Source organism: Dermochelys coriacea, chromosome 2 (assembly GCF_009764565.3).
Source record: "Dermochelys coriacea isolate rDerCor1 chromosome 2, rDerCor1.pri.v4, whole genome shotgun sequence".
In the NCBI taxonomy this organism is placed as follows: domain Eukaryota; kingdom Metazoa; phylum Chordata; order Testudines; family Dermochelyidae; genus Dermochelys; species Dermochelys coriacea.
In genome coordinates, this window is record NC_050069.1 from 2,815,817 (window position 1) to 2,949,349 (window position 133,533).

Consider the following 133,533-nt stretch of genomic DNA (forward strand, 5'->3'; position numbering starts at 1 on the left):
CCCCCTCATTGGGGGCTGACCCGATGCCCCACCCCAGCACTAAGGAGCAGTGGGGGGATGGGGTTCAGTAGGGGGCACCCCCTCATTGGGGGCTGACCTGATGCCCCACCCCAGCACTAAGGAGCAGTGGGGGGATGGGGTTCAGTAGGGGGCACCCCCCTCATTGGGGGCTGACCCGATGCCCCAGCCCAGCACTAAGGAGCAGTGGGGGGATGGGGTTCAGTAGGGGGCACCCCCCTCATTGGGGGCTGACCCGATGCCCCAGCCCAGCACTAAGGAGCAGTGGGGGGATGGGGTTCAGTAGGGGGCACCCCCTCATTGGGGGCTGACCCGATGCCCCAGCCCAGCACTAAGGAGCAGTGGGGGGATGGGGTTCAGTAGGGGGCACCCCCCTCATTGGGGGCTGACCCGATGCCCCAGCCCAGCACTAAGGAGCAGTGGGGGGATGGGGTTCAGTAGGGGGCACCCCCCTCATTGGGGGCTGACCCAATGCCCTGCGCCTGCCTAGCACTGCCAGGACTCCGTGGCGATAGGGGCATTGAGTCCCCGAGACCAGTCGGACCCCCGGGGCGTGGGGGTGCCCCTGACAGCCCGGGGACCGGCCCCGCGCCCGCGGCCCAACGCTCTATGGTCCCATGACGTACCAGGCGGCCCCGGCCCGGCGCCGTCTCTCCCGCGCTCTCTATGGTGCGGGCCGGCGGGATGCGGAAGTGGCCGCGTGCGAGGCCCGGGCGCCCTCTGGCGCCCTCTGGCGGCCCGGCAGCTGCCGCTCCCGCCCCGCTCCGACGGCGCCGCTGCCCGGGAGCGCCGGCCGCCATATTGTCTCCCCCAGCGGGCCGGGCTCCGGCAGCCCCCCCCTCCGCGACAGGAGCGGGGAGAGACCCGCCCCCCCGCGCCGCCCCGCGGCCCGGCCAGGTGAGGAGCCGGCTGCGGCCTCCGCCCGGAGCGCGGGGAGCCCACCGGGGGGTCCCCCCCCGGATCTGCCCCCGGGCTGGGGGGGGAGGGGAGGTCGCCCCTACCCGGATCTGGCCCCTGTGTTGGGGGGGAGGGGAGGTCGCCCCCCCATCTGCCACCGGGGTTGGGGGGGAGGTTCCCCTAGATGTGCCCCCGGGACTGTGGGGGGAGGGGAGGTCGCCCCCCCGATGTGCCCCCGGGACTGTGGGGGGTGGGGAGGTCGCCCCCCCATCTGCCACCGGAGTTGGGGGGGAGGTTCCCCTGGATGTGCCCCCGGGGCTATGGGGGGAGGGGAGGTCGCCCCCCCGATGTGCCCCCGGGACTGTGGGGGGTGGGGAGGTCGCCCCCCCATCTGCCACCAGAGTTGGGGGGGAGGTTCCCCTGGATGTTCCCCCGGGGCTGTGGGGGGAGGGGAGGTCGCCCCCCCCCCGGGTCTGCCCCTGGGGTTGGGGGGCAGGGGAGGTTGCCCCCCCATGATGTGCCCCTGGGGCTGTGGGGGGAGGGGAGGTCGCCCCCTCCGGGTCTGCCCCTGGGGTTGGGGGGCAGGGAGGTCGCCCCCCCATGATGTGTCCCCAGGGCTGTGGGGGGAGGGGAGGTCGCCCCCCCGATGTGGCCCCGGGGCTGTGGGGGGAGGGGAGGTTGCCCCCCCCTGGATCTGCCCCCGGGGTTGGGGGGGGAGGGGAGGTTCCCCTGGATCTTCCCCCAGGGTGTGGAGGTTCCCCTGGATGTGCCCCCGGGGCTGTGGGGGGAGGGGAGGTCGCCGGCAGAGGGGGCAGCCTGGGGGGGAGGTCCTCCCACTGCCCAGTTCTGTGGTGGGAGGAGTCAGTGTGCGGGAAAGTTTCCCCCGTCACCCCAGTGCCATAGGGGTGCTAACCATTGTGTGGGGAAGCTCTCCTCCCCCCCCAGCCCGGGGGTACATCAGGGGGAACCTCTCCTCCCCCCCAGCACTGGGGGCAGATCTGGGGGGGGAACCTCCTTTCCCCCCACAACCCCGGTGGCAGATCCGGGGGGGCCACCTCCCCTCCCCCCACAGCCCCAGGGGCACATCCCCCCCTCCCCCGGTGCTATGGGGTGCTGATCTAGTGTGGAGAAAGTTTTCCCAGGCTGTATTACCCACTGGTGCTGTGAGGAAGAGGGGCAGTGTGAGGGGAGCTCCCCTCTGTATACCCCCACTTCCCACCCTCAGGGCAAGGGTTGGTGTGGGGGGTGTCCCCCGCCCCAGTCCTCCTGGTGCGGGAAGGGGGTGGTTTGAAATGGGCGTATCCCCCTGGTGGTTGTGGGGAAGGCAGTTGATGAGAGTGTTGGGGCAGACTCCCCTCTCCCTGTGTTCCCTGACACACTCCGCACACCCCCAGCCCTTCCTTCCTGCCGCTGTTGTGGTAGGTGGTCAGTGTTCGAGAACATCCTCTCCACCCATGCCTGCGTTCTGTTGGTGCTGCTGGGATAGTGGGGGGATCTCCTTTCTCGCCTTGCTGGAAGGGGCTTTCATTTTCTCAAAGGACTGTCCTAGTTTTTCTTGGAGGACACATTTTCCAGCCCTACCCGTGACTCCTACCATCATACTGCCTCATTGCCAGCTGTCAGTCCCAGGCAAGCCCGCTTGGTAGCTGGGATTTTAATCGGGATCCAAAAATGTCAAGTGAGGCCCCAAGCAGCAGCCCTTGGATGCTGTAGCTCCCAGCATGCTGTGCTCCATCTTGATACGAGTGTTCCAGGCCTCGTTATGTGCTCGGGCTTTTAGGCTCCACGGGCTCCTTTGTTTTACTGCAGGCCTGTTGGATTCTTGGGCCTCTGGCGAGTGGCTATTGCAGCTTGAGAATGTGTGAGGTTTGGCTACCCCCTGTCGTTAAAAGTAAACATGGACATTTGTGGATGACACCAAGATGGGAGGGGTTGCAAACACTTTGGAGGACAAGATTAGTATTCAAAATGACCTTGAGAAATTGGAGATGGTCGGAAATCAACAAGATGAAATTCGGCAAAGACAAGTGCAAAGTACTACACTCAGGAAGGAAAAATCAAATGCACAACTACAAAATGGGGAATAACTGGCTAGGCAGTATTACTGCTGAAAAGCATCTGGCAGTTCTACTATATCACAAAACGAATATGAGTCGTCAGTGGGATGCAGTTGCAAAAAAGGCTAATACCATTCTGGGCTTACTGAGAGGAGTGTTATAGGTGAGATGTGGGGAGTAATTGTCCTGCTCTACTCGGTACTGGGGAAGGCCTCCACTGAAGTACTGTATCCAGTTCTGGGCACCAACTGTGAATAAAGTGGAGAGCGCAGAAAAGAGCAACAACAATGATCAAAGATTTAGAAAACCTGACCTGCGAGGAAAGGTTAAAAACTGGGCATGTTTAGTCTTGAGAGAGGAAGACTCAGCGGGACCTGATAAGTCTTCAGATATGTTAAGGGTTGCTGTAAAGAGGATGGTGATCAGTTGTTTTCCATGGCCACTGAAGGAAAGATAAGAAGTAATGGTTTTAATCTGCAGCAAAGGAGATTTAGATTAGATATTAGGAAAAACTTTCTAACTAGAAGGGCAGCTAAATTCTGGAATAGGCTTCCAAGGGAAATTGAGCAATCCCAATCGTTTAAGAACAGGCTGGACAAACACCTGTCAGGGATGGTCTAGGTTTACTTGGTCCTGCCTCAGTGCAGGGCGTGGATGTAATGATCTCTCAAGATCTTTTCCAGCCCAACATTTCTGTGATTCTATGGACAGAATAAACACAGCTTAATTCCAGTGTAGTGAAAGAATACTGGATCAGTGGATTTCTGTTCTGGGGCTCAGAGTTTTCCCTCTCTAGTTTATCGTGGATTGTGTTGTATTAGATGGGTCTATTGCTGGATTATTTCTCTAGTCCTGTAAGTGTGCAAGGCACTTATGGGTGTGTGACTTTGGACATCTAAAGAAGCATCAGGCTTTCTAGCTGTAACATCACCTCTCGCTTCCCCTTCCCTCTGACTCTATTAATGTTTGTCTTAAGCAGATTTCAGAGTAGCAGCCGTGTTAGTCTGTATTCGCAAAAAGAAAAGGAGTACTTGTGGCACCTTAGAGACTAACAAATTTATTAGAGCATAAGCTTTCGTGAGCTACAGCTCACTTCATCGGATGCATTTGGTGGAAAAAACAGAAGAGAGATTCATGTTCTCTGTGTGTGTGTATATAAATCTCTCCTCTGTTTTTTCCACCAAATGCATCCGATGAAGTGAGCTGTAGCTCACGAAAGCTTATGCTCTAATAAATTTGTTAGTCTCTAAGGTGCCACCAGTACTCCTTTTCTTTTTGTCTTAAGCAGACTTGCTTTCAGTGAAATCTGTTTTCTGTGCATGCGCTTGAAACCACTCCAACTCATTTGCTCCTGCAAGCAAAGAAGAGTCCGACCTAATCAGTGCTTGAATGGAGATCTCCAAGAAACATCTAGGTGGTGCCAGAAGTGGTGTTGGTAGTGGAGAAGGTTCTCTCAAAAGGGGTTCTCTTTCTTCCTTTAGTCAGGAAAAACGTTCATACCCCATTGTGGTGCTACAGGCTGTTATGCTGCAGGGAGGGGCTGTGTGACTCAGCAGAGGATGCTCTATTCCAAGTCAGGATTGACCCCAACGCCTAGTGAAGATTTAGGAGGCTGATGGAAGTGTTATCTTGTGGATAAGGTGTAAAATCAAGTGTTTGACCATTTGTGGATATTAAAGGTACAATGGTACTTTCCTCAAAAACTGGCTTATTCACCTCAGTATCACCTGCAAAATTCAATTTAAGTAATTTAATTTTGCCTCCCTAAAATTTCCCCTCTGATTTCAATTGGTTATGGAATTCTCCTTTAATATCTGTTGTAAATTGCTGGGCACTGTTGCTATGTGCTGTTAAACCGCTGCTGTGTTCCGCTGGAGAGGTAGCTGCATGTCAGTGCTGCTCTGATTCCTGTGTATATGTTTGCCCCGCCCTTTGGGATTTCTGATGGAGGGGTGCTATAGAAATGTCTGTTGTTGTTGTTTTTTAGGAACAGGGCAATGCTGTAAGCTCCTGGCTCGTGGGAGGCCCCTCAGCCCATCACTTTTCTCTGTGCTGACGGATGGAAACCACTGCTAGCTGCAACGTGGAAGCACTTTTCCTTTCCTTTTGAGCGGATTGCTGCAGCGAGCTCTGCCTGGCCCAGCTGCCCCCCCCCACCTGTCTGGAATGCAGCTCACGCCTGTCTCTGCCTCTCCCAGGACAGCTCAAGGCAGCATCTGGGCTATAGATTAACCAAGGTTCAAGGTAATAACTTTCTGCTCCTGGAGAATGTGGAATCAATGTCAATGACCTGGGCCATGTTCTACCAGTATTGTCCTTTCAAAGGGAAAGTGAGTCTGAGACTGTGACCTATCTGACCTGGGGTGGAGAGTTGATACTGTTACAGGTTGTAATATGTATGGAAGTGTTTTGCCACTCCTGGGATGCTCCCCCAGGTGTGCCAAGTATCTCACTCCTTACCTGCAGTCCCCCTGCTATCCCTGTCCTAGGACCCCTACACGATTTGCTTGTGCGCTGTTCCTGAGTTGCTCCCACCTCCTTCTCTCTAACATGGCTGCTTCTCTCCAGGTGTGAGGGGAGCAGCCAAGAAGTGGAGTACTTAGGCAGCTTCACCTTGTTCTTCTGCTCACACATGAAGTGCGAGTGCACCATGACCAGCATGCTGCTGTTGCAGTGCTGCTGCGGCCTGTCCCCCTTTGGGCTGTGCCCTGCAGTCAGGCTGTGACTTTGGACAAGTGTTTCAGTCTCTCTGTGCCTCAGTTACTGTAGCTGGGAAACTTAGTCAGTCCCCAACCTCGTCACTGAAAACGAGACGTGGGTCAGTGTAGTTGCAGCCCGGATACCATAGTGAATGTGTGATGGATAAAAAGCCAAAGAGGAAGGTATAGCTTTCCTGAGGAAATAGAGAGAGGGTATGTGTGGGAGCAGATCCTGCTGAACTTCTCTCCTCTTCACTTGTCTGTGTCTCAGGCTTGTGCCACAAGTTTGTTTTCCCCTTTATAATTAATTATGCCTCATATCAAAAGGCTGTTCCCATGGAACCAGTTGGGCTTCTTGCTACTGAATGGCAACAGCTGCTACTTAATAAGGGCCGTAGTTGCAAAGCTTTCACTTAAGAAGGACACCTATGGCTAGTCATGCTAGATGATGCATAAACGGGAATTTTGAGTGTGAGCAGAGAGGTTATTTTACCTCTGTATTTGGCACTGGTGCGACCGCTGCAGGAATCCTGAGTCCAGGTCTGGTGCCCACAGTTTAAGAAGGATGATGATAAACTGGAGGGGGTCAGAGAAGAGCCCCGAGAATGATTAAAAGATTAGAAAACTTGCCTTACAGTGATAAACTCAACATGCTCAATCTATTTAGTTTAACAAAGAGAAGGTTAAAGGATGGTTTGATTACACTCTGTAAGCACCTACCTGGGAAACAAATATTTAATAATGGGCTCTTCAGTCTAGCCGAGAAAGGTCTAACATCCAATGGCTGGAAGTTGAAGCTAGACAAATTCAGACTGGAAATAAGATGTAAATTTTTGACAGGGTAATTAATCATTGGACCAACTTATCAAGAGTCGCGGTGGATTCTCATTTCAGAGTAGCAGCCGTGTTAGTCTGTATTCGCAAAAAGAAAAGGAGTACTTGTGGCACCTTAGAGACTAACAAATTTATTAGAGCATAAGCTTTCGTGAGCTACAGCTCACTTCATCGGATGCATTTGGTGGAAAAAACAGAGGGGAGATTGATATACACACACAGAGAACATGAAACAATGGGTTTATCATACACACTGTAAGGAGTGAAGGTAAAAAATCCATTAAAATCTGCATAACACACAGACTTATGCTGACAGCTTGTGCCACACACTCTCAAAGAAACTGCGGAACCACCTGATCAACATCCTCTACAGCAAACAGGGAAAGATTAAGAATGAGCTCTCAAAACTGGATACTCTCATAAAGAACCAACCTTCAACACAAACGTCCTCGTGGCTGGACTTTACAAAAACTAGACAAGCCATTTACAACACACACTTTGCTTCTCTACAAAAGAAAAAGGACACTAAGCTATCTAAACTACTACATGCCACAAGGGGCCACAACAGTGGTTCCCGTAACCCACCCAGCAATATTGTTAATCTATCCAACTATACTCTTAGCCCAGCAGAAGAATCTGTCCTATCTCGGGGCCTCTCCTTTTGCCCCTCCACCCCCACGAACATGATACAGTTCTGTGGTGACCTAGAATCCTATTTTCAACGTCTCCGACTCAAGGAATATTTCCAACACATCTCTGACCAACATATTAACCCACAGAGACCTTCCTACCAACACTACAAAAAGAAGGATTCTGGGTGGACTCCTCCTGAAGGTCGAAACAGCAGCCTGGACTTCTACATAGAGTGCTTCCACCGACGTGCACAAGCTGAAATTGTGGAAAAGCAGCATCGCTTGCCCCATAACCTCAGCCATGCAGAACACAATGCCATCCACAGCCTCAGAAACAACTCTGACATCATAATCAAAAAGGCTGACAAAGGAGGTGCTGTCGTCGTCATGAATAGGTCGGAGTATAAACAAGAGGCTACTAGGCAGCTCTCCAACACCACTTTCTACAAGCCATTACCCTCTGATCCCACTGAGAGTTACCAAAAGAAACTACAGCATTTGCTCAAGAAACTCCCTGAAAAAGCACAAGAACAAATCCGCACAGACACACCCCTAGAACCTCGACCTGGGGTATTCTATCTGCTACCCAAGATCCATAAACCTGGAAATCCTGGATGCCCCATCATCTCAGGCATTGGCACCCTGAAAGCAGGATTGTCTGGCTATGTAGACTCCCTCCTCAGGCCCTATGCTACGGGCACTCCCAGCTATCTTCGAGACACCACTGACTTCCTGAGGAAACTACAATCCATTGGTGATCTTCCTAAAAACACCATCCTAGCCACTATGGATGTAGAAGCCTCTACACCAACATTCCACACAAAGATGGGCTACAAGCCGTCAGGAACAATATCCCCGATAATGTCACGGCTAACCTGGTGGCTGAACTTTGTGACTTTGTCATCACCCATAACTATTTCACATTTGGGGACAATGTATACCTTCAAATCAGCGACACTGCGATGGGTACCCGCATGGCCCCACAATATGCCAACATTTTTATGGCTGACTTAGAACAACGCTTCCTCAGCTCTCGTCTCCTAATGCCCCTACTCTACTTGCGCTACATTGATGACATCTTCATCATCTGGACCCATGGAAAAGAAGCCCTTGAGGAATTCCACCAGGATTTCAACAATTTCCATCCCACCATCAACCTCAGCCTGGACCACTCCACACAAGAGATCCACTTCCTGGACACTACGGTGCTAATAAGGGATGGTCACATAAACACCACCCTATATCGGAAACCTACTGACCGCTATTCCTACCTACATGCCTCTAGCTTTCATCCAGATCATACCACACGATCCATTGTCTATCGCCAAGCTCTACGATATAACCGCATTTGCTCCAAGCCCTCAGACAGAGACAAACACCTACAAGAGCTCTATCATGCATTCCTACAACTACAATACCCACCTGCTGAAGTGAAGAAACAGATTGACAGAGCCAGAAGAGTACCCAGAAGTCACCTACTACAGGACAGGCCCAACAAAGAAAATAACAGAACGCCACTAGCCATCACCCTCAGCCCCCAACTAAAACCTCTCCAACGCATCATCAAGGATCTACAACCTATCCTGAAGGACGACCCATCACTCTCACAGATCTTGGGAGACAGGCCAGTCCTTGCTTACAGACAGCCCCCCAGTCTGAAGCAAATACTCACCAGCAACCACACAACAGAACCACCAACCCAGGAACCTATCCTTGCAACAAAGCCCATTGCCAACTCTGTCCACATATGTATTCAGGGGACACCATCATAGGGCCTAATCACATCAGCCACACTATCAGAGGCTCGTTCACCTTCGCATCTACCAATGTGATATATGCCATCATGTGCCAGCAATGCCCCTCTGCCATGTACATTGGCCAAACTGGACAGTCTCTACGTAAAAGAATGAATGGACACAAATCAGACGTCAAGAATTATAACATTCAAAAACCAGTTGGAGAACACTTCAATCTCTCTGGTCACTCGATTACAGACCTGAGAGTGGCTATTCTTCAACAAAAAAGCTTCAAAAACAGACTCCAACGAGAGACTGCTGAATTGGAATTAATTTGCAAACTGGATACAATTAATTTAGGCTTGACTAGAGACTGGGAATGGATGAGTCATTACACAAAGTAAAACTATTTCCCCATGGTATTTCTCCATCCCACCCCACCCCCCACTGTTCCTCTGATATTCTTGTTAACTGCTGGAATTAGCCTACCTGCTTGTTACCATGAAAGGTTTTCCTCCTTCCCCCCCCCCTGCTGCTGGTGATGGCTTATCTTAAGTGATCACTCTCCTTACAGTGTGTATGATAAACCCATTGTTTCATGTTCTCTGTGTGTGTGTATATAAATCTCTCCTCTGTTTTTTCCACCAAATGCATCCGATGAAGTGAGCTGTAGCTCACGAAAGCTTATGCTCTAATAAATTTGTTAGTCTCTAAGGTGCCACAAGTACTCCTTTTCTTTTTAAATAAGGAAGTGTTATTTACTCCTCATAACACAAGAACTAGGGGTCACCCAATGAAATTAACAGGCAGCAGGTTTAAAAGAAAAAAAGGAAGTATTTTGTCACACAACACAGAGTCAACCTGTGGAACTCCTTGCCAGACGATGTTGTGAAGGCCAAGACTGTAACAGCATTCAAAAAAGAGCTAGATACATTCACGGGGGATAGGTCCATTAATGGCTATTAGCTAGAATGGGCAGGGATTGTGTCCCTAGGCTCTGTTTGTCAGAAGCTGGGAATGGGCGACGGGATGGATCACTTTTGATGATTCCCTGTTCTGTTCATTCTTTCTGGGGCACCTGGCATTGGCCACTGTCAGAAGACAGGATACTGGGCTAGATGGACCTGTGGTCTGACCCAGTCTGGTCGTTCTTATGTTTTTATTTATTTTTAATATTTATTGTGGCAAGTGGAGTGTCCTTGGTTGAAATCTCAATTAAAGGTGGCCACTCAACTGGGCTTTCATAATGTGTAGAGAAGGCCTGAAAGGGTTTTAAAAAATGTTTTTCTAGGGTTTGTTTTTTTTTAACTTTAGAAATATCTGGAATGTCCAAGTGTTTTGATACCTAGTTCTTCTGGAGGACTTTTGGGGCTGGTGAATCTTTAACAAAGCCAAGCGTTAAGAGAGGAGCTTATTAATAGGAGTTAACATAGATGGACAAAGGGGCAGAACTTGAGGCAGCACTGAATAAAAATCACTTCCCCATTCAGGTTTAACTGGATGGCCTCGCTGGTGTAATTTTATCAGTTTCCTAGACCTTCACAGACTCTTCTAGGGCAGTGGTTCTCAAACTTTTTCTTTTGCGGACCATCTGAAAATTGCTGAGGGTCTCAGTGGACCACTTAATGGTCTTTCCAAATGTTGTTTGTACCATGAGCTAACTATTGTAAAGCGCTTTGGATTAAAGTGCTATATTAAAAAAACCTTAATAATAAACTTTTTTTGTTCTACAATTAAAAGCACACAACTACTTTAGTATCAGTAGTCCTACCTTTCTAATGCAATAGATGTGCCCTCTCTCCCCTGCCGCAGCAGCCCCTGAGCTGGGACTGGGAAGGAGCGCTGTTTCTCCCTGGTAGCCGCAGCCCTGGAGCAGGGGAAAGTCGTCTCTTTGGCCCCCACCCCCTCTTCTCACCCCACTGCCCGTGCCCGCTCCACCAATCCCCCCAAGGCCACCACCTCACCTTACATGTGCGTCTTCTCCAGGGTGCAGGCACCTAATTAGTGGAGCTAGGCCTGTGCAGCTCCACTAATTAGGTGGGTATGCAGCTGCCCTGGCGTGCGCCTTAGATGGAACTATCCATGAACCACCTGAATGGAGCTCGTGGACCACTGGTGATCCACGGACCACAGTTTGAGAACCTCTGCTCTAAGGGGAAAAGGGTAGATGAGGCATGAATTTCCAATGAAAAATAACAAGCGGAAAAAATATGTAGCATTGACTTTCGTTTCTTCTTTGTAGATCATAAAGGGCACAAGTCATTTTACTTTCTGTGCAGCCCCCCGAAGAGGATTGTACTGCAATATTACTCCAGGTTGATACCTGCCTTTGTTGTTATGTCTTAGCACAGTGCCTAGCACTATAAGCCCCTGATCCCTGATTGAGGCTTTTAGGCTCTGCAGCAATACAACTATAAATCATAATCTATATTAATTTCTATGCAAGGGTCTCACGCTCCTTTGCAAACATTCACTTGTGACTTGTTAAAACATCTCTGTGAGGTGGGTAACTATCATTATCCCCATTTTACAGATGAGGAAACTGAGGCACTGAGGTGACCGAGGTCACAGTTGGAGTTGGTGGCAGAGCTAGGAATGTCTGTAGGAATCCTGACTTGAGCTACCAGTCAAAACTCCCGTGTTGCAGTTCTTTCCCCTATAGCTACTGGCTCTCAATGCCTCAGCACGGTGTAGGAGGTGCTGTATTGTTGGATTCTGTGCCCACCAGAGCTCTGTCTGTGGGCATCACAGTGCAGAATCAGGGCCCTTGATTGCCACCACTGCCCCTTTATAAGGTTGATTTTGATCCCCCTTGTAATCTCCCCCACAAAAAACATAGAATTCCTCAAGCTTTCAAAGACTTACAGTGAAGTCTCATTGCCACCACGACTGTTTTCTGAACATCTTGAATCAATTAAGGACTTGTTGAGATTAAAATACTTATAAATATTTCAAAAGGGAGATATTGTATATCTCTGACTGACTGATGTTTTTGTCTGCGCTAAGTGAAATCACATTATACCACAATGTGTGAACTGTAGCAAGGTTTTGATATTAGCTCACCCAAGAGGCAATTTTCAAAGGGAGGAATACTAAAACGTTTAAACTGCAAATATTTGAAATCTAAGTATGGTTCCCTGTTGGTGGAGCTGAAATAAGAAAAAAAAACATGGCATCAGAGAATATTTTTCTTGGTGACTTAAAACTATCCAGAGCTACTTCTCCAAAAGTGAAAGAAAACTTCATTGTTAAGAATCTCAGATAGTCTTGAGTCTCTTTCACTAGCCAAGGGCATGGGTTACAGTGGCAGCTCGTGGTCTGGGTTTTTTTGCAGTGGTTTCAAGGTTTTCAGTTGTGCAAATGGGCTGAGTTCAGAGAAAAAAAGTATTGTTGTCAGGCCTGTGTCTATTGTTTGGGTCTTGGTGTTCTGAGAGGCTGTTTTGGATACAAGTGACTCTCTGAGAAGTAGGTTAGTAGCTGTATTGTTTGAGAGGGGTGAGGTTCTGGAGCTGACTGGAAGCATTCTGGTTTTATACGGTGATTCACAGTCCAGAATAGTTCAAGTAATGATCTAAATTCTAACCCTTTGATTTGGCATCTCTCAGCTGTGAATTGTGGAGGACTGGCCAGTTGAGAGGCAGCTGGCCAGGGCGAAAAATGTGTAAGGTTTACAGCACTTGTAGTGGTTAGTGTTGCCCAACAATCTAGAAATCATGAACAATGCTTGAGTCTTCTGTCGCCCTGGTGTTGGGGCCCAGAAGGAATCCGGGGCCACTGTTAGAGAACTTGTTTGACGATTGATGCTAGGTCACCAAAAGATCATCGCCCTTTGTTGACTTTCAAGGCAGAGAGGATGAAGTTTACAACTGCATTTATGCTCATCAGATGCAGGTATCAGTCTGTATATGTTGCAGCCCCTTTTCCCAGGGCATTCCACATCCTGCTAAGCTTGAGCTGCTGCCTGAAGGAGAGAAAATAAACATGAGACACCCCCCCCCCCATCCCAACAGACTCTTTTGTAGCAGTAGTCCTGAGAGATGGGGTTCTCAAGGGAGAAGGACTCCTGAAGGGGTGGTTCCTATGGAACCACTGTGGGCACTGTCTGTTACCTCTACCCCTGTGCACTTCAGCCTTTTGATTCCTTGCTCTTTGAAACCTGTTCCCTCTGATTAGCAGCATGGGAGAACCTGCAGAGGTCTTGGGACTGGAAACATTGATTTGGGGAAAGACAGTGATTAATTACACTATAGGGAGCAATCTGGCATGAGTTCCTGGTGGGGGATAACTACTCTGGGTCTGACAGAGCATGTATCCTCAGTGAAATACAGCTCCAGCTTTCTTGGCTATCTTATACCACCGTGCTGTCCATTTGCTAAGCTCACGGAAGGTCAGCATTAGGATTTCAGTCCCACCATCTCAGTGAGGGTCCCCTAAATTTCTCCTTCCCCTTGTAGTTTGAATGGTAGTGGCTGATGCCCCAACGGTGTACAGCTCATTTTCTCAGTGAGTTAAATTGCTGCAGTTTTGCTCAGCATCTGAGTCTTGCCAGGCCCCTCTTGCACTTGATGGTACTTCCCATCCGGTCATCTGGTGGGCTCAGTCTCCTGGCAAAAGACCAAGAGGCAGGCCATCCCCCGCCCCCTCTTCTTGTAGTTTAACTCTATACAACAGGGAAGACAGAGTGCTAGAACATGGAATCTTCTTACGTGACGTGGGAGATCCAGTTACACCCTTACATGAGGGGCAGTACTTCCTGGTACCCATAGACCTGAGGTTAATTTGAAATGTGAGGGAAGCTAACCTGTGACTCTGGAGACCTGGGTTCAGTTTCTGGACTTCTTCTGTGATCTTGGGCAAGTCACTTAGTTTTTTTGTGCCTCAGTTTCCTATTTGTAAAATGTGAGTGTTAGCCCTGCCCTGTCTAACAGGGTGTGTGTGAGAATAAATATGTTAATGTTTGTGAGGCGCTTAGATACTATGATAATCGGGGCCATATAAGTACCTAAGATTAATGAACGTGAGGGAAACTGTGGCTGCACTGTAGAAGTTGGTGAGCTGTTTTTGAGCACGCATCTTAATGATAACTAAGAATTATAACCTTCCCCCAAGGGGTGGGGGAGAAATGGCCAAGACAGACCTTGCCTAGTCAGACCTTCCTCTGAGGAGAGCCTCTGGCTTACACAGGAAGCTGGTCTGCTCTGTTTTCACATAAGAGAACACTCTTGTAAAGTTTATGGACCAAGTGCTTTCAGTTCATGAGCCTTAAATTGGAATTGTACATGCTGTCCAGCAACATCCAACCCAAGTTCCCCTAGTACGACGCTCTTGGCATAGCAACGAGTAGAAAGACACCTTTGTTTCCCTTTGTTTTTCTGATTGGAGCAGATGGTCCCAGCAGAATTCATTGTACTCGTAGAAATCAGATAGGGAGAAGTCTCTTGGGTCCCGTGCAGTCTTATCCCCTTAGGCCAGGAAGAATTGTTCTGTGTAATCTATTTTCTAATGCTTTGTTCAGTCTAGGGCTTCCCCCCCCCTTCCCTGGAGAGAGAATTCTGCTGCACTAATATATCTCAGGGTCATAGAATCACAGAAGATCAGTGTTGGAAGGGACCTCAGGAGGTATCTAGTCCAACCCCCTGCTCAAAGCAGGACCAATCCCCAACTAAATCATCCCAGCCAGGGCTTTGTCAAGCCTGACCTTAAAAACTTCTAAGGAAGGAGATTCCACCACCTCCCTAGGTAACGCATTCCAGTGCTTCACCACTCTCCTAGTGAAAAGGTTTTTCCTAATATCAAACCTAAACCTCCCCCACTGCAACATGAGACCATTACTCCTCGTTCTGTCATCTGCTACCACTGAGAACAGTTTAGATCCATCCTCTTTGGAACCCCCTTTCAGGTAGTTGAAAGCAGCTATCAAATCCCCCCTCATTCTTCTCTTCCGCAGACTAAACAATCCCAGTTCCCTCAGCCTCTCCTCATAAGTCATGTGTTCCAGTCCCCTAATCATTTTTGTTGCCCTCCACTAGACGTTTTCCAATTTTTCCACATTCTTCTTGTAGTGTGGGGCCCAAAACTGGACACAATTCTCCAGATGAGGCCTCACCAATGTCGAATAGAGGGGAACGATCACGACCCTCGATCTGCTGCCAATGCCCCTACTTATACATCCCAAAATGCCATTGGCCTTTTTGGCAACAAGGGCACATGGTTGACTCATATCCAGCTTCTTGTCCACTGTAACCCCTAGGTCCTTTTCTGCAGAACTGCTGCCGAGCCATTCGGTCCTAGTCTGTAGCAGTGCATGGGATTCTTCCGTCCTAAGTGCAGGACTCTGCACTTGTCCTTGTTGAACCTCATCAGATTTCCTTTGGCTCAATCCTCTAATTTGTCTAGGTCCCTCTGTATCCTATCCCTCCCCTCAAGCGTATCTACGTCTCCTCCCAGTTTAGTGTCATCTGCAAACTTGCTGAGGGTGCAATCCACGCCATCCTCCAGATCATTAATAACCACTAACCCAGGAACCTATCCTTGCAACAAAGCCCGTTGCCAACTCTGTCCACATATCTATTCAGGGGATACCATCATAGGGCCTAATCACATCAGCCACACTATCAGAGGCTCGTTCACCTGCGCATCTACCAATGTGATATATGCCATCATGTGCCAGCAATGCCCCTCTGCCATGTACATTGGCCAAACTGGACAGTCTCTACGTAAAAGAATGAATGGACACAAATCAGACGTCAAGAATTATAACATTCAAAAACCAGTTGGAGAACACTTCAATCTCTCTGGTCACTCAATCACAGACCTAAGAGTGGCTATACTTCAACAAAAAAGCTTCAAAAACAGACTCCAAGGAGAGACTGCTGAATTGGAATTAATTTGCAAACTGGATACAATTAACTTAGGCTTGAATAGAGACTGGGAATGGATGAGTCATTACACAAAGTAAAACTATTTCCCCATGTTTCAGAGTAGCAGCCGTGTTAGTCTGTATTCGCAAAAAGAAAAGGAGTACTTGTGGCACCTTAAAGACTAACAAATTTATTAGAGCATAAGCTTTCGTGAGCTACAGCTCACGAAAGCTTATGCTCTAATAAATTTGTTAGTCTTTAAGGTGCCACAAGTACTCCTTTTCTATTTCCCCATGGTATTTCTCCCTCCCACCCCACCCCCCACTGTTCCTCTGATATTCTTGTTAACTGCTGGAATTAGCCTACCTGCTTGTCACCATGAAAGGTTTTCCTCCTTCCCCCCCCTGCTGTTGGTGATGGCTTATCTTAAGTGATCACTCTCCTTACAGTGTGTATGATAAACCCATTGTTTCATGTTCTCTGTGTGTGTGTATATAAATCTCTCCTCTGTTTTTTCCACCAAATGCATCCGATGAAGTGAGCTGTAGCTCACGAAAGCTTATGCTCTAATAAATTTGTTAGTCTCTAAGGTGCCACAAGTACTCCTTTTCTTTTTGCGAATACAGACTAACACGGCTGCTACTCTGAAAGCTGTAAGGAGAGTGATCACTTAAGATGAGCTATTACCAGCAGAAATGGGGGGGGGAGGAGGAAAATCTTTTATGGTGATAATCAAGGTGGGCCATTTCCAGCAGTTAACAAGAACGTCTGAGGAACAGTGGGGGGTGGGCTGGGGTGGGGGGAGAAATAACATGGGGAAATAGTTTTACGTTGTCTAATGACCCATTCACTCCCAGTCTCTATTCAAGCCTAAGTTAATTGTATCCAGTTTGCAAATTAATTCCAATTCAGCAGTCTCTTGTTGGAGTCTGTTTTTGAAGCTTTTTTGTTGAAGTATAGCCACTCTTAGGTCTGTAATGGAGTGACCGGAGAGATTGAAGTGTTCTCCAACTGATTTTTGAACGTTATAATTCTTGACGTCTGATTTGTGTCCATTTATTCTTTTACGTAGAGACTGTCCAGTTTGACCAGTGTACACAGCAGAGGGGCATTGCTGGCACATGATGGCATACATCACATTGGTAGATGCGCAGGTGAACGAGCCTCTGATAGTGTGGCTGATGTGATTAGGCCCTATGATGGTGTACCCTGAACAGATATGTGGACAGAGTTGGCAATGGGCTTTGTTGCAAGTGATAGCTAGTGGCGTTCTGTTATTTTCTTTGTTGGGCCTGTCCTGTAGTAGGTGATTTCTGGGTACTCTTCTGGCTCTGTCAATCTGTTTCTTCACTTCAGCAGGTGGGTATTGTAGTTGTAAGAATGCATGATAGAGATCTTGTAGGTGTTTGTCTCTGTCTGAGAGGTTGGAGCAAATGTGGTTATATCGTAAAGCTTGGCTGTAGACAATGGATCGTGTGGTGTGATCTGGATGAAAGCTAGAGGCATGTAGGTAGGAATAGCGGTCAGTAGGTTTCTGATATAGGGTGATGTTTATGTGACCATCGCTTATTAGCACCGTAGTGTCTAGGAAGTGGATCTCTTGTGTGGAGTGGTCCAGGCTGAGGTTGATGGTGGGATGGAAATTGTTGAAATCCTGGTGGAATTCCTCAAGGGCTTCTTTTCCATGGGTCCAGATGATGATGATGTCATCAATCAGCAAGTAGAGTAGGGGCATTAGAGGACGAGAGCTGAGGAAGTGTTGTTCTAAGTCAGCCATAAAAATGTTGGCATACTGTGGGGCCATGCAGGTGCCCATCGCAGTGCCACTGATTTGAAGATATACATTGTCCCCAAATGTGAAATAGTTATGGGTGAGGACAAAGTCACAAAGTTCAGCCACCAGGTTTGCCGTGACATTATCGGGGATACTGTTCCTGATGGCTTGTAGTCCATCTTTGTGTGGAATGCATGGTCCCACCATGCAGTTAATTCGGAGGTGGTTGCAGAGAGCTGGGCTCTGGGAAGAGTGCCCTCAGGCTACAGGCATTTGCTGGAAAATGTTCCTCCCTCATCTCTTAGAAAGAAAAGGAGTACTTGTGGCATCTTAGAGACTAACAAATTTATTTGAGCATAAGCTTTCGTGAGCTACAGCTCACTTCATTGGATGCATTCAGTGGTTTTTCCAGAGGGAGGTGATTTGTTGCAGAGGGCAGCTCAGGCTGGATGCTGTTGAATACATGTGAATAAGACAGAGGGGTGGTGTCCAAAATTTGGGCGGCTGAGGTGCATTTGCTAACTACTAGAGGAGTCCAAGGGCTGCACTGAATTTGTATAAAATGGAGCAGATTGCAGCTGCCTTTATCTTTCATATGGAAGTGTAGCTCTTGGAGATCAGTACAGAACAAGAATTGGAATCCAGATGGAGGATTGCTTGTAGGACCTCTACTCTCCAAAGGCCACATCTTGGTTAAACAGGAGGGCTGCCCTGGGCCAGATTTTGGCTGCCCCTAGAGTAAGGGCTTTTCCTCCATCAAGCTTGACCCTTCTGGGTCTGATATCGCTTACCTTGGAAACAAATATGCATCATAAATTCCTGCTTGTGACACTGGTGCAGGTTCTTAAGGGAAGGGAAGCAGAGTGTCATGTTTCCAGGGACTGTTGCTGATTGGGCCATCCAGGTGAGAGGACAAGGGGTTTCTGCTGTCAGTAAGCTGTGGGTGAGGGCCCCTTTCAGAGAGGAAGGTCCAGGGTGGTTGAAGAGGCTGGTATTTTGGCCAGACTCCAGCAGATGGTGGTTGAATTGGGACCAGCAGAGGTCTGGGATCCCTCCACCTTGGCACTTTTCAGATAAAACTCTGGACATTTCCGCAGTGAGGAAGGGGTATTGGAGGATACTAGAAAAAACAGGGTGAATTTGATTTAAATCATGATTTGAATCACTAGTCAGGAAGACTCAATTTAATCATGGATTTCTACGTAAAAGTACATTCTTGTTGGTTGTTATAACCATATTCTTAACAACTTGGAGATAGATGTAGGTTTCATTTTTAGAAGGTACACGCTATACATTTTTAAAGTGATTTATTTTGAAAACTTTTCAGATTAGTTTTACAGCTATATCAGAAAATGAATGATTGTTTGGTTATTTCATTTACCAAAGGTAATTGAGGCAGATATTTATGAAGTCACTGGAAGGTGAACTATCTCCAATTCAACAGGTTAATCATTAATATTTGGAGGATTTTCTTACCATGCTGTATTAGGAGAACGTCACCAGATAGACATTTAAATTGTTTTATTTAACATTCTGGATTTTTTTTCTTCAACAGCGACGATATAATATTTTAACAAAACAAGCATATGAATTTTTGAATTTAGTTAAACATTCACATTTTTGTTAAAATTGTTTTTAAGTGAAATAGTTAAATGAAATATTTAAAAAAAAACGCAAAAATTAAACCGACTATGTCAGCCAGGTCAACATGAGAAACTTAAAATATTGGCTTCGGCAGTTGACTCAGTCGTCTTCACCTTCATTTTCCTGTTTGGTCATAATCTGGAAAAGAAAACCAAGCTTTCCTGCTTCTTCAGGTCCCAAACAATTTCTCAATTTGAAATGAATTAGTCCAAAGGAAGAAAATATTCTTTTTACACCAGCAGAAGAAGCTACTGCTGGTAAAAGTGAGATGATCACTTCAACAATCTCTGAATCCAAGTGCTTAAGTGACGTCCACCAGTTCACTGCTGTGACTTTCTTTAAAACATCATCAGCAAACATATATTTCTTGAATGGTTCACCCTTAGCTCTGAAGTTTATTCTAGTTGGCATTATGGAGGGATGATTGCTGGATGTCCATGTCATAGCCAATTCCTCTTCATCAGCAGTTAAGGTTTGACCCTGGTACCAAGTATTGAGAATATTTGCAAGAAAATGAGCTGGAGATGGTGCTTGTCCCATTTGTTTTTTTAATGCTTGTAATTTAACTCTGTCATTGCATATTTCTCTATTTTAAGATCTCGCTCGCTTCCTTCCAAATTTCAACAGCGCCAGCAATAAAACAAAAAAAAAGAGTACTTGTGGCACCTTAGAGACTAACAAATTTATTAGCATCCAATGAAGTGAGCTGTAGCTCATGAAAGCTTATGCTCTAATAAATTTGTTAGTCTCTAAGGTGCCACAAGTACTCCTTTTCTTTTTGCGAATACAGACTAACATGGCTGCTACTCTGAAACCTAGCAATAAAACAGCGATTTCCCTGCATTTTGTTCAAGGCTATAGAAACAGGCTTCAGGGTGCTGAGCATGTGTTCAACGTTTCTCTTAAGCCCAATGTTCAGAACGTTGGCTGTGACAGGGCCATCTATTTTTTCACAATTTTGTTCACAAACTGTCATTGGATTAGGCCAATTCTTGATTTAGTGGTCAAAACAGTCCATGACTGAGTTCCATTGCATGTCTTGTGCGAGAGTGAGCTTGGTTCCTCCCGCTTTTTTCAGAGCAGCTGCTGCAAAGTGGTTGTTACAGAAGTATTTTGCAATTTCAACAACAGTAGCCTTTTGTGACATTATTGACTTGAACTGGGACCATGTAGATCATTGTTGCAACCAAGGTCCTGTAGTGGCACCGAATCTTATATAAAGGGGGTCAAATGAGATGTCTAAGACAAGGTTTTGGTTTGCTGGTTATGATTATGCTATCTGTCTATGTGTATCATTTTTATAGTTGAAGTTATGAATATTGGCTATATATTGTCTGTATTTCAAACTTATGCTATGCTTCTGGGTAACACCCCAGACAAATTGGTGTCAGCTCTGCCTAGCCTGCTTGATGGCCCATTAAGGACATCTGACCCATTGAGAGAAGGCAGACACGCCTTGGGATACAGCAAGGGATGCAGGGACCTGCCTATGGACAGAACTCTGAGGTTTTTCCAGGCCATGTTATAGACAGCTTGTCTTTGGGACAAAGAAACACAGACCATGTGGCAACAGAATATAAACAGTTGCTGCAGCTCCTCCATCTGGTCTTCAGTCCTGCTTTTACCTCTGGAGGGACTTTGCTACACTGAAGCTCTGAACAAAGGACTGAATGACCCATCCCAGCTGTGGATGTTCTCCAGAGACTTGATTTGAACCTGCAGTTTATTCTATCACTGCTGCAAGCCTGAACCAAGAACTTTGCCATTACTGTATGTAATTGATTCCATTTAACCAATTCTAGCTCTCATCTATATGTTTTTCCTTTTATGAATAAACCTTTAAATTAAAGGATTGGCAACAGCATGATTTGTGGGTAAGATCTCATTTGTTTATTGACCTGGGTCTGGGGCTTGGTCCTTTGGGATCAGGAGAACCTTTTTTCTTTTACTGGGTTATTGGTTTTCATAATGGTTCATCCCCATAACGAGTGGCACTGGTGGAGATATTGGGAAACTGGAGTGTCTAAGGGAATTGCTTGTGTGACTTGTGGTTAGCCAATAGGGTAAAACCAAAGTCCTCTGTCTGGCTGATTTGGTTTCCCTTAGTGTGTGCAGAAACCCCAGTCTTGGGCTGTAACTGCCCTGCTTTAAGCAGTTTGTCCTGAATTGGCACTCTCAGTTGGGTCCCACCAGAACCAGCATCGTTACAGTGGTGTAGTTGTGCTTGGATCCACAGAACCAGGTCAATTAAACTTTGGGTCAGAACCCCACGCTATCCAAATTTGAATTTGGGTAGTGAGAGTTTGGTTGGTTAAAGAGCAGTGCAGTGGGTGAGCAAAGAGCATATGAGGGCCTTGACAAAAAAGCCCTGGAAGGTTTGTGTTCAGAAAAGGGGATAAGCTTTAGAAAGAAAGCTACAAATCAAGAACTAAGAGAGCTGTTAATGGCCAGCGATCAGGAGGCAGGAGTACTGCCCTTACCTGGTGCTACAGAAGCTGCAGAAGCAACTGGAATGCAAAAGGCAGCAAACAAATAGCAACTTGAGCATGAACAGAAACTAGCAGAAATTCAATGGGTGAGAAAGCAAAGGATCTCTGCTGAGGAGAGGGTTCACCAGCTGCGACAAGAAACTGCCAGAATTCAGCTTGAAGTCAAAAAAGCAACTGAGAAACTGTATCCTCTTGAAATTTCAGTTTATAACAATGTTGGTATGTTTTATTGCTCTGACAGGGGGAGGGGGACTCTAACCTGGTGGGAAATAGCTGTTTGATTGTGAATGAAGTTTCTGAATGACTATCTAATGTCTCAGAAATGAATCTGGAATTAGATAAAGAGCAGAAAGGACTCATTGGTCAGAAAAATGTTTCTCGGGAGCAGATTAAAATGGATGGTCAGATTAAAGCCCTAACTGAGGAAGGAAAGGGGAGATTTTTGATGGGTGATGGATTATTGGCAAGTACAGCTTGTAAAAGTGAACCTGGAAAAGGGAACTGTGATTTGCTGGAAGTAGCTCGGTGTAGTGAGAAGAGCGGCAGTTTATATGTGGGGAGTGGCAATGTGCCTGGTAAGGAAAGTCTGGATGAGCCTAGGCAGCCTTGTGAGCTGTGGCTTTGTCTAGTCAGCAGGGTGGGAAGGCGAGGAGAGTGGAAGACGAGTGTCCCTGTACCTTACCTGTTGCCTGGGTGGAGAATTGGGACAGTGAAGGAAACGTGCCTGTGAAGGTCAGGCGTATTGACTTGCCTATGGAGGGAGCTACCCTGATCTCCAAGCCCTTGTCTGTGAACAGCCCTGTGTGCTGGGACAAGGGAAATGAGATCCCGAGCTGTGTGTCTGGGAAAGGAGAATGTGTCTCTGGCTCTTCTTTAAAAAGAAGAGGAGGACTTGTGGCACTTTAGAGACTAACAAATTTATTAGAGCATAAGCTTTCGTGAGCTACAGCTCACTTCATCGGATGCATTTGGTGGAAAAAACAGAGGGGAGATTTATATACACACACACACAGAGAACATGAAACAATGGGTTTATCATACACACTCTGTCCACATATCTATTCAGGGGATACCATCATAGGGCCTAATCACATCAGCCACACTATCAGAGGCTCGTTCACCTGCGCATCTACCAATGTGATATATGCCATCATGTGCCAGCAATGCCCCTCTGCCATGTACATTGGCCAAACCGGACAGTCTCTACGTAAAAGAATGAATGGACACAAATCAGACGTCAAGAATTATAACATTCAAAAACCAGTTGGAGAACACTTCAATCTCTCTGGTCACTCAATCACAGACCTAAGAGTGGCTATACTTCAACAAAAAAGCTTCAAAAACAGACTCCAAGGAGAGACTGCTGAATTGGAATTAATTTGCAAACTGGATACAATTAACTTAGGCTTGAATAGAGACTGGGAATGGATGAGTCATTACACAAAGTAAAACTATTTCCCCATGAAAAAAGAAAAGGAGTACTTGTGGCACCTTAGAGACTAACAAATTTATTAGAGCATAAGCTTTCGTGAGCTACAGCTCATGCTCTAATAAATTTGTTAGTCTCTAAGGTGCCACAAGTACTCCTTTTCTTTTTGCGAATACAGACTAACAGGGCTGCTACTCTGAAACCTGTTATTTCCCCATGGTATTTCTCCCTCTCACCCCACCCCCCACTGTTCCTCTGATATTCTTGTTAACTGCTGGAATTAGCCTACCTGCTTGTCACCATGAAAGGTTTTCCTCCTTCCCCCCCCCTTGCTGTTGGTGATGGCTTATCTTAAGTGATCACTCTCCTTACAGTGTGTATGATAAACCCATTGTTTCATGTTCTCTGTGCGTGTGTATATAAATCTCTCCTCTGTTTTTTCCACCAAATGCATCCGATGAAGTGAGCTGTAGCTCACGAAAGCTTATGCTCTAATAAATTTGTTAGTCTCTAAGGTGCCACAAGTACTCCTTTTCTTTTTACTGTAAGGAGAGTGATCACTTAAGATAAGCCATCACCAGCAGCAGGGGGGGAAAGGAGGAAAACCTTTCATGGTGACAAGCAAGGTAGGCTATTTCCAGCAGTTAACAAGAATATCTGAGGAACAGTGGGGGGTGGGGTGGGGGGGAGAAATAACATGGGGAAATAGTTTTACGTTGTGTAATGACTCATCCATTCCCAGTCTCTATTCAAGCCTAAATTAATTGTATCCAGTTTGCAAATAATGGAGTCTGTTTTTGAAGCTTTTTTGCTGAAGGATAGCCACTCTTAGGTCTGTAATCGAGTGACCAGAGAGACTGAAGTGTTCTCCAACTGGTTTTTGAATGTTATAATTCTTGACGTCTGATTTGTGTCCATTTATTCTTTTACGTAGAGACTGGCCAGTTTGACCAATGTACATGGCAGAGGGGCATTGCTGGCACATGATGGCATATATCACATTGGTAGATGCGCAGGTGAACGAGCCTCTGATAGTGTGGCTGATGTGATTAGGCCCTATGATGGTATCCCCTGAATAGATATATGGACAGAGTTGGCAACGGGCTTCGTTGCAAGGATAGGTTCCTGGGTTAGTGGTTCTATTGTGTGGTGTGTGGTTGCTGGTGAGTATTTGCTTCAGGTTGGGGGGCTGTCTGTAAGCAAGGACTGGCCTGTCTCCCAAGATCTGTGAGAGTGATGGGTCGTCTTTCAGGATAGGTTGTAGATCCTTGATGCGTTGGAGAGGTTTTAGTTGGGCGCTGAAGGTGATGGCTAGTGGCGTTCTGTTATGAAGGGGCCTTTCAGCCAGTGATGGTTGAGAATAGTGCAGTTGTCTCAGAGTTGGTTCTGGATTCAGCTAAAGCCCGGGAAGGGAATGGTCCTAAGTTTGTGTCTGCTCGGGAGAATGGCGCTGTAACTAGGTCGCATCCAGTTAGTGTCCTAGCAAAATCCCAGAGACCAGACAATTCTGGTGCTTGTATTTTGCCCATTGCTAGTGTGTGGCTGGGAAAGGGTGAAGCAACTCTGTCTAATCAGGGTGAGATCCTAGCCAGGGCACAAGGAGAGCAGAAAGGTGATTTAATTGTGTTACCTACTGATGGTGTGGAAACTGGTAACAAGAAGGAAAAGATTCCTGAGCTTGTGTGTGGCAAAGGAAAGGAGAATGCTTCTAACCTCTTATCTAGGAAGTCTGTCAGTTTGCCTGAAAGGGGATTGTGTAGGAATCCGACTGATGGGCTAGAGGTGATTCTGGATGTAAGTGAGACCCAGAAAGAGTCTGTTGTTGCTCAGGGAAGTGTTTTTCTAGAGCAAGCCCTAGGTAAAGAGGGTAAGGGCAGAATTTCTGTGAGGGGTGAATTGTTGTTTAGAAAAGCTCCTAGGGAAAGGAATCCTCATGGAGTCTTTGCAAGCAGTTTACTGCCACTGAAGGGTATGAAAGTGATTTAATCAAGAAAGTTTCAGTTCCTAACAGCCAGAAATTTTCTGTTGTGAATGGATCCACTGACTTTCCTGTTGAAGGATCCAGTGTGGATAGCTCTGAGAAGGTCTCAGATGGAGTGAAAGCTGGTAAGAAAGTTGAACAGTCCTATAACCAAGTGGCTGTGTTTGGCCAGCTTGTTGGGGAGACAAGGTTGTTGAGAAAGGAATGTCTCCATGCTGATTCTGTAAGTGAACAGTCCGTGTCTGAGGTTCAGAGGGAAGACTGGGTAGCTAAGTCTGCAGAAAGAAAAGGAGTACTTGTGGCACCTTAGAGACTAACAAATTTATTTGAGCATAAGCTTTCGTGAGCTACAGCTCACTTCATTGGATGCATTCAGTGGTTTTTCCACTGAATGCATCCAATGAAGTGAGCTGTAGCTCACGAAAGCTTATGCTCAAATAAATTTGTTAGTCTCTAAGGTGCCACAAGTACTCCTTTTCTTTTTGCGAATACAGACTAACACGGCTGCTACTCTGAAATAAGTCTGCAGAGCAGAACAGCTGTGCAGTTAATCTCTCGAGAATGCAGGGGATGGCGGGTATACGCTCATCTCTAGACACTTTGGATATGACCTGTAGTCTCTCAGTGAACTTAACATCTGATTCCATGTGGAAGCAGAAGTTGGTAAGGGAAGGACAACAGAACTTTGAGTCTAGCTTGTCAGTGAAAATGGATGATTTCTCTTTAAGACAGAGTCCACCCTTGGAATTGGTAGCAGTGAAGGATCTGAAAACTAGTGAACTGGCTCCTGTCTATGGTAATGCAAATTACTTGGCTGGCAGGGAGAAGAAGGACTTGCTAATAGCCCTTAGCAGAGAGAGAGCACACCCAATCAGCCAGTGAAGTCTGTTAAGCAAGGGAAATTAGGGCTTGATCCTTCAGGACAAGGAGGAAAGAGAGACCTTAATTTTGCAAAGCAAAGCCATAGGCTGACCCTAAAAGGCCCAAACCCCAATGATATTGAGCCAGAGGTGTGGCAAGACAAACATGACTGTAGATGGACACTTGCAATGAATTTGTTGTTGTTGCTCCTGGTAATTTTTGTAACTAATGTTGCTATTACCAAGAACTGTAAAGATGTACAATGTGCCTAATCTTTTGGAAAAACCCTTGAACATGTTAAGAGTGATACGTAACACCACACTTTATGTTAAAAGACCTCGTGATGCAGATGTTTCACAGTTAGTGCCTATAACCAGTCTTGGGACTTTTCACAGGAGAAAAGACATTCCAGACTTCACGTGCTGTATGAAAAGGAAACTGAGGCACACTACCATATTGCTTTCACGGCTACATGCCAAGATTCCTATACTGTGGTCAACATTAATATCTACATTGTCTTGATAGTAATTGGGTTCCAAACATTTGCCAGAGCTTGTATGGCTAAAGTAGCTATGTTCTTTAGCTCTTGGCTAATGAAACATACAGGAGCCATGCTGCAAGAGCAGATCCAATCCACTATTGTTCTAACCAAGTTTAACTTGGGTCTGTAAAAAGATTCAATCATGTTATTGAACATGACCGATAAATCCTTTCTGTTATACACTGATACAGCTTCTGTCATAAATATAAAGGGAAGGGTAAACAACTTTAAATCCCTCCTGGCCAGAGGAAAAACCCTTTCACCTGTAAAGGGTTAAGAAGCTAAGATAACCTCATTGGCACCTGACCAAAATGACCAATGAGGAGACAAGATACTTTCAAAGCTGATATGTGTGTGGGGGGAGGGGGGACAAAGGGTTCTCTCTGTCTGGGTTGTTTTTGCCGGGACCAGAGCAGGAATGCAGGTCAGAACTCCTGTAAAGAGTTAATAAGCCATCTAGTTAGATGTGTGTTAGATTCTGTTTTGTTTAAATGGCTGATAAAATAAGTTGTGCTGAATGGAATGGATATTTCTGTTTTTGTGTCTTTTTGTAACTTAAGGTTTTGCCTAGAGGGATTCTCTATGTTTTGAATCTAATTACCCTGTAAAGTATTTACCATCTTGATTTTACAGAGGTGATTCTTTTACTTTTTCTTCAATTAAAATTCTTCTTTTAAGAACCTGATTGCTTTTTCATTGTTCTTAAGATCCAAGGGCTTGGGTCTGTGTTCACCTATGCAAATTGGTGAGGATTTTTATCAAGCCTTCCCCAGGAAAGGGGGTGTATGGCTTGGGGGGATTTTGGGGGGATAGACATTTCCAAGCGGGCTCTTTCCCTGTTATTTTTGTTAGACGCTTGGTGGTGGTAGCAATAAAGTCCAGGGACAAAAGGTAAAATAGTTTGTACCTTGGGGAAGTTTTAACCTAAGCTGGTAAAAATAAGATTAGGGGGTTTTTCATGCAGGTCCCCACATCTTTACCCTAGAATTCAGAGTGGGGAAGGAACCTTGACAGCTTCTAACCCAATACTAGCTGTTGTAAGACAGAACCAAGGATGGGGAGCTCTTGGGATGCAGACAGCAATGTTTGTGTCATCCCTTCCTGAATCAATTTTGCGTTGGGGGTGTGACGTTATTGACATGAACTGTGTATGTATAGATCATTCTTGCAACCAAGGTCCTATAGTTGCACCAAATCTTGTACAAAGGAGGTCAAGAAGGTGTCTATGAAAAGGTTGTAATTTGCTGGTTATGATTATGCTGGCTGTAAGAATATAACAGTAGGGATCTGTTATCGACCACCTGACCAGGACAGTGATAGTGACAATGAAATGCTAAGGGAGTTAGAGAGGCTATCAAAATAAAGAACTCAATAATATTGCGGGATTACAATTATCCCCATATTGACTAGGTACATGTCACCTCAGGATGAAATGCAGAGACAGAATTTCTCGATACTTTAAATGACTGCTTCTTGGAGCAGCTGGTACAGGAACTCACAAGGGGAAAGGCAATTCTCGATCTAGTCCTGAGTGGAGCACAGGATCCAAGTCCAAGTGGTAACTATAACAGGACTGCTTGGAAATAGTGTCAACAATATAATAACAAAGAGTGTCAATAATATAATAACATTTAACATTCCTGTGGTGGGAAGAACATCTCAACAGCCCAACACTGTGGCATTTAATTTCAGAAAGGGGAACTACACAAAAATGAGGAGGTTAGTTAAACAGAAATTAAAAGGTACAATGACTAAAGTGAAATCCCTGCAAGCTGCATGGACACTTTTCAAAGACATCATAATAGAGGCTCAACTTAAATGTATACCCCAAATTAAAAAACACAGTAAAAGAACTAAAAAAGAGTCACCATGGCTTAACAACCATGTAAAGGAAGCAGTGAGAGATAAAAAGGCATCTTTTAAAAAGTGGAAGTTAAATCCTAGTGAAGTAAATAGAAAGGAGCATAAACACTGCCAAATTAAATGTAAAAATGTAATAAGAAAAGCCAAAAAGGAGTTTGAAGAACAGCTAGCCAAAAACTCAGAAGGTAATAACAAAATGTTTTTTAAGTACATCAGAGCAGGAAGCCTGCTAAACAACCAGTAGGGCCCCTAGAAGATCGAGATACAAAAGGAGCACTTAAAGACGATAAAGTCATCGCCGAGAAACTAAATTAATTCTTTGCTTTAGTCTTGATTCTATGATTCTTCACGGCTGAGGATGTTAGGGAGCTTCCCAAACCTGAGCCGTCTTTTGTAGGTGACAAATCTGAGGAATTGTCACAGATTGAAGTGTAACTAGACGATGTTTTGGAATTAATTGAGAAACTTAACCGTAACAAGTCACCGGGACCAGATGGCATTCACCCAAGAGTTCTGAAAGAACTCAAATGTGAAATTGTGGAACAATTAACTATGGTTTATAACCTGTCCTTTAAATCAGCTACTGTACCCAATGACTGGAAGATAGCCAATGTAACAATACCAATATTTAAGAAGGGCTCTAGAGGTGATCCTGGCAACGACAGACCGGTAAGTCTAACATCAGTACCGGGCAAATTAGTTGAAACAACAATGAAGAATAAAATTTTCAGACACATAGAAGAACATAAATTTTTGTGCAAAAGTCAACATGGTTTCTGCAAAGGGAAATCATGTCTTACTAATCTATTAGAGTTCTTTGACGGGGTCAACAAACATGTGGACAACAGGGATCCAGTGGACATAGTGTACTTAGATTTCCAGAAAGCCTTTGAGAAGGTCCCTCACCAAAGGCTCTTATGTAAATTAAGTTGTCATGGGATAAGAGAGAAGATCCTTTCGTGGATTGAGAACTGGTTAAAAGACAGGGAACAAAGGGTAGGAATAAATGGTAAAATTTCAGAATGGAGAAGGGTAATTAGTGGTGTTCCCCAAGGGTCAGTCTGAGGACCAGTCCTATTCAACTTATTCATAAGTGATCTGGAGAAAGGGATAAACAGTGAGGTGGCAAAGTTTGCAGATGATACTAAACTGTTCAAGATAGTGAAGACCAAAGCAGACTGTGAAGAACTTCAAAAAGATCTCACAAAACCAAGTGATTGGGCAACAAAATGGCAAATGAAATTTAATGTGGATAAATGTAAAGTAATGCACATTGGAAAAAAATAACCCCAACTATACATACAATATGATGAGGGCTACTTTAGCTACAACTAATCAAGAGAAAGGTCTTGGAGTCATCGTGGATAGTTCTCTCAAGACATCCATGCAGTGTGCAGTCGCAGTCAAAAAAGCAAACGGGATGTTAGGAATCATTAAAAAAGGGACAGAGAATAAGATGGAGAATATCTTATTGCCTTAATATAAATCCATGGTATGCCCACATCTTGAATACGGTGTACAGATGTGGTCCCCTCATCTCAAAAAAGATATATTGGCATTAGAAAAGGTTCAGAAAAGGGCACCTAAAATGATGAGGGGTTTGGAAGAGGTCCCATATGAGGAGAGATTAAAGAGGCTAGGACTTTTCAGTTTGGAAAAGAGGAGACTAAGGGGTGATATGATAGAGGTCTATAAAATCATGAGTGATGCGGAGAAAGTGAATAGGGAAAAGTTATTTACTTGTTCCCATAATATAAGAACTAGGGGCCACCAAATGAAATTAATGGACAGCAGCTTTAAAACAAATACAAGGAAGTTCTTCACTCAGCGCACAGTCAACCTGTGGAACTCCTTGCCAGAGGAGGTTTTGAAGGTTAGAACTATAACAGGGTTTAAAAAAGAACTGGATAAATTTGTGGCGGTTAAGTCCATTAATGGCTATTAGCCAGGATGGGCAAGGAATGGTGTCCCCAGCCTCTGTTTGTCAGACGGTGGAGATGGATGGTAGGAGAGAGATCACTTGATCATTACCTGTTCGGTTCATTCCCTCTGGGGCACCTGGCATTGGCCACTGTTGGTAGACAGGATACTGGGCTCCATGGACCTTTGGTCTGACCCAGTTTGGCCATTTTATGTTCTTATGTATGTGTGTATCATTTTTGTATTTGAAGTTATGAATATTGGCTATGTACTTGTATCTCAATGTGTTTGATTCTAAGTAGCACCAGTGAAGCATTTGGACCTTGGGAGACTCCAATCCACATATGAGGAGTCTTCCTGGGAACGTTCAAGGTAGCATGTGAGCAATGGTTGCTCTACCTGTAAAGAACTGAATCGTGCATGGACATGTGACTTGCCCATGTGACTCCAAACTCCACCTTGCTGCTGTGATTTTCCACAGGAAGAACAAAGGGGTTTCCTTCCACATAGCAGAGGATATAAAAGGCCCTGGAAACCCCTCCATTTTGTCTTCAATCCCGCTTCTTACCTCTGGAGGAACTTTGCTACACTGAAGCTCTGAACAAAGGACTGAATGACCCATCCAAGCGGTGGATGTACTCCAGAGACTTGATTTGAACCTGCAGTTTATTCCATCACTGCTACAAGCCTGAACCAAGAACTTTGCCATTACTTTATGTAATTGATTCCATTTAACCAATTTTAGCTCTCATCTATATTTATGTCTTTTTATGAATAAACCTTTAGATTTTAGATTCTAAAGGATTGGCAACAACATGATTTGTGGGTAAGATCTGACTGGTATTTTGACTTGGGTCTGGGGCTTGGTTCTTTGGGATCAGGAGAACCTTTTTTCTTTTACTGGGGTATTGGTTTTCATAACCATTCATCCCTACAAGGAGTGGTGCTGGTACTGGAAAACTGGAGTGTCTCAGGCAATTGCTTGTTAGCAGTAGACTTCTGGTTAGCCTTCGGGGTGAGACTAAAGTTCTCTCTGTTTGGCTGGTTTCGTGTGTCTGAATAGTGAAGAAACCCCAGCCTTGGGCTGTGACTGCACTGCTCTAAGCAATCTGTCCTGAATTGATACTCTCAGTAGTGTCCCACCAGAGGCTGCATCATTATACACAGCCAAAGTTCTCAACATTGGGTTTAAGAGAAATGTTAAACACGTGCTGAGCACCCTGAAGTCTGTTTCTATAGCCTTGAACAAAATGCAGGGAAATCGCTGTTTTATTGCTGATGCTATTGAAATTTGGAAGGAACCGAGCGAGATCTTAAAAAGAGAAATATGCAATGACAGAGTTAAATTACAAGCATTAAAAAAACAAATGGGACAAGCACTATCTCCAGTTCATTTTCTTGCAAATATTCTCAATACTCAGTACCAGGGTCAAATCTTAACTGCTGAAGAAGAGGAGTTGGCTATGACATGGACATCCAGCAATCATCCCTCTATAACACCAACTATAATAAACTTCAGAGCTAAGGGTGAAACATTCAAGAAATATATGTTTGCTGATGATGTTTTAAAGGAAGTCACAGCAGCGAACTGGTGGACGTCACTTAAGCACTTGGATTCAGAGACTGTTGAAGTGATCATATCACTTATACCAGCAGTAGCTTCTTCTGCCAGTGTAGAAAGAACATTTTTCTTCCTTTGGACTAATTCATTCCAAATTGAGAAGTTGTTTGGGACCTAAGAAGCAGGAAAGCTTGGTTTTCTTTTCCAGATTATGACCAAACAGGAAAATGAAGGTGAAGACGACTGAGTCAGCTGCCAAAGCCAATATTTTAAGTTTCTCATGTTGACCTGGCTGACATAGTCAAGTTAATTTTTTTTAAAAAATATTTCATTTAACTATTTTAGTTAAAAACAATTTTAACAAAAACAAACCTGATTTTAAAAAACTTGAATGTTTAACTAAATTCAAAAATTCATATGCTTGTTTTGTTAAAATATAATATGTTTGCTGGTGAAGATTGTTGTTTTAGTTAAATAAAACAATTTAAATGTCTGTCTGGTGGTGATCTCCTCCTAATATTGCATGGCAAGAAAATCCGCCAAATATTAATGATTAACCTGTTGAATTGGAGATGGTTCACCTCCCAATGACTTCATAACTGTGTGCCTCAATTACCTTCTGTAAATGAAATAACCAAACAATCATTCGTTTTCTGATACAGCTGTAAAACTAATCCGAAAAGTTTTCAAAATAAATCACTTTAAAAGTGTGTACCTTCTAAAAATGAAACCTACATCTATCTCCAAGTCGTGAAGAATATGTATTAAGGTTATAAAAACCAACAAGAATGCACTTTTATGTAGAAATCCGTGATTAAATCAATTCCACCCTGGTGCCAAGCTTCTGTACTGAAGACGAAAACAATAACGAGTCACGCTGTAAGCCATATTAGGCCACTTATGTTCCATGGAGCCATTTCTACTAGGAGCTTGTACATACACACCTGGAGAAGGGCTCAAAGAGACACTATTGACCAAGTGCTTAGCACTGCAGAACCCTCATAGGCTACAGAAACCATATACATACTCACTGAAGGAGGACAAGGCAGGATGGCCTGTCCCACCTCTGATTGGACATGTATCTGTCAGCCCTTGACATTTATGTTTCCTTATTCTGAACCCAACTGCTGTGTTAGTAGGCTTCTAACAACTGTCCTGATCTCCCAGCCCAACAGGAAACTAGCAAAACCTTCATAGCTAACACAGATTGTTTTAGAAAAATGTATTCTTTTAACACACAAAATCCTGGGCTCTATTCCTCTAGGAAATCCAATCGTCAAATCAACTACAAGAAATTCCATGGCACATCTCAATGGCATCTGTCCACCGAAAGGTGACAGAAAGCACAAACATACAGCATTTACATAATGCTTTTCCATTTGCAGTACCCTGGGCAAACACTAAGTAAACCTCACAAGCCGCACGTGAAGTAGGTATTGGGTATTACTCCGTTTGGGAAACCGAGGCACACAAAGGTAAAGCAACTTGTCCAGGATCACAGAGTGAGACAGGAGCAGAGCTGGGATTACTAGAACCCAGCTCTCCATGATATGCTCAGACCACTAGACCGGGGGTGGGCAAACTACGGCCCAGGGGCCAAATCCGGCCCTCCAGATGTTTTAATCCAGCCTTTGAGATCCCACTGGGGAGCGGGGTCCATGTGGATTCCGGAAGCAGCGGCATGTCCCTTCTCCAGCTCCTACGCATAGGGGCAGCCGTGGGGCTCTGCATCCTGCCTCCATCCCAAGCGCCGCCCCCGCAGCTCCCATTGGCCAATGGGAGCTGCAGGGGGTGGCGCCTGTGGACGGGGCAGCACACAGAGCTGCCTGGCCATGCCTCTGTGTAGGAGCCAGAGGGGGGACATGCTGCTGCTTCTGGGAACTGCTTGAGGTAAGCGCCCCCCCAGAGCCTGCACCCCGACCTCCTCCCGTGCCCCTGGCCCAGCTCTGATCCCCCTTCTGCCCTCCGAACCCCTCAGTCCCAGCCTGAAGCACCCTCCTGCACCCACAACCCCTCATCCCCAGCCCCACCCTAGAACCTGCACTGCCAGCCGGAGCCCTCGCCCCCCCTGCACCCCAACCCTCAATTTCGTGAGCATTCATGGCCCGCCATACAATTTCCATACCCAGATGTGGCCCTCGAGTCAAAAAGTTTGCCCACCCTTGCACTAGATCATATTGCCTCTCATCTTTACAAAAAGCCAATTAAGGAGATTCAAAATAAAATATGGAAAAATCTTATTAGTTCCCATCCGTAACTACTCACAAAAAAGTTATTTCTGGGGGGAGAGCATACAAAACGTTAGGCTCTACAAAGAATCACATGGGAAATACTGAGAGCATCCTGCCATTCAATAAATCAGTGAGGCCTCCTCCACTAGGATATTGTGTTCAGTTCTGTTCATCACATCTCAGAAAGGACATAGCAGAATCAATGGGAGGCCAGGATGGACAGGAGAGACTGAGACTGTTGACTTTAGAGAGGAAATGACAAAGGTGTATAAAATAACAAATAGAGAAGGTAATTTGGGTACTCCTATTTACTCTCTCTCAAATAATACAAAAACAGGCCCATAGTCAATGAAACTGAAAGACAGCAAATTGATAAAAGGGAGTACACATGATAAACCTGTAGAACTCACGGTCACAAAATATCTCTGAGACCAAGAGCCTAGCAGGATTAAACCTGGGGTTGTGACCACTCTTGGCTAGACTGGAAGGGGGTTCCAATATTGGTTTCTATTGTAATGGGCTCAAGGTATGGGAAAAGCTGAAAATCACTAGCTTAGACGTTACTATGGAGAACAGCTACAGTTACAACAGATAGGGAGGAAAAAAAATAGAGGAGGGACATAAATCCTCCTTCAAGGAATAAACCAACCACTTACTACCTGGGGTTAGAACAAAACTACCCCAAGGGGCAGGTTATTCCATAACTGTCCACCTTCCTCTGAAGCATCTGGTACCGGCCACTGGGAGAGACAGGATACTGAACTAGATGTTTCCCTGGTCTGATCCAATATAACAATGCCTGTGTTTCTGTATGATCCAACCTCTAGCCAAGTAGGCTCAATTCCTACAGCATGTTGTCAAGGGCTTTAGGCTTCACAAGCGAGTCTAGTGAAATAAACAAGAAATCCTAACACCCCATCCCAGTTATTAATTTTTTTTTAAACTAACAGCTTGAAAAGAAATCTCTTCTTATTAATTTTAGCTATTTATTGCTTATTTTTAAAGGCCCTAACAGACATGGCCCTCTCCAGGGGAACTTCTAATGTCACATATCCTGGGTTTCCAACCCCTCCATTGAGATCAGGTTTGACAGGCCTTTTGGTTTATCCAAGTTTAACTTAAAAATTCTGGCAGCAGCTGATTGCTAACCAAGCTCCCCGATAGTGGAATTCGCTCCCAATTTCAACCTCGAGGCCCAAGTGTGTGGTGGATTTTTAAACTAAAATAACAAACATATGTGGGCTATGGCATTTGGTCTTCTAATATAGGTGTTCTGAATATTTTTTATCAGGGTGGATAAAAATCAACAATTAAAAAAATTTTTAAAAATCAGATTTTTTTTATTTATATCATGTTTTGTTAAAATATTATGTTTTTGCTGGTGAAGAAAAAAATCCAGAATACATAACGTAGTTTTAGTTAAATAGAACAATTTAAATGTCTGTCTGGTGATGTTCTCCTTCTAATACTGCATGGCAAGAAAATCCGCCAAATATTAATGATTAACCTGTTGAATTGGAGATCATAAATATCTGCTTCAATTACCTTTGGTAAATGAAATAACCAAACGATCATTCATTTTCCGATATAGCTGTAAAACTAATCTGAAAAGTTTTCAAAATAAATCACTTTAAAAGTGTGTACCTTCTAAAAATGAAACCTACATCTATCTCTGAGTTGTGAAGGATATGTATTAAGGGTATAATCAACAAGAATGCACTTTTATGTCGCAATCCATGATTAAATAGTCTTCCTGACTAGTGATTTAAATCCTGATTTAAATAAATTTGATTTAAATCAAATGCATCCTACCTCTATATTTTATTTATTTATTTATTTTAAAACATTTTTGCTGTTAACAAGCATGTTATCCCTGGAGACACAAATCCAGTTTGAGAACTGCTAAACTAAGCATCTCTGATGGTATCTTCTCCACTGAGCATTGAATCCCATTGGGTAGATAGAAAGATTACCCTAAATAATCTGTACAGAAGCCCCTGGAACCCCATAAGATTGGGTCCCTAATCCATGAACTATTGGAACTCATTTACAAAAGTTTTCTTAAACATTACATGAATATATTGTCTCATACTATACAATTAGAATTTATAATCCCTATTCCATGATGAGATATCTTTTTGAACTATTATGTATCTTAATTAAAACTATCTTTAGATAGGATTTTTTCCTCAAAAAGTCAGATTTTTTTTTTTAAATTGATTTTTATCCACTTTGCTTGGCAGGATGAGAGACTGCAAGTCTCATCATGCAGAGTTCGCTCTTCATGGGTGCTGGGAACTGTAGTTTCCTTGGTCACTGTATCCCTGTTTATAGATGTTTCCATTTTATGCAACTTCAGTAGGGGCTGTGAGCTCCTGGCAACTTGCCAGTGGAGTCCCTAGTATGGCTAGGGACTTCCAAGGGAAGCAGTGGGGGCAAAAGATCTGTTTGGCTTTAAGATTCTACTGGATAAGTTTATGGAGGAGATGGTATGATGGGATAATGTGATTTTGGTAATTAATTGATCTTTAAATATTCAGGGAAAATAGGCCTAATCCCCTGAGATGGGATATTAGATGGATGGGATCTGAGTTACCCAGGAAAGAATTTTCTGTAGTATCTGGCTGGTGAATCTTGCCCATATGCTCAGGGTTTAGCTGATTGCCATATTTGGGGTTGGGAAGGAATTTTCCTCCAGGGCAGATTGGAGAGGCCCTGGAGGTTTTTTGCCTTCCTCTGTAGCATGGGGCATGGGTCACTTGAGGGAGGCTTCTCTGCTCCTTGAAGTCTTTAAACCATGATTTAAGGACTTCAATAGCTCAGACGTAGGTGAGGTTTTTCGTAGGAGTGGGTGGGTGAGATTCTGTGGCCTGCGTTGTGCAGGAGGTCGGACTAGATGATCAGAATGGTCCCTTCTGACCTTAGTATCTATGAATCTATGGCAAAGTTTGGGTACCCCACTCTGTTAGATTCTGGTGACTCTCTGAGTCCATTTGTGAGTTCTGAAAGAATGTGACCTGTCGTCCCTACTAATTGCCCAGAGCTATGGTTCTGCCCCTTTCAGGGTCATGATGGTTACTGTGTTTCACTGAAACCTCTCGTTCCTGGATCTTGTGCCAGTGAATACCTTAATTATTCCTGGTTGTGCTGGATGTTCAGCACACAGGTGCAGTGTATGGAGGATGCATTTAAACCAGATGTGACCTGGCTCAGCAGGCCTGGGGAGAGTCAAGGAACTGTTCACCCTGACCCTGAGGAAAGTGGTTACCTGCCCTGAGGCCATTCTTGCCTTTCTTCCTGCCCGGAGAAGGGACCAGTTACCATATGATGCCTGAGCAAGAAGGTAGGCTCCTTGGAGGAGGATCACTCAAGCTAATCAGAGTGAGGAGATATGACAACTGGTCAGCCAGTACGTCATTTGGGTTGCTGTGGCCGTAATGGAGCATAACGTGGGGTTCGTCTCTGCAGGCTGTCCTCCTGACAGACAGGATGGATGGCTGTGACCTGCTGTATTTTAGGCCCAGAAGATGTGGCCTTTGCCAGTAGTGCTCTGGGTTGGGTGGTTTGGGAGCTGTCCTGACGTAAACCCTCCAGTCTTGAGACAGATCTGAGTTTTGCCTCTGCTTGTGGTTTGTATCCTGGTTCGGTACTGACAGCTTATTCTAGGCTCTTGCTTTTTCTGGCTTTCTCCTTTGGGGAAGCAGCTTTCAGACGGCAGCTAACTAGTTCAGTGAGGATTTAGTGGTGCTTGTTCTTAATTGCTGTGGAGCTCTTGAAACTGGAGACCCATGGAGGGAGGTTTGTGCTGTTAGCTTAATTGGCCCCCTGGGTGGATAGTGAGTGTGCTTGGGACAGGGGGGAGGGAGTGTGTGTGCTGCCAGAGGCTAAAAGGGCTGTCAGTGCTGCACACCCGAGGTCTTGTCACCGGGAGGAGGCCAGAATCTGGCCAGCAGTGGGAGTGTGGGCTTCCTTCGTTCTCTTGCACACATGCTGCAGTGCTGCTGACCTGAGCGGGTGATGTTTCAGAGGGGTGAGAGGCCGGTTCTTCCCTGTGCTGGAGCAGAAGTAGAGCACAGTGCCACTGGCAGCTGGGTATGTGTCTAGCCTTTGGTCTGGAAATACAAACCACTGCCAGTCCTGTGTGTGCTCTCCCCGTGTCCTTTTCCCATAGACTCCCTTCCTGTTCATGCATGCTTATCCTCCTCTTCCCTTTTGCTGGTGAGTTTGATTCTCATTCCAGTTGGTTTGTGTTTATATTTTGTAGGGCGATTGAGGTGCTGACCCTCTGCCTGTGGAAGCATGGCGGGCCCAGTGCCGAGTCGAGCAAGGGTCTATGCGGATGTGAACACTCAGAGGCCCCGTGAGTCCTGGGACTACGAGTCACACGTCGTGGAATGGGGGTACGAAGGTGTCAAGGGAAACCCCGGGGTTACTTACCAGATTACTTGCGAACCGGCTTGTGGTATTTCTAGGTTGCTTAACACCATAATATCAGTGGCCCATACTTTCAAATGGGGCCTAAAGTTAGGCTTCTGAAATATATATTTAAGCACCTTAATGGAGTGAGTGGGTGAGATTCTGTGGCCTGTGTTGTGCAGGAGGTCGGACTAGATGATCAGAATGATCCCTTCTGACCTTAGTATCTATGAATCTATGAATAATAACGATACCTAGCTCTTTTCATCCCTAGATCTCAATGCACTTTAGAAAGGAGGTATCTGGTATCGTTATTATTATCTCCAATTTACAGATGGGGAAACTGAGGCACAGAGAGAGGCTTTGGCTTGCCCAAGTAGCAAGCCAGTGACAAAGCAGGGTGAAGAACCCAGGTCCCCAGAGTCCTGGTCCAGTGTGCACTCTACTAGGTCACACTGCCTAGTGGATAGAACACTAGCAATAAGTGGCTTAACTTTCTGAGGTGTTGAGCACCTGCCATTCGAAGTCCTCAGCACCTCTGAAAATTCAGCCATTTTCATTTTGGTGTCCAGCTTTAAGCACTGTGCGTTTGCAAACATTGCCCTAAGTGCCTAATGCTGTGATTAGGATTTGCAGAGCATAGTCTATAGGGGGAGTTACTGAGGGTTCTGGCTTTGGTAGGTTTTTATCATTTAAAAGAAGATTAAAATCAAGTTTATAGTAACAAATTTTGAAGCCCCTATTGCTCTGAGCTGGTCTCTTCAGCTCTGTCTGCGCTTTGGATACTTTCTCATCATTGCTAACACCTGTGGAGCTGGACTGACTGTTAGCTTTATGTATAGATAGGCATCCGATGGCTTCTCTCATTTTCAGCACTGTAAGCGTGCGGGACTCACCCCTGCGGCACCACCTGCTGGTGTCCTGGGAATTAGCTCTACTTCCAGCTTTGAAGTGCCCTCTGCAGGCCGGTGTCCCGCTTATGCCGGGCCCCCCGTCCCTCCCAGACCCAGTGCCCCTTGTACGCCCGGGAACTGCCCCCTGGCAGTAACCCCTCACTTGCAGGGTCTCCCCTCCCCAGGGAACCCCCACCCTCTATCCCTACCTCGCCTCAGTCGTAGGCTCCTGCCAGTCACCAGCTAGCCCCTGCACCCTGGGGCAGACTGCATTGTGAGCCACTCATCCCAGGCAAGGTTGGGTTTGGACCTGCTGCCTCTGTGTAACCTTGGGCTGTCCCCTGCCACCCCAGTACCCTGTTGGGCCTAATACTAGGCCACAGCCTGGGGATTTCCTGGCTGGAGCTCCCCAGCTCCTCAGGCCCTTCCCCAGCCCTGCTCCAATCTAGGTACTCTGCTTACGTCCCTGCAGCCAGGTCCCTCCCCCTCAGAAGCTAGAGAGAGTCTCCTGAGCTTCAGCCCAGCAGCCCCTTTATAAGGCCAGCAGAGTCTGTCTGGGGCGTGGCCACAGCTGAGCCTGCCTCCCAATCAGCCCAGCCTAAGGCTCCCAGCCCCGGCCCTCTCCCAGGGCTGTTTTAAGCCCTTCCAGGCAGGAGCAGGTGGCCACCCTGCTACAAGCACCAAGTCCTGTCACTCCACTCAGAGCAGATCTAAATGACACAGCACTGAAAATGCTCTTGGTAGCCAGCAATGTCCCTATAGCAGAGTTCCCAGTGCTCCTAGCATCAGTGGAGCTGGTGGCAAGCTTGAAAAATGACCCTCATGTGGAGAGGGTCTTAGCCACTCTTGTGTGGTGACTGGTTTGGAGTGTGGAAATTCTCACCGCTGGGGAAGTGGGATGCTCTTTGAGTGCTAATGACTATAGGTAAATCTTGTAAAATAAGCTTTAGCTTTTAACTTAAAACTTCATGTGAGCTAGTACCAGGCCTGTTCTGCTGTGCTGGGACTGGCAACAGTCAGTGCTAACTGCAGTGTTGGGTTTGTTCTGTCCACTGGGAACGGGACTAAGATATACCCCACTTCCCCCCATTTCATATGCTGGCCACTGAACAGCCTGGACTGGGACCGGTGACCTGGAGATGAAAGGTTCCTTGTCCAATTCCTAATCTCCTGAGCCAGCCAGCCCCCTGGGGAACGTAATCCAAAACCTTGTGGATCTCCAGTGATGATAATTGTACATCCTTCCTTGGCAGCTTGTTCTGTCACTCAGACTGTTCTTAGAATTAGCCTTTTTCCTAATACTGACCTGGTACTTTCCTGTGCTTGTTTCCCATTGAACAAGAACTGATCCCTGCTGACTCTCACACACAACCCACTTGTTTCCTTCATGTGCTGAGCCTGACATGGTTGGTTTGTGTGTCCATGCTGTCCACTTGTCTCCCCGTGTTTTACTCTGTTGAGAGATCAGTTCCTTTTATTGACTCTGCTAATTTCCAATGTATGAAGTCAAACTCTCTGCCTGTTGTTCCTTTTCTTTCCCCATCTTGTTTACTCTTATCAGATCTTTGGAGGCTTTATGCGTTTCCTCCCTGACTTACCAGAAATAATTGCCAATGCTTTGCTAGTTCCTTTTATCCTCTCAGGTGAATTTCATGAGGCCCTGATGATTTAACTTAAATGCAGGTTCTCTGGGTAGTATTTATCCTATTATTTCCTGATTCCCCCTTGTTAAGATTATTTTTACAGTGCTCCACACGTGCATGATCCTTTATAGACAAATAGAAATGGACAGGTCCCTGCACAGAGGGCAGCAATGCATTGCAAGTACTATGTAAATCTTTGCCCTCCTTTAGTGCCTTCCATCAGTCGATGCTGGAGTTTGGAATGAATTAATCCTCACAGCCCACAACTGTCCATTTTGTAGATGGCAAAACTGAGGCACAAAGAGGGGACGTATTGCTCAGGGGTACTCAGTAGCTGGGAGGCGGAGCTGGCAATAGACTCATGGAGCCCTGACTCCATCTGCTTCTCAAAGGGAAGAGTGCCAAGTTTTTGAATTGCCAAAACCATCTTCTTCAGCATGGAAGTGTTTACCCTCAGGATTCTGGGTAGCTGCATTCTTCCAGCAATAATCTGAACACACACTTGTGAACTTACACTCTGTTAAGCAGCTGTGTCATGGAGTTTACCGGGCGATGCTCTGGAACTGCTTCCTACGAAGCCAATCAGGGAGCCTCCTCTCTGTGAGCAGACTGTCTCCAGGGCAAGAAGCTTACACAGCTTCGACCTTCCTGGGCCTGACCTCGGAGCATTCAGCATCCCCTTCTCACACCGTGCGCTTTCCGCAGCGAGTCTGCACAGGTGGGGTCCTGGGGAAGCCAGAGGGTCCTGCACCCCAACTCCGCAGTCAGACGTGACTCTCAGCCAGCCAGTAAAACAGAAGGTTTATTAGACGACAGGAACACAGTCTAAACAGAGTTTGTAGGTACAGAGACCAGGACCCCTCAGTCCATCTTGGGGGGGTGGGGCGGCGGCAGGGAGGCCAGACGCCCATCTGGGCCTCCCTGCAATTCCCCATCCAGCTCCAAACTGACTCACTCTCCAGCCCCTCCTCCTCTGGGCTTTGTCCCTTTCCTGGGCCAGGAGGTCACCTGATTCCTTTGTTCTCCAACTCCTTTAGCTCTCACCTTGCAGGGGGAAGGGACCAGGCCATCAGTCGCCAGGAAACAGAGTGTCGGCCATTTATGTACACTGGCCCTTTGCTCTGCAACAATTACACCCCCTTATCCCACCCCCTAGAGACTTAAGAAATGCATAGGGGAAACTGAGGCACCCCTACAGTATTCAGAGAAAACATTAAGAACAGTGCCACTTCGTCACAAGCTGTTGTGTCCCATCCCAGAGATGGTTGTATTTCAGTGGTGAGTGAAATGTTCTCTGTTAGTATCTAATCATAAAGCCCTTTGAGTCCTTTTGAGGTACACAAGAGAGCAGTTTTCCTTTGCAATGGCAGCTGCTTTTCACCAGGTCTAGGATTTGTGGGTACATTTTTGGAGCCCTGTCTGCTACAGAACAGCTCCCAGTTCTCTTGACCTCACCAGAGTCTTTGGGAGAACTGCTCTCTGAAAATGACCCAGTATTTGGTTCTGACCTGGGTTCTCCTCCTTCATCTTCTCTTCTCCTTGTACAGCAACCAAGATGACTACCAGCTTGTGCGGAAACTTGGCCGTGGCAAATACAGTGAAGTCTTTGAAGCCATCAACATCACAAACAATGAAAAAGTTGTGGTGAAAATCCTTAAGGTGGGTATGTTCGGTGGGGGGCCTTGAACTCCATCCTGTTCCCCACCTGGTGCTCCCTATTCACCCCTTCCCTGTGCATTTGAGATCTGTACTACTGATCTTTGGGTGATGGATCCTTTGCTGAGGAAGACTGTAGTTATGAGACAGGAAGGGAGAACTTTTCATTGTCTGTCCTGTCCTCCTCTCCCTACCCGCACTCCGAGAGCTGATATGATGAAGAGTCCATGGGAGGGGCAGGAAGATCAGCACACATTCCCTGGTGGCTGAAGGGAAATTCTGTGCTCCTCCTCATATTTAAACCCCACATGCACCCTCTTTTCCCCTCTTCTCCACCATCCACTTACCCAGCACTCACTGACATAGCTTCTGAGGTTTGGGGGGGAGGGTCCATAACATATGCCACTCTCTGCCCCACTTGGAGGTGCTGTGGGACACGTACATACACACACACACACACGTACACACCTACACACACACTCTCTCTCTCATATACCAGATGCACCAGGCCTTGTTGTTGCTGTGATCTAAAACTGTAGGAGCAGGGGTTGGCCATGACTACAGCAGGGTTCAAAAAAGAACAAGATAAGTTCAGGAAGGCTAGGTCCATCAATGGCTATTTGCCAGGATGGGCAGGGATGGTGTCCCTAGCCTCTGTTTGCCAGAAGCTGGGAATGGGCGACAGGGGATGGATCACTAGATGATTCCCTGTTCTGTTCATTCTCTCTGGGGCACCTGGCACTGGCACCTTTGGTCTGACCCAGTATGGCCGTTCTTATGATATACTTGGCTGAAATGTCTGCTCCCGTCCCGCGAGCTGGCTGCATCTCAGTGGTGCTATGCGTGGAGTTTATGAATGCTGTGGCGTGTGAACATTGAGGCTCCCCAGTTGCCATTTCAGTAAGTCACAGCAGTCCTGCAAATCCAGCACTAAATCCACAAGCTGAGAACAGTGTAGCTCCCCACCGCTCAGAGGAGAAACAGTAACTGTATCCTCACTCCCAGGATGATGAAACCGGATTGCAGCTCATTGTTCCAATGGCTCCACAGCACACACAGCGTGTTATGGCAGCTCCTTTCTCCATGGGGAGGAGTGCAGACTGAACAGCACTTCAGAGACTGGATGGGGTCTGCTGTCTTCAGCCCATATCCTCCATGTGGGTTTTCCCTGCTGTCTGACCAAGTCATTGTGGCAAACAGGTCCAGTGAGGTCTGTGTGGTGGTAACCCTCTTATTTTCTCTCTTGTAGCCAGTAAAAAAGAAGAAAATCAAGCGTGAGATTAAGATCCTGGAGAATCTCCGAGGAGGTCCCAATATTATCAGCCTGCTAGATATCGTCAAAGACCCCGTGGTAAGGAGCGTGGGCTGGAAGGGAAGGGGTTGAAGATGAGAAGGAATCATAGTGGCCTAGTCTGCGTTGACTAATGCCAGCCATGGTTTCACCCAGTGATTCCTACATCAAGCCAAGTGACTTGTGGCTGAGCTGGAACATGTTTCTTGGCCTTGTGGCAGCAACACGCCTCCCACACAGGGAGTCATGGGGAGGGAGAGCTGTCAGGGCCATATGTTCAGCCCTCTAGTCATAGGTGGCGGGGGAAGCCTCTTCCACTGCTGCAGTGATCCCTCTGGCTGTTTCAGGAGCCATGGGGGTAACAGGCGGGGCCTGTGCGCAGCCCTCTAGTGCCCAGGTAAAGGAGGTTTTGTGTCCAAGGGGGAGTAAGTATCCCCAGGTCACCTTATATTAGCTGAGACGTTTCCCCTTTGGAGCATCTGCTCTCTTGTCCCATTTTGTGGGTCACTGGTAGGCGACTCTGCCTTGCCCACTAACCTGTAGGTCAATAACAAGCTGATTTTGAATGTGCCCCCTTAGGAGCCCTTCTAGTTTGTTAATGGACAAGTGAGGCTACAGGATGCTGCACCCCAATGCTTCTGTCTGTGCTCTAGGCGGCACTTCCCATACTTGGCATGGGCTGAGCTGACAGCTTCGTGGGGAATGGTGGAGAAGGTGGAGAAACAGGACTATTCAGGCTCTGGCTCTGGATTGTTTTATAGACGGACTGGTTGTCTTGAACCGGACACTTGCTCCTGGACTGACACCTTTAATGTAGCACGTTACAATAGGGGAACAGATGTGATCTTTCATAGAATCATAGAATCATAGAATATCAGGGTTGGAAGGGACCCCAGAAGGTCATCTAGTCCAACCCCCTGCTCAAAGCAGGACCAAGTCCCAGTTAAATCATCCTAGCCAGGGCTTTGTCAAGCCTGACCTTAAAAACCTCTAAGGAAGGAGATTCTACCACCTCCCTAGGTAACGCATTCCAGTGTTTCACCACCCTCTTAGTGAAAAAGTTTTTCCTAATATCCAATCTAAACCTCCCCCATTGCAACTTGAGACCATTACTCCTCGTTCTGTCATCTGCTACCATTGAGAACAGTCTAGAGCCATCCTCTTTGAAACCCCCTTTCAGGTAGTTGAAAGCAGCTATCAAATCCCCCCTCATTCTTCTCTTCTGCAGAATAAACAATCCCAGCTCCCTCAGCCTCTCCTCATAAGTCATGTGCTCTAGACCCCCAATCATTTTTGTTGCCCTTCGCTGTATTCTTTCCAATTTATCCACATCCTTCTTGTAGTGTGGGGCCCAAAACTGGACACAGTACTCCAGATGAGGCCTCACCAGTGTGCATTTGTAGCATGGCATGATCTTGCTGACCCCTTGCAAAGAGGGGTTCATGTTGGAAGCACTGGCTGGGCTTAAAGTGAGGTTATGGTCAGAAAAGTGACAATAGAATAACGGTTCACTTCTTATGCCCCTTGGCAGCCTCCTTTGTCTGTCACACCTGCCTCTTGTACTGGCCAAAGGAGCATTTACTTCTCCCATCCCCACCGAGCCAGGGCAACTCTGGGAGTCATCAGGGTTCCATTCTGCCTTGTGCCTCAACAGCAGACTTGCCAGCTCGGTTCCTGTTGCAGGCACCTTAGTCCCAGTGGTGATGGGGAAACAGGAGGAGTCTGGCTGGCATTTGAGAGTGGAAGGGAATTGTGTGTTTCTGGCAACAAACGATTGTTTTTTTCACGTGAGAGCTGAGCATGCAGGATCTGGAAGCTGCCAAAAGAGGGCAAATCTGGGAGCCACCAGGTGGCATCTCGGAGCAGAGCTGTACACTAACCCCAGCAGTGCTGGTGGGCATCACTGGGATAAATCAGACCTCAGTTGGATGCAGCGTTTTCCTTCATTCCTGCCCTAAACTCCTTTGTAGTATTGCTGTTAAGTACTTGCTGCATCTCACCCCAGAGGTGGCTGCATTTCATTGGTTGGTGAAGTGATTAATATCTATGTATGCATGTGCTTTTTTGTGTTATGGTATGTGGAATACCTTAACGCTGGGCACTACACACACAACTGGAGATGATCCTGGCCCAGGTGGCTTTCCAATGCAGTTCTCTAGTGTAGCTGTGTGCAGTGTAACGCCGCTTGTGAAGCTCCTCAGGACCCTTTGAGAGGGAGAGCACTACTGAGATGGGAGCGCGCTGTGGTTAGTGAAGGGCTCTGGGTCCTAAACGGGGCAAGAGACCTGCTTCTTGTATCTGCCTTGCTAAACCCCTGGCTGGCTCTGTTATCTGTGTGCAGGACTAAACCACTTTCTTTTCTTTCTCTGTCTTGGAATGGCTGGTGCTGCCTCACAGTCTCGCACGCCTGCCCTCGTCTTTGAACATGTCAACAACACAGACTTCAAGGTAAGTGACCTCCAGCCACTTGCATATGTTCCCTGTAATATCAGGTCATGCTCGGATGCCTGCCCCGTACATAACTTCTGTGCCCAGCCCCTCATTGCCTCATGCAGGGGAGGGAAGGCCTTGAGTGGTCCTCTGCTTCTGAGCCCAACAAGGCCACAGAAATGGTTACTGTCACCCTTCAGTGCAGGTGGGTTGAGAAATGCTGACTCTGTGACCTGGAGTCATCACCGACCCCCTCAGGGATGTGCTGTTGCTGTTGACTGAAGGGGCTTAAAATCTGGGGGAGGAATCCAGGAGCTTGATGCATGGGGATAGGAATTGCTGCACTGGATTGATCTTGCTGGTATCCCTCCAGCTCTGTTACACTGTTCAGAGGGGTAGCCTACCTCTGCCCTGTGTCCTGTCTCTGGCAGTGGCCTGATTGTGATGCTTTTGAGGAAGCTGACAGCCACCTAATGCAGTTGGCCAAATGAGCATTATTTTATTCGGATCCGGGGACAAGACCTCCAGCGTGTTCACAATGGAAAAACGAGTGTGTCTGAGCAGAGGATGGGACTAGATGACCACCTGAGGTCTCTTTCAATCATCATCTTCTATGATTCTATAATTAGTACGTGTTGTGAGAGTAAGTGACGTAGTGGTTAGGCCCCTCTCTGTCCCCATTGGTGTTATTTTCAGTGGTAAGTGTCCTTTAACCCCAGTATCTCCTTGATGTTACAGTCAGACCCCCTCTCCTGCAATCCCTGTTTCCTGTGTGCCAAGGGGCTCATCTCTGACCTGTCTCAGACAGGTGCTGCCTGCCCTCTGTGGGTTGTTTCAGCACTGCCTTGCATTCTTTTTCCATCCTGGTTCTTCCAGCTCAGGGGTTCTCAAACTGTGAGTCGGAACACCAAAGTGGGTCGCGACCCCATATTAATAGGGTTGCCAAGGCTGATGTTAGACTTGCTGGGGTCCAGGGCCCAAGCCCCACTTCCCAGGGCTGAAGCCGAAGCTTGAGCCCCACTGCCCAGGGCTAAGGTTACATGCTCCCCGCCCAAGACAGAAGCCCTTGGGCTTCAGCTTTGCGCCCCCCAGCCCCCAATGGGCTTTGGTTCCCCCCTCCTGGGGTCGTGTAATAATTTTTGTTGTCAGAAGGGGGTCACGGTGCAGGGAAGTTTGAGAACTGATGTTCTCGCTCCATCCTCAGTGCCAGGATCTAGTAGGACCAAGTTCTCCCTGTTCCTAGGCCTAGGGCAGGAGCATCTTGGCCCATCTGCTCTACCTCCATTTCACGACCTGGGAGCAGTGGAGTGCGGATGAAGGTACCCATGGGTTGTGAGGCTGACCAGTTTGTGGGTTCATTTCCTCTTCTGTTGGTATTGATCAGGGGCCTCAAACATGTGGGCTGCATGCCGCCTGCAGAGTTATTTCCTGTGGCCTGCCATAGGCGCCGACTCCACTGGCAGCCACGCTGCCCCCCAACCCAACCCCCGAGTGCACCACGTCCCCGCTCCTCTGCCTACTTCACAGTGTTTCCTGCAGCCAAACAGTTGTTTGGCAGTGTTTAGGACTTTTCAGGAGGTGGGGAGGAGTGGGGACGCAGCGCACTTGGGGAGGAGGCGGAGAAGAGGTGGGGCTGGGGCCGGGATTTGGGGAAGGGGTTGGAAGAGGGGCAGGGAGGGGGTGGAGTTGGGGCGGGGACTTTGGGGAAGGAGTTGGAAGAGGTGGGGCGGGGTGGGGCCTCATGGACTCGACAAGCAGTCTGAGATATGAAGTTCAGCATGTATGATTCTTTGCTGAGTAGTTGGGAAGAATGTTTGTTAAAAGTGGCAACATATTTTGTATGAATAGTTACTTTAAAAAGTTCCTGCCATTACCGCGATGTTGATAGACTGTTAGTGTAGCTCATCATCAGTGTTACTGACTGCATAAGGAATAGTTACAGGTGTTTATATTTTATTAAAACCCCTCTTCGCATTACAGTTTTAAAAAAGTTAATACATTGACTTTTAATAGCACACTATATTACTCTTCATTATTCTCATTTTTGACTATACTTTTGTATCGTTGTATGAAAAGGTTTCAGTGATGAGGCCCTCAGGCCAATGTACTAGTCCTCATGTGGCTCTTATGGTGATTTGAGTTTGAGATCCCTGGTATTGATCGTTTCTGGTTGTAACAGTTGGGGCAAGAAGCAGGCCCTGTGGGCTGTGCATTAGAGACCTACCAGGGTGAGGGTTACAATCTTAAGAGCCCAGAATGGCCTGAGTCCAGACCCAGTCCTTTGAGATCACTTCTCTCCCTGGGCTCCATCCAGGAGCATCCTGGAGTTTCAGGGCCTGAGGTCTGAGCACAAAAGTTCTCCTCTGTGTGTGCAATTCCTGTGGTTGTGCAGGTGGCTAGCAAGCCCCTGACTTGCTACGTGGTGTGCAGTGGTGCTGTTGTGCCAATAGACGTGCATGTCACTGCCCCAGAGCGCTTACAGGAGTCGATAAGATGCTGTGCACAAGCTTGGGGGCATTTCAGTAACTGCTCTCTGATTCCTTGCTTGCAGCAATTGTACCAGACACTATCTGACTTTGACATTCGATTCTACATGTATGAAATCCTAAAGGTGAGTGCCCGGAGACAGAGGGACTCCTGCAACAGGGCAGGGACCTTGCCTGTCTTCCTGGGGACGCACCCTAACTTCCTACGGTGATGGGGGGTGCTCTATATCAGAAGTGATCTGGGGTGAGGTGCTACATCTCCTCCTTGTAGTCAGAATGCAAAGGCAGGGAACAGCAGCCAGTTAGCTACACAAACCCCAGAGCTGGTGCCTGCTAGCCACATGTGATGGCTTCCTGAGCAGCAACACAAGGCGCTCACAGGTAAATCCCAGACTGGGTAGATAAAGCAGGCTGTAGAGTTTGTTGGTGAGTGGGACTGTGTCTTGGGATGTGGAGGTCCCAAAGTCACTGACTCGTTGAGGTCTTGTGACCCTGAGAAGCCATCCATCCTCCTTCCCCACTTCAGGCCCAGTATCAGGGTTGGTGTTAGATGCAAGCAGCCAGCCTGGGGCTTGCATGGGATTTTCTAAGCTGACTGGCCAGCGTGAAGAGGGGGTGTCAGTGCTTCATCTAGGTGTCACCAGGTCTCGCATTGCAACCATCACCCTTCCAGCCACAGACTGGCTGGAATCCCATTGCACAGCTCCTTCGTCACAGGAGGAGTCACCTGGGAAGGGATATCAGAATGCGTGGGCTTGAGAAGCAAGAGAGAAATGAAACCTTGGTCTCACCCACAGCACTGGGCTGGACCAGTGAGAGTTTGGGACTGAGAATTGAACCTAGGAGTTTTGCATGGTGCCACAGAGCACTAACCCCTGGGCCAAGGGTCAGCTTGGGAAACCAGGGATCAGGGCTGGGGTGGAACTGGCAACAGTGCAGCAGGGGTAGCCAACGTGCAGACCACTTTATAGTCTTTAATGCTGCCTGTGGCTACTGGGATGCTTAATAGAGCACCCTGGCAGAGCCCACCTCTGGGTGACTTTGATAACAAAGGACTGTTGTTTTCCTTCTGCAGGAATGCAGAGAGGATGGTTGTGTTTTGGAAGCAAGAGATGGGAGTATATTGGTTGGGTGATCAATCCTATGGGCTTATCTGGGGCAGTAAAGGGGCTTACTCCTGAACAGAGCCCGGAGAACGTGTGGAGCTCAGATCTCGGGGTTCATGTCAGTGAAGCGGTGACTGCTCTTCCTGCTGCCTGGGTGTTCAGCACATGAAGTTCCTGAGGTTTCATGGCTAATTCCCAGCACAGCCCGTGAATCTCTCCCTGCTGCCAAACCTTAAATTTGGTGCATCTGTGCACTTACTGTGTCTAGGTATGCAGGGGGATTTGCTAGTCAGTGACGTGACACCTCCTCTGTTGTTCTGTTTCCAGGCACTGGATTACTGTCACAGTATGGGGGTCATGCATCGAGATGTCAAGCCACACAATGTCATGATAGATCACGAGCACAGAAAGGTAAGGTGGGGCCTGCCACAGGCTGGCTTGACTGCTGGCCCACAAAAATCCCGCAGTTGAACTGTACCTTTCTTTCCCAGCCTCTGCCATCGGGCGGGTGAGAGAGATGCTGCTGAGCAGCACCGGATAGCTCAGTTGTGTGTGTTTGATGTAGTGTGATGAGGAAAGAAGCGGCTGCTGATCCGACCTTTCTAGGCCCACCCACCCACGGTATCTGATGCAGCAGTGAGCAGAGACCATTAGCCTTGTCTTCCAAATTTGGTTCCCAAGTCCCATTAAAGAAACCTCCTGAAAATAGCAGAGCAAACAGTCCTGCTCTTGCACACTCGTATGCACATTTGCTCATGCTTCTCTTTTGTGCTCCCTCAGGCTCATTTACACACCTTGCCTATCCTGATCATAAACTTAGCGGCAGTTTGCTCAGCTGTGGTTTTAATGCCATTGCTTCCCTTGGAGGTGGCGGTTGAGTTAGTGCTGCTCTGAGACTCCATCCCCTTGGAGCTAATATGCTCACAGCCCTTTCCCCTGTGCTATGTTCCAGTCTCTCGCCGTGTTTTACATCAGGCTCCCACTTCCTATAGTGAGGGACATGGCAGCAGTGGGAAAACGGGGTCTGGTGGTATGCAGGCAGTGAGTGGGTTTGAGTGGAGTATTGCCTGGGTAGAGACTGACCAGCCCTTGATGTAGCTAGTCCTCAGCAGGCTCCAGCCTGGGGTGCTTCATGTGCAGCTGTGCCTCAACCCCCGTTTGTCTGGGGATACAGGTGCCCATAAAAACGACACCTGTATCTAGTAAACTTTGTTTTATTTGCCACCTGTCTGTGAGTAACTTGGGCTTGTAAATGTAACTTTAGATTGCTTCCAGAGCCTTTGTAGTGAGCTGCCATCTGGGACCCTGGAAAAAACCCAGGACTTCAAAGGGAGGTTGTTCAGAGAGCCATGCTGGTCATTCTCGAGTGGTGTGTGTCAAGGGCAAAACCACCTATTGCCAGCAAACTCCTGTGATCATTAGCAGGGAAAGAATGTTCTCTCTCTACCCGACCTCTCAGGTGCCGTGCTTTTTCACTTCCTTCTGCTGGGGAGATGAGGCCACCTGCTCCGGGTCACTTTGTTACTGGTCAGCTTCCCTTCAGTTTATCCATAGCACCTTCCCAGCTCTGCCTCTGACTTACTGCAGGGCTTTGGGCAAGTTATTTCCCCACTGGGGCTGATATTGACCTACTACAAGGGGCTGTTTGTGAAGCTGTGACAAAGCGGGACTGTTCTTAATGTTTCCTCTGAATATTGTGGGGGTGTCTCAGTTTCCCCTAGGCAGTTCTTAAGTATCTAGGTGGTGGGATGGGGGTGTATGATTGTTGCAGAGCCCTAGAGGGCAGGTGTGTGCAGGGGTCTGGACACAGAGAATGGCCGACACCCTGTTTCCTGGCAACTGATGGCCTGGGCCCTTCCCCCCTGCAAGGTGAGAGCTAAAGGGTTGGAGAACAAAGGAAGCCGGTGCCCTCCGGGCCCAGGAAAGGGACAAGGCCCAGAGGAGGAGGGGCTGGAGAGAGTTTCAGTTTGGGGCTAGCTGGGGACATGGAGTGAAGTGCAGACGGGGTTGTCTGGCTCACTGCCCCCCCCCCCAAATGGACCCAGCTGAGGGGTCCTGTTCTCTGCACCTACAAGCTCTGTTTTAGACCATGTTTCTGACGTCTAATAAACCTCTGTTTTACTGGCTGGCTGAGAGTCATGTCTGACTGCAGAGTTGGGGGGCAGGACCTTCTGGCTTCCCCAGGACCCTGCCTGGGCGGACTGGCTGTGGGAAGTGCACGGAGGGGCAGAGAGGATGCTGAATGCTCCGAGGTCAGACCCAGGAAGCCGTGTGAGCTGTGTGTCGTGCAGACAGTCTGCTCATAGAAAGGAGACTTCTCCAGAGTCCTGGCTGGCTTCATGGGGAGCAGTTCCAGAGCATTGCCCGGGGACTCCGTGACAGAAGCTTTTTAGGAATTTGTTCACATTTAGAAAGTGCTTTGAGATCCTCAGATGTGTTGTGTTAATTCAGATGGAATAAATGGGCCCAAAGACTGAAAGGTGTAACATGACCCCGAAACTGTCCAACACTAAACGCTGTTAAACAAGGTTTCGGGGTTGGTATGCAGAGAGCTGCCTGCTTAGTCCCGTGGCAAACACCCCACTGACGTGCTTTTTAACCTTTCATGAAGGATACGGAAAAGAAGGAAAACCATTTGAAGCATTTGAAATGTCAGGTGTTAGGTAAAGCTTTAATTTTAATAACATCTCTTGTTCCCTTTCCCATCAGCTGGACAGAGATCTTTTTAGAAGGAAAATGCCCCTGGTCTGACAGCCTCTTAGCTAGTGTTAAAGATCGTAATTACCGTTCTTTTGGGGAAGAGAGAAGTTGGTAGAGATGGGCTGGAGCTGCTGATGCTAAAGTCCAGTCCCATTTCGTGAAAGATAAATGAAGACAAACACACACGCAAGGGGAATGAAAAGAGTAGCAAAGATAGCAAATGCAGTCTCTGTCTCTGGTGTTGACTCTGACTTGCAACCTCGCGGCTGGAAAACACAGGCATGGCATACGGTTTGATCAGCTGCTCCGAGACTTGGCAAACTTTGTAACAGCATCGGGCTGTTCAGGGCATTGCATTTAGCTGCCCTTCTGGTCATAAAATATTCATTCTTGCCTGACTGTGTTAGACTCTTATTAGACAGAAGGCAAAAGGAGAGGGCTGGGAAAGAGAAGAAATAAGGCAGGGAAGGAAAAGGACATGTTGGGGTAGAGGGGGAGGCAAAGTGTTCAGGATTTAGCGAGCGTCTGTGGAGGTGGTGATGTCATCAGTTTCCCTGTGGCCTGGCCTGGCCTGGTCAGGACATCTCTCTGGGTTAGGATGAAGGCGGGTGGGGTCCCAGTAGCCTGTGGGGGCAGCAGCCAAGATGGCGAAGCTTCGTTTCCCCTCTTCTCGTCTTGCGGTCAGTGTCACACTAGGCAGCTTTTCCCCAAAAAGTCTCCTTTTGAGGACCCCAAAAGGGAGAAATGGGTGGAAAACCCCACCCCTCCCCTCCCTTCCCCTCCTTATTTTGTTCACCAGTTAGGTCTAATTTCTGACATTCCAATTTTGTTCACTGATTTTAGGTCCCACCCTTCTCCTGGTTACCAGGCATGATCTTAACACAGTCCTTGAGTTATATCCAGGGGCCCTTTTTGTTTGTGCTAATTCAGTTTTTTCTCCATTTGCGCTTTTTCCCATCAGCATTTGTGGGTCTAGGTTACCGTGATTCTTTATAAACTTTCTCACAGGTTTGACAGGTATGCTCACAAGTAGGGTACATTTGTAGGCCCAATTATCACAGCAGATAAAAAAGCAAAGTTTCTGGTTTTCTGCTGGCCCTGGGATCCCTCTGGGGAAGGGCAGAGTGCTGGGTGTACAAGACGCTCAAGGCCTCGCCCGGTAATGGCGCTGTCTCTTTCCCACTACAGCTGCGACTGATAGACTGGGGGCTGGCTGAGTTCTATCATCCTGGGCAGGAGTACAATGTTCGCGTGGCCTCGAGGTATTTCAAGGGACCGGAGCTCTTGGTAGACTACCAGGTACATTAAAAAAAGAAAAGGAGTACTTGTGGCACCTTAGAGACTAACAAATTTATTAGAGCATAAGCTTTCGTGAGCTACAGCTCACTTCATCAGATGCATTAAGGTACATTAAGAAGCCCAGCAGGTGAACAGTGCCAGCTGCTGGCCGTGTCAGTCCTTGCAGTGATTGAGCACCCTTTGTACAGTACAGGGCTCCTGTTCCTCTGAGTCTCCTTGTGGGGAGTGGAAATACACACTTGCAGAAGGTGGGGTTGCAGAGGGACCAGTGCAGCTGTTCTATCCCCCTGGACACACCATGCAGGGCTGCGCACTGGCTGTGCAGCTTTCCCCTAAGAAGGGGTGTTACAGGTTAAGAGGTTGGGGCTGATTCTCAGAGAGAAGAGAGACTGTGGCATCAAACTAGAATCTGTCCAAGGGGTGAAAGAGCGAACATGAATGGAGGGGAGGGGACCTGGCCAGGATGAGGCCATGCTGAGCGGGTGAGTGAGTGGGGAAGGCAAGTGAAGCAATGAATATAAACGAGTGCAACACCGCTGGGTGGGCTCCTCTGGGAGGAGAAAGGAAGGTGGTAGAAGAGAGAACATGAAATGCAGGTGAAACCCAGGCCTGTGAATAAGAGACTGAGGTCCCTGGGCTAATGGCATCTTGGAACTGGAGCTGTCAGCCAAACTGACATCCCCTGTCCTCTGCCAGAGGCTGATCTCCTTGGGGTTTGTGGTGCTGCAGGGCGGAGCATGATCTTTAAATATTCAGGGTAAATAGGCCAAATCCCCTGAGATGGGATATTAGATGGATGGGATCTGAGTTACCCAGGAAAGAATTTTCTGTAGTATCTGGCTGGTGAGTTACTATAGAAAATTCTTTCCTGGGTATCTGGCTGGTGACTCTTGCCCATATGCTCAGGGTTTAGCTGATTGCCATATTTGGGGTCGGGAAGGAATTTTCCTCCAGGGCAGATTGGAGAGGCCCTGGAGGTTTTTTGCCTTCCTCTGTAGCATGGGGCATGGTTGACTTGAGGGAGGCTTCTCTGCTCCTTGAAGTCTTTGAACCATGATTTAAGGACTTCAATAGCTCAGACATGGGTGAGGTTTTTCGTAGGAGTGGGTGGGTGAGATTCTGTGGCCTGCGCTGTGCAGGAGGTCGGACTAGATGATCAGAATGGTCCCTTCTGACCTTAGTATCTATGAATCTATGATCACTCTCCTGAGCCAGTGGTAGCTGGCTGGGAGTGCTTGGAGCTGCTGCTGCCTCCCACCTCTCTCCCCTTGGCTTTTCCAGATGTATGACTACAGCTTGGACATGTGGAGTTTAGGCTGCATGTTGGCCAGTATGATCTTCCGGAAGGAGCCCTTCTTCCACGGCCATGATAACTATGACCAGGTGAGCTGAGGATGTCAGGGCGCAGGACCCCACACAGCCCCTCCTTTCCCCTCTAGCTATCTTTCTGTATAAACCAGGTCATATTCTGTTGATGAGAGAGGGGCCTAAAGAAATGCTTCAGTGCTCTGTTCTCTAAAATATCTGCTCCAGCAGCCCTGCACTTGCAAGCAATCCTAGAGCAGACCAGCTGTCATACAGACCAGCCACCAGCTCTTCAGAGCAATCCTAGAACAACAGAACGGCCCTTCAGAGAACCAGGACAATAACCACCTGCCCAAGCAGGCCTACAATATCCAACCAGCGCGTGCAGTCTCGTGTGTGTGTTACCCTAGGATAATTAGGGGTTGCATCCAGTGCTTAATTTGTAATGAAAGGGGGGTCAGGGCTCAGAGGTGCTAGGGCTCAGCCCTGGCAAGCCCTGGCACAAATTAAGCCCTGGTTACATCCTTTGTTGCTTCTGTAGGCTGAGCTCATTGCACATACCAGGGGCTTGTTGAATCCCTCTATCCCCCCCATAAGCTCCCTGTGTATTTCAGCAACTCCCTACAGCCCAACCCCTCCCCTCCAGCATGCCAGGGGCTGTGTGTGCACCCACTTCTCCCACCACAGTTGTTTCTCTTTCTCTTGGGAGATGAACATGTTGACGCACTGAATGACTTTGTCGGAAGGATGGGTGAGGCTGAGGTGGGGGTGTTAATTGCAGCTATCAACTGGTTCTTTGAGCTCTAGACAACTGCCAAGGTGCTCGAGACTGTGGCTCTGTTAAACAGATGGCAGAGGCTCTGTGTTCCCCCCATCTTCCCCCACACTACTAGAGCTCTGCCCGTTGAAGCCGAGAGCGTACCCTGAAATGGATTGGAGAAGGCATTCAGAAGTTGTTGCTCCAGCTGAACAGACAGAGAAAGGCCGTCCAGTTGAGCGAAGGGCCATACAGTCTTGGCTGACAAACACGAATGTCAGGTCTAAACTACAAACTTGCATTGGTGGAGCTGCCCCACGGTAGCGCGTCTGGCGAAGGTGCTCTAAGCCGACGGGAGACAGCTCTCCATCAGCTTAACTCCACCTTGGTAGCTGTGTTGATGGGAGATGCTCTGCCGCCCACAGCGCTGTGTACACGGGGGGACTAGGTCGGTGTAACTGTGTCGCTCAGGGGAGTGGATTTTTCACACCCCTGAGTGATGTAGTTACCCCAAGGAAAGTGTGTGATGTAGTCCTGGCCTTGGTGTACACGTATCCTGGCACGGCTGTGTTGGTGGGTGTGAAATAACCACTGCCCTAGCCATAGCTGTGCTGGCAACCCTCCAACTGTGCTGACAATTGCAGCTCTGGCAACAGATGAGAGTGGCTGTCGGCATAGCTAATGCTGTTCCAGGGGTGGTATTCCTACGCTGGCCGGAAATCTCTTCCTGTTGGTGTCCGTGCTAGGGGGCTATTCTGGCATCGGCTCTGTAGTGTAGACATAGCTGAAATCATAGTGCCCTTTCAAACCTTGCTGTCAGCCAGGCCCTGGGACCTCCCCTGCACCCCGTCCTTTGTATCCCTTCACTTGTCTCAGCTGATCTGTCACCTCTGCTGTCAGCAGCAGCTGAGCAGAGACCCTTCACTGCTCTCTGCAGATGCCCCACAGGTCCAGGTTTCTTCGTGGGCCCTCAGGAAGCCTACGCTGGGCTCCCCTCTCCTTCTGAGTTAGGGGGAGCAGCAGTATACATGGATGTACTGGCGTTAGTGATGCTAATGGTCCGTCTCTGTTGAATGCTGACCTAAGGCCTTGTAACCTACCCTCTTAACCTCTGAAAGCAGGAGCCTGGTGTATTGCACCTCACTGTGGTGCCTTAAATTTGCCATTAGTGGGCAGCCCCCAGAGAAATGTTGGGAAGGGTAGGTTGATCCCTACAGACATGCTCAGTTTCCAAGGCAGAGCCCCCCCACCATGTGCATTGTCTCTGTGTTGGCCCTGCAGTGCTTAGCACAGAGGCTCCCAGGGTCAGGCAGGGAGGTGGTGCGAGGCCAGCCTGCAGGGATGGGAGGTCTGGCCTGCAGATAGGCCTCGCTTTCTGTCTCTGTGCTCTGCTGCTGGGTCGCAGATGCCGGGCTTGGTATGCAAAATCATGTACCGCCCAGATGTGGCCCAGTGACCTTGGCTGCGCGGGTTGGATTTGCATACAGGCTGTTGGATCTAGTGGTTCTTCTTTCTCTCCCTTCCCCCAGCTTGTGAGGATCGCGAAAGTGCTGGGAACAGAGGACCTGTATGACTACATTGACAAGTACAACATAGAGCTGGATCCCCGCTTCAATGACATCCTAGGCAGGTGGGTGCCCAGGGCAGCGGGGGCTGGCTGCAGTGCCATGGTAGCTGGAGTTCCTGTCTCCTGCTCTCCTCCCCTCCCTGAATCTCCCTAAGGATGTCCCGACCCAGCTGTGCCCCAGTGCAAGTAACTTGCAGTCTCACTGTACTGGCCACACTTGACCCCTAGGGGCCTTTTCTCCAGCAGGTGAGGTGAGGCGAGCTTTACTCTGGCCTCTTAATCTGTGGGCTTTAGCTGTTGCTGCATGGAGTGGTGATGATTAAAGTGAAGATTTAGTCACAGGTATTTTTAGTAAAAGTCATGGACAGGTCACAGGCAGTAAACAAAAATTCACGGCCTGTGACCTGTCCATGACTTGTACTATATACCCCTGACTAAATCTTGGGGAGAGGTATTCCAGATCAGGGAGCAGCCCAGGGCCGCCGCTGGTGCTCGATTCGGGGTCGGGGCGGAGTGCACAGCCTGGGACCGCTGCTGGTGCTCCGGGGCAGGTGGTGGCGTGACGCTGGTGCTCAGGAGTCGGGGGTGGCGTGGCGGCCTGAGATTGCCCTAGCAGCAGTCAGTGCAGCTGACCCAGGGACTGCCCGAGCAGCTCTGGAGTCAGTTGCCCTGGCTGCTGCAGAAGTCACGGAGGTCCTGGAAAGTCACTGAATCCGTGACAGACTCGCAGCCTTAGTGGTGATGTCCCACCTTGTGTCAAGATCCAAGAAGATAAACTGAGGCTGGCTTCCCCAGCAAATATAGGGGGGTGCAGGAAGGGGTAAGGGTGACTCAGCAGGGGGACTCTTCCCTCTGAGTGTGTGCCATCCCCCAGTGTGGTGCTGGGGTGCCGGCTGTTTTCTGGGGAGACGTAAAAGTGAGGCCCTGGGGTTTGGATTTCATTGGTAAACTTTCATTACATTAGACAAAGTTGAAACATTGTCTAGGACAGATACAGGGAATCTTCCTATCCACATGACTTAGAGACAGCTCTCAGAGAGACTGCAGGTCAAATACATGGGGGGCGGGAGAGGCTATAATCAGTGTATCTAATACCCTGCAGCTTGAAAGCTCCATTCCCTTGATTACAGGTGGCTGTTGCAGCAGGGTACACAGAAGAATTTGTTTAGTAATAAAACTGAGACGCTAAAGCTCTCAGGATACAGAGATGATGGGGTAGCCCTTGTGCCCTGGCCAAATTTCTGACTCAGGGCAGCATCTGTGTTCAGGGGAATTAAGGGATCTGTCAGGTTTCAGAGTAGCAGCCGTGTTAGTCTGTATTCGCAAAAAGAAAAGGAGGACTTGTGGCACCTTAGAGACTAACAAATTTATTTGAACATAAGCTTTCATGAGCTACAGCTCACTTCATCGGATGCATGATGAACTGTAGCTCACGAAAGCTTATGCTCAAATAAATTTGTTAGTCTCTAAGGTGCCACAAGTACTCCTTTTCTTTTTAAGGGATCTGTGTGGCCCGAGTTCTGGGTTTTCTCTAGTGCCTCAGATGAGACCTCAGCTCCCTGCAGAAATAAAGCTGGGGATTTGGCTGAGGTAACCACATCCGTGCACCTCCAGAACAGTGGCTTTATGTAGCTGCTCTCTCCTTCCTGCCCCCTGGTGGCTGACTGTGTAGAGCCACCCGAAGAAAGAACAGAAGCCGGAGTTGATGACCAAGGGTATGTCTACACTACAAAATTAGGTCGAATTTATAGAAGTCGGTTTTGTAGAAATCGTTTTTATATAGTCGATTGTGTGTGTCCCCACACAAATGCTCTAAGTGCACGTAGTCAGTGGAGTGTGTCCACAGTACCAAGGCAACCATCAACTTCCGGAGCATTGCACTATGGGTAGCTATCCCACAGTTCTCACAGTCTCCGCCGCCCATTTGAATTCTGGGTAGAAATTCCAGTGCCTGATGGAGCTAAAACATTGTCACGGGTGGTTCTGGGTACATATCGACAGGCCTCCCTCCCTCCGTGAAAGCAAGGGCAGACAATCGTTTTGCGCCTTTTTTTTTGAGTTACCTGTGCAGATGCCATACCACGGCAAGCATGGAGCCCGCTCAGCTCACTGTCAACGTCTGTCTCCTGGGTGCTGGCGGATGTGGTACTGCATTGCTACACAGCAGCAGTTTATTGCCTTTTGGCAGCAGACAGTGCAGTATGACTGGTAGCCGTTGTCGACGTATTCCAGGGTGCTCTTTTAACCGACCTCGATGACGTCAGGCGCCTGGGCAAACATGGGAGTGATTCAGCCAAGTCATTTCCCTTTTAAGTTTCGTCTCATGGCGATTCAGTCCTTCCGGCAGTGCACTGTCTTTTAATCTGCAGCCAGCAAAAGACGATGGCCAGCAATCATACTGCACCGTCTTCTGCCGAGACCCAGGAGATGACGATGACTAGCGGTCGTACTGCACAGTCTGCTGCCAGCAAGATGTATAAAGATAGGTGAAGTGGATCAAAACAAGAAATAGACCAGATTTGTTTTGTATTCATTTTCTCCTCCCTCCTTCCTTCCCTCTGTGAAATCAACGGCCTGCTAAACCCAGTTTTGAGTTCTATCCTTGAGGTTTTGAGTTCTATCCTTGAGGGGGCCATTCTGTTTCTCGCAAAGCCATCCCCTTTGTTGCTTTTAATTCCCTGTAAGCCAACCCTGTAAACCATGTTGTCAGTCGCCCCTCCTTCCGTCAGGGCAACGGCAGACAATCATTCCACGCCTTTTTTCTGTGCAGACACCATACCATGGCAAGCATGGAGCCCGCGCAGATCACTTTGGCAATTAGGAGCACATTAAACACCACACGCATTATCCAGCACTATATGCAGCACCAGAATCTGGCAAAGCGAAACCGGGCAAGTAGGCGACGTCAGCGCGGTGACGAGAGTGTTGAGGACATGGACACAGACTTCTCTCAAAGCACGGGCCCTGGCAATGTGGGCATCATGGTGCTAATGGGATAGGTTCATGCGGTGGAATGCCAATTCTGGGCTCGGGAAACAAGCACAGATTGGTGGGACCGCATAGTGTTGCGGATCTGGGACAATTCCCAGTGGCTGCGAAACTTTTGAATGTGTAAGGGCACTTTCATCGAACTTTGTGACTTGCTTTCCCCTGCCCTGAGGTGCAAGAATACCAAGATGAGAGCAGCCCTCACAGTTGAGAAGCGAGTGGCAATAGCCTACCCCTTAGTGCCATGGCTCATGAAGCCATACACAGGCAGCCTGGACAGTAGTCAGGAGCTGTTCAACTACAGGCTGAGCAAGTGCAGAATGGTGGTAGAATGTGCATTTGGACATTTAAAAGCGTGCTGGTGCAGTTTACTGACTCGGTTAGACCTCAGCGAAACCAATATTCCCACTGTTATTACTGCTTGCTGTGCACTCCACAATATCTGTGAGAGTAAGGGGGAAGACGTTTATGGCGGGGTGGGAGGTTGAGGCAAATCGCCTGGCTGCTGGTTATGCACAGCCAGACACCAGGGCGGTTAGAAGAACACAGGAGGTTGTGCTGCGCATCAGAGAAACTTTGAAAACCAGTTTCATGACTGGCCAGGCTACAGTATGAAAGTTGTTTGTTTCTCCTTGATGACACCCCCCGCCCCTTGGTTCACTCTACTTCCCTGTAAGCTAACCACTCTCCCCTCCTCCCTTCGATCACCGCTTGTGGAGGCAATAAAGTCATTGTTGCTTCACATTCATGCATTCTTTATTAATTCATCACACATATAGGGGGATAACTACCAAGGTAGCCCAGGAGGGGTGGTGGAGGAGGGAAGGACAAGGCCACACAGCACTTTAAAAGTTTCAAACTTTAAAACTTATTGAATGCTAGGCTTCTGTTGCTTGGGCAATCCTCTGGGGTGGAGTGGTGCCCCGTTCTTGGGCGTCTGGGTGAGGAGGCTATGGAACTTGGGGAGGAGGGCGGTTAGTTACACAGGGGCTGTAGCGGCGGTCTCTGCTCCAGCTGCCTTTCCTGCACCTCAACCATATGCTGGAGCATATTAGTTTGATCCTCCAGCAGCCTCAGCATTGAATCCTGCCTCCTCTCATCACGCTTCCACCACCTTTCAGCTTCAGCCCTCTCTTCAGCCTGCCACTTATTCTCTTCAGCCCACCACCTCTCCTCCCGGTCATTTTGTGCTTTCCTGCACTCTGACATTGTCTGCCTCCACGCATTCATCTGTGCTGTCAGCGTGGGAGGACAGCATGAGCTCAGAGAACATTTCATTGCGAGTGCGTTTTTTTCGCCTTCTAATCTTCGCTAGCCTCTGGGAAGGAGAATATCCTGTGATCCTTGAAACACATGCAGCAGGTGGAGAAAAAAAAAGGGACAGTGGTACTTAAAAAGACAACTTTTATAGAACAATGGGTACACTCTTTCACGGTAAACCTTGCTGTTAACATTACATACATAGCACATGTGCTTTCGTTCCAAGGTCGCATTTTGCCTCCCCCCACCACGTGGCTAGCCCCTCATTCCTCCTCCCCCTCCCCGTGGCAAACAGCGGGGAACATTTCTGTTCAGCTACAGGCAAACAGCCCAGCAGGAACAGGCACCTCTGAACGTCCCCTTAAGAAAAGCACCCTATTTCAACCAGGTGACCATGAATATCGCTCTCCTGCGGATAACACAGAGGGATAAAGAATGGATGTTGTTTGAACCCCAGCAAACATGCACTACAATGCTTTGATCTACAATGATTCCCGAGTATGTGTTACTGGCCTGGAGTGGTAAAGTGTCCTACCATGGTGGATGGAATAAGGCTGCCCTCCCCAGAAATCTTTTGCAAAGGCTTTGGGAGTATATCCAGGAGATCCACAAATGCCAGGGCAAATTAATCATTAAACATGCTTGCTTTTAAACCATATATAGTATTTTAAAAGGTACACTCACCAGAGGTCCCATCTCCACCTGGCGGGTCTGGGAGGCAGCCTTGGGTGGGTTCGGGTGGTACTGGTTCCAGGTCCAGGGTGAGAAACAGTTCCTGGCTGTTGAGAAAACCGGTTTCTCTGCTTGCTTGCTGTGAGTTATCTACAGCCTCATCATCATCATCTTCCTTGTCCCCAAAACCTGCTTCCGTGTTGCCTCCCACACCATTGACGGAGTCAAAGCACAGGGTTGGGGTAGTGGTGGCTGAACCCCCTAAAATGGCATGCAGCTCATCATAGAAGCGGCATGTTTGGGGTTCTGACCCGGAGCAGCCGTTTGCCTCTCTGGTTTTCTGATAGGCTTGCTTCAGCTCCTTAAGTTTCACGCAGCACTGCTTCGGGTCCCTGTTATGGCCTCTGTCCTTCATGCCTTGGGAGATTTTGACAAATGTTTTGGCATTTCGAAAACTGGAACGTAGTTCTGATAGCACGGATTCCTCTCCCCATGCAGCAATCAGATCCTGTACCTCCTGTTCAGTCCATGCTGGAGCTCTTTTGCGATTCTGGGACTCCATCGCGGTCACCTCTGCTGATGAGCTCTGCATGGTCACCTGCAGCTTGCCACGCTGGCCAAACAGGAAATTGAAATTCAAAAGTTCGCTGGTCTTTTCCTGTCTACCTGGCCAGTGCATCTGAGTTGAAAGCACTGTCCAGAGTGGTCACAATGGAGCACTCTGGGATAGCTCCCAGAGGCCAATACCGTCTAATTGTGTCCACAGTACCCCAAATTCAACCTGGCAAGGCCGATTTCAGCGCTAATCCCCTTGTTGGGGGTGGAGTAAGGAAATCGATTTTAAGAGCCCTTTAAGTCAAAAAAAAGGGCTTCGTCGTGTGGATGGTGCAGGGTTAAATCGATTTAACGCTACTAAATTCGACCTCAACTCCTAGTGTAGACCAAGGCCAAGTGTGTGCTCGTTTGGGATTAAGCAGAGCAGTAAGGCTGGCTGGTTCCTCCATCTCGGGGAGTTAGGGTTTCTGACTGGGCACTGTGTTTCAGATGGTGTCTGATCTGCGGGGAAAGCAGAGCATTGATCAGTTCAGGGGGGTTTCACCAGGCTGTGGAGGGTGCATGCATTATGGGTAGGGCCCTACAAAATCCCGGTCCATTTTGGTCAATTTCATGGTCATAGAATTTTTAAAATCATAAATGTTATGATTTCAGCTATTTAAATCTGAAATTCCAGGGTGTTGTAATTGTAGGGGTCCTGACCCAAAAAGGAGTTGGCGGGGGGGGTTGCAAGGTTATTGTGGGGCGGGAGGAGGGGGGTTGCCGTACTGCTACCCTTCTGCACTGCAGTGGCTGCTGGTTGGGAGCCCAGCTCTGAAGGCAGAGCCACCATCAGCAGCAGCGCTGAAGTGAGGGTGGCCTGGTTTGATGCTGCCAGCCTGACTTCGGTGCTGCTGCTGGCGGGGCGCTGCCTTCAGAGCTGGGTGCCTGGCCAGCAGCCGCCACCCTCCAGCCCCCCAGCGCTGAAGGCAGGGTGGCAATAACCTTGGGCCCCCCCCCCCCATAACTCCCTTTTGGGTCAGGACCCCCAACGCTGGTCTCCCCCGTGAAATCTTTTTAGAATAGGGTGAAAGCACACACAAGAGCATGTTTCACGGTCCGTGACGTGTTTTTTATTACTTTGAATTTGGTAGGGCCCTATGTATGGGGCTGCAGAGAGCCTGGGGTGTGTTGCAGCCCTGCTGGGATGGCTGGGGCGTGCGTTAGTGTGGGGGGAGCTCCAAGGGCATAGGCTAGGGTGCAGCAGGCAGGGTTCCAGGCTGTCTGTCTCCCTTGCAGACATTCCCGCAAGCGGTGGGAGCGCTTCGTGCACAGTGAGAACCAGCACCTCGTGAGCACAGAGGCACTCGACTTCCTGGACAAGCTCCTGCGCTACGACCACCAGACGCGGCTCACTGCCCGGGAGGCCATGGAGCACCCCTACTTCTGTGCGTAGGAGACATGCCTTCTCTCCTGCCGCCATTCTGTCCTGGCTGCTTCCCTTCCCTCTCCCAGCCCTCGAATCTCGGTCCTTGCCCCGCCCTCGAGCTGTGCACTGCCGGGACCTCCCCGGTCTCCTGGACAAGTGTCACTCTGGCCACAGTGTGGCCAGCGCCCTCCCGTGTGCGAGCAGCAGCCTCCTTTCTGCACCTCACCTTGGTGCTACCTGCTCTGCAGCCCACTGCGCCCTGGTCCTGCTCGATTGCTGAGCAGTGTCTCTTGGCCCCTCTGGCAGCCCCCATAGTTCAGTTCTTGGTCCTCTGCAGTTCTCCCTTCCTGCTCAGCCATCTCCACTCTCCTTTCTCCCCACCCCCTGCTCGAGCGCTGCCTGTTTCTACCCAGGCACCGCACCTGTAAAACAACCATTGTCCATCAGAATCGGGTGAAGCAAATTGCCTCAGACATGCTGCTCCCTATGGGAAGAGACCAGCACCCCAAGAGCTGGATTCCCTGCCCTTTGCTGACACTGCTGTGTTGTCAGTGTCCAATGGAGAAGATAAACTCCCCAGGGCAGGCAGTGAGTCACCTCCTGTCTCGAGCCCCAGGCACACTGCTGCTGTAGGAATGAGTCTGTCCTGTTCTCTTTTGTGGCTGCTGATATCCAGCGTTCCTGGGGGCACCCGACAAAGTGAGTGTATGGTCCCCGTCTCATGGAAGGGCTGCTCTTATGGGAGTGGAGCATCCTGGATTTCCCACTTGCCTCCCCCACCTTGGGCGTAGCTTCACCTTTGACCCTAGGTGCGATTTCCCTCCTGTCTGTGGCCACCTGCCAGCATCCCCCATTGTCCTGCTGTGTGGGCAGGCTATCCGGGACAGTGAGGGAGACCCTCCGAAAGCACCCAGCTCTCTCCATGGGTTTGGAGTCTTGAGAGCGTGGATGCTCATCTCATTTACCCTTTCCCTTGCAGATCCCATAGCGAAAGATCCAGCCAGGATGGTCCCCTCAGCTGGACTGTCAGCCAATAACACACCTGTCAGCTCCTCCAGTATGTTGGCAGGTAGGGTCCTGTGTTCTGGAGCCCTTTGGTACTCGAATGAAAGGCTCTGAGGAGGAGTGACTCCGGTCAGGGAATATGGGAAGGACTGCCTTTCTACACCACCCACCTGATTGCCTCTCCAGGGAGCTGGACTGGCATTCTGGGGGACCCTGCCTTCGCTCTAGAGTGGGGTAGGGCGGGCCATGAGGAGCAGCCTCTGGCCTATTCCCTCCCTGCCATTGTTCCTTTGACAGGTTTCAGAGTAGCAGCCGTGTTAGTCTGTATTCGCAAAAAGAAAAGGAGTACTTGTGGCACCTTAGAGACTAACAAATTTATTTGAGCATAAGCTTTCGTGAGCTACAGCTCACTTCATTGGATGCATTCAGTGGAAAAACCACTGAATGCATCCAATGAAGTGAGCTGTAGCTCACGAAAGCTTATGCTCAAATAAATTTGTTAGTCTCTAAGATGCCACAAGTACTCCTTTTCTTATTGTTCCTTTGCTATCTCTGCTGGCCTGACTCTCTGCCCTCTCCCTGGCACAGGTCTTACCTCGATGTCTGCATCCCAGCCCATTGGCAGCTTGGCTGCATCGCCCATCATCTCCTCTCCAAATGCTCTGGGGTCGCCAGTTCCTGCTGCAGCTGGAGTGCAGCCCTGAACTCAGTTCTCAGCCTCTGGCTTCGAGCCCCACCAAGGGTGCGCTTGCCTCGTATGCTCCTGCCCTATTCCTCCAAGCGCTGACCCGCTCTGCCATCTGCGAGCCACAGCTCTCCAGAGAGCAGGAACCGGGTGGGCTCTCTGGAATTTTATTAGTATTTCTGTTGAGTATGAAAAAAGAGCAAAAACATAGGTTCCTTTTTTCCCTCTGTGCGGTAACGATATCAAACTCTCTGGCTATGGCCAAAGGCTGATCTTGTTGTCTGTTGGGGTAAAGAGTTAGCTGCATTCTTCTCATGAGGATCATGGTTAGTGATGCAACTACAATGTAGAAATTTAAAATGGATAATAAAATTTATTTTCTATGTCCCTAATAGGACAGCATGGCCAGTGGCTTAGTCTGGGGCCAGGGACTTGAGCAAAAGCCTCTGTGTGGCTTGGTGTATCCTGGGCAGGGAGTGTGTCTTGGGCGGTGACCACTAGCAAGGGTTGAGTATAGTCATGCTTCTTCTGGGAGAACTCGGATTTTAAGGCCAGAAAGGGGACCGTTCTAATCACCCAGTCTGGCCTCCTGCATAGAACAGGCCTGAGCAACACCCTGGCGGTTCCTGCATCCAGCCCTGTAACTTGTGGCTGATCCTGTGCCCGTGTGGCTCCCACTCTTGGGAAACTTCCAGCTGGGAGGGTCCATGAGGACTGGGCACACACCTACCCCCACAGTGTTAGACATCTGACCCCTAACTATCCTTCATTCCCCTCTGTTGTCATAGGCAGTGAGCTGGAATCCCCTGGCATGTCCCCTCGCTGACTCACCACCATCGGAACTTACCGATTGGTTAGTATTTATCTGCTTTCTAGAGTGTGCCAAGGGAGCTGAGCGTGTAGTGTTTGCACTGGACATTGTCCCATTTGTCCCTCTTCCCTTGCGGGGTCCCAAAGCTCGGGCTCCAGCCCCAGCCCAAACATCTGCATAGCAATTTTGCAGCCTGGGCCCTGGCCAGCTGTGTCCCGATGGCTTTGTCCCTTCTCAGAATCCAAGGCCGGGAGGAAGCACGGGTCCAGGGACCAGTCAGCAGTCACTTCCAGCCGGTGTCCTGATGCTGTACTGCAGCACTGATAGGGCCTTGCTGCTTTTTGGCTTTGGAATCTGAAACACCTGCTCTGGCAAATTCATCGGTTGAACACCTAGAGGGGAACTGTTGCTATAAAGTGCAGTCTTCTTCAACCCCGTGTCTTTTCAGGGAACCTTCCTCTTCGAGCTGTTCCAGAGTTTGGGGCTGGAGACACTGGTGAGCAGCGGAGGTCTCAGCGTTGAGAGTTTTCAGAGGTGACCTCTCTGCCACTAGTGATAGTGAGCGTGAGGTGCAAAAAGCCTTTGGTCCAGGAACCCTCTCAGCAGCCGGGCACTTTGTAATCTCCTTAGCGAGGATAGATCCACCAAGAACACCTTAGTTGGCTCACAGAGCCCACTATGTTCATGCCTCCCAGGGCAGGGAGGGATCTTCCCCCTGTGACCTCTGTCCAGGAAAGATTTTGGGGGTGACGGTGCAGAGCAGTGAGACCTGCTGAGGCTGTTACCACTTGCTGTCTTCTCCAATCGATGGCTGCCACAGTTTCCTGGTTTCAGAGTAGCAGCTGTGTTAGTCTGTATTTGCAAAAAGAAAAGGAGTACTTGTGGCATCTTAGAGACTAACAAATTTATTTGAGCATAAACTTTCGTGAGCTACAGCTCACTTCAGCAGATGCATTCAGTGGAAAATACAGTGATTTATATACAGGAGATTTATATACATAGAGAACATGAAACAATTGGTGTTATCGAACACACTGTAAGGAGAGTGATCACTTAAGATGAGCTATTACCAGCAGGAGGGGGGCGGGGGAGGTAGAAAACCTTTTGTAGCGATAATCAAGGTGGGCCATTTCCAGCAGTTGACAAGAATGTCTGAGGAACAGTGCAGGGGTGGGGTGGGGGAATAAACATGGAGAAATAGTTTTACTTTGTGTAATGACCCATCCACTCCCAGTCTCTATTCAAGCCTAATTGTATCCAGTTTGCAAATTAATTCCAATTCAGCAGTCTCTCGTTGGAGTCTGTTTTTGAAGCTTTTTTGTTGAAGGATAGCCACTCTTAGGTCTGTAATCGAGTGACCGGAGAGACTGAAGTGTTCTCCGACTGGTTTTTGAATGTTATAATTCTTGATATCTGATTTGTGTCCATTTATTCTTTTACATAGAGACTGTCCAGTTTGACCAATGTACATGGCAGAGGGGCATTGCTGGCACATGATGGCATATATCACATTGGTAGATGCGCAGGTGAACGAGCCTCTGATAGTGTGGCTGATGTGATTAGGCCCTATGATGGTGTCCCCTGAATAGATATGTGGACAGAGTTGGCAACGGGCTTTGTTGCAAGGATAGGTTCCTGGGTTGGTGGTTCTGTTGTGTGGTGTGTGGTTGCTGGTGAGTATTTGCTTCAGGATGGGGGGCTGTCTGTAAGTAAGGACTGGCCTGTCTCCCAAGATCTGTGAGAGTGATGGGTCTCCTTCAGGATAGGTTGTAGATCCTTGATGATGCGTTGGAGAGGTTTTAGTTGGGGGCTGAAGGTGATGGCTAGTGGCATTCTGTTATTTTCTTTGTTGGGCCTGTCCTGTGGTAGGTGACTTCTGGGTACTCTTCTGGCTCTGTCAATCTGTCTCTTCACTTCAGCAGGTGGTTTTCTGGCACTTCTAGGAAGGACTGTGGATGCCTTGGACTTAATTTGTTCAGGGGAAGGCTGCCACCTTTTTGCTATTTTTTTTTTAGCTGAGGCAGGTGGTCCGGGTTGCCCTCCCAGCAATGAGGAGGTCCTGGTGATGCCCAAATCCATCCACCCATGTCCAAACAAGCAGGCATAGTCTCAAGTCCTCCTATGGAGCTTCAGGGGCAGTAATAGAGTTTGAGTGCATTGTGTTATCTAGTCTGATCTGCATAGACAGGCTATAGAATTTCACCTCGTAATTCCTGCCTCAAGCCCCAACGTTTGGTGGAGCAAGAGCATTTTCTTTAGACATGTCCAGTCTTGATTGAAACTCCAAGCAATGGTGGATTCTCTGTGTCCTCAGGTCAGTTGTTCCAATAGATACTTACTTTACCTTTGGAAATTTTGTACCTTATTCCTAGTCTGAAGTTGTCTAACTTCATTTTCTACCCACTGGTTCTTGTTCTGACTTTGCCAGATTAAAGAACCCTCAGCTATAAGAAATCTTCTTCCCACTATAGACCATGCTCAAGTCACCTCTTAATCCTCTCTGCGATAGGATTCAGCTTCTCAGTTGTCTCTCTCTCTAAAGCAGCTTTTCCAGCCCTTGAACCATCCCTGTAGCTCTTTGCTGAACCCCCAAGACAGCAATAGAGCAGGTGCCCCAACAGTAGAGGGGCAAGAATTAGCTGATGTTATCCTAACGGTCAGCAGTAGGAAGGGTTAATGCTGGACCCATGGCCTGTGTGTGTCCCACTGGCAGGGGCAAGAGTCTAACGCTGGTGTCCCACACAGGGTGGAGTCTGCTCACCACAGGGATTTGAAACCCCGTGCCAGCTGTGTGACCTGCAGCCGGTTTGCTTCCGAATCGTGCCAAGGGCACATCTGTACACGCTCATGCTCCATACTCTCCATTTCCTCATCCTTGTGTCCCGCCCTGACACTCAGTGGTGGGGTCTGTTGTGGGTGAGGAACCCCAGTGGGCCAGCCTATACTCCACCTTGATCCCATGGCCCGCCAGGGATATTAGTTGGCGGCTCCTTCATGGAGCTGTGAGCATGGGTATGTACCTGGCACGGTTCACCCGTCCCCGATGTCTGTCCCTTTTGTGGCCTGAGGGAGACCCTGGTGCATGCCTGCTTTGAGTGTGCCAGATTGCAGCCCCTATTCCGGCTTGCGCCTGCCCACTTGTCAGAATCCAACAGGACCACTGGGATTTGAAATGTCCCACAGGGCCCAGGCTGTGGTCTGTCCTCCCCTCTGGGTTGGTATTAATGGCCCTGTTGTTCTTTTGGGAATTCCCCCTAGTGCTGCCTGTGTGAGGAGAGAGGAGGGGGCCCCAGCCCAGTCCGCTGGGTGTATGGCGTTAGTTTCTGCCTCCGTGGCCTCCTCCATTAGTTACTCCTGGGGGAATTCTGTGCCAAAAAATAAAAAATTCTGCACACGCTATTTTCAAATTCTGCATATTTTATTTGTCAAAATAATACCCTATAACCACACCAGTCCTGTTAATTTATTTCAAAATACCTGTCAGCAAGCATGGCTGTAATGATACAGGCGACAAAAAAGATTCAGAAAATGTTTTTTGTCAAAGATTCCTTACTAGGTGTATTAACACATAACTGAGTAACAATTCATTTAAACACAGAACCATATTTCCCACATACCCCCAGAAGCAGTGCAAAGATGGGGGGGAGTTGGGGTAACGGAGGGGCAGAAGGAAGTAAATTGCTGGGAAGGAACCTGCGTGAGAACTTGGGGGGTTGTTGGGTGTGGGTGGGAAAAGTCTGGAATGGGTTTTTTGGGGGGCAGCAGGGAGGGACTATTAGGGAGCTTCCCCCATTCAGGCACTGGGCTGACCCCTAGCCTCTCCCATTCAGTCAGGCACATCTGCCACTATCCCCATGTGTCTTTGCACCCCCTGTCCACATGTCCCACTCAGACACCCACTTCTCCCATTGCCATATGGCTCTGTACCCCCTGCCTGCCCCCATGCAGCCAACCTCATGTCCCCTGGTACCCCCTCTCTCTGTTTCTATGTAGTTCTGCACCCCTGCATCTCCTTTCCTCCCAGTGGCCCTGTGCCTCCACTCCCATGCAGCCCCTGCTCCAGTCTGTCCTCTCCCACTAGCCCTAATGAGCCCGTCTCATCCCCCTCTCCCCCAGCACCCTGCGCTGTCTGTCTCCCCATAGGCCCTCTCCTGACATGGCCCAACATGTGCCAAAGACTACTCGTGGCTGTAGCATGTAACTGCGCCCTGATCACCTATGTAAATGGCTGGTAATCAGTGTCAGGCAGCTACACCCCTGCACTCAGCCCCTTGCTCAGGGGTAGGTTCTCTGCCAGGATGCAGGTCTGGTCACCCACCTCTGGGCCTGCTGTTAGGGCAGTTTGCAGCAGCCCTGGGACTTTTCTGGCCTTAGGGGTGGGCACAGCAAAGTGGCTGCTATGCCCAAGGGTTGGGGGCCTTGTAGGCAGTTGGTCAGTGGAGGACTCTTGCTGCTGCAGTATAACTAAGGGGCTGGCAGGTGCTGACTGTGTCCCTCAGTGCCTGCACAGCTCCAGCAGGCATGTGTACTATGGTTTTGAAGGCACTAATGCCCCCTGAGAGCAGCTGGTCTGTGTACCCCTGCCCCGGCAGGGTCAGCACCCATCCTCTAGCTGGTGCAGCTGTGGCCCTAGTGTTCTGCCCCCTTGGCTCCAGGGAAGGTGAGACCCCCATTCCTCTCCCCATGCCTGCTGCCAGAGTGGGGCTATTGTACCTTACACCAGCAAGTCCCACACTCTGCACACCAGGCTGTTGCACACAACAAAGGCTCACTACGTGCTGGGTCGCTGGGCAGGGCCAGTGGCTAAGCAGGGGCTGGCTCTGGAAGAGCAGCATCCCCCAGTTCCCTCGAGCTGTGGTTTTGAAACTGCGGGTCGTGGCCCAGTACAGGGTCGCGGAATGGAAGGCACTGGGTCACGCTGGTCAGCCCTGCTGACTGGGCCGTTAAAAGTCCCATCAGTGGTGCTGCCAGGGTAAGGCAGGTGACGCCTGACCTGTTCTGACACCGCACTGTGTCCTGGAAGCGGCCAGTAGCAGGTCCGGCTCCTAGGTATGAGGGCCATGGGGCTCCACTTTGCCCCTGCCCCAAGCACCAGCTGGGAGCTGACCAATGGGAGCTGGGGGAGCGATGCCTGCAGGGGAGAGCTAAGGGGAGCTGCTTGTGTGCCTCTGCTGAAGAGCCAGACCTGCTGCTGGCTGCTTCTGGGGCACAGCGTAGTCCACGGTGCCAGGGCTGCCAGAAGCCTGCCTTAGCACCCCACTGTGCCACTGACCGGGAGCTGCCTGAGGTTAGCCCATGCCCCAGCCCTGAGCCCCCCTAAACCTGGAGCCCCTTCCTGCACCACAAATCCCTCATCTGCAGCCCCACCCCAGAACCTGCACCCCTGAGCTGACCCCCTGCTGCATCCCAGCCCTGAGTCCTTCCAAACTGAGCCCCCTCCTGCACCCCTGAACCCCTCCCATGCCCCAGTCCTCCCAAACTGAGCCCACACCCTTGTTCCACACCTCATCCCTGAGCCCCTCCCATACCCCTCATCCCCAGCTCCGTTTGGTCACAGGCATCAACAATTTTCTTCAACTGGGTTGCCAGAAATAGAGTTTGAAAACCACTGCTCAAGCCTGGGCCAGTTGCCCCTGCCCTGAAACGCTCAGGGCTCCTTGTGCTCCTCTGCTCTGCTCCCACCCACCCCCAGCATTGCCTGGAGGCTCTTGCAATGAGAAGCTTAATTGCTCTGCTGATACCTGCTTGTCAGTCACAGATAAGGGCTCCCCCCCAGAGTTCTGCTGGCAGCTCACCCCCTCTCTGTCTTACTTGGCCTAGGGCCAGGTTCTCATCTACCACCCTTTCCTTATCTGCATCAGCCTTGTGCCCATTATACAGGGTGCAACCTCCCGCCCTCCAGTCATGGGCAGGGGTTAGGGTTAACCCTCTAGGAGAGGGTTTGATTACAAGTGGAGGCAGCTACTCATGGCATTGTTTGTCTATGAAATCAACAATTTGTTAGATAATTAGAGGAGAGTTTGGCCCTAGCTCCATGACTAAGTAAGGTGCATATGAGTAGTAGACTGCTATCCCCATTCAGTTCCTACAGGGCCAAGATGGATCCTGCTGACCTTGAAGCTGGGGTTGGAGGGGCTTTCACATCTTCCATCCTAGCAGTTTGGCAGACACTTACTTTCCTTGTGACCAAGTGGTAAGGGGGGAGTAGTATTCCCCTTCAATGGGGCACCCCTGCCTTGCCTTTCCACAGGATTAAAAGCCACAGGAGATAGAATCATAGCAGATTAGGGTAGGAAGAGACCTCAGGAGGTCATCTAGTCCAACCCCCTGTTCAAAGCAGGTCCAACACCAACTAAATCATCCCAGCCAGGGCTTAAGGAAGGAGATTCCACCACCTCCCTAGGGAACCCATTCCAGTGCTTCACCACCCTCCTAGTGAACTAGTGTTTCCAAATATCCAACCGAGACCTCCCCCACTGCAACTTGAGACCATTGCTCCTTGTTCTGTCATCTGCCACCACTGAGAACAGCCAAGCTCCATCCTCTTTGCATCCGGCCCCATGGACTTGTGCCCGTCCAGCTTTTCTAAATAGTCCCGAACCACTTCTTTCTCCACAGAGGGCTGGTCACCTTCTCCCCATGCTGTGCTGCCCAGTGCAGCAGTCTGGGAACTGATACTGTCTGTGAAGACTGAGGCAAAAAGAGTATCGAGTACTTCAGCTTTTTCCACATCCTCTGCTACTAGGTTGCCTCCCCCATTCAGTAAGGGTCCCACATTTTTCCTGACCATCTCCTTGGTGCTAACATACCTGTAGAAACCCTTCTTGTTATTCTTCACATCCCTTGCTAAGCTGCAACTCCAGGTGTGATTTGGCCTTCCTGATTTCACCCCTGCATGCTTGAGCAATATTTTTATACTCTGCCTTAGTCATCTGTCCAAGCTTCCACTTCCTGTAAGCTTCCTTTTTGTATCTAAGCTCACCCAAGAATTCTCTATTGAGCCAAGCTGGTCGCCTGCCATATTTGCTGTTCTTTCTGCACACCACTTATACTAGCCTCCCAGGGGATCCTGCCCATCAGTTCCCCGAGGGAGTCAAAGTCTGTTTCTCTAAACTCCAGGGTCCATATTCTGCTGCTCTCCTTTCTTCCTTTTGTGAGGATCCTGAACTCTACCATCTCATGGTCACTGCTGCCCAGATTGCCACCTGCTTCTACTTCCCCTACCAATTCTTCCCTGTTTGTGAGCAGCAGGTCAAAAGGAGCACAGGCCCTGGTTGGTTCTTCCAACACTTGTACCAGGAAGTTGTCCCCAACACTCTCCAAAAACTTCCTGGATTGTCTGTGCAGGGCTGTATTGCTCTCCCAGTGGATGTCAGGGTGATTTAAGTCCCCCATGAGAGCCAGGGCCTGTGAGCTGGAATGGAGGATAAGCATTTACTCCGAAGCCAGAGGCAGCACCACTGTTTCTCCTGCTGGTCATTGCTGTGGAGGAAGTCCAGGCTGGCTGGGATGTTTAGCCATGGCAGCACCGCAAGCTGTAGGCCTGTAGTTGAAGGGGCTGCCTTAGCCATGGGATCTGGCAAGGTTTTGTGTCTTCTCCCTTCCTTCAGGCAGATGGAGCTAGAGATGTTATGTGAGCTGTGTCTGCAACGCACCACTGGAGAGGGGACCAGAGGGTTCTGGCTGATCAGATCCAGGGGTTAAATTACGTTTGTATTTACTACATTGAATGAAAATGTGGCTTTGGAGCAGAGCTGCCCCAAACAATTCCCTCTTTCTACCCTGCTGCGAGCCATCAGTGATTCCATTTTATCTGCACTTAACAGAAGGGAGTTGTGACATGGAGGCAGATGGCAACTCTTGCTAGTTCAATGTGCCTGCACTGGTCCCAGCTCCATGGAGAGGAGACAGCTGCTACTACAGGGGGAAGGAGCAGATGGGGCCTTCCCTGAGAGAGGCTCATCTCCATGGCAGGCACCAGGCCTGGTCACTTGAGCTAAGCTGCCTCCCCTTCCTCCCACCCCCAGCAAAAAAGCCATGGGACCGCTTTGGAAAAAGATGTTTTATTCATGGTTTGGCAGATAGATACAGACAAAGTGTCAGAAGTTGCTAGGGCAAGCAAGTTTTTTTTTTTTTGGAGACGGGGTAGTGCACTCAGTACTATGGCCCCTGCGTGGACAGGTCATGGCCCCCTGAAGGGGACATTCAACACAAATCCAGAGTCACACCCCCAAACAGCACAGGCATGGAGGGCCATGCAGCCACCTGGGAGGCTTCACCTAGCGCTTGGAGTGCTTGAGGACTGACTACGGCGGCCTCCAAGAGGAGCCCACGTGGAACCTGTGCACAGTACAGAAACCAGAGGCAACTGTTGTGACTCCCCTATGTGGGGAGCTTCACACAAGAGCAGGCAGCTCCTGGTTCACCTTGGCTGAAGCAGGAAGTACTGCTGCATGGCTGAGGAGCCCAGTGCCATCTGCTGGGCCTGCAGCCAGGGGCTAGTCCAAGGGAGAGGCTGGCACCATGAAGGATTCCCAGGAGTGCTGTAGGATTAGTGTGAGGGAGAGACCCTTCAGCGAGAGCTGCCTTTTAAAAAAGGAGGTGGCAGCCAGAGGGTCTGGACATGGGACGGAATGGGAACAAAATTTGAGACTTCAGTGAAAGTCCTTTTAAAGTGCCTTAAACATGGCAGCTCCCAGCTGGCTTGCTGCCTCTCTGCACCGGTCAGGGCAAAGTAGCCACCATATTAAAGCTCTGACACTCTACATGGAGGCCCAGCCCTTGCTGCTGGCCAGCTCCTAGGGACGAGGCGGCAGGTACCCATCTCCTACTGCCAAGATGGAGGGAACAGTCTAGAGGTGGTCGGTGCAGAAGCACATTCTGAAGGCTCAGCTAGCCAAGCTCTCCAGAGGGCCTCAGAAAAGGTTGGTGCTGCCTTGGGTAGGCCCTAAACTTGGCCCTGAACACCCTGTTAAAGGAGCCCTCCCAAGAATCTGATCCTGAGTGTTACCAGTGATGAGAGAAGGGGCCAATGGCACATGGAGGGCCCTTTCTCCTCTCTGGTGCTTCTCACTGGAGGATATTTCATCGATCCAACATTCAATTCACAAAAATTGTCATCCCCATTGATTACACACCCATATAAAAAGACAAGGCAGCTTCCTTAGACAGCGACATCTCCGCACATGTGCTGGTGCTACAGTCAGTCCCAGAGGCTTTCGGAGAGCAGCAGGAAGTGGGGGGTTCTGACCCCTGGTCAGCTCCTTGCCAACCACCAGAAGGAGAGGGAGGAACAGGAAGTCCACATGCATTACTGGCTGCCTTCATAGTTGAGCACGTAGTAGTCGTGAACATACATCAGGACGGCTATTGGCTGCCCGATTATCAAGGAGATCCATACAGCTGCATTCCCATAGTTGCCTCTGAGGAACCTTCCCACAAGCCAGGCCAGTGGGATCTGGGGGGGAGAAGCAGTCAGAGCTTGGACTCAAAGCCTCAAAGACTGGCCGTCACAACCCGAGTAAGTGAGCAGAACAGAGCACAAACACCATGTTAGGGGATGTTTTTAAAAAAAAAAAAAAAAAAAAAAAAAAAAGGACAGGCCCCATTCTATGGCCCAGGGGTCCAAAAGTGGTGGTGGGTGCCACAGAGCACTGGGAAGGAGCCACTGAATGAGGCAGCTACAGAAGACACATGGACATTGTCAACTGCCTTGAGCCAACAGATTTACACTAGGGCAGGCATCTCCCTACAGTTCCACGTGGATTGGTGCAGTGGAGAAGGCCCAGCTCTGGGCATGAGCTGTTTTCCAGCATGCTAGAATGGAGATTCCCTTGAAGGATCAGAAACCCAAGGAGGCAGGTGACCTTCCTACCTCCCAGGTCTTACCTGAGCCATCATCCCCATGAACGCCCACAGCCGGAACATCTTCAGGGGCACGCTCACCAAGTACTGGAGGAGAGAAGATTCTGCATCAGCGCCACGCATGACCCCAAGCCCCACTGCATCCCTCCAGAAGGTGAGGAGCTGCTACTGCTCACCCTCCAGGATCCACCCCCACAGCTGCTACCCACAGTCCACCCTGTGTCTTCCCTTCCCCAGGATGGGTACCCAATTCAGCCCAGTAGATGGCAAAGCTAGAGCTCAGCTGCCCAGAACGAGACCCCTGGAAGCAGTCCCCCAGGGACAGCGCTGAGTGGAGTTTGCCTTGTCTGCAGCCCTCTCCTCCCAGTGACAGCATGCAGACAGCTCGCCCTGCTGGCTGGTTGTCCTGTTGAGGGCGGGCTGGTGGGAAGGCTACTGTTTGAGTTTTACCCTCCCCCCGGTCAGGCCATGCGTGTTCCTTTTAAGCAACTCTTGAAACTGACAGCTGACGTGAAGAGTCCCCTCCCTCCCATGTAGGGAGCAAGCCAGGGTGCCAACCTCGTGGAAGAAAGCAGATGCCAGGAACACTGCAGTCTGGGCGGTCCACTTGCTGACCCCCCTCTTGATCATTGGTTTGTAAAAGTGCCTAGAACACAAGAGCAGGAGTTACCATGTGGGCACTGCAGCCCTGCAGGGCTGGGAGCAGAGCAGTCAGGAAAGCCCAGGTTAGCAGCACTGGCTATTTAACTAGGCAGCAGCGACAGCTGATTGAGTTTTGGGAGCATCCCCCAGCCCTGCAAGAACAAGGAACTAGGTTCTCAGAGCTGCCCCTTTCCAGGAGCATCCTCACATGCTGATCAGCCCTGCAGCTGGCCTGCCGACTGCCCCAGTAGGAGCCTGCTGCTGTCGGGCCCAGCTCAGGGTGTTCTCTAGTCGTCTTTTATCCACTGAGCGATTAGCTCACAGGGCCTCACCTCTGTCCCGAGAGGAACGCGACAGGACAGCCAGATCAGCACATGCAGCCGGGAGCAGCCACACTGTGCCCCCAGCAGAGTGGGCTGAGTGGCCCTCGCTGAGCCCATGAGGAGCTGTACCTGAGACACCACTTGTGGACTGGTATGTTCCAGTTCTGCCAGAAGTATGTCACGGACTCAGAGTTCCTGCGGGAGAGAACCGGTATCAGCAACATGCCAGCCTGGGCATGCAGGAGACCTGGGAGCAGAGGGGTTGTGCTGTTCCCAACAGCCAGTCAGCTCTGGCCATACGCCGTCAGGGCAGGGACTGTCACTACGGCAGCACCGTGGGGCCATGTAGGACTCCCCAGCTAGAGGCCCAGCAGCTGGAGCAGGTGAGTTTTCACAGGCCCCCCACTCCCTTCTGCCCCCAGCTAGCCCCGAGGCTGGCTTTGGTTGAGAGCCCAGCTGCACAGATCTTGCAGGCATGTCTGTTTACAGCTGCGGACAGGTACGAGGAGTGCATTTAACAGCAGCCCCGTCCCGGGAGACCCGGCTGGACCAGTTCTAAGGGAAGTGCACCTCCTTCCCCTTTTCTGGCTGAAGACGACTGGCCAGGCAGAAAGGGCAGAGGGACCCGAAGTACAACCCTGATTTTCGGCTGCAGTTCAGACCAACACTCACAGGGTTTTGTCCAGCAGCTCCCACATGCCTGGTTTCCCAGGCAGGTCTGGCTGCAGTGTGGGCAGGGGGTCCCCCAACAGAGCTGACATGGTCTGCTGGGGTCAGACTGACCCTGAGTGACCCCCTCCCCTGTGACTGGGCTGTGGCCTCTGGCAGGATCTCAGAGGACAGCGACACGCAACCACCATCCCCTGGGGAGCCAGGCTGTGACCACAGAGCCCCTATGCTTCAGGAGGAACTGGTCAATGGCACAGCATCATGAGGAGGCAGCTAGAGGTGGTTCCCCCGCCCCAACTTTGAGATATTCAGCACAGACCATTGAGATGGGACGGGATCTCTTCCAGCCCAGGAGCTCCCCTTCCCTGCAGCACCTGTGCGTGATCCCTGGAGGGCTCCCAGCCCAGCAGGAAGGCCCTGGAAGTGCTATGTTAGCGTCTTCCCAGACTCGGGGGACTCAAGGGGGTGGGTAGCTGGACAGGGACTACACAGCAAAGCCACATGGCTTCTCTACATAGCCAGATGCTTTAAACAGTCCTGCCTCCCATCAGGAACGAGACAGCAGCTAGAGTCTCCTGCCACCAGCTCCCTGCAGCTGGCCACAATGGCAAGTTGAGTCCAAGGAGATCCCCTACCCCCCCCTCGCAGGCGATACGGGCCTGGGGCCAGCTATCTGGAGGAAAGTGACAGCTCCCCCATCATGGGCCCCCCCGAATGGATCACTGCTCACCACCAATCCCTATAGAACTCCCGGTCGCCAAACTGCATCACTTCAGCCAGGACGTTCAGGGAGGAATGGAAGAACCAGTAAAAGAAGATGAGCCAGATCAAATGATTGGGGACCTGCCCAGAGAAAGGAACAGACTGAACAGACCAAGCACATGCCCTTGGCGGACACCAAGAATCAGCTCATACCAGAGGCATTCCAGGGAATTCCCTGCTAGAGAGCAGAACCAGCCGCCCCTTGGCATTGCTGCCAGCCACTGCCCACGAGAGGCCAGGGGATGGAAGAGCAGGTTCTGCTGAGCCAGACCATGCTGGGAGCCTGTTCAGGAAGGCTTCCACATCCCCAGTCCTGGAGGTATGAGGTGAATTCTAGCAGCAGTACTCACAGCCAGCTTCAGGAGGCGCTCTATGATTCGCGAGTAGTCCATATCCTGAAAGGAGAGCTCAGCATCAGTCCCAGCTGGCCAGGACAAGTGGGCAGGGGGTCGGAGAAGAGGCTGGTTTCAGGACTCCACCCGCTCCCTTCCAGATACAGGTGCCCACAGCCTGGTTCTGTCCAGGGGCGAGGCCTGTTTAGGCACCAGACTGGGGGGGAAGGGATGGGGTCCCTGCTGACCTGTTGCAAGCCTCAGCGCACACACAGGAAAGGAAGCATGCGCCCTCCGTGGGGCATGCCACAGGTCAGCCAGTGCACTGGCCACCAGCCAGGAGAGGGGCCTTCAAGCCCAGTCAGTTTAGGCCACTGCACAGCCGGCTGTGCAGCATGAAGCTTCTCCACAGAGCTCCGGGGTGCTGCCCCTTGTGGGGCCCCACATGAGCCCGGCTGTGACCAGTCATCTTGGTGCCAGGAACCACAGAGGGGGAGATGACCATCTCCTGCCCACCGAGGGGGTCATTCCCACAGCCCCACAGGAGAGGAGAGACATGCAGCAGGGATCTTGCAGGAGTCGAGGAGCTGCGGGGAGGGAGCCGGTAGCCTGGACCGGACATTTAAGGGAGGCAGGTCACTCACCCGGAAAGGTTTCATTGAGTTCTGGATCGTGGGGACCATCCACTGAAAGAAGTTTAAGCTCTAGACAGTCAGGCTGCTCCCCCCCAGAGCACCAAGCCCTCAAGCCTGCCCCTCACCCCAAGATCTGGGACATCCCACACTGTCAGCTGTGGTCACTACCTGCTTGGTAAGTCATCCACCAGACAGCACCTGTCCCTGCCCCCGTTCATTGCATGTTCAGCCCTTCTGCTTGGCTGATCCCAACCTGCCCCATGGCACGCTCACCTGAAGTTCCACATGCCACTGGGGCCTATATCTGACTTCGTTACTCTGAAACTGGCCACAGATGCTCATCAGGGAGCTTGTGTCTGCCCTTCATTCCTAAGAGCCCCCCCCCCCCCACCGCACCAGACACCAGCATCTACTCTGTTCTTAATGAGTCCGTTCCCTGTGTCGGTCACATGGTGCAGTGTCTGTGTCCTTCGATTTGGCCAGGAGAGTGCAGCCTCCAGCCCGCTCTGCACCAGCCCCTTGGCACCACATGCTGCATCAGCCACAGGCTACGCCTGCCTGGCAATGGCAGGTGGCCGTGGGCTCCTGGCTACCCCTCACCTCTGCCAGTTTAAGCTATTCCTGTGCTTGGGGACAGCCTAGAGGCCCCCTGACATACCCCCTCCCACCAAGAGCTGCACAGGGAATGGATTCTGCTGTCCCAGGAGAGGAAAGCTCCAGCCACATACCTGCTGTATCAGCCCCACCAGCAGCTGGATAAAGAAGAGCTAGAGACAAAGAGGCACCGGTGGTGAAATCAGCTGGGCCCCCTCCACCCACAGGCCCATACAGGATGCCTGGCCAGTCAGACACTGGAGGGATTGGCAGACTGGCCCATGAGGCATATGGGCCACTCAGTGCCCACCCCACTGAACTGGCAGGCTAGGCACCAGGCCACACTGGTCTGAGTCTATCCCCTGCTGCCCGTGTCCCAGCATGGCAGCACTCAGGCCACGCCAGGAACCTGCTCTGGGAGATGGGTGGCCTGAAGCAATGCCGGGTTTGTGGAATCCACTGAGCTAGAGGGGTGTGTCCCTCCCCAAAGCAGGAAGGCCGTCCGCCCCCCAGCGGGCATGCTGCCACCTACCAGCTAGGACAACGGGGTGTTTACAGCCACTGGCATTCCCTGCCCACCCCCAGGGCCTGGTCAGGAGACACCAGCCTTGGACCCTCCTCAGCCCACCCTCCAGAGCTGGAGTCAGTGTGGTAGGAGCAGCCACTGCTGCCAGCCCTCCGATTGGCCAGCTCTGTCCTGCGCTCCCAAGGAGAGCAGGGGCTGGGCCAACCACAGTCTGCACCTGCTGAGTCAGGGGGACTGTCACTGGCCCAGCGCTCAGCAGGACGAGGGGGCCCCCATCCAGGCCGGAGTTGGGCCCGAGGCTGCCTTACCATCTCGAAGAGCCTGCGGAGCAGGAAGCGCTTGCGTATCCGGGGCGAGCGCGGGAAGTTCAACTCGTAGCAGAGCGTGGGAGCAAACAGGAAGTAGTACATGTCTGAAACAGACCAGCAGCGTCACACTGGGGACAGGCCCAGCGCCCCTGCCGATAGTTACTGAGGTTCTGAACGAGCAGCATTGACACCACCTGCCCAGAGCAGCCACAGGTGAGGTGGGCACAAGGGGGTCAGCAAGCTCCTGGGACAGCCCTATGGGACAGGGCCACTGCCTTCAGGGAAGCACAGGCACTAAACCCTCAGCAGGGCTCTCCAAGCAGGTGAGGCTGTGGCAAGATGAGGGAGGGCTGGCTGCGGATAGGGGCGAGCAGCCAGTCAACTGGGTCACTGTCCCACTGTGGCAGAGATGGGAGGCGACGCTTGTTAGCCCTGTTCTCCCCAGCCTGAACTGGCCTCCTATGCTCCTGAGACAGAGATCTGGGGCCAGTTCCATGCAGCCATCAGTGGCCATGGCCAGCTGGCACACCCTGGGATTTCAGCAGAGTCTTACTGAGAGTGCCCTTGCTCTGGGAGAGAGCCGAGAAGCCCAGGTGTGTTAGGCAATAAACACGTCCCAGCCAAATGCCCCCAAACTGCAGGCCAGGAGCTCAGGGCTAGTTACCTTTATAGGTCAGGTTAGCTGGATAGTACACCCCGCTCTGTGCCACCTCCCCATTGGCTTTCTTCGGCCCAGAAGCTGGAAGATGAGAGAAGAGCCATTAGTCTGAAGGCCAGGCAGCTGTCACTAGGGCTGCGGTTGAGACTCGCCAGCCCCACGCCCTGTGAGGAGGGCAGTCACATGGGAGGAGCAGAGACCCCCATGCTGAGATGGCAGTCGCACTCAGGCAAAGCCAGCCGCAGCACCAATCTCTGCAGAGCCATTTGCGGCCAGGTCTGTTCCCCTTCCTGGAACAGGCAAGCCCCGCGCTCGTACATTGTGACAGAGAGACCTGGCTGTAAAGCCCCCGCGGTGGGGGGGAGGCGGGGAGGAAGAGGTGCCTTCACTAGCTTGCAACAACACCCTCCCGGCAGAGCAAAGGCCACAGCAACATTCCTGACACTGGGGAACAGCTGCATGCCCCTGCCGCTCCAGTCACACGGGGTAGCATAGCTCGCTGCGTCAGCCACCTGCCCACCACCCGTGCCTCCCGCTACCGGAGCTCACCTGAGCGCACGCGCCCAGCCTTTGCCCGGCCCTGGGCTCGGCACCACTTGTTCACATCCCGGAAGGAGAAGAGCTTGAGGAAGAGAATGGTGTAGATGGACAGAGCAAACACTGCACCGACTGGGGAGAGACAAGGCCAGGAGCATGAGCGACCTAGGGAGCATTGCTGCAGGGACGGCGTTCCCCAGGCAACTCTCCGGCCCTGCCCAGCCCAGCCCAGCCCCACCCTGGTTAGTGAGTGTCTAACACTGTGGAGATGAGAGACCCTGGTCAGCTTGTCCCTAGGAGCCCCCAGCCTCAGAGATCACCAGAGTTGAGGTCAGAGCAGGTTGCTGCTGCAGTCTCACTCCAGGCATCCCCAGCTGACCCCGCTCCTGCCTGGGGAGCCCAGAGACCCCAGTATCCCAGGGGTCCCTGCAGTCTGAACGCAGCCAGCGCTGACCGCCAGGGCCCAGGAGGGGCCACCACCTACCTGGAGTGACAGAGGAGACCATCAGAACCACCAGCGCTGGGAAACACAGGATGGTCAGGAGGTTAACCACATGGAGGACCGTGCCGACGTTCTCCGAGAGGGAGCCCTGTGGGGAGCCAGGAGACCAATGAGGCCAGTACAACAGCCCTGCGCCCTCTGCCCTACCCCTCCTGTGTGGGGGCTGTGCCCCCCCATGACTGGCCAGCTCTCCCCTCAGCTTGCCCCAGGGGCACGGCACAGCCGGAAAGGCAGCATTCACCCTCCGCCCAGTTGCTTTGCTGCAGGCCCCATTGTGGCTTCCGCCAGAGCCAGGTGCTGGGTTGCCACCTGGGAACAGGGATCGCAGCAGCAACAGCTCCCTCCCCGGGACGTGCCCCATGGCCCCTCAAACGGGCCAGGCCCAGAACACGCTTGCAGCTTAGTGCGCCCCACAGTGCTGCTGACCCCCAGCGGCTGCAGCCCTGGGCACTCTGCTCTGGCAATGGGGCTCAGGCTTTGTGAAGGGGAAGTGTCCTGGTTTGATTTCGGCTCCCGAAGATCCCCTGGGGAGAGGTATTCCAAGCAGGGCCCAGCACAGACCGCGCACTGCTCGTTGGGCCTGCAGGCAGCTGAGCTGGGAGATGCCGACACAGCAGCTGCTGGAGACCAGGCCAGCCAAGTGAGATTCGTGCCAGCGAGTGGGGGCTTTGGGGCTGCAGCCTGAGGGCTCGTTCCACCTGTCAGGTTCAGCCTATCCCCTGCTCATTTCTCCCCAAGCTGCTCTCCCACTCCCATAAGTAACAAGCCTAAGACTGCCACTAGGTGTCCCTAGGAGATGGAGCCAGGGCAGAGCAAGGCACCAGTCAATGCTCCATGGACACTTACTGGTTGCAGGACTGAGAAGGCAGGGCATCCCCTTCATCTGGTGCAAAGGCCAGTCCAGAGGCTCCCTCTCAAGCACTCCAGGGGATTCCCTAGGCAGCTCACTGGGCCCAGTTTGAGGCCCCCTAGTCTGGCCTGGCAGTGCCATGCTTGCAGCCTGGTGTCAGAGGACCAATCTCGATCATCCTGCTCTTATCTTCGAGTCCCCTTCCACCCACGCATTTGCTTGAGATTCCCATTTCCCCAGCCACAGGCTTGAGAGCAGCCCAGCAGCTGCCACCACAGAGGATGTAACCCAAGCGTGACCCATGCGTGGCCAAAACAGAGCCCAGGAGGAAGGGGCTCACCGCTGCCAGGCGTCTCTCCGTGTGCAGAGCAGCCAGCGCAAACACATTGGCCACTGTAAACAAAGAGACAGTTAGCACACCCAGTCCCATTGCCCAGGGCACTGGGGACCTCTGATCACTGCCAGGCAAGGACCTGCTGCCAGCAGCTGGGCCCAGACGGCCCCGAGTTCCCAGCTCGGCTGTGAAGAGCTGGTGATATGCTGCATCCAGCTCGGCTGCCTTGCTCCTTGCAGAGACTCCGAGAGCAGGCTGAAGGATCAGCGCGGGGGAGCAAATAGTCAGCTGGTGCACAGGGTCAGAAAGGCTGACCCCGGCAGGAGGGCAGCAGAGACTGGACAGGAGGCTTGGGGGAGCAGGAAGGCACTGGGAGGAGTTCACAGCATCCCTGGAGTCCCACTGCCCCCAGAACAGGGGTCATGGCTTGTCCGAGCGCTCAGCTCTGCTCTCAGGGTGGAGAAGAGAAGGGAGTTGAGCAAGGAGAGGGCAGAGGCTAGGAGCTTGCCCCCTGCATCACTACTGCAGGCTGTGCTAGGGAGACCTCTTGCGCCCATCCTAGGGGGGAGATCTACAACTGGCAACATTAGCTCCTGCTGGCTCAGGACCTTCCCTCGTGACAGCACTTGTATCCCCGAAGGACCCCAGAGAGCACATCGGTGACGAGCCCAGCCCTGCCAGCTTGAGACAGGACAGTGGCTGTTGATTGACAGCTAGCGACAGACCAGGAACGAAGATAAGGCCAATGCAGTTGCCAGGAGCGGGTCTGAGTTGGATGCGGTTAAAGGCGTGTCTGGCCCAGACACCAGGCTGCCCCACACTAGCCAAGGATCTCATTCCCAGCGACGGGGCTTCCTGGCAGCATTTGTTCAAGCTCAGCACCAAGAGGCAGGTGGAGGAGACTGTCTGCAAGGTCAGGTGGGTTAACCGCAGAGGGGCCAGCCCTTGGGTGAACGCTTGTAATGGAAGATGGACAAATCCTTTGGACACACCCCCCCACTAGTGCTCTGGGCAGGAGAGGAGGGGACAGGATCTGGGCATAGATTGCTCCATGGGAGCAGCACCAGCTGCTGGCAGCACTGGTGAATGAAGGGCAGGCCTGGGGCTTGAGCAGGCTCAGCTAGAAAGAAGGGCTTCCTCACGGGTTTGTCAGGCTGTGATCCCCCCTGGAGAGCAAGAGCCCCAACACTGGTGATCCCAAGGGGCTGGACAGAGCCCTCAGAAGGGCCTAATCCTGCCCTGGCCTGTTGGGGAAGGGCTGGTGGGGGGGGGGGGTCCAACGGGCCTGTCCCATCTCCAGACTGCTGGGACCCTGGCTGCCTCCTCCCTTATGGGACCCATCTCAGCTCACTGGGCAGGGATTCTTGCAGACTCACCAATGACAAGGCACAAGGAGGGCCAGCTGTAGGGGTCCTTCAGGAACAGGGAGACCACTTGGATTGGATCCACCAATATACCATATCTGTAAGAGAAATGCGTCTCGGGTGAGCAAGAGGGAAGCACTGGTCCGACATGCTGCTCGGGGCTCTGGGGCTGGGTGCCCAGGTGGGTTCAGTCCCCGCTGTGATCGAGCCCACGTGGAGGAGCTGCGTCCCGTTATGCCAGGGAGCGGTTCCACTCCTCCCACCAGCCACAGACATGGACCATTCAGCCCCGCCCCATGCCTGGGGAACAACGGGCAGGAGCAACGCACTGCTGGCATCCCCAGAACGTCCTCCACCAGGACCTCTGCCCCAGGGCTCATTCCCTCAGCTGCCACCTGTTCCCTCCAGGTGGGGGCCTCCAGCCATTAACACAGTTACTCATTAGTGCTCAGGAGCCTTCGGGAAGAGATTAGCGAGAAGTCTGGGCATGGGAAGGGGCTCTTCCCTCCGCTCAGAGGGGCTGGCTTTTCTCCCAGGACTGCTCTTGGGCGTCAGGCCTCCAGAGCCCATCTTGGGACTAGTCTACAGTGGGCTCCCATACAGTCCTGATGGGCATGGAAACACGGAGCACTTTGCCAGGCCCAGCAACACCCAGAGGCTGTGGCCTTAGCCAGCCAGGCCAGACCCGGCCCAGTCCCAAAGCGGGAATCCAAGCCTGCACTCAGCCCGAGGGACTGACCCAGACCACGCTGCAGCTGGCTGTTAGTGACCCAGGATGAGACCTTACAGGCCCGAGTGGTGCTTGGGACCGTCCCGAGCTGCAGATGTAAGGAAAGCGCATCCCTGTATCGTCAGAGCTCCCAACTCTGCGGAGGGGGCAAGGGGCCGGCCTGCCGACAGGCGGGAATGGAGAGCAGCTTTCAGAAGTTGCAGTACATGTTAGTACCACGTGGTGGCACCCCTGCCCTTAGCATGTGCACAGCGGCCCCGGCTAGTGCAGGGGCAGGCTCCCAAGCCCTGGGGCAGCGGACGGACGGGGCATTGGCAGGAGGGGACACTCACCGGGCCCACACCAGGTATCTGTGGGAACGCGACCAGACCTCACTGCCCATGACCAGCACTACAGGGTCCAGGCCCTGGGGGCTGAAGGTCAAATCCCCTCAAGCTCAGCACCCAGCAGGCTGGGTTAGTTGTGCAGTCCCACGCCTGCAGGGAGCAGGTCGCCCCTTGGGCGCCAATACCAACAGGTGCCAGTGTAGAGCCACGCACCTGCCTCCGCCGGGTCCCAGGGCGGGAGGAGGGGTGGCAAGCCAGCACATGCTCCTAGGAGGCATGTAGACACTTGCCAACCCCTTGCCTGGCCTTGGTGCTTACCAAGACATTTCCCAGACACGGGAGTCAGGGCCCTTGGCCCGAGGTGGAGCTTAGCCAGGGCTGGGAGGCTAGGAGAAGGGTCCCATCAAGCAGGGTCACTGCTCGAGGTCCTGCCCTGAAAGCTTGGGCAGGACACAGTGCTGTCTGGGCACTCAAGCCAGTGCCATTACAGCCGCATGCACTGGGGCACCCAGAGATCGCTGCAGAGTGTGGAACGCACCCCGAGCACGGACCCTCTCCTCTAGGCCTTGGTATGGGGAGCTCCCAACTCCCCTCGGACCTTCCCGCCTCGCTCCCAAGCCCCATGGAGTGCGTAGGGGGACCAGCGACGTCACACTCAGGGCAACTCTGCAGCAGCTCGCCAGGAGCTCTGGAGTCTGCACCCTTAGTGCAGGCAGGACCCCCTCAAGCCCCATTCGCTGCTCTGAGCCTGCACTCCAGCTCCATTCCCGCACGGCGTCCGGAGCCGCTCTGGGGCAGTGCGCCCCATATGGCATGACTGGTCAGTCTGGTGCGTGGGTCAGACGGGCAGGGAGAAGGGGGTTTGACAGGACCCAGGGTAGGGGGACTGATTTGTGGGACACCTTTAGCTCATGACAGAACTTGTGAGCAGCTGACTCAGCAGCCCCTGATGCTCGTCCCATCGGTGATCGGGTCCCATTACGCTCTGCCGTGGGAGTGTGTCTGCAGCCAGCCCCTGGCCAGCCAGAGAACCCCCCACAGCCTGGCCCTGGTGCGGAGCAGGAGGGGTCAGCACTTACTTGATGAGGTTTTCTAGGAAGAGCCGGGCATTGCTCAAGACCTGGAAGAGAAGGAGCCAGGGTTACTCAAGGAGTGACTGGAACTGGGAGTTTGAGCACGGTTCCTGAAGAAAAGGGGGGAGGATTCCACACAGGGCTCAGCTCAGCAGAGCCAGGGTCCCCACAGTAGGCTGGATCCAGACTCCCAGTGGCAGGCTGGGAAGGGGTGTGGGGGGTTAGACCGTTACTGCCCTTCAGAGAGACTCACCCCTGAGAAGCATCCCAGAGCAGCCTGCTGCTCTCGACTGCGCTGGGCTCCCTCCTTCTCCCACCCTGCCCCCCAGAAGAGACAGGCCTTTGCCCCTACAAGCTCAGTCGATGCCAGGCAGGACCTCAGCTGTCTGGCCATGGGTCTGTCCCTGGTGCCAATCAGGCCTCGCCGGTGCTGTAGAGTGCTAGGTGCTAGCTCCTTGGTAACAGGCCCGAATCCTTCGGTGGAGCCTCAGAGGCTGCTCTGCAGGGCGTGGGGTCAGGCCCAAGGGAGCTCCACAATCCCCACTTACAGGGCAACAAGTTTAAGAAGCAAACAGGCCTCATCGGGTCTCACTGCAAGCTTGGGGTGCAGCTGTGTTGTGCCCAGCACAGCAGGGTGGGGCCTGCCAGAATACGAGTCAAACCTGCCCTGCCCCATCCCCTCAATGGAGAGAAGCAGAGCCCACACTGCAAGTCACAGACTTAGTGACTGGCACCATTGCTGGGTCCATGGGGTGCAAACCAGGCCATCCAGCTGTTCTCTGGGGGGCAGGGACCTGCCCCCTCCAGCAGCTTGGGAGACAGGCCCAGTGTTTGCTGGCTCCCAGGCAGACAGCTGAGCAAGATCAGAGCCCCAAGGGGAGATGTGGCCCCAGAGTCAGGCTGAGGCATTTGAGCCCTGTGGAACCTGGCTGCCCAATACTGAGCAGAGGCTTGGCCAGTTTGCCAGTGCCCAAGACATGGCACTTCAGTCAGACCCTGCTCCAGGATGGTACCTACCCTGGGAGTTCAGGAAGTTTTGAACAAGGGCATGTTTCTTCATTTCCTATACTCGGGCAGGGTGGCTGGGCACCGTCCCCCCCCACCCCCTGCATAAGGAAGGTCAGATTCTTCCCACACTTGCTTCCTGTTTGTTTTGACTTAGGAGAAGACAGCCACTTCCTACAGCCGACCTCAGAGCCACCACCCAGCCCCTTCCGGCAGCTGGCCCTGGGAGTCTGCATTGCGGCTCATTGCCTGGAGAGGCTTCCTTGGCTCACTCCTGACTGTTCGCTCGGCTCCGAGCTCTCCCTTGTTTCCTAACCCCACGGAGGTGCCTTGCTGCACAGGGATGACCCTGCTGGAGTCAGGTCACTTGGCAGCTCCAAGTCGGGTTACAATGCAGTCGCCCCAATGCCCTTCCAGCCCCACCCAGCTGCTGCTCAGGTTTCAGCTCAGCACTCACAGCGGGAGGCAAGCACAGAGCCAAAGGTCACCAGGCAGTGAAGCAACAGGGACGGGCGTTGTGCCAGTAGCTTGAGGGCTGGTTACTGCAGCTGCTTGGGGAGCCACTGGGAACCAACAGCGCCTGCACAAAGCACCCTGCTGTGGGCGAGCACCTACTGGCTAGGCACCAAGTTTCCTGCCCCAGGGCGCTTGTGGGGCAAGATGGAGACAGGCAAACCCTGCAAGAGCTCGAGCTTCATGCCCCTTCACCAGGAGAGACCCCGCAGGCAGTTCCACCTCCCCTCCCCACAACAGCTGGCTGTCGGGTCTCACAGACCACACTCCTGTTGTGGGATCAATACGGCTGCCCTGGCATGTTCCAGGCCACAGGGCTGGGTTGTACCCAGCCTTGCAGGGCTCAGTCAGGTCTAGATGCAGCCCCCAGACTGGGGCGAATCCCAGCATAGGCCAGGGTTTGTGTAAAAGGGGCTGGCCAGAAAGCCAGTCAGCTTTGTCCAGCACAGGGACATGGGTCTCTGGGATCTGCCCCGGCCCTGCTTGGCTGGTCAGGTCTGGGGTGGGAAGCTACAGAACATGTTCTGTCCTCCACAGCCCAGAGACTTCACCTGCCTGAGGAACTGAGGTTTAACAGCCTCCACTGCTGGCCCTGCACAGACAGGAAGGTGTTTCTGTAACTGCTGCACGGGTCACTTCCAGATCTGGCAAGAGCCTCTTCCCTCCTCCCCTGCCCCGTTCCACGGTGTCCCTATCTAGACAGGAGCGCTTGTACAGACTTCTCCCCGTGATGCAAGGGCTACTGCTAACAGGATGTGAGTCATGAGCGAGATAAGGGGCCACAGCATGTACTGCAGATCCTGGCTTCTCCACACTCCCCAGTCCCCTTTGGAAAGGGTCAGAGGCCTTCAGCCATCAAGTATTTCTTCTAGCAGCTCTAAGGGGCTAGCAGGAGATCATGTATATGCAGCTGCCAGGCTGGTTCAGGCACACGGTGGTGGGGATCGAAATGCTGCTAGGCCACTGGGTGCAGTCATGGTCCTTGGATCCCAGCTGGGCCCAGTTTGAGTCAGAGGCCACAAGAGAAACCAGAGGCCCCGATGCAGGTGTCACAGAGACCATTGGGGCCATGTGTCAAGCGCTGCTGGGGGAGAGGGGCAGTCGGGTGCTGAAGCAGGTGCAGACAGTTGTGCCCATTACGGAGCCCATGGCAGTTCTGCCAGGGAGGAGGAGATGCTGGCGCAGGGAGGGTGGCAGCAGGTCAGAGTGGAGTCAGACATGGAGCACCCACTAGTGCGCTGGGCCAGCAGGATATACAAGGCAGGGCCCCCTTCCCAGGGATGGGGCTGCCCTTGCTGCCTGACAGCTCTGCCATCGTACACAGCGACGGGGAGTGTGAATTCTATGACACTAGAGAGCCACGTTTCTTCTGCTCCCTTTCCCAGGCAAAAATCACATTAAACCTAGACTCTAGATTAACCAGGGCCCTGGTGCACCTGTCCCGGCTGCAGAGCTGCAGCCTGGGGGAAGGGTGCTGGCCCTTATTTCCCCTGCCATGCTGTTTGCCTCAGCTGTGCTGCTCTGCCCAAGCCAGCCGCGCCCCTGCTAGTGTGCCAAGCCAGGATCCCACAGGCCTGAGCCCAGTGTTCACCAGCTCTGCTGGCCTATGGCTCTTATTGCACAAGGATCCACTGACCCATGTTATGCAAGAGGCTAGGGATTAAGCTGTGGCTCCTCGCCAACATCGCTGGCTCCTGGCCCCCACGTTGCACTCACATGGAGCTGAACTGTAGTGGTGAGAGGTCCTTGCAGCTAGCTTTCCCCTATGGGCTAGGAGACAGCAGCCCTGTCCAGCACTCTTCTGGATGCTCCATTTCATTGGCTAGGTTAGCCCTTGACTGGGCCCCCTCCAGGTCCTCCCACCCCATCCCCACGCCCCGGGGCCGAGCCGATCATCTTGTGCCTGCCTCAGCAGAGCTCCAGCCCTTGGCTTCTGTCACAGGCATCTTCAGTCCCGACACTCAACATGTGCACGGCCAGGGATGTGACCCCCAGGGGAGACCATGCAAATTGAACCGTGTCGCAGACTTAAGCATCGTACTTGTATGGCAGCTTTGCACGGGACGCCACGCAGCTGGTGTTCGGGGCTGTAGGGCCCCAACATGGATGGGGGAGGAGAGAACGTTCAAAGCGACACAAGATTCCAGATCGTGCTCAGATGCGGCCCATGCACAGAACCGAGGCAGTATTGTATTGGCAGCTGTATGTCAAACCCTTTCAGCATGGGTGGGTATTAACCCCCATTGTCCAGATCACCAAGTGGAGGCAGAGGTGAAAGGGCTTTCCCAGCGCCCAGCAAGTCAGTGGTGGAACGGAGACTAGAGCCTAGTGGGGCCTGATTTAGTCCCTTGCTCTAGTCACAAGAGCTTGTGATCTCCCATGAGGCCAGCCAGGAACAGCCAGTAACTTGAAGAGCCTCAGCCAGACCTGCTGCAAGCTGTCACCTGCTCCTGACAGTCACACAACTCCCCGAACGAGCTCGGAAAGCTGCCAGAGTGGGTCTGGGCTGCAGGAGACGACCTTCAGCTGCTGCACTGCTCCTTAGCACAGTGTGGGGACCCCTGCGTGCCGACAGGCTCCATCACGGCACTGCTGCTGCTACCCACTTGGATGCAATTTGGTCTAGAATTGCCCTGCACCGAGGGCTGGGCTAGGCTGTTACAGGTGCAGCGCCTAGCTGGCTCGTGGCCAACTGCTCTGCTCCATGAAAGTTTCTTGCACGAGACAGGGGAGCCACAGCCAGCTGGTATGTTTGGGCATTAGCACCCAGAGGAGCAGGTGCCAGAGAGCCAGGCCAGCCCCCAGGTGCCAAGCCAAGCCACCAGCCTTCAGCACTCTGGAGGAGTAACACCATGGCATGGTGGGGAGAAGCTGCCCGCCCCCCCGCAGTGCAGACGGTCCAGATACTGCTCACACTCACCAGCATGACCACACACCAGTTCAGGATGCCTCGGTAGTTGCTGTACCCACTGGACGAACTGAGTAGCGACTCCTGCACCTTGTGACACCTGGAGGGAGAAGTCAGAGACCCTAGCAGATTATCCAAGTCCCAGTGACAGGTGAGGACCCCACCTCCCCCAGCAGCTGCAGGCTCCAGCCCCCAGCAGCTGCAGGCTCCAGCCCCCAGCAGCTGCAGGCTCCAGCGTGCATCACAGCACTCCAGCTTCAATCGTGGGCAGGCTATGTCCTACTGGGACATCACCCTCCCCATTCCCAATCCCCCTGGCCAACCTGTGACCACTACAGCTACTGCTTGTGTGCAGAGTGAGGGAGCTATTGCCCTGTCCTGGCATGGCCCAGCTGGTAATGAGAGTTGGCCACCACACAGCCCTGCAGGCCACTGGAACCTGCCCCAGGGACCACAGAGCTAGTCACACCCATGGGGAGCTCCAGGAGCGGAGGACCTGGAAGCTAAAGGAATGGTCACAAGAGGTTTAGACTTTCCCGGGTCAGACTGAGGCTAGAAGAACCCACCAGGTATCTCGTGCAACCTGCACATTGGAAGCCACATGCTAACCCTACAGGTTGGAATCTGGACCACGCTGGGGCAGCCAGACAGCTGCCATCTGATGACTGTCCTAGGACAGTTGTTGGGTCCCAGTTCAGTGGGCAGTGTCCACACCCTACTGGGGCAGTTGGCCACCTCAGCAGGACAGAACGGGCCCTGGGGGCTTGGAGGCAATGCAGCAGGGCAGGTAGGGAGAACCCGGCACTGTTTCTGCTGTAGAGTTAGGGAACCGGAGTGTCCTGAGCTGTTGGGAATCCCGGCACATCCAAGTCTGTCTGCACAGCAACTACACATGGACGGCTGGCCCATGCCGCGGGGTGTTTAACTGCAGACAACAGCTTGGCTCAGGTTGGAGGCCTGGACTCCCAGTCTGGTGGGGTGGGAAGGTCCCTGAACTCAGGCTCCAGCCCAAGCCTGGAAGTCTATAGAGCAGTGAACAGGCTCATGGGGCTCAGGCTGTGGGGCTGAGTCAGCTGGCATGGCCCAGCTGTGGGTGGTTCTTTACTGTGTAAAGAACCCCATAGAGCCTCAAGCTGTGGGAGGAGAGTCTGGCTGACCACCGGCTCCTCTGGCGCCATGGGGCTCTCTAGGAGAGGCAGCTTTTTCAGGAGCTGCTCCAGAGAGCAGAACGAACTCCCCCCAGGAACTATGGGCCACCCCAAACCTCCCCACCTTCTGCTCTGGGTGCTGCTTGGGCCGACCTCTGCCGACATACACAGCAGCAGACATCAAAATCTCTACCCGAGCAAGGCAGCGCACGGCATTCACTGCTCCCCGGCATACGGGAGCGCACGCAGAGCAGTCACAGCTGGAAAACGCTCAGCTACACCACAGAACCGCGCTCGCTCCGGTCGCTGCAGGAGTCGCCAGCGCCAGAGATCTGAGCAAGCAGCACAGCGGGGTGCTGTTTTCAGAGCCGCCTCCGCCAGCGGGTTCGAGGTGGCCAGTCCCCTGCAACAGGGAAGCGACACATGGCCAAGCACACAGCCCTGCACACAATTGGTCCCTTGCGTAACCTGACCTACGCCCAGAGATTAAGCAAGGAGTGTTACTTTAACATTAATCACAACCTCTTAAGCTACTGGGTTAAGCCTCTTGGCCAGCCTCAGGAGCCATTCATTGGGCTGGAGCGGGGAGGGGAGGTGCTCGTGCTTCCTGTTGGCTAGTGGCAAGACCCTTCCCGCTCACTGGCTGTCAGCCTGCTCTGGACCACGGAGAGCCCCATCCACATCAGTGATGACTTGGGGATGCTTGTCCCTTTCACCTGCCCTGGGGACAGGTGTCACAGGCTCCCCGGGCAATGCTCTGATCTGCTCCCTACAAAGCCAGCCAGGACTCTGGGGAAGTCTCCTCTCTGGGAGCAGCCTGTCTGCAGGACACACAGCTCACCCGGCTCCCCCCTTCCTGGGTCTGACCTCGGAGCATTCGGCATCCTCTGCCCCTCCGTGCGCTTCCCACAGCCAGTCCACCCAGGCAGGGTCCTGGGGAAGCCAGAGGGTCCTGCCCCCCAACTCCGCAGTCAGACGGGACTCTCAACCAGCCAGTAAAACAGAAGGTTTATTAAACGACAGGAACATGGTCTAAACCAGAGCTTGTAGGTGCAGAGAACAGGACCCCTCCGCTGGGTCCATTTTGGGGGCAGTGAGCCAGACAACCACATCTGCACTTCACTCCTCATCCCCAGCCAGCCCCAAACTGAAACTCTCTCCAGCCCCCCCTCCTCTGGGCTTTGTCCCTTTCCCAGGCCAGGAGGCCACCCGATTCCTTTGTTCTCCAACCCTTTAGCTCTCACCTTGCAGGGGGAAGGGCCAGGCCATCAGTGGCCAGGAAACAGGATGTCAGCCATTCTCTGTGTCCAGACCCCTGCACACACCTGCCCTCTAGGGCTCTGCAACAATCATGCACCCTTATCCCACCACCTAGATACTTAAGAACTGCATAGGGGAAACTGAGGCACCCCCACAATATTCAGAGGAAACATTAAGAACAGTCCCGCTTCATCACAACAGGCCAGCAGTCCAAGCCCTGCTTGGGCAGCAAGGTGGCGAGACAGAGCTCGCTATTCCCTCCCCTGGGAGCCCCATTCTACATGCAAGCCCAGCCTTGGAGAGGAGTTTCACCAACAATGTTAGTGAACCCCATGCACTGCTGCTAGTGCAGGCGCCACATGGCAAACCAGGGGAGGTCTGCACCACCCAAGGGAGCTGCTGCAGGGACCAGGATACATGATCACACACAACACAGGCCGTACGGGAGTACGGTGGTATCCAGTCCCAACAGAGAAGCAGCCAGACCCCTCCTCCAGGCATTATGTCAAACAGGTCCACGTAGCTGGAAGATGCCCAAGGTGGTATCGTGTTGATTCAAGGCCTTCCAGCCCCAGGAGGTTGCAAGGCTTGTTTGAGTCATGTGGACCGGGTGTAAGAGGCCCTGCTTTCACAGGGGTGCAGTATTTAACATGGGTAACTGCTAGCTGAGCTGTAGCCTGTGGTGGGTGAATGGCCCCCTTTCCTCAGAGCAGGGGTGTGCCTGCCATGTGGATGGCACTTGGGGCCTGCACAGCCTAGGGCATGGGACTGGTTGGCAGAGCCAGGATTTCCAAAGCGTCCTGTACAGCAAGAGTCAGAGGTCAGACGAGAAGCAGCAGCTAGAGGCACTTGTGCTTGCACAAGGAATCTGACTGGGAGCCAGTTATTGCGCCTGCCCAGGGGACACCAGTCGGCTGGAAATCCTGTTCATGGCATCTACCTGGCCAGGCGCAGGGGTTTTAAGATCAGCTGGGGCCAGAACTTGGCATCAGGTTTCCGCTCAAGCCAGATTGGCAGGGAACGGACTTCTGTATCACCTTACCTAAAAGTATTTGAGCTGGGATTATCCCCAGGATTAAGGCAGGGATATCCCACTGAGTTTCTCCACTGCTAAGGGCCCTGCTGAGCCTCTTACTAGGAGCGAGAGAGACGGACAAGTGAGAGTCTGCCGGCTGCTGGGAGTTCAGACTCTGATTTGTGGGGTTTGATCCGGCTCACCCCTTTTCCTGGTCCAACACTCAGGAACTCTTCTGCATTTGAACACTACACTGCTGCCTGCTCTCTCACCATCCAGGGCTTGGTGAATGATGCACGCAGCCAGGGACCGTGGGAAGGCAGATAGCAGGCCCCTCTGCACTGGTAGAGGCTAGATGAAGACTTGCCTTTCCATAACAGCCACACAGAGCCACCAGTGCCGGTCTAGGACACAGCAGCGAGGTGTGGTAGCCAGTTTAGAGCCCTACAAGGTTTTTCCATTGAAATTATAAGTGGTTTGAATCACATTTAGACACTCAACTTTCTCCCGCAGTGGCAGGCTAACCCATGCGAGCATGAGCTGGGGCAGGAAAGGCTGCAGTGAGCATGGGGAGGAGGGAGATTTGCCTCTAGTCTGGGTAGTCACTGAACCAGGGAGAGGAGTCTCTGGCTGACTGTACAGAACGATCGATACCTCTAGTAGATGGCCAAACCAACCACCTTGTGCGCACTCTGGTTGCTATTTTAGACACAATGCAGTTGGACTGAATTGACATCTCTAGAGCTGGTGTCTGCTCCTTAAGAGCCAAAGCCAGAGGTAAATGACTTGCTCCGAGTCAGTGTGTCTCCAGGGTTGAAGTGGAACCCAGGTGTCCTAGGACAGACACGCCACCTTTAATCGCCTGTGCCCACGTTCATGTCCCCAGGGAGCCATCGAAGGAGTATTCTGAGCCAGAAAGATACAATCAGGTGGGGACGGGATTAAGAATCCTGAAATACAGCGAGAGGCCTCCGAGTCCCGTGCTGGGACTCTTCTGGACTGGCTGAGTGAGACAATTAAGGACCCCACACTAGGCTAAAAAGTCAGTGGCCATCCTCAGCACCACAGCTTCCAGCAGGGTTTTTACTTCTCTCCTGCTAGGTCCTTCCTGGCTGGGACTCGCTCTCCAGGGTGGAGGTTTCCCTGTAATCCTTGGAGCACGAGCGAGAGAACAGGCTCCGCACCTGCTGATCCAACCAACAGATGTTCTTTTGATCATAACACAGGATAAGTGTCTCTGCCGGCTAGACTACAGGTCTGCACCTCAGTAGGGTGCTTCTGCTGTCACAGAGCAGCTTTTCCCAGGGCTCCTGTGAAGGCGGCTCTGCAGGAATGGCTCCTTCATACCCGACACCTGTTCCCTGTTGCGCTTAGGCAGGATCTGCCCTGCCAAGAGAAGCGAAGTCTGACCACCCATCAGCCCTCTGCCATCCAGGACTCATGGAGCGTGCTGGATTCGCCTCGCCTGGCGCTGCATTGTCAGCTGTGCCCACCAGCACTAGCCAGCCCACACACGTTTAGCTCTGTTCCTGCCTAGGGCTACTTCTCCAGTGGCCTGAGGTTAGGCCTTACTGCCCCCCCAGATACCCACCTTCCTGCCCTATGCCAGTATTTCAGTCCCAGACAGGCAGAAACACTGAACCGCTGAAGAAATGGCCTTATTCCCCCAGAAGCAAAGGGCCCCCTGCACTCTTCTCACTGGCTGCCTCTCTAGCCAGGCATGCGGCACAAGGGGCTGACAGAAGACCCCAGCATGGTACATTTCAGACACTTGGGCTTCATTGCAGACACTTAGCTCCCCTTCTGCCACTCACCTCAGCACCATTTAGTGCCAGGCTGCGACACTTGGAGTCTTGGCTGCTTCCCACCCCCTCTGGGGTCCTCCTCTGTACAGCACAGGGGTGAGGGCAAAGTCCCGGCCACTGTTCCCCCTCAGCAAAGCCAGGGGACACCAAATTGTCATTTCCTCCATCACCAGAGCTGAGAACTGACTTCTCCCTGCAACCTTCCTCCTCAGGAGGCCAGGAGCAGCACCTCCAGCAAGGGGGATATGTGTGCCCTGTTAGATTACGCTCAACCTTGCCCCCAGGTGCTGCACCTGAGACTGCTCTAAAAGGTGGCTGCTCTCCAAACCTGATCAGAACAGGAAGTGGCTGGCCAGCCATGAGGAGAGAACAGGTTATAGACTATGTGTTTGCAGAGCAGGAGAGACAGCCAAGTCTGTGGCTTACAAAAATTAAACACTTGCACTGCTACAAGCACTATGACACCTTAGCATTTAAACGAGCTGTGGCCCGCAAGTGTCCCACCTTGCACTGCGATTCCATCAGCTCCTGTGCTGTGCTAAGCAGCAACCTGCTGCGTCAGTGCCGGGATTGAACGTTGAGAGCCACTGGGGTGGAGGTGGACTGCCAACTAGCATCACTGCTAGTGCTGCCGTCTTTCAGATGAGAAAAGACGGCCAATCTGACAAGTGTGAGAGATCCCATGGCAATCCGTAGGAAAGAGCGTTTCCCTGAATTCCCAGGGAAATGCCAACCCTGGTTACTCCCCCACCCCTCACCCTTTCAGTGTCATTTGGACGCAGGATTCTTTACTGTGTGTTCCACTGTGCTGTTAAACACCATCATGCAACACCCCAGAGAAGGCTGCATTTCAGTGGCAGATGAAGCAAGCCACATAAAAATCACAGAAGTGTAGGGCTGGCAGGGACCTCGAGAGATCAGCTGGTCCCATTCCCTGCACTCAAAGCAGGGCTACTAATAAACAGACCATTCCTGGCAGGTGTCTGTCTAACCCATTGATTCCACAATACCACAACCATAGGGGCTTCCAGCAGTTAAAGTGAGCGACAAGGGATGGTCCAGTGGTGCAGGCACAAGCCTAGGGCTACAGGTTCAATTCCTCTCTCCACCACAGGCAGCGGGTGATCTTTGGCAAGTCCCCTACTCAAAGCCTCAGCTCCCCAGCTGCACACCGGGGTAACGGCCCAACCCTGACAGAGGGGGAGGGAGGAGAAAGACAGGAAAGGTTGAGAGGTTCAGACACTGCAGTGATGGGGGCCAGGGGAGACGTGTTTTGGAATCCTCCAGAAGGCCAGCCGCGAGCCGTACACATGGCTAGGAACTATGTAGTCACTTGTCCTCCCTCCAGGAGGGACTCGCTTGTTCTCTCCAGTCCTAAGACCAGCCTGAGCTCAGAGCAGAGGCTGGCTGGCGCTGCCTTCATACAGAGTCTAAGACAGCAAGGCCCTGATCTGGGCTGCAGCCTCTTGGCACTACTGCCAGCAATTAGCTACAGAAATGCCACTGCCGTCTCCCGGTGAAACCGATCCTAGACCTTCAGCTCAGCTCCTGCACACAAGTCAGTTTGCTTGGGCCAAGATTAAGCAGCAGACTCAGTCATGTGCTTTTGTTCTCTGCACTCCAGATTTGGCAGCAAGTTTCACAGCTGGGTTCTATTATCAGCCTCCAGCAGGCAACTCACCTATGTCAGCTGTACAGGCTCATGCTCCCTCTGTAAAATCCCTAACTCCTGTGGGGTCTGAGACTGCACCTCCCCACATTCCCTCCCTGACACTAACTGAGAAGAGACAGGGCCTTGGATCACTGCTGGCATTTCTGCTTTAGGGCAAGTTTCACTCCCTCTATGCCTCTTTGCTGGCCGAGAAAGGCATACAAGCCAAACTCCCCTCTCCCAGAAGAGGGGCGGGAGTAGAGGATTCCTCCCATGCAGGGTGGGAGACAGGACTAAGACCAGCATGAAGGGTACATGTACAGTAGCTGACATGTTGGGTCCCCACCCACCCTTGGTACCACTGTCCCAGGCCACAAGGTGGAGAGATGCCCAAGCTTCCAGCACAGATTGGATCTGTATAGTTCGGAGAGAACTTTTGAAATCTTTGTTGACAGACCAGCTCAGGGAATCCTTGAGAAATTCGAGGGACAAATCCACTCTTGACGACACCTCCCAGGGTGCTGCTGTATCATCCAGCAAAGCCAGGAATGAGCGAGAGGAGAGGGCAGGGCAGGCATGCCAGTTGTCAGAACTGAGACCACGCCGGGAGCCTTGCCCTTACTGTCATGGGACGTCAGGCACAGCTACAGCGCCCATCGCTCTGGAGTCTCTACAGCAGTTCGCAAGGGGGGTCCTGCCATCAGGAGAGGGGGCCACAGCAAACCCTGGTGGGCAGAGGACACCAGTTTGCTCCACACCGCGTGACCGCACATGCACTATGTGTATGAGGTCACACTGAGGGGAGGATGCTGTTTTGTAGAGTGAAAACTGGCATCATCCATGCGGTCTGGGGACCTGGGAGGAAACCATTCATTTAAATGTTTCAGAGTAGCAGCCGTGTTAGTCTGTATTCGCAAAAAGAAAAGGAGTACTTGTGGCACCTTAGAGACTAACAAATTTATTAGAGCATAAGCTTTCGTGAGCTACAGCTCACTTCATCGGATGCATTCATTTAAATGGGGTTGTGCCAGCAGTTTGGGAACTCCTCCCCCCATCCACCACTAGTGAATTCACAGAACACCCTAGGGAGTCGGACTTCACACCCAGCAAGAGAAGGGAACAAAGTCACTTAACATCCAGAGACCACCATGAGCACCCAGCGCTATCAGCAGGGCTGAGAGGCCGAGTTTCAGGCCAGACAGGACCACCAGATCACAGGCCACCCGCACCCTAAACCCAGCTATGGAGTGGAGACCCACAGCAGACAGACTGTGTGCGCCACAGGCAGAGAACAGCAGGGACCCAGGGGCACTGGTGCCCGAGGCTCCCCAGGGGCAGGGAATGGATTCAGTGAGAGACACCCAGCTAATCCTGGCAAGTGACCCACACACTGCTGGGGAATGCAACGCCCCACCCAGAGTTCCCTGCCAGTCTGACCGGGGGAGGCCATGGTGGGGAGGGGAAAGAGAAGAGACACTCCCCTTCCCATGCCCACAGATAGATCAAGGAGACCCCAGCACGTGAGCAAGAACCAGCCAGCCAAGAACCTAAGAGGATGCTTGGTGCCAGCTCAGAGCCCTGGCTCACCTTGCCCAATGTCCCATCTCCTCAGGCACTCCCTGAGGCTTCAGAGAAAGCAGATAAACTCTCAGAATACACCAGGGCAGGGTGTCAGAGTCCCCGGGCGATGCTCTGGAACTGCTCCCTACGACGCCAGTCAAGACTCTAGGGAAGTCTCTTTCCTGTGAGCAGCCTGTCTGCAGGACACACAGCTCACACAACTTCCACCTTCCTGGGTCTGACCTCGGAGCATTCAGCATCCTCTGCCCCTCCGTGTGCTTCCTACAGTCCAACGAAGCAGGGTCCTGGGGAAGCCAGAGGGTCCTGCCCCCCAACTCCGCAGTCAGACGCGACTCTCAGCCAGCCAGTAAAACAGAAGGTTTATTAGACGACAGGAACATGGTCTAACACAGAGCTTGGAGGTACAGAGAACAGGACCCCTCAGCTGGGTCCATTTTGGGGGGCAGTGAGTCAGACAACCCCATCTGCACTTCACTCCTCATCCCCAGCCAGCCCAAAACTGAAACTCTCCCACCCCTCCTCCTCTGGGCTTTGTCCCTTTCCTGGGCCATGAGGTCACCGGATTCCTTTGTTCTCCAACCCTTTAGCTCTCACCTTGCAGGGGGAAGGGCCCAGGCCATCAGTGGCCAGGAAACAGGGTGTCGGCCATTCTCTGTGTCCAGACCCCTGCACACACCTGCCCTCTAGGGCTCTGCAACAATCAAACACCCTAGGTGTTGGGATAAGATTCTTAAGAACTGCATAGGGGAAACTGAGGCACCCCCACACTATTCAGAGGAAATATGAAGAACAGCCTTGTTTCGTCACGGGGGGTGGGCGAGAGAATCCCTTCCTGACCACTGCTGATGGCTGGCTGAAGCAGGAGCTTTAGGAATACAAGACATACATAATGCATCCGATGAAGTGAGCTGTAGCTCACGAAAGCTTATGCTCTAATAAATGTGTTAGTCTCTAAGGTGCCACAAGTACTCCTGTTCTTTTTGCGAAGACATACACTGGAAGTGAGCCCCAGGGTTGTGGAGCCCTGTCCCCCACCATCACAAGCAACCCAGTCATGCAATCGCACTCAGTTAGTGCAACCCCTGGAGAGGCTCTCCGATGACATGCCATGGAAAGCTAGCCAGTCAATGCTGATTTCTCCTCCCTGGTTACAAGTGCCAATTCGCAGGAGAGGCTGTTATAAATACACTGAGGAGGATCTAAAAATGCCACCATCACATTATGGGATTGTAGATCTCCAGGTGTGGTCCCAAGAGACCAGCCCCATATTAAGATGTGGTCCACGCTTTGCAGCCCAAGAACCCATTGCAGCAAATACCTCCCGCACTCTATCAAAACCAGCAGCGAGCAAGAGCAAGGTAGTAACCCTGTTCTAGCAGCCCGGCTTTAGGGCAGCATTTGATACGGTTTCACAAGATCCCTACCAGGGAAGTTCACTCAGGCTAGCTTGGATACAAGTGTTGCCATGTGGCCTGAAACTGGCAGAAAAAGGTAAACGAAGCGATGAATGGCAACATGTCCAGCTGGGGCGAGGCCTCAAGGGATCTGATCCAGTCAGGGCCAGCCTCCCTCACAATGCTAATCCTTCACCTCTTATAGGGCCGACCCCCTTTCCCGCCTCTCACCACACTTCCCAAACACAAGGCACAGCCTCAGTGCTCCCCTGTTGGAGCAGGCTGGGAAGGGAGCAGAGTACAGAGGATACACACAGGACACTACATTCAGAGGAGCAGCCAATGCAAGACAGAGATTAGAAATATGGGCATAAAACGAAGTAGAAGCCAAAGAGGGGAGACTCACTACACAGTCAGGCACCAATGGCCTAACCCAGTCAGAGCATGGGGACGAACCTGTTCTGGGCAGAGGGAATTTTAATTAAGGTCCTTGAACCATGCTCGGTGCTTATCGGCACGCACAGTTATCTGCTCCGGTGGCACAACCGCGTGAGTCAGACACATAACCGCAGCAGCTACGCTGCACAGCTAGCCTTAGACATCGTTAGGTTCAAGAGTCAACACCCAGTCACAACACTCACGTCAGGGTTACACTCAGCCCTTCCGATAGCCAGCGCTGGGTAGGTGGGAGCCAGCCTTCGGGGTACGAGGGCTCCCAGGGACACCAGAGCGCTCCCGGCGTGGGGGGCGCTAGGCATCGGGGGGGAGCAGGACCCGGCATGTTGGGGCAGCACTGGGGGGGGCTCTGAAGTCTGTCCCATTGCTGGGAGGAAGGACAAACGTCACCCCAGCTGGAAGAGGCCACCATGGGGAGGGGGGAGTCCTGGGCACATGGGCCCAAAGGAACACAGGGGACGGGGGGTCAAGGACCCACGCCAAGGGGAGTGGCGGAGGCCCCCAAGGCCCATGGGGAGGGTCCCCGTGGGGGCCTTGGCTACCGGCGCCCCGGGTGGGGCCCGGACTATAGGGGCCCCATAGACCCCTCCCTAGTGCCCAGCACCCCCGCGGGACACGAGCTATAGGAGCCCCATGCGAAGGGGCCCATTGACCGCCCCGTGCACAGCACCCTCGTGGGGGGGAGGGGCCCGGGCTCTCGGCCCCCCCTTACCTGAAGTCCCCGCAGTTGTCGGGGTCGCTCTCCGCGGGGGGCTCCGCTGCCGGCTCCGGGCCCCCCCGGGGCGGCTCCGCCACCCGCTCGGGCTCCCCCTCGGCCGGGCTGCCCGCGCTGGGCCGCCGGGGCCCGGAGCGCCTGCGGCGGGAGCCGCCCGCGCCGCGCTCGCCCATGCCTGGCTCTGCGAGCCCCGCCGCGCCGGCAGCCGCGTCCCTCTGCTCGCCGCGCCCCTCCAGCCTGCTCCGCCTGCCGGCCGCCGTACCCGCCCCGCGGCACCACGGGATATGTAGTCCCGGCCGCGCCCCAGCGAGGCTCCGTCGGCGGGGCATGCTGGGAGATGTAGTTCTAGCGCCCAGCCCCCTCGCGGCACCTCCATCCCCCGTCACTGCATCCCTCCGTGTCCCAACCACCTCACTGCATCCCTCCCCCCCGCATCTCTATCCCCCGTCACTGCATCCCTCCGTGTCCCAACCCCTCACCCGCATCCCCCTCACTGCATCTCTCCCCCCCGCACCTCCATCCCCCGTCACTGCATCCCTCCGTGTCCCAACCCCCTCACTGCATCCCTCCCCCCCGCATCTCCATCCCCCGTGACTGCATCCCTCCGTGTCCCAACCCCCTCACCCGCATCCCCCTCACTGCATCCCTCCCCCCCGCACCTCCATCCCCCGTCACTGCATCCCTCCGTGTCCCAACCCCCTCACTGCATCCCTCCCCCCCGCATCTCCATCCCCCGTGACTGCATCCCTCCGTGTCCCAACCCCCTCACCCGCAACCCCCTCACTGCATCCCTCCCCCCCGCATCTCCATCCCCCGTCACTGCATCCCTCCGTGTCCCAACCCCCTCACCTGCATCCCCCTCACTGCATCCCTCCCCCCCGCATCTCCATCCCCCGTGACTGCATCCCTCCGTGTCCCAACCCCCTCACCCGCAACCCCCTCACTGCATCCCTCCCCCCCGCATCTCCATCCCCCGTCACTGCATCCCTCCGTGTCCCAACCCCCCCACCCGCATCCCCCTCACTGCATCCCTCCCCCCCGCACCTCCATCCCCCGTCACTGCATCCCTCCGTGTCCCAACCCCCTCACTGCATCCCTCCCCCCCGCATCTCCATCCCCCGTCACTGCATCCCTCAATGTCCCAACCCCCTCACCCGCATCCCCCTCACTGCATCCCTCCCCCCCGCATCTCCATCCCCCGTCACTGCATCCCTCCGTGTCCCAACCCCCTCACCTGCATCCCCCTCACTGCATCCCTCCCCCCCGCATCTCCATCCCCCGTCACTGCATCCCTCCGTGTCCCAACCCCCCCACCCGCATCCCCCTCACTGCATCCCTCCCCCCCGCACCTCCATCCCCCGTCACTGCATCCCTCCGTGTCCCAACCCCCTCACTGCATCCCTCCCCCCCGCATCTCCATCCCCCGTCACTGCCTCCCTCCGTGTCCCAACCCCCTCACCCGCATCCCCCTCAATGCAGCCCTCCCCCCCGGATCTCCATCCCCCGTCACTGCATCCCTCCGTGTCCCAACCCCTTCACCCGCATCCCCCTCACTGCATCCCTCCCCCCCGCACCTCCATCCCCCGTGACTGCATCCCTCCGTGTCCCAACCCCCTCACCCGCATCCCCCTCACTGCATCCCTCCCCCCCGCATCTCCATCCCCCGTCACTGCATCCCTCCGTGTCCCAACCCCCCCACCCGCATCCCCCTCACTGCATCCCTCCCCCCCGCACCTCCATCCCCCGTCACTGCATCCCTCCGTGTCCCAACCCCCTCACTGCATCCCTCCCCCCGCATCTCCATCCCCCGTCACTGCATCCCTCCGTGTCCCAACCCCCTCACCCGCATCCCCCTCACTGCATCCCTCCCCCCCGCATCTCCATCCCCCGTCACTGCCTCCCTCCGTGTCCCAACCCCCTCACCCGCATCCCCCTCACTGCAGCCCTCCCCCCCGGATCTCCATCCCCCGTCACTGCATCCCTCCGTGTCCCAACCCCTTCACCCGCATCCCCCTCACTGCATCCCTCCCCCCCGCACCTCCATCCCCCGTGACTGCATCCCTCCGTGTCCCAACCACCTCACCCGCATCCCCCTCACTGCATCCCTCCCCCCCGCATCTCCATCCCCCGTCACCGCATCTCCATCCCCCGTCACTGCATCCCTCCGTGTCCCAACCCCTTCACCCGTATCCCCCTCACTGCATCCCTCCCCCCCGCACCTCCATCCCCCGTCACTGCATCCCTCCGTGTCCGAACCCCCTCACCCGCATCCCCCTCACTGCATCCCTCCCCCCCGCACCTCCATCCCCCGGGCACTGCATCCCTCCGTGTCCCAACCCCCTCACCCGCATCCCCATCACTGCATCCCTCCCCCCCGCATCTCCATCCCCCGTCACCGCATCTCCATCCCCCGTCACTGCATCCCTCCGTGTCCCAACCCCCTCACCCGCATCCCACTCACTGCATCCCTCCCCCCCGCATCTCCATCCCCCGTCACTGCATCCCTCCGTGTCCCAACCCCCTCACCCGCATCCCACTCACTGCATCCCTCCCCCCCGCACCTCCATCCCCCGTCACTGCATCCCTCCGTGTCCCAACCCCCTCACTGCATCCCTCCCCCCGCATCTCCATCCCCCGTCACTGCATCCCTCCGTGTCCCAACCCCCTCACCCGCATCCCCCTCACTGCATCCCTCCCCCCCGCATCTCCATCCCCCGTCACTGCCTCCCTCCGTGTCCCAACCCCCTCACCCGCATCCCCCTCACTGCAGCCCTCCCCCCCGGATCTCCATCCCCCGTCACTGCATCCCTCCGTGTCCCAACCCCTTCACCCGCATCCCCCTCACTGCATCCCTCCCCCCCGCACCTCCATCCCCCGTGACTGCATCCCTCCGTGTCCCAACCACCTCACCCGCATCCCCCTCACTGCATCCCTCCCCCCCGCATCTCCATCCCCCGTCACCGCATCTCCATCCCCCGTCACTGCATCCCTCCGTGTCCCAACCCCTTCACCTGTATCCCCCTCACTGCATCCCTCCCCCCCGCACCTCCATCCCCCGTCACTGCATCCCTCCGTGTCCGAACCCCCTCACCCGCATCCCCCTCACTGCATCCCTCCCCCCCGCACCTCCATCCCCCGGGCACTGCATCCCTCCGTGTCCCAACCCCCTCACCCGCATCCCCATCACTGCATCCCTCCCCCCCGCATCTCCATCCCCCGTCACCGCATCTCCATCCCCCGTCACTGCATCCCTCCGTGTCCCAACCCCCTCACCCGCATCCCACTCACTGCATCCCTCCCCCCGCATCTCCATCCCCCGTCACTGCATCCCTCCGTGTCCCAACCCCCTCACCCGGATCCCCCTCACTGCATCCCTCCCCCCCCCGCACATCCATCCCCCGGGCACTGCATCCCTCCGTGTCCCAACCCCCTCACCCGCATCCCCCTCACTGCATCCCTCCCCCCCGCATCTCCATCCCCCGTCACCGCATCTCCATCCCCCGTCACTGCATCCCTCCGTGTCCCAACCCCCTCACCCGCATCCCCCTTACTGCACCCTTCCCCCCCGCACCTCCATCCCCCGTCACTGCATCCCTCCATGTCCCAACCCCCTCACCCGCATCCCCCTCACTGCATCCCTCCCCCCGCACCTCCATCCCCGTCACTGCATCCCTCCGTGTCCCAACCCCCTCACTGCATCCCTCCCCCCCGCATCTCCATCCCCCGTCACTGCATCCCTCCATGTCCCAACCCCCTCACCCGCATCCCCCTCACTGCATCCCTCCCCCCCGCATCTCCATCCCCCGTCACTGCATCCCTCCGTGTCCCAACCCCTTCACCCGCATCCCCCTCACTGCATCCCTCCACCCCGCATCTCCATTCCCCGGGCACTGCATCCCTCCGTGTCCCAATCCCCCCCACACCCCATCCCCCTCACTGCATCCCTCCCCCCCGCACCTCCATCCCCGGGGCACTGCATCCCTCCACTTCCCAACCCCCTCACCCGCATTCCCCTCACTGCATCCCTCCCCCCCCGCATCTCCATCCCCCGTCACTGCATCCCTCCGTGTCCCAACCCCCTCACCCGCATCCCCCTCACTGCATCCCTCCCCCCCGCACCTCCATCCCCCGGGCACTGCATCCCTCCATGTCCCAACCCCCCCGCACCCCATCCCCGGACACTGCATCCCTCCACGTGCCAACCCCCTCACCCGCATCCCCTCACTGCATCCCTCCCCCCGCACCTCCATCCCCCGTCACTGCATCCCTCCGTGTCCCAACCCCCTCACCCGCATCCCCCTCACTGCATCCCTCCCCCCCGCACCTCCATCCCCCATCACTGCATCCCTCCGTGTCCCAACCCCCTCACCCGCATCCCCCTCACTGCATCCTTCCCCCCTGCATCTCCATCCCCCGTCACTGCATCCCTCCGTGTCCCAACCCCCTCACCCGCATCCCCCTCACTGCATCCCTCCCCCCTTATCTCCATCCCCCGGGCACTGCATCCCTCCACGTCCCAACCCCCTCACCCGCATCCCCCTCACTGCATCCCTCCCCCACCGCATCTCCATCCCCCTTCACTGCATCCCTCCATGTCCCAACCCCCCCGCACCCTATCCCCCGGGCACTGCATCCCTCCACGTGCCAACCCCCTCACCCGCATCCCCTCACTGCATCCCTCCCCCCCGCATCTCCATCCCCCGTCACTGCATCGCTCCGTGTCCCAACCCCCCCCCGCACCCCATCCCCCGGGCACTGCATCCCGCACATCCCAACCCCCTCACCTGCATACCCCTCACTGCATCCCTCCCCCCAGCACCTCCATCCCCAGTTGCTGCATCCCTCCCCCCCGCACCTCCATCCCCCGTCACTGCATCCCTCCGTGTCCCAACCCCCTCACCCGCATCCCCCTCACTGCATCCCTCCCCCCGCACCTCCATCCCCCGTCACTGCATCCCTCCGTGTCCCAACCCCCTCACCCCGCATCCCCCTCACTGCATCCTTCCCCCCTGCATCTCCATCCCCCGTCACTGCATCCCTCCGTGTCCCAACCCCCTCACCCGCATCCCCCTCACTGCATCCCTCCCCCCCGCATCTCCATCCCCCGTCACTGCATCCCTCCGTGTCCCAACCCCCTCACCCGCATCCCCCTCACTGCATCCCTCCCCCCCCGCATCTCCTTCCCCTGTCACTGCATCCCTCCATGTCCCAACCCCCCCCACACCCCATCCCCCGGGCACTGCATCCCTCCACGTCCCAACCCCCTCACCCGCATCCCCCTCACTGCATCCCTCCCCCCCGCACCTCCATCCCCCGGGCACTGCATCCCTCCATGTCCCAACCCCCCCCCACACCCCATCCCCCGGGCACTGCATCCCTCCACGTCCCAACCCCCTCACCCGCATCCGCTCACTGCATCCCTCCTCCCCGCATCTCCATCCCCGTCACTGCATCCCTACGTGTCCCAACCCCCTCTCCCGCATCCCCCTCACTGCATCCCTCCCCCCGCACCTCCATCCCCCGTCACTGCATCCCTCCGTGTCCCAACCCCCTCACCCGCATTCCCCTCACTGCATCCCTCCCCCCCGCATCTCCATCCCCCGGGCACTGCATCCCTCCACGTCCCAACCCCCTCACCCGCATCCCCCTCACTGCATCCCTCCCCCCCCCGCATCTCCATCCCCCGTCACTGCATCCCTCCATGTCCCAACCCCCCTGCACCCTATCTCCCGGGCACTGCATCCCTCCGTGTCCCAACCCCCTCACCCACATCCCCCTCACTGCATCCCTCCCCCCCGCATCTCCATCCCCCGTCACTGCATCCCTCCATGTCCCAACCCCCCCACCCGCATCCCCCTCACTGCAACCTTCCCCCCTGCATCTCCATCCCCCATCACTGCATCCCTCCGTGTCCCAACCCCCTCACCCGGATCCCCCTCACTGCATCCCTCCCCCCCGCATCTCCATCCCCCGTCACTGCATCCCTCCATGTCCCAACCCCCTCACCCGCATCCCCCTCACTCCATCCTTCCCCCCGCACCTCCATCCCCCGTCAATGCATCCCTCCATGTCCCAACCCCCTCACCCGCATCCCACTCACTGCATCCCTCCCCCCCCACACCTCCATCCCCCATCACTGCATCCCTCCATGTCCCAACCCCCCCGCACCCTATCCCCCGGGCACTGCATCCCTCCACGTGCCAACCCCCTCACCCGCATCCCCCTCACTGCATCCCTCCCCCCGCACCTCCATCCCCCGGGCACTGCATCCCTCCATGTCCCAACCCCCCTGCACCCCATCCCCGGACACTGCATCCCTCCACGTGCCAACCCCCTCACCCGCATCCCCTCACTGCATCCCTCCCCCCCGCATCTCCATCCCCCGTCACTGCATCCCTCCGTGTCCCAACCCCCCCCCGCACCCCATCCCCCGTCACTGCATCCCTCCGTGTCCCAACCCCCTCACCCGCATCCCCCTCACTGCATCCCTCCCCCCCGCACCTCCATCCCCCGTCACTGCATCCCTCCGTGTCCCAACCCCCTCACCCGCATCCCCCTCACTGCATCCTTCCCCCCTGCATCTCCATCCCCCGTCACTGCATCCCTCCGTGTCCCAACCCCCTCACCCGCATCCCCCTCACTGCATCCCTCCCCCCCGCATCTCCATCCCCCGGGCACTGCATCCCTCCATGTCCCAACCCCCCCGCACCCCATCCCCCGTCACTGCATCCCTCCACGTCCCAACCCCCCCCGCATCCCCCTCACTGCATCCCTCCCCCCCCGCACCTCCATCCCCCATTACTGCATCCCTCCATGTCCCAACCCCCTCACCCGCATCCCCCTCACTGCATCCCTCTTCCCCGCATCTCCATCCCCCGTCACTGCATCCCTCCATGTCCCAACCCCCTCACCCGCATCTCCCTCACTGCATCCCGCCCCCCGCATCTCCATCCCCCGACACTGCATCCCTCCGTGTCCCAACCCCCTCACCCGCATCCCCCTCTCTGCATCCCCCCCCGCATCTCCTTCCCCCGTCAGTGCATCCCTCCATGTCCCAACCCCCCCCCACACCCCATCCCCCGGGCACTGCATCCCTCCACGTCCCAACCCCCTCACCCGCATCCCCCTCACTGCATCCCTCCCCCCCGCACCTCCATCCCCCGGGCACTGCATCCCTCCATGTCCCAACCCCCCCCGCACCCCATCCCCCGGGCACTGCATCCCTCCACGTCCCAACTCCCTCACCCGCATCCCCCTCACTGCATCCCTCCCCCCGCATGTCCATCCCCCGTCACTGCATCCCTACGTGTCCCAACCCCCTCTCCCGCATCCCCCTCACTGCATCCCTCCCCCCGCACCTCCATCCCCCGTCACTGCATCCCTCCGTGTCCCAACCCCCTCACCCGCATCCCCCTCACTGCATCCCTCCCCCCCGCACCTCCATCCCCCGTCACTGCATCCCTCCGTGTCCCAACCCCCTCACCCGCATCCCCCTCACTGCATCCCTCCCCCCGCACCTCCAACCCCAGTTGCTGCATCCCTCCCCCCCGCACCTCCATCCCCAGTCACTGCATCCCTCCAAGTCCCAACCCCTGCAGCCCATCCCCCTCACTGCATCCCTCCCCTCCACACCTCCATCCCCGTCACTGCATCCCTCCATGTCCCAACCCCCTCACCCGCATCCCCCTCACTGCATCCCTCCCCCCCTTATCTCCATCCCCCGGGCACTGCATCCCTCCACGTCCCAACCCCCTCACCAGCATCCCCCTCACTGCATCCCTCCACCGCCGCATCTCCATCCCCCGTCACTGCATCCCTCCATGTCCCAACCCCCCGCACCCTATCCCGCGGGCACTGCATCCCTCCATGTGCCAACCCCCTCACCCGCATCCCCCTCACTGCATCCCTCCCCCCCGCACCTCCATCCCCCGGGCACTGCATCCCTCCCTGTCCCAACCCCCCCCGCACCCCATCCCCGTTCACTGCATCCCTCCACGTGCCAACCCCCTCACCCGCATCCCCTCACTGCATCCCTCCCCCCCGCATCTCCATCCCCCATCACTGCATCCCTCTGTGTCCCAACCCCCCCCGCACCCGATCCCCCGTCACTGCATCCCTCCATGTCCCAACCCCCTGCACCCCATCCCCCTCACTGCATCCCTCCCCTCCACACCTCCATCCCCCGTCACTGCATCCCTCCGTGTCCCAACCCCCTCACCCGCATCCTCCTCACTGCATCCCTCCACCCCGCACCTCCATCCCCCGTCACTGCATCCCTCCGTGTCCCAACCCCCTCACCCGCATCCCCCTCACTGCATCCCTCCCCCCGCACCTCCATCCCCCGTCACTGCATCCCTCCGTGTCCCAACCCCCTCACCCGCATCCCCCTCACTGCATCCCTCCCCCCCGCATCTCCATCCCCCGGGCACTGCATCCCTCCACGTCCCAACCCCCTCACCCGCATCCCCCTCACTGCATCCCTCCCCCCGCACCTCCATCCCCCGTCACTGCATCCCTCCGTGTCCCAACCCCCTCACCCGCATCCCCCTCACTGCATCCCTCCCCCCCTTATCTCCATCCCCCGGGCACTGCATCCCTCCACGTCCCAACCCCCTCACCCGCATCCCCCTCACTGCATCCCTCCCCCGCCGCATTTCCATCCCCCTTCACTGCATCCCTCCATATCCCAACCCCCCCGCACCCTATCCCCTGGGCACTGCATCCCTCCACGTGCCAACCCCCTCACCCGCATCCCCCTCACTGCATCCCTCCCCCGCCGCATCTCCATCCCCCTTCACTGCATCCCTCCATGTCCCAACCCCCCCGCACCCTATCCCCCGGGCACTGCATCCCTCCACGTGCCAACCCCCTCACCCGCATCCCCCTCACTGCATACCTCCCCCCCGCACCTCCATCCTCCAGGCACTGCATCCCTCCATGTCCCAACCCCCCCGCACCCCATCCCCGGACACTGCATCCCTCCACGTGCCAACCCCCTCACCCGCATCCCCTCACTGCATCCCTCCCCCCCGCATCTCCATCCCCCGTCACTGCATCCCTCCGTGTCCCAACCCCCCCTGCACCCCATCCCCCGGGCACTGCATCCCTCACATCCCAACCCCCTCACCCGCATACCCCTCACTGCATCCCTCCCCCCCGCACCTCCATCCCCCTCACTGCATCCCTCCCCCCCCGCATCTCCAACCCCCGTCACTGCATCCCTCCATGTCCCAACCCCCCTGCACCCTATCTCCCGGGCACTGCATCCCTCCGTGTCCCAACCCCCTCACCCGCATCCCCCTCACTGCATCCCTCCCCCCGCATCTCCATCCCCCGCCACTGCATCCCTCCGTGTCCCAACCCCCTCACCCGCATCCCCCTCACTGCATCCCTCCCCCCCGCACCTCCATCCCCCGTCACTGCATCCCTCCGTGTCCCAACCCCCTCACCCGCATCCCCCTCACTGCATCCCTCCCCCCCGCACCTCCACCCCCGTCACTGCATCCCTCCGTGTCCCAACCCCCTCACCCGCATCCCCCTCACTGCATCCTTCCCCCCTGCATCTCCATCCCCCGTCACTGCATCCCTCCGTGTCCCAACCCCCTCACCCGCAGCCCCCTCACTGCATCCCTCCCCCCCGCATCTCCATCCCCCGGGCACTGCATCCCTCCATGTCCCAACCCCTCCGCACCCCATCCCCCGGGCACTGCATCCCTCCACGTCCCAACCCCCTCACCCGCATCCCCCTCAGTTCATCCCTCCCCCCCCGCACCTCCATCCCCCATTACTGCATCCCTCCATGTCCCAACCCCCTCACCCGCATCCCCCTCACTGCATCCCTCTCCTCCGCATCTCCATCCCCCGTCACTGCATCCCTCCATGTCCCAACCCCCTCACCCGCATCCCCCTCACTGCATCCCTCCCCCCGCATCTCCATCCCCCGTCACTGCATCCCTCCATGTCCCAAACCCCTCACCCGCATCCCCCTCACTGCATCCCCCCCGCATCTCCTTCCCCCGTCACTGCATCCCTCCATGTCCCAACCCCCCCCACACCCCATCCCCCGGGCACTGCATCCCTCCACGTCCCATCCCCCTCACCCGCATCCCCCTCACTGCATCCCTCCCCCCCGCACCTCCATCCCCCGGGCACTGCATCCCTCCACGTCCCAACCCCCCCCGCACCCCATCCCCCGGGCACTGCATCCCTCCATGTCCCAACCCCCCCCCGCACCCCATCCCCCGGGCACTGCATCCCTCCACGTCCCAACTCCCTCACCCGCATCCCCCTCACTGCATCCCTCCCCCCCGCATCTCCATCCCCCGTCACTGCATCCCTACGTGTCCCAACCCCCTCTCCCGCATCCCCCTCACTGCATCCCTCCCCCCCGCACCTCCATCCCCCGTCACTGCATCCCTCCGTGTCCTAACCCCCTCACCCGCATCCCCCTCACTGCATCCCTCCCCCCGCACCTCCATCCCCAGTTGCTGCATCCCTCCCCCCCGCACCTCCATCCCCCGTCACTGCATCCCTCCATGTCCCAACCCCCTGCACCCCATCCCCCTCACTGCATCCCTCCCCTCCACACCTCCATCCCCCATCACTGCATCCCTCCGTGTCCCAACCCCCTCACCCGCATCCCCCTCACTGCATTCCTCCCCCCCGCACCTCCATCCCGCGTCACTGCATCCCTCCGTGTCCCAACCCCCTCACCCGCATCCCCCTCACTGCATCCCTCCCCCCCTTATCTCCATCCCCCGGGCACTGCATCCCTCCACGTCCCAACCCCCTCACCCGCATCCCCCTCACTGCATCCCTCCCCCGCCGCATCTCCATCCCCCTTCACTGCATCCCTCCATGTCCCAACCCCCCCGCACCCTATCCCCTGGGCACTGCATCCCTCCACGTGCCAACCCCCTCACCCGCATCCCCCTCATTGCATCCCTCCCCCTCGCACCTCCATCCCCCGTCACTGCATCCCTCCGTGTCCCAACCCCCTCACCCGCATCCCCCTCACTGCATCCCTCCCCCCGCACCTCCATCCCCCGTCACTGCATCCCTCCGTGTCCCAACCCCCTCACCCGCATCCCCCTCACTGCATCCCTCCCCCCCGCACCTCCGTCCCCCGGGCACTGCATCCCTCCATGTCCCAACACCTCCCGCACCCTATCCCCCGGGCACTGCATCCCTCCACGTCCCAACCCCCTCACCCGCATCCCCCTCACTGCATCCCTCTCCCCCGCACCTCCATCCCCCGGGCACTGCATCCCTCCCCCCTGCACCCCATCCCCCTCACTGCATCCCTGCCCTCCGCACCTCCATCCCCCATCACTGCATCCCTCCATGTCCCAACCCCCCCGCACCCCATCCCCCTCACTGCATCCCTGCCCTCTGCACCTCCATCCCCCATCACTGCATCCCTCCATGTCCCAACCCCCCCGCACCCCATCCCCCTCACTGCATCCCTCCCCTCCGCACCTCCATGCCCCCGTCACTGCATCCCTCCACGTCCCAACCCCCCCGCACTCCCATCCCCCTCACTGCATCCCTCCACATCCCAACCCCCTGCACCCCATCCCCCTCAGTGCATCCTTCCCTTCCCCACCCCCCCACACCTGCATCTCCTCACTGCAGCCCTCCACATCCCAACCCCCCGCACCTCCATCCCCCCGGACATTGTATCCCTCCCCGTCCCAACCCCCCCACCCCCCCATCCCCCCACTGCTTTCCTCCCCGTCCCAACCCCCTCACACCCCTATCCCCCTCACTGCATCCCTCCTCCCTGCACCTCCATCTCCCGGGCACTTCATCCCTCCACATCCCAACCCCCCCGCATCCGCATCCCCCTCACTGCATCCCTCCACATCCCAAACCCCCTGCATCCCATCCCCCTCAGTGCAGAAGGCTACAGGCGCCTGAGGATGTGGGGGGCACAGGGTTGTATAGGGACATAATGGGAGAGCAGCAGTGTATGGAGGTGAATGGGGTGCAGGGATGTGGGGAGTGAGGGACATGGGGGTAGTGGCTCTGGGAGGTGGAAAGGATGGGTGGGAGAGTGCTGTAAGGAGGGATGCAGTGACAGTGGATGGGAGTGTGGGGGCGTTGAGATGGGGAGGGATGTAGTGAGAGGGATGGGAGTGTGGGGGCACTGAGCTGGAGACGGATGCAGTGAGGAGGATGGGAGTGCGGGGGGGTGGGAACGGGGAGGGATGCAGTGACAGGGAGTGGGAGTGTAGGGGGGGTGGGAACGGGGAGGGATGCAGTGACAGTGGATGGGAGTGTGGGGGCGTTGAGATGGGGAGGGATGTAGTGAGGGGGATGGGAGTGTGGGGGGGGTGGGAACGGGGAGGGATGCAGTGGTGGTGAATGGGGGTGCAGCCCCATTCCCAGCACTTGGAGACGGGGATACACACACCTACAACTCCTGGGGATACACACACCTACAACTCCTGGGTGCCGGCGATGGGACGACAGACAGACCACTGATCACCGAAGGGCACATGCCGCAGCTGGAGCCTGGCCACATGAGGCGCGCGAGGAGAAAAGGGCCAGGGAACAACAGGGGGGGGCTCCATGCAACCCTCAACAGCTGCCTGCTGAGCGCTTGAGTGGCGCTCGTTCCTCCCCTGCCCTGCCCCAGCCGATGGAAGCTGCCCCTGGGGGCGGGGCAGTGCATGGACACACACACACACGCACCCCCGGCAGCCCCTAAGTCTAGGAGCCGGACATGCTGGCTGCTTTGTGACCCGGGACCTGCACGGTCTGCACCGCAGCAGCTAGCAGAGAGCCTGCCAGCCCCGGGAACCGGACACGCAACGGCCTGGTCAGCGATGTCCAAAACCAGACACCTGGTCACTCTACCAAGGGGTCATGGCGGTGGGTCGCCGGGCAGTCCCTGGGATAGCCAGGCGGCTCTGCTGCAAAGGGGCAGCGAGAGAAACAGTGGATACTCGATGGCCACAGTGATAGAAATCCAGGGCTGGAGGGGCCTGGAGAGGCCACAGACTTCATTGCCCCATGCTGGGGCAGGGCCGAGGAACCCTAGACCAGCCCTGGCAGGGCCAGGGTTTGTCCAGCCTGTTCTTCCAGCCCTCCAGTGACAGGAACCCCACAGCCTCCCTGGGCCACCTGTTCGAGAGCTTAACTCCACAGCCTGTTCCTAATCTCTGATCTAAAGCTCCCTTGCTGCTGGTTCAGCCCGTTGCTTCCTGTCTGGCCCCCAGTGGCCCCGGAGAACAGCCGGTCCTCACACCAGCCCTTAACAGATCTGAAGACTGTTATCAGGTCCCCCCTCACCCTCCCTTTTTTCAAAACTAAACATACCCAGGTTTTTTAACCTTTCCTTGTAGGTCAGGTTTTCTAAACCTAACAGGAGAGTTTTGGAGGGAGTAGCTCCAGCCTCTGTGCTTGGAGGTAGCGGGATTTCATGGGCTGGTGCATGTCTGTGGGTTGTGTGTTTGACTGTTTGTTGTTCTCTGTGTATGGGCTGCGTGATTGGGCCATAGGCCCCTGAGTGAGCCTGGGAGCTTTGATCAGCACCACTGTTTGAGTAGTTAATCACTTCATGGTGGTGAGGGACGGAGCTGAGCTGAACTAAGCAAGGGAGAGTTGGTATAGAGTACTTGCTAGGTGAACTTGACAGCTGCAAACAGGGGAGCTTTGGAGAAAGTGTGAGAGGCCCAATACTATGTGTGATATCAAGATGGCCAGCAATGGAACAGTGGTGGTGACCTGCAACGCATGTGCCATGTTCTCTTTCCTACCTCAGACCAGAAGGGATTTTCTGTGCATGAAGTGCATGTTGGTGGCTGTGCTGGAGGAAAAGATTCTTGGACTGAAGAGGCAAGCTGATACTGTACTAAGAACCAGAGAAGCTGAGGAGTTCCTAGATCCGCAGGTTCGGGAAACACCAGTACACCAGGTTCGAGGAAGAATGGAGGCTGGCCACAAATAAATTGATAAGAGAGAGAATCAGAGAGGAGGCCTGGCAGTTTGTAACCACCAGAGGCAGGAGGTCACGGCAGCATTCAACACAGGTGGAGACAGACGAGGCTAGATAGACTGTGGCCCCCAGAAAGAAAAGAAGCAGGAGGAATTTCACACTACACGTTCCCAATCAATACCAGGTCCTCAGTATGGGCACTATGGAAGATACTTCTCAGAATCCAGCAGGGCCAAGGAAACGGAGAGGTGTACGGGACAACTGCAGATGGCAGCTCATCCCAACCTATAAGAAAATAGAGTTTATCCACAAAAAGTTCTGCAAATGTCCTAGGAAGGCAGATGATCCTCATTGGAGATTCAATGTTCCAAAAAATCGAAAGAACATAATGCAAGGGACAGGTGGACAATAGGATGGTGTGCTGGTTTCCCAGGGCCAGGATACAAGATGTCACTAAGATTAGATAAGCTTCTGAAGTTGACAGGCAAGGCTCCATGGGTGGTCATTCATATCAGCATGAACACTGTGTCACAGGATATCTCGCAGAGAGTAGATGACCTCAAGACACGCAGAGGCATGGAGAAGAAGAAGAATGTCCAAGCCGTCTTCTCTGAGACCCTTCCAGTCCCTTGAGCAAAGGAAGGCTGAAGGCAGAAGATTCTGGCCGTGAATCGCTGGCTAGATAAGTGCTATAGGGTGGAGGGCTTTGATTTTGTGGCACATTGATCCACCTTCTATGGGGAGAGGAGGCATTATAGATGGATGGCCTTCACCTCAGCAGAATGGGGAGCAATCGCCTCAGGAACAGGCTGGCTGGAATGATCAGGAAGGGGTTAAACTAATAGCAAAAGGGGACAGTAAAAATAGGGAAGATCGGAGCACTCAGCACAAAATCACGATGTGGAGAACAGAATGAACCAAGGAGCCAAAGGACACAAAGAGAAGAAATTCTTGAATTGGCTCTACACCAATGCTAGGAGCCCGGGTAATGAGCAAGAGGAATTGGAATTGCTCATGGATGAGTGCAAATGTGACCGAGTTGGTATTCCTGACACCTGCTGGGCTGAGTCCCATGACTGGAATGTTAAAGTTGATGGTTATGACCTATTTAGGAAGGATTGAGTGAGCCAAAGGGGAGGGGGATGGCACTCAATGTTAAAAATAGCATTACCTGTTTCTGAATCACTGATAACTTGAAAGAAAATGAACTTGAATGCGTATGGATCAATGTCCTAACAGAAAAAGCATAAGAGGGGGTACTAATTGGTGTCTCCTACAGACCACCCAATCACATTAGAGAACAGGATGACCACTTCCTTACGAGCTGATCTGTATGCTCATGGGGAACTTCAATTTGAGTGACATATGCTGGAGGTCTCACGCTGCCAGTACTAAAACATCCTTGGAATTTCTAAGTATTACAGGTGATAATTTTCTAACTTAAAAAGTGTTATAACCAACACGGGGGAATTCTACATTAGAGCTTGTACTAACAGATAAGGAGGAACTGATCACGGAACTATAAATTAAGAACATAAGAATGGCCATACTGGGTCAGACCAATTGTCCACCTAGCCTGGTATCCTGTCTTCTGACAGTGGCCAGTGCCAGATGCCTTTGAGGGAGTGAAGAGAACAGGACAATTTATCAAGTGATCCATCCCCTGTTGTCAAGTCCCAGCTTCTGACAGTCAAAGATTTAGAGACACCCAGAGCATAGGGTTGCGTCCTTGACCATCTTGGCCAATAGCCATTGATGGACCTGTCCTCCATGAACTTATCTAGTTCTTTTTTGAACCCTGTTATAGTCTTGGCCTTCACAACATCCCCTAACAGACAGTTCCACAGGTTGACTGTGTATTGTGTGAAGAAATACTTCCTTATCTTTCCAGTATCAGAGGGGTAGCCGTGTTAGTCTGGATCTGCAAAAGTGGCAAAGAGTCCTATGGTACCTTATAGACTAACAGATGTATTGGAGCGTAAGCTTTTGTGGGTGAATACCCACTTCGTTGGATGAATGTAGTGGAAATTTCCAGAGGCAGGTATAAATATGCAAGCAAGAATCAGGCTAGGGATAACGAGGTTAGTTCAATGCAAGCAAGAATCAGGCTAGGGATAACGAGGTTAGTTCAGTCAGGGAGGAAGGGCCTCATCCTCCCTGATTGAACTAACCTTGTTATCCTTAGCCTGATTCTTGCTTGCATATTTATACCTGCCTCTGGAAATTTCCACTACATGCATCCGACGAAGCGGGTATTCACCCACGAAAGCTTACGCTCCAATACGTCTGTTAGTCTGTAAGGTGCCACAGGACTCTTTGCCGCTGTTCCTTATCTTTATTTTCAACCCGCTACATATTAATTTCACTGTGTGACCCTTGATTCGTGTGTTATGTGAAGGGGCAAATAACACTTCCTTATTCCCTTTCTCCCCACCGGTCATGATTTTATAGACCTCTATCATATCCCCCCTTCGTCGCCTCTTTTCCACGCTGAAAAGTCCCCGTTTTATTAATCTCTCCTCATACAGAAGGCGTTCCAGATCCCTCATCATTTTTGTTGCCCTTTTCTGAATCTTTTCCAATTCCAATGTATCTTTTTTGAGATGGGGAGACCACATCTGCATGCAGTATTCAAGATGTGGGTGTACCATGGATTTATATAGAGGCAATAAGATATTCTCTGTCCTATTATCTATCCCTTTCCTAACGGTTCCCAACATTCTGTTTGCTTTTTTGATGGCAGCTGCCCACTGAGTGGATGATTTCAGAGAACTAGCCACAGTGATGCCAAGATCTCTTTCTTGAGGGGTAACAGCTAATTTAGACCCCATCATTGTATATGTATATTTGGGATGATGCTTTTCAATGTGCATTACTTTGCATTTATCAACATTGAATTTCATCTGCCATTATGTTGCCCAGTCACCCAGTTTTGTGGGATCCTTTTGTAGCTCTTCACAGTCTGCCTGGGACTTAACTATCTTGAATAGTTTTGTATCATCGGCAAATTTTGCCACCTCACTGTTTACCCCTTTTTCCAGATCATTTATGAATATGTTGAATAGGACTGATCCCAGTACAGATCCCTGGGGGACACCACTATTTATCTCTCTCCATTCTGAAAACTGACCATTTATTCCCTTCCTTTGTTTCCGGTCTTTTAACCAGTCCATTAGAGCAGGGGTTCTCAACCTTTTTCTTTCTGAGGCCCGCAAAACATGCTTTCAAAACTCCACAGCCTACCTGTGCCACAACAATTGGTTTTCTGCATATAAAACCCAGGGCCAGTGTTAAGTGGTAACAAAAGGGCAATTGCCCAGGGCCCCACACCACAGAGGACACCGCGAAGCTAAGTTGTTCCGGCTTCTGCTTCAGCCACAGGGTGGCGGGGCTCAGGGCCCCAGGCTTCAGCCCCATGTAATGGGAATTGGGCTTTCTGCCCTGGGCTACAACAAGTCTAACACTGCTCCTGCTTGGCGGAGCTCCTGAAACCTGTTCACGGCCCCCCCAAGGGGCCCCAAACCCCTGGTTGAGAACCACTGCATTAGAGGACTTCCCCTCTTATGCCATGACAGCTTACTTTGCTTAAGAGTATTTGGTGAGGGACCTTTTCAAAGGCTGTCTGAAAGTCCAAATACACTATATCCACTGGATCACCCTTGTCCACATGCTTGTTGACCCTGTCATGGAGTCCCCAGGCGATGCTCTGGAACTGCTCCCTACGAAGCCAGGCAGGACTCTGGGGAAGTCTCCTCTCTGGGAGCAGCCTGTCCCCAGGACACACAGCTCACCCGGCTTCCCCCTTCCTGGGTCTGACCTCAGAGCATTCAGCATCCTCTGCCCCTCCGTGCACTTCCCACAGCGAGTCTGCCCAGGCGGGGCCTGGGGAAGCCAGAGGGTCCTGCCCCCCAACTCCGCAGTCAGACGTGACTCTCAGCCAGCCAGTAAAACAGAAGGTTTATTAGATGACAGGATCATGGTCTAAACCAGAGCTTGTAGGTATAGAGAACAGGACCCCTCAGCTGGGTTCATTTTGGGGGGCAGTGAGCTAGACAACCACATCTGCACTTCACTCCATGTCCCCAGCCAGCCCCAAACTGAAACTCTCTCCAGCCCCCCCTCCTCTGGGCTTTGTCCCTTTCCCGGGCCAGGAGGGCACCTGATTCCTTTGTTCTCCAACCCTTTAGCTCTCACCTTGCAGGGGGGAAGGGCCCAGGCCATCAGTTGCCAGGAAACAGGGTGTCGGCCATTCTCTGTGTCCAGACCCCTGCACACACCTGCCCTCTAGGGCTCTGCTACAATCACACACCCTTATCCCACCACCTAGATACTTAAGGACTGCATAGGGGAAACTGAGGCATCCCCACAATATTCAGAGGAAACATTAAGAACAGTCCCGCTTCACCACATACCCCCACAAAGAATTCTAATAGATTGGTGAGGCATGATTTCCCTTTACAAAATCCATGTTGACTCTTCCCCAACAATTATGTTTATCTACGTGTCTGACAATTCTGTTCTTGACTATAGTTGACTGGAGTACTGTCATGGATGGATATAAACTGTTCAGGAAGGACAGGCCGGGCAGAAAAGGTGGGAGAGTTGCATTGTATGTAAGGGAGCTGTATGACTGCTCAGAGCTCAAGTATGAAACTGCAGAAAAACCTGAGAGTCTCTGGATTAAGTTTAGACGCGTGAGCAACAAGGGTGATGTCGTGATGGGAGTCTGCTATAGACCACCGGACCAGGGGGATAAGGTGGATGAGGCTTTCTTCCGGCAACTCACGGAAGTTACTAGATCGCAGGCCCTGATTCTCATGGGAGACTTCAATCACCCTGATATCTGCTGGGAGAGCAATACAGCTATGCTCAGACAATCCAGGAAGTTTTTGGAAAGTGTAGGGGACAATTTCCTGGTGCAAGTGCTGGAGGAAACAACTAGGGGCAGAGCTCTTCTTGACCTGCTGCTCACAAACTGGGAAGAATTAGTAGCGGAAGCAAAAGTGGATGGGAACCTGGGAGGCAGTGACCATGAGATGGTCGAATTCAGGATCCTGACACAGGGAAGAAAGGAGAGCAGCAGAATACGGACCCTGGACTTCAGAAAAGCAGATTTTGACAACCTCTGGGAACTGATGGGCAGGATCCCCTGGGAGAATAACATGAGGGGGAAAAGAGTCCAGGAGAGTTGGCTGTATTTTAAAGAATCCTTATTGAGGTTACAGGGACAAACCATCCTGATGTGTAGAAAGAATAGTAAATATGGCAGGTGACCAGCTTGGCTTAACAGTGAAATCCTTGCTGATCTTAAACACAAAAAAGCAGCTTACAAGAAGTGGAAGATTGGACAAATGACCAGGGAAGAGTATAAAGATATTGCTCGGGCATGTAGGAGTGAAATCAGGAAGGCCAAATCACACCTGGAGTTGCAGCTAGCAAGAGATGTTAAAAGTAACAAAAAGGGTTTCTTCAGGTATGTTAGCAACAAGAAGAAAGTCAAGAAAAGTGTGGGCCCCTTACTGAATGGGGGAGGCAACCTAGTGACAGAGGATGTGGAAAAAGCTAAGGTACTCAATACTTTTTTTACTTCTGTCTTCACAAACAAGGTCAGCTCCCAGACTGCTGCACTGGGCAGCACAGCATGGGGAGGAGGTGCCCAGCCCTCTGTGGAGAAAGAAGTGGTTCGGGACTATTTAGAAAAGCTGGACGAGCACAAGTCCATGGGGCTGGATGCGCTGCATCCGAGAGTGCTAAAGGAGTTGGCGGATGTGATTGCAGAGCCATTGGCCGTTATCTTTGAAAACTCATGGCGATCGGGGGAAGTCCTGGACGACTGGAAAAAGGCTAATGTAGTGCCCATCTTTAAAAAAGGGAAGAAGGAGGATCCGGGGAAGTACAGGCCAGTCAGCCTCACCTCAATCCCTGGAAAAATCATGAAGCAGGTCCTCAAGGAATCAATTCTGAAGCACTTAGAGAGGAAAGTGATCAGGAACAGTCAGCATGGATTCACCAACGGCAAGTCATGCCTGACTAATCTAATTGCCTTCTATGATGAGATAACTGGCTCTGTGGATGAGAGGAAAGCAGTGGACATGTTGTTCCTTGACTTTAGCAAAGCTTTTGACATGGTCTCCCACAGTATTCTTGCCAGCAAGTTAAAGAAGTATGGGCTGGTGAATGGACTATAAGGTGGATAGAAAGCATAATGGGTAGTGATGAATGGCTCCATGTTTAGTTGGCAGCTGGTATCAAGTGGAGTGCCCCAAGGGTCGGTCCTCGGGCTGGTTTTGTTCAATATCTTCATAAATGATCTGGAGGATGGCGTGGACAGTACCCTCAGCAAGTTTGCAGATGCCACTAAATTGGGAGGAGAGGTAGATATGCTGGAAGGTAGGGATAGGATACAGAGGGCCCTAGACAAATGAGAGGATTGGGCCAAAAGAAATCTGATGAGGTTCAACAAGGACAAGTGCAGAGTCCTGCACTTAGGACGGAAGAATCCCATGCACCGCTACAGACTAGGGACCGAATGGCTCGGCAGCAATTCTGCAGAAAAGGACCTAGGGGTTACAGTGGACGAGAAGCTGGATATGAGTCAACAGTGTGCCCTTGTTGCCAAGAAGGCTAATGGCATTTTGGGCTGTATAAGTAGGGGCATTGCCAGCGGATCGAGGGACGTGATTGTTCCCCTCTATTTGATATTGGTGAGGCCTCATCTGGAGTACTGTGTCCAGTTTTGGGCCCCACACTACAAGAAAGATGTGGAAAAATTGGAAAGCGTCCAGCGGAGGGCAACAAAAATGATTAGGGGACTGGAACACATGACTTATGAGGAGAGGCTGAGGGAACTGGGATTGTTTAGTCTGCGGAAGAGAAGAATGAGGGGGGATTTGATAGCGGCTTTCAACTACCTGAAAGGAGGTTCCAAAGAGGATGGATCTAAACTGTTCTCAGTGGTAGCAGATGACAGAATGAGGAGTAATGGTCTCATGTTGCAGTGGGGGAGGTTTAGGTTTGATATTAGGAAACACTATTTCACTAGGAGAGTGGTGAAACACTGGATTGCGTTACCTAGGGAGGTGGTGGAATCTCCTTCCTTAGAAGTTTTTAAGGTCAGGCTTGACAAAGCCCTGGCTGGGATGATTTAGTTGGGGGTTGGTCCTGCTTTGAGCAGGGGGTTGAATTAGATGACCTCCTGAGTTCCCTTCCAACCCTGATATTCTATGATTCTATGATAGTTTTAACCTGTTTGCCTTGTACTGAAGTCAGGCTTACCAGCCTGGAATTGCTGGGATCGCCTCCGGAGCCTTTTAAAAAAATTGGTGTCACATTAGCTATCTCCAGTCATTTGGTACAGAAGCAGATTTAAATGAGAGGTTGCATTCCAGTTAGTAGTTCTGCAATTTCACATTTGAAATTAAACTTTGGAACTCTTAGGTGATACCATCTGGTCCTGGTGTCTTATTATTGTTTAGTTTATCAACTTGTTCCAAAACCTCCTCTAATGACACCTCAATCTGCCACGAGTTCCTCAGATTTGTTACCTAGAAAGAATGGCTCAGGTGTGGGAATCTTCCTCACATTCTCAACTGTGAAGACCAATGCAAAGAATTTAGTTTCTCTGCAATGGCCTTATCGTTCTTGAGTGCTCCTTTAGCATCTCGATTGTCCAGTGGCCCCACTCGTTTGGCAGGCTTCCTGCTTCTGATGTAGTTAAAAAAAATACTGTTAGTTTTTTGTCTTTTGCTAGTTGCTCTTCAAATTCTTTTTTGGCCTGCCTAATTCTATTTTTACACTTGACTTGCCAGAATTTATGTTCCTTTCTATTTTCCTCACTAGGATTTGACTTCCAACTTTTTAAAGAAAGCCTTTTTACCTCTCACTGCTTCTTTTACTTTGTTGTTTAGCCACAGTGGCACTTTTTTGGTTCTCTTACTGTGTTTTTTCATTTAAGTTGAGCCTCTGTTATGGTGTATTAAAAAAGTGTCCATGCAGCTTGCAGGGATTTCACTTAGGGCGCTGTACTTTTTAATGTCTGTTTAACTAAGCTCCTCATTTTTGTGTAGTTCCCCTTTCCGAAATTAAATGCTACAGTGTTGGGCCGCTGTGGTGTTTTCCCCACCACAGGGATGTTACATTTAATTATATTATGGTCATTACCAAGCAGTCCAGCTATAGTCACCTCTTGGACCTGATCCTGTGCTCCACTTAGGACTAAATCAAGAATTGCCTCTCCTCTTGTGGGTTCCAGGACCAGCTGCTCCAAGAAGCAGTCATTTAAAGTGTCAAGAAACTTTATCTCTGCATCCTGTCCTGAGGTGACATGTACCCAGTCAATATGGGGATAGTTGAAATCTCCCATTATTATCGAGTTTTTAATTTTTATAGCCTCTCTAATCTCCCTGAGCATTTCACAGTCACTATCACCATCCTGGTTAGTTGGTCAGTAATATTTCCCTACTGCTATATTCTGATTATACGAGCATGGAATTACTATCCATAGAGATTCTATGGTACAGTTTGGTTCATTTAAGCTTTTTACTTCATTTGATTCTACGCTTTCTTTCACATATAGTGCTCCTCCCCCACCAGCACGACCTGTCCTGTCCTTCCTCCTGAGGACTCTCTCCCATTTGTCCACAACTTTCCTAAAGTGCGTTGCCCAGAACTGGATGCACTACTTCAGCTGAGGCCTCCCCAGTGCCAAGCAGAGTGACACAATGACCTCTTGATTCTTACCTACAACACCCCGGTTAATACAACCCCGATGGTATTAGCTTTTTTTGTAACGGTATCACATTGCTGACTCATATTCAATTTGGGATCCAATAAAACCCCCAGGTTTCAGAGTAGCAGCCGTGTTAGTTTGTATTCGCAAAAAAGAAAAGGAGTACTTGTGGCACCTTAGAGACTAACAAATTTATTTGAGCATAAGCTTTCGTGAGCTACAGCTCACTTCATCGGATTCATCCGATGAAGTGAGCTGTAGTTCACGAAAGCTTATGCTCAAATAAATTTGTTAGTCTCTAAGGTGCCACAAGTACTCCTTTTCATTTTTACTAAAACCCCCAGATCCTTTTCTGCAGCACAGCCACCTTGCTAGTTAGTCCCCATTTTGTAGTTGTGCATTTGATTTTTCCTTCCTAAGTGAAGTACTTTGCACTTGAGTTGATTGGATTTCATTTTGTTGGCTTCAGTCCCATTCTCTAACTTGATAATAAATAATAGGTCCTGATCATTGACCATAATTGATATTTGCCCAGTTACAAAGCTCCCCTGCTACAAGCTATTTGAGGCTCTGAGCAACCATAAAACTAAGGTGACTTTCAGGCATATTGCTTTGTCCGGTGGAGCACAGGTGTCCCAGTGCACCCTTTTCTCTGAAAGGAGGCGTGAGAGCTGTGCTGGAAGGAGATGGCAGCATGGGGCAGCCCAGAGCATCTGTGGCCGAAGGCCTGTTCACGCTGTTTGCTATTTAACACGTGGCCTGAGAGCACTGGACACACAAGGAGATGTGCTGCCAGCACTGACAGGCTGCTCCTACGATGGACTGGCATTCGCTGGGCCGGCAGTCTCCCTGGGCTGCCCTTAAAGATGAGGGTGGTTGCAAAGAGCAGCTTTCAGGCTCCAGCTGGGATACTGCACCTCCCTGTTAAAGTATCAGGCCGGGCTTGCCTAGAAATACTAGGTGCACAGGTTCAAATCCCACACTGGGAGCAACTCGACCCTGTGTAGTTTGCTCTGTGTTTCAGACACTGATCCTCCATGTCTGCGCTGCTCGGATGTAAATGTTGCTTTGGTGCATTTTTGCAAAACCCAGAGTTTCCCCCGAAACCCAGACCACAATATCTCCCTCATGCACCATGCCGCCTACCTGCATGCCCCCCCCATCCCCCCAGGTAGCTGCATGCAAGTGAGTCTGTGTGTGTAGAGTTTGATGAACACCCTCAGACTGTTCTGACCTTCACATTTCTCCTCCAGTAACAAGAGCCCTGCAGTGGCCTCAAGTGGCAGATGGCTGGTAACTGCAGATTAAGCTGGGCTAGGCAAAGGTTTCCCTACGAAGCTGGGTCTCGCTTCACACAAGGATGGATCTGCCATGACCATGTGAATAAGGTGTCAGTGGAAAGCATTTCCCACCCTGCAGCCAGCCCTCTGGGATCAGGCTCGGTGAGGCAGAAGCAAGGAGAAGAACGACCCAGCTGTGCTGATTTCTAGCTTGGCTAAGAACCTGGGAAAGATGAAGAAATATTGGTGTTGACATAAGAACAGCGAGAATCGTTAGCGGGGGTCCAGCACAATTTTGCAGCTGCTAGGGGAGTTTCACAAACAATGGAAATTAGAAATAAAAAAGGGTCTGGCACATCTGGGATCTCAAGGCCTCTAACTTCAACCAGGAGAAATGGACACAGCCCTCTGGAAACATTTAATTAAACACCTAAGCTGTGATTACCTTGACTGCCTGATTCATCCACAGGGTTTAAACCTGAGACCTTCCCCACCAAAACACAGACCTGTACTCCTGGCGCTCAGGAAGTAACTGCATGAGCCACTCTCCAGCAGTGGCAGGTTCTCTTCTTTGTGAGCCGATCTGCTGGGACAGGGGCAACGTGCACTTTGCAAGCATGTTACCTTATTTCCTGGGAACAGTTATTATGTATACAGGGCTGGTCACCACAGCCCAGCTGCTACCTACCTACCTATCTTCTTCTTCTTCTTCTTTAACACGTCTAGTGCAGTAGTGCCTAAAGACCTCTATCCCGTTGGTCCCCATTGTGCTAGGGGCTGTACAAACATACAGTGCAAATTGCTTACAGCTTAACTGCTTCTGGTACATCCCAGTCTCTACTAGGCAAGCACTTGCTCAGAGCTCAGGAGGGGGCAAACAGAGAGATGGGGGTGGCAGTGCATGCCAGTATGCTGGGATGCCATGATCACTGTCGGGGCTGCAGAGGGCGTGAAGTCAGGTGGGGAAACACTGAGCAGCTGATTGGACTACAGGTCCTAGCTGACATGCATACGAGGAGGAGGAGAGGAGTGGGGAGTTATTGGGAGAAGCTCAGACCCAGCAAGTGAAGAGATGCTGCTTCCCTCTGCCCCAAACGGGTGAGCTTTCCTACAGGCTAGATTCACCCTGTAAAGGAAGAATCGTCACTGGGTCTTCTGCCCCAGAACAGGGAGGGGCACTTGGGGGAAGTACTTTGTTCTAGGAACTCCAGTCCCCATGACAACAGGGTTTCTGTGAGGTAACCAGCCCAGGATTCAGCCTCTGATCTTATTCACTTCCTTTGTGGTTTTCACACGTCCTGCTTAAGGAACTTGCAAATGGTCTCTTTATTCGGTGTCTGATTCCAGCCGGCTGGACATAACCACAGAGCTCCACAGACCCCTGCCCGGACTCTCTGTCTGGGAAGCTCAACCCTTAAAGGCACAGAGCCTTAAAGGCATTTAGGTCCCTATGTCCCACTGGGCATTTTCCATCAACCTATTGGATTGGGGCTAACAGGGTCTGGCGGTTACATGTCTGAACCCAGATGTCACTGCAAACTCCTGGCCACTAATCCGTGGCCCTTTGTCCAATATCACCATAGCAGGGATGCCATGTCTTGCAAACATAGCTGATGTATGCACAATCACCTGGTTAGCTGTAGTCTCTCCTAGACAGGCTAGCCCAGGGAAGTGAGACCAATAGTCTAGAATGGATACATGGATCTTTTCTCCCTAGACAATGTGAACAAATCCATGTCCACATTGTTCCAAATTTTCCCTGGGCTACCAACTTGGGCACTTGCACTTGGCTGGGTCTCTATTTCCAGCATATGCAACAAACCCTAACCCACCCTCACCATTGCTGTTCAGGGGAGGCCAGTGGAAAACTTCTCTTCGATTTGTCCATCCCTGAATGACCATGGACCTTTGGGAAGGTTTGAAAACCCTACCCGGCCATGGCTGCTGCCGGGAGCCCAGTCAGCTCTGCCCATGGCGCTTGCAGTGGGTGCCAGGCTGGAAGGGAGGGGCTAAAAGGGACCCCCAGCTCTGCAGGGGGCTGGCTGGGAAGCACTACAGAGTTGCAGTTTGCAGGCAGGCTGGAAGGGTGGCTACAGCTGAGCCGGGCTGCTGCCTGCTTAAGCCTCCCTGGCGGGAAGGTAGGCCCTCACAGGGGCCCATTTGTTCATCGCTGGGTGCTACCAATGGCCTTCTCCTCGCCACAGCAAAGGGTTCTCTGGTGGGGGGGGGTGAGCTAAGGCCAGAGGGGTTGAGAACGAAGCCCTGCGGGTGCAAAGACTCCTTTATTTGGTGCTTGGTTTGGACTGTGACCTTGGTCTCTACTGGGTTGGGAGGGGACTGAACTCTTCGGGTGGCCTGGGCTGGAACCGTGGAAGATGTGTGCACAGGGCGGTGACCTGATCACAATCCTTTGTAACAGGTTTTTCTGCAGCACCTTAGGATTCCCCGTCCTGGTGCCTTTAAACAAATCCCATCTAGTACTGAGAGTGAGTGATGATGGAGTTTAGGAATATGCTGTGCTGGCCACCCTGTGTGAATAGCCTGGATCACGTTTTTTAGGGTCTCCTCCTGAGCAATAGCTCTGGCAAGCACAGTCCCTATTTCATCTGACCCCGGACAGGTTTTCCATTCGATTGCTGTGTACAAAATCTAGCTCGGGACTTTGCTCCACTCCACGGCACTTTTATCAAAGGCTCTACAGCGTCTCCCCCAGGGCTGTATCCAAATTACAAATGGTATATTTGTAGCTGGAAAAAACTATCTCTGTGTTCCTGGGGGCAGCAGGCGGGGCTGGTCCCTTTTGGCAATGGCAATAACTGGTGTAGGGTCAGTCTCAGATAACTCAGCCTCCCAGAAATAAAGACATGAAACTTTTTATGCCCATGGTCTCAGGCCAAAGCCTCCTTCTCCCATTGAGTGTATTGACGCTGGTTTTGTTAGTGCTCGTGGTGCACAAACCGCTGCTTTGGTTTTGAGCCGAGTGTTGTAAAAGGACCACGATATTTCCCTACATAGTCAGCATTCCAAGGCATCTCTGTACCCACCCCTGCCTGTGGGGGCTGGCCTGGTGGTGATGGCCTCAGCCTAGCTGTGTTCACTTCTCTCCCTAATACATTATTTACCTGGAACCATTTTTTTACTCCTGGGACCGTGGGGTGTCCAGGGATCACTCAGTGCACGACAGACTCCCAACATTGCTGCATTTCAGTCTCCTTCCCTAAGCTCTTGCAAGGTCATGCCACTGACAGAAGAGCTCTGTAATGGAACAGAAAGCTGCGTTCCAGCCCATGACAGATGCACAGCCTGGTTTCCTGTCTGCCCCAGAGTTTGGCGAGGCTGTGTTCCGTCACCCTCATTGTTCAACACTGGCATGGGCTGGTTGATCGATGCACTTGAGGAGGCAGTTGTCAGTGGCCTTGAGCTGTTCTGCTTCCAGATCTCAGATATGGTGATGACGTTGTCTTGTTGGCTCAGTTTGGGGAGCCACAGCAGCTGATGGGCGATCTGGTTAGGCAAGAGGCCATGTGCATGGATTTGGCTATAATCCAGATAAAACTATGTCCCTGGCCATCCCATCCAGCAGCCTCCAGCTCCAGATTACAACCAGATCAGTATTCACCTGTCCGCTGGGACACTGAGCAGATGGCCACTGTCAAATCCTTGAGCAGTGTCACAGACAAACCTGGAGGATGCCGAAAGATGAGGATGTGTGTGAAGTAGCAGCTGATGCTGTGTGTCGGGACCGTCCGTGGCCTCCATGGGGATGTTGTCACATCAAGCCTGCCACAGAGATATGGATCTACAGAACCACGATTATACCGACTCTTCTGTACGGAAGTGAGGCCTGGGTGCCAAGCAAGGCTGAAGAACACTCCTGGATTGATGTTTTTGAGTCTTGTCTTCATCAGCTGCTCCATATCAAGTGGCAGGACAAGATCAGAATTGAGGATATTCCAAGCCAAACCCAGCTCCTGCTGTGATCAGCGCTGGTTTGGGTTTGATGGGTTTCTTGGTATTATTAGAATGGAAGACCAATGAGTTCCAAAGCATGGCTACCAAGGAATGCTGCTACATGGTGGCAACCACAAGGGCATCAAAAGCTTTGGGGAGCAACAAGATTGCCAATGACAGCTAAAAACTGAAAATGGAACCAGACCTGCCTTCAGCACCTTGCTAGAGATCTATCCAGGAGGTCCTCTGTTTCCCAGGAGGCTGTGTCCCCTGGGATTTGCCATCATGATGATGATGGTTTAAGTTCTTAGATGTGGGGGGGTTGGATGACTCAGGAGAGTGATAATGGGCTATAGTTTTTCACCTCCACTTCTATTGGAGCCAGTGATCTAAAGTCATGATCATCTGATGGCTTTTGTGAGATAAATGTCTTAGTCCAGCTTCTGCTGGGACAGGAGGTCACAGAACTAAAGCCACCATGGCAGGTGTCACTAATTGGCCCTGGTTAGTGGCTTTGGGAGAGGACAAGGCTTGAATGGGCTGCAGAGAGCAAATTCCCCTCTCATTTACTCTCTGTGTGATGCCCAAAGTTGGGCAGAGTCATAGATTCCAAGGCCAGAATGGACTACTGTGATCGTCCAGTCTCACCGCTTGTACAACACAGGCCAGAGACCTGCCCACAATAATTCCTAGAGCAGAGCTGTTAGAAAAACATCCAATCTCAATTTAAAAATGGACAGTGATGGCGAATCCACCATGATCCTGTGTAAGGTGTTCCAGCGGTTAATTACCTTCATGGTTAAAAATTTACACTTTATTTCCAGTTTGAATTTCTCTAGCTTCAACTTCCAGTCGTTGGATCGCGTTAGACCTTCCTCTGCTAGATGGAAGAGCCCGTTATTAAATGTTTGTTCCTTGGGTAGATACTCCTAGACTGTGATCAAGTCACCCCTTCCCTTGCTCTTTGTTCAGCTAAAGAGATGGAGCTCCTGGAGTCTCTCACTCTAAGGCAGGTTTTCTAATCCTGTAATCATTCCTGTGGCTCTTTGTGGGACCCTCTTCAATTTATCACCATCCTTCTTGAACTGTGGGTACCAGAACTGGACCCAGGATCCCAGTAGCGGTCCCACCAGAGCCAAATGCAGAGGTAAACTAAACTCTCTGCTCCATCTTGAGATTCCCTTGTTGATTCATCTGAGGACTGAAACAGCTCTTCCCTGGAACAGAGATAAAATCCCTGCCCTGAAGATTGTCCAGGCTGGAGTGCAGCCAGGATTCAGCAAATGAGGATGAGATTAAGTAAGAGAGGATGGAATGGATGGCCTGGTGGCTAAGCCATTAGACTAGGGTTTATAGAGACCTTGGTTCAAATTCCTGCTGTACCCCAGACTCCTTGGGCCACTGGCTTAATCTTAAGGCCCTCCGTTTCCCACCTGTAAAATGGAAATAACATTCCTTCCTTGATCTGCCTATATCAAAACTGGCAGCTCTCCAGGGCCTCCATCGGTCTGTACGCTGGGGCCCTGCTCTAGGCTGTGTGGAGGCACTGCTAGACTATAACAACAATGGGGTGGAGTTGGATAGGGGCAGGCTGCCTGCAAGTGACTTTGTAAATGTATTATAATGTTGTCTCAGTTTGTTTGCAGGAAGCCTCTAGACCAAAGCTGAGGGTCGTGATTGGCTGAATAGTAGTTCCCCTGCTGCTGCCTATGCGGTGCTAGGGCGCTGGTGGGGTGACACACATGTGGTACCATATAAATAACACACCTGACCCCCAGCAGGGCAAGTGCACAAAACCTGCAGATGCATTTGTGGCCCAGAGAGGCTCAGTATGGCCAATGCCAGACATTACAGAATCATGCCTCCCAAATCAGGGGATTAGCTTAAAAACCATGAGATCTTAAATATAAACATTTTTTTCTCTGGCTGCCGGGTGTGAGCCCTTAGGGGTCATGGTTCCAAGCTTTTCTCCACAACTAGCAGGGCTAGAAACTGTTCTTTTTTAAAAATGAAAGCTGGGAGTCTCTCGTAATCACATGACTCTGGGAGCTGGTGTTGCTGGAAAACACACTTAATCGTTTGAGCCTTGTGCTAACAGGATGAGAGTGGGGAGTACTGCAGGCACTGGGCCAGAATTGTTCAGATGGGCAGACACCACAGAGGAATGTAGCAATGGCCAGACTAGAGCACAC

The 133,533-nt window shown here is 52.5% G+C and overlaps 2 protein-coding genes across 4 annotated transcripts; one reads left to right on the plus strand and one right to left on the minus strand.

Moving 5' to 3' along the window:
* The first annotated feature begins 711 nt into the window (after window positions 1-711).
* Window positions 712-66,541, plus strand: LOC119851510 (casein kinase II subunit alpha-like). 3 transcript variants are annotated; one of them, XM_038391452.2, is made up of 14 exons: window positions 712-915; window positions 4,960-5,216; window positions 38,292-38,427; window positions 42,527-42,638; window positions 43,885-43,986; window positions 46,324-46,374; window positions 48,908-48,967; window positions 50,276-50,359; window positions 53,837-53,947; window positions 55,229-55,330; window positions 57,539-57,639; window positions 64,330-64,478; window positions 65,439-65,528; window positions 66,053-66,541. In XM_038391452.2, the coding sequence occupies exons 3-14, from the start codon at window positions 38,327-38,329 to the stop codon at window positions 66,166-66,168; spliced, it is 1,179 nt and encodes a 392-aa protein (XP_038247380.1). In that variant the 5' UTR covers window positions 712-915; window positions 4,960-5,216; window positions 38,292-38,326; the 3' UTR covers window positions 66,169-66,541. The 3 variants fall into 3 exon arrangements, with proteins under 3 accessions (XP_038247380.1, XP_038247381.1, XP_043365804.1); XM_038391453.2 differs by lacking the exon at window positions 46,324-46,374 and having other exon boundaries at window positions 745-915; XM_043509869.1 differs by lacking the exon at window positions 38,292-38,427 and having other exon boundaries at window positions 747-915.
* An 8,472-nt stretch (window positions 66,542-75,013) lies between these two features.
* On the minus strand, window positions 75,014-103,769 carry DGAT1 (diacylglycerol O-acyltransferase 1). Its single transcript, XM_038391161.2, has 17 exons — window positions 103,438-103,769; window positions 92,428-92,515; window positions 87,996-88,036; window positions 85,873-85,958; window positions 84,503-84,555; window positions 83,295-83,400; window positions 82,823-82,942; window positions 82,280-82,354; window positions 81,616-81,719; window positions 80,916-80,954; window positions 80,197-80,238; window positions 79,571-79,615; window positions 79,189-79,301; window positions 77,919-77,984; window positions 77,383-77,470; window positions 76,849-76,911; window positions 75,014-76,417 (listed from the first exon to the last, which is right to left on the minus strand). The coding sequence occupies exons 1-17, from the start codon at window positions 103,767-103,769 to the stop codon at window positions 76,271-76,273; spliced, it is 1,608 nt and encodes a 535-aa protein (XP_038247089.2). The 3' UTR covers window positions 75,014-76,270.
* Window positions 103,770-133,533: the final 29,764 nt, after the last annotated feature.

Bases quoted from the DNA above. Each gene is read 5' to 3' on its own strand.
- LOC119851510 (XM_038391452.2), top strand. From the start codon at position 38,327: ATGGCGGGCCCAGTGCCGAGTCGAGCAAGGGTCTATGCGGATGTGAAC. The intron at 53,948-55,228 runs GTACATTAAAAA...TGGCTTTTCCAG, and splicing joins AGCTCTTGGTAGACTACCAG to ATGTATGACTACAGCTTGGA. The intron at 65,529-66,052 runs GTAGGGTCCTGT...TCCCTGGCACAG, and splicing joins CTCCTCCAGTATGTTGGCAG to GTCTTACCTCGATGTCTGCA.
- DGAT1 (XM_038391161.2), bottom strand. From the start codon at position 103,769: ATGCCCCGCCGACGGAGCCTCGCTGGGGCGCGGCCGGGACTACATATC. The intron at 92,516-103,437 runs GTAAGGGGGGGC...TTCTCCCTCCAG, and splicing joins GACAACTGCGGGGACTTCAG to GTGTCACAAGGTGCAGGAGT. The intron at 76,418-76,848 runs GTAAGACCTGGG...TCTCCCCCCCAG, and splicing joins TCATGGGGATGATGGCTCAG to ATCCCACTGGCCTGGCTTGT.